The 144179-nt window shown below is 43.9% G+C and overlaps 1 protein-coding gene across 1 annotated transcript; it reads left to right on the top strand.

Moving 5' to 3' along the window:
- The first annotated feature begins 28936 nt into the window (after positions 1–28936).
- On the top strand, positions 28937–120352 carry TRPV4 (transient receptor potential cation channel subfamily V member 4). The gene is made up of 16 exons (XM_066603872.1): positions 28937–29219; positions 42641–43039; positions 62245–62420; positions 63671–63823; positions 66036–66176; positions 93267–93565; positions 95389–95568; positions 96924–97082; positions 99267–99359; positions 99838–99911; positions 105361–105526; positions 107197–107263; positions 111140–111456; positions 113089–113216; positions 116775–116896; positions 119181–120352. The coding sequence occupies exons 2-16, from the start codon at positions 42657–42659 to the stop codon at positions 119339–119341; spliced, it is 2619 nt and encodes an 872-aa protein (XP_066459969.1). The 5' UTR covers positions 28937–29219; positions 42641–42656; the 3' UTR covers positions 119342–120352.
- Positions 120353–144179: the final 23827 nt, after the last annotated feature.

Genomic DNA, 144179 nt, shown 5'->3' with positions numbered 1-144179 from the left:
GGGCAGGCGAGGGGCTACATGTTGGGCTGCATCTCAAGTTCACAGGTCCCACTATTAAGCCACAATACCGGCAAGAGTGGGCCCCCCCCCCTCCCAACAACTTTTACTTCTGAAAAGCCCTCATTAGCATGGCATACCTTTGCTAAGCACCACACTAGCTACAACAAAGCACAATCACTGCCTGGATGACACTCCACTGCCACTTCTCCTGGGTTACATGCTGCCCAACCGCCCCCCCCCCTCCCCCCCACAGCGCACACCAAAGTGTCCCTGCGCAGCCTTCAGCTGCCCTCATGCCACGCCACACTCATGTCTATTTAGAAGTGCGTCTGCCATGAGGAGGAACCGCAGGCACACACTGCAGAGGGTTGGCACGGCTAGGCAGCGACCCTCTTTAATAGGTGCGGGGCGATAGCCCACAATGCTGTACAGAAGCAATGAGAAATAGAATCCTGTGCCACCGCCATCAGGAGCTGCACACGTGGGCATAGCAATGGGGAAGCTATGTGCCACACACTATTCATTCTGTCAAGGTGTCTGCATGCCCCAGTCAGACTGGTAATATGCACCTTAACAGTAACCGCGTTGGTGGTAATGTGGTGGTGACTGCGGACCTAGTAGCGCGGTTGTATTTTGTTGGTTTTCGGAATGTGGCCAGGATTAAGTGGGCCGTGGCGGGGGGATGGTGTGGGGGCTCTCTTGTTGTGTCGGTAAAGGTGAAATTCTTGGACTGCCACCAGACGAACCAATGCAAAGGCATTTGCCAAGAATGTTTTCCCTGTTGGAGGAGGAGGGGGATGTTTTTGAGGCACTACGTGTCCTCTCCACGTGTCCGTGGTTATATGCACCTTAACAGTAACCGCGTTGGTGGTAATGTGGTGGTGACTGCGGACCTAGTAGCACGGTTGTATTTTGTTGGTTTTCGGAATGTGGCCAGGATTAAGTGGGCCGTGGCGGGGGGATGGTGTGGGGGCTCTCTTGTTGTGTCGGTAAAGGTGAAATTCCTGGACTGCCACCAGACGAACCAATGCAAAGGCATTTGCCAAGAATGTTTTCCCTGTTGGAGAAGGAGGGGGATGTTTTTGAGGCACTACGTGTCCTCTCCACGTGTCCGTTCCATGTCAGCAATAGTAGCACTCAAGACAGGCCCCAGTAACAATTCTGAAGCAGCAGTATAGCGGGAGCGCAGTCTTCGTTCCATGTAAGCAATAGTAGCACTCAGGACAGGCCCCATTAACAATTCTGAAGCAGCAGTATAGCGGGAGCGCAGTCTTCGTTCCATGTAAGCAATAGTAGCACTCAGGACAGGCCCCATTAACAATTCTGAAGCAGCAGTATAGCGGGAGCGCAGTCTTCGTTCCATGTAAGCAATAGTAGCACTCAGGACAGGCCCCATTAACAATTCTGAAGCAGCAGTATAGCGGGAGCGCAGTCTTCGTTCCATTTCAGTAGCCTTAGTATAGCCAAGGCACAAGTTACATTTATGTAGCTAAACTGTAGGCCAACCCCACACACCTTTCTGTACCATGAGTGCAGGCGAAGAACATAGAAATTACTATGATTACACTGTAGGTGAGGGCCCCAAAAAATTGGTGTACCAACAGTACTAATGTACCTCAGTAAAAATTGGCCATGCCCAACCAAGATGGCAGGTGAATCGCTTTGGTTAATGTGGCTTAAGTGGTAACTAGGCCTGGAGGCAGCCCAGTGTAACGAAAAATTGGTTCAAGTTAAAGTTCCAACGCTTTTAAGCGCATTGAAACTTATAAAAATTGTTCTGAAAAATTATTTGAGTGAGCCTTGTGGCCCTAAGAAAAATTGCCCGTTCAGCGTGATTACGTGAGGTTTCAGGAGGAGGAGCAGGAGGAGGAGGAGGAGGAATATTAGACACAGATTGATGAAGCAGAAATGTCCCCGTTTTGGATGGTGAGAGAGAACGTAGCTTCCATCCGCGGGTGCAGCCTACGTATTGCTTACGTATCGCTGCTGTCCGCTGGTGGAGAACAGAAGTCTGGGGAAATCCAGCCTTTGTTCATCTTGATGAGTGTTAGCCTGTCGGCACTGTCGGTTGACAAGCGGCTACGCTTATCTGTGATGATTCCCCCAGCCGCACTAAACACCCTCTCCGACAAGACGCTAGCCGCAGGACAAGCAAGCACCTCCAGGGCATACAGCGCTAGTTCAGGCCACGTGTCCAGCTTCGACACCCAGTAGTTGTAGGGGGCAGAGGCGTCACCGAGGATGGTCGTGCGATCCGCTACGTACTCCCTCACCATCCTTTTACAGTGCTCCCGCCGACTCAGCCGTGACTGGGGAGCGGTGACACAGTCTTGGTGGGGAGCCATAAAGCTGGCCAGGCCCTTAAAGACTGTTGCACTGCCTGGGATGTACATGCTGCTCGATCTACGCACATCCCCTGCTACCTTGCCCTCGGTACTGCGCCTTCTGCCACTAGCGCTGTCGGCTGGGAATTTTACCATCAGCTTGTCCGCAAGGGTCCTGTGGTATAGCAACACTCTCGAACCCCTTTCCTCTTCGGGAATCAGAGTGGGCAGGTTCTCCTTATACCGTGGATCGAGCAGTGTGTACACCCAGTAATCCGTCGTGGCCAGAATGCGTGCAACGCGAGGGTCACGAGAAAGGCATCCTAACATGAAGTCAGCCATGTGTGCCAGGGTACCTGTACGCAACACATGGCTGTCTTCACTAGGAAGATCACTTTCAGGATCCTCCTCCTCCTCCTCCTCAGGCCATACACGCTGAAAGGATGACAGGCAATCAGCCGGTGTACCGTCAGCAGCGGCCCAAGCTGTCTCTTCCCCCTCCTCCTCATCCTCCTCATGCTCCTCCTCCTCCTCCTGTACGCGCTGAGAAATAGACAGGAGGGTGCCCTGACTATCCAGCGGCATACTGTCTTCCCCCGCCCCCGTTTCCGAGCGCAAAGCAGCTGCCTTTATGGTTTGCAGGGAATTTCTCAAGATGCATAGCAGAGGAATGGTGACGCTAATGATTGTAGCATCGCCGCTCACCACCTGGGTAGACTCCTCAAAATTACCAAGGACATGGCAGATGTCTGCCAACCAGGCCCACTCTTCTGAAAGGAATTGAGGAGGCTGACTCCCACTGCGCCGCCCCATGTTGGAGTTGGTATTCGACTATAGCTCTACGTTGTTCATAGAGCCTGGCCAACATGTGGAGCGTAGAGTTCCACCGTGTGGGCACGTCGCACAGCAGTCGGTGCACTGGCAGCTTAAAGTGATGTTGCAGGGTGCGCAGGGTGGCAGCGTCCGTGTGGGACTTGCGGAAATGTGCGCAGAGCCGGCGCGCCTTTACGAGCAGGTCTGACAAGCGTGGGTAGCTTTTCAGAAACCGCTGAACCACCAAATTAAAGACGTGAGCCAGGCATGGCACGTGCGTGAGGCTGCCGAGCTGCAGAGCCGCCACCAGGTTACGGCCGTTGTCACACACGACCATGCCCGGTTGGAGGCTCAGCGGCGCAAGCCAGCGGTCGGTCTGCTGTGTCAGACCCTGCAGCAGTTCGTGGGCCGTGTGCCTCTTATCGCCTAAGCTGAGTAGTTTCAGCACGGCCTGCTGACGCTTGCCCACCGCTGTGCTGCCACACCGCGCGACACCGACTGCTGGCGACATGCTGCTGCTAACACATCTTGATTGCGAGACAGAGGAGGAGGAGGAGGAGGAGGGTGCTTTAGTGGAGGAAGCATACACCTCCGCAGATACCACCACCGAGCTGGGGCCCGCAATTCTGGGGGTGGGTAGGACGTGAGCGGTCCCAGGCTCTGACTCTGTCCCAGCCTCCACTAAATTCACCCAATGTGCCGTCAGGGAGATGTAGTGGCCCTGCCCGCCTGTGCTTGTCCACGTGTCCGTAGTTAAGTGGACCGTGGCAGTAACCGCGTTGGTGAGGGCGCGTACAATGTTGCGGGAGACGTGGTCGTGCAGGGCTGGGACGGCACATCGGGAAAAGTAGTGGCGACTGGGAACTGAGTAGCGCGGGGCCGCTGCCTCCATGATACTTTTGAAGGACTCCGTTTCCACAACCCTATACGGCAGCATCTCAAGGCTGATGAATTTTGCTATGCGGACGGTTAACGTTTGAGCGTGCGGGTGCGTGGCGGCGTACTTGCGCTTGTGCTCCAACAGTTGCGCAAGCGACGGCTGGACGGTGCGCTGAACTACACTGCTGGATGGGGCCGAGGACAGCGGAGGTGAGGGTGTGGGTGCAGGCCAGGAGACGGTAGTGCCTGTGTCCTGAGAGGGGGGTTGCATCTCAGTGGCAGGTTGGGGCACAGGGGGAGAGGCAGGGGTGCAAACCGGAGGCGCTGAACGGCCTTCGTCCCACCTTGCGGGGTGCTTGGCCATCATATGTCTGCGCATGGTGGTGGTGGTGAGGCTGTTGGTGTTGGCTCCCCGGCTGAGCTTTGCGCGACAAAGGTTGCACACCACTGTTCGTCGGTCGTCAGGCGTCTCTGTGAAAAACTGCCAGACCTTAGAGCACCTCGGCCTCTGCAGGGTGGCATGGCGCGAGGGGGCGCTTTGGGAAACACTTGGTGGATTATTCGGTCTGACCCTGCCTCTACCCCTGGCCACCGCACTGCCTCTTGCAACCTGCCCTGCTGATGCCCTTGACTCCCCCTCTGAAGACCTGTCCTCCTGAGTAAGCGTTGCACACCAGGTGGGGTCAGTCACCTCATCGTCCTGCTGCTCTTCCTCCGAATCCTCTGTGCGCTGCTCCCTCGGACTTACTGCCCTTACTACTACCTCACTGCAAGACAACTGTGTCTGATCGTCATCGTCCTCCTCACCCACAGAAAGTTGTTGAGACAGTTGGCGGAAGTCCCCAGCCTCTTCCCCCGGACCCCGGGAACTTTCGAATGGTTGGGCATCAGTGACGATAAACTCCTCTGGTGGGAGAGGAACCGCTGCTGCCCAATCTAAGCAGGGGCCCGAGAACAGTTCCTGGGAGTGTTCCTGCTCCTGAGCAGGTGTTATTGTAGTGGAGTGAGGAGGCTGGGAGGAAGGAGGAGCAGCAGACAGAGGATTCGGATTGGCAGCAGTGGACGGCGCAGAACTGCGGGTAGACGATAGGTTGCTCGAAGCACTTTCTGCCATCCAGGACAGGACCTGCTCACACTGCTCATTTTCTAATAACCGTCTCCCGCGTGGACCCATTAATTGGGCGATGAATGTGGGGACGCCAGAAACGTGCCTCTCTCCTAATCGCGCAGCAGTCGGCTGCGACACACCGGGATCAGGAGCTCGGGCTGTGCCCACACCCTGACTTGGCCCTCCGCGTCCTCGGCCGCGTCCACGTCCTCTAGGCCTACCCCTACCCCTCAGCATGCTGTATTACCAGTGATTTGATTTCACAGGCAGGAAATAAATTGGCGCAAGACTGCAGGCCAAATATAATTTTTGCCCTTTTTGGAAAACGAAAGGCCCCACTGCCTCTAGTGAATGAATTATCTAAGTTTAATAACTGTGCTGTGTCCCTGCTTATGTGTCACAGAACGTGAGGGTAGCAGAGTTATTATAACTCTGGCAGAGCAGGTATTTTTTTCCCAATTAAGGAAAGCAAATGGCGAAGCCAGCAGTAAAGCGTAGCTGGGTGCGTCTGATTTAGCAATGTTGTTCACGCAGCTCACACGTGTCCACAGCCCTTAGGACGGACAGAGGCTGGACAAATAGATTTGTTTTCAGTTTTTTTCCACCAAAAGGCAGCACTGCGTATATTCAATGAACATGAGAAGTTTAATAACTGTGCTGTGTCCCTGCTTATGTGTCACAGAACGTGAGGGTAGCAGAGTTATTATAACTCTGGCAGAGCAGGTATTTTTTTCCCAATTAAGGAAAGCAAATGGCGAAGCCAGCAGTAAAGCGTAGCTGGGTGCGTCTGATTTAGCAATGTTGTTCACGCAGCTCACACGTGTCCACAGCCCTTAGGACGGACAGAGGCTGGACAAATAGATTTGTTTTCAGTTTTTTTCCACCAAAAGGCAGCACTGCGTATATTCAATGAACATGAGAAGTTTAATAACTGTGCTGTGTCCCTGCTTATGTGTCACAGAACGTGAGGGTAGCAGAGTTATTATAACTCTGGCAGAGCAGGTATTTTTTTCCCAATTAAGGAAAGCAAATGGCGAAGCCAGCAGTAAAGCGTAGCTGGGTGCGTCTGATTTTTACAGGTTGCAGACGCAGCTCACACGTGTCCACCGGCGTTAGGCCGGACAGAGGCAGGACAAATTTAATTATTTTCCGTTTTTTGGCACCAAAAGGCAGCACTGCGTATATTCAATGAATAACAACTGTGTTGTCGCCCTGCCTATACAATTCTTTCCCTGCAGTATCAATGGAGGGTGCAATGGTCTGCAGAGGCGATTTTGAGAAGCAAAAAAAAATGCAGCACAGCTAACAGCAGCCTGGACAGTACTGCACACGGATAAATATGGCCCTAGAAAGGACCGTTGAGGTTCTTGAAGGCTACACTCACTCCTAACACTCTCCCTGCCTATGCAGCACTTCTGTCCCTAATGCCAGGTGCAACGGTCTGCAGAGGCGATTTTGAGAAAAAAAAAATTGCCACTGCTAACAGCAGCCAACACACAGCTATCAGTGGCCCTAATAAGGACCTTTGGGGGGTCTTGAAGCCTACACTAACTACCAATTCTTTCCCTACAGCAGCTCCGGTACAAACAGCACTGTCCCTCATCTAACTCACACCGCATCTGAGGCGAACCGCGGGAGGGGCCGACTTTTATGTTCGGGTGACACCTGATCTTCCCAGCCACTCACAGCAGGGGGGTGGTATAGGGCTTGAACGTCACAGGGGGAAGTTGTAATGCCTTCCCTGTCTTTCAATTGGCCAGAAAAGCGCGCTAACGTCTCAGGGAAGGAAGTGAAAATAACCAGAACACCGCATGGTGTTCGTTACGAATAACGAACATCCCGAACACCCTAATATTCGCACGAATATCAAGCTCGGAAGAACACGTTCGCTCATCTCTAATAGGGAACCCAGTGTAGGTTGCAATAAAATTTCACCTTGTGGTGAAAGAATATATATACACATTATTTTTTTTCATCCCGTGAAGCGCTATTTTGGATATTTTTTTCTCTTTGGATCCTTGTCTGTGCGTGTGAATGGTGTCCTGTTCAGCGTATATGTTGTATTCCATGTATGGCAAGCTAGGCCCCTAGGTTTCCAAGTGGGGCCGTCTCTATTGGGACGATCACCCAGTTTGTAGGCAAGACTCCTGGGTTTAGGTTGTCTTGCTGGAATTGGGAAAATGAGGACCCTTGTCGTGGGCTCATGAGCTTCTGTACTTTGGCCAAATTACTAACTAATACCTTGTACTTATTAGCTGTTCCGTCTGCTTATTTCTTTTGGTATTGTTGGTAAGGTTGCACGCATGTCCAGTTTATTGTTGTAGCATTACAGTACAGGTTGTTGTAATCTGGGGTTTGTGGTATTGTGTATGCACGTTCTGTCTCCCTGTGTGAACACAACCTTAGGTTCTTTGTGGGTACGGTGTGTCTTGTGCTCAGGGTGAACATGTCAGAATGACTCAGCCATAATAGAGTTGCGTCTGTGTAGGTAGTTACCTCACAGCTTGCATGGATGTAACAACCAGACTCTGGTTTAAAAATGGGTACAAACCAGTTTTATTCACTTCACGACAAATCACATCACATCAATGCATTTTTGCTTATCTGAGCTCTGACTAGAAACAAAGCATCTCTCTTTAACAGGTGTAGGCCTGCTACCTGGACACATAGCACATGGTACATCTTTACCACTTTAGTGCCACACAACTCCCACAGGCCTTGGCAATATCAGTCTGTTATTTCATTCACACTAACGAATTAGCGACACTCTGGTGGAACTCGGAAACAGCAGACATAACTAAGAAACAGACATAAATCATTACTAACAAATGCTCAAAACACTCACCTGCATACCTACGCACATAGCCAGATGGAATAACTATAGAATGTCTGAGGTATTAGTTCATATTTTGGCCAAGATACTTAAGCCCGTGAGCCGACAGGTCCCTACTCTAACTAGATAACTTCCACATGACACTTGCCTGCATGTAGGGTAATCGTCCCGACAGGGACGGTCCCACGCTGGAACCTAGGGACCTACATAAACCTAGATGACAAACAAAACACAGCAGGACTGAATGCAGCTCACACTAATGCACCAGGAATTTGGATACAACAAAGAACACCATGCACCCTGAACAGGACTGTCTGCACCTCATGTCTGACACATGCACCGGCATGTAGGATCATGACACTGTTCCACTGAACACTCTGAACAAAGAGAGGAAAGCATAGCAACCTCTAGCAGAGGAGCTGGTGTATACAAGCAACAGACCTGGGGGATTGGCTGGCTGGAGAAATCCACACTCAGCCAGCTCAATCAACCCCCACCTGTGGGGCTACGCTGCTGGAAACCCATGTAGAACAACAGATCCCAGCAGCACACCCTAATAGTACCTCCCCCTTAAAGAGGGGCCTCCCGGAAACACAGGCACCTATCACACAGGGTTCTAACACCTGGGGGACTGGCTGGCTGGAGAAATCCACACTCAGCCAGCTCAATCAACCCCCACCTGTGGGGCTACGCTGCTGGAAACCCATGTAGAATAACAGATCCCAGCAGCACACCCTAATAGTACCTACCCCTTAAAGAGGGGCCTCCCGGAAACACAGGCACCTATCACACAGGGTTCTAACACCTCAGGGACTGGCTGGCTGGAGAAATCCACACCCAGCCAGCTCACTTAACCCCCCTATTGGGGGCTTGCACTGCGCTGAAACCTAACACAGCCTGTTCTCTAGAGTGAGAGGCTATCACCTTCTTTTAATGAGCCTTTTCACCTTGCTGCTAATTCATTTCACAAGCCACAACACCCTTTTCCTGCTGACCACATTTTTACACTTTGGCCTCCTAGTGCCACATTCTTATCACTACTGCTCGATAATATTTGCATTCTATATTGCCCTATTGTTTCCATCTTATTCTATTATTTGTGCTTGTGACTTATTGAGTGGATAAGGCTCTGTTCACATTTTTGAAGCATTTCTCCATCCCACAAAATTTGTAATAGTTAAACACAAATATATGTACCCCAAAGTGGTGCAATTAAATAATATAACAATGTGACTGCATTATTAGTGCTTTGAGCGTCTTTACATTTTTTGTGTTCTCTTAAAATGGTTGTTCCAAGATTACAAGTTATTCCTTATTCATTCGGCGTTGCTCTAGGTGTGCTGAACGGCTGTGGAGAAAGTCTCAAAAGCCCGCAGACTTTCTCCACTTTAAATTCATGCTCAGAACATATAACCTTGCCCCCCACCATGCCAAAGAAGTCTACTTCACCTCTCTCGTCTCCTCACTATCCCATAACCCTAAAAGACTCTTTGACACTTTCCACTGCCTTCTCAGCCCAAAACTGCAGCCTGCGTACTTCAAAAAGAATCGATGACATCCGGCAGGAAATAACCTCCCAATCCCAGACTAGCCCCAACCCTAGTCTTGTCAGTACTACATCTAGCTCCTGTTCACTGTCTGTACCTAGACCAACGACAGAGGAAGAAGTCTCCAGACTGCTCTCCACTCGCCCCACCACCTGCGCAAGCAACCCTTTTCCCTCACACCTCCTGCGCTCCCTCTCCCCGGTGGTCACCTCCCATCTCACCACTATATGCAATCTTTCTCTGACCTCTGGCATTTTCCCCTCCTCATTGAAACACGCTATTATTTCCCTGCTGCTAAAGAAACCGACTCTTGACTCGACCGATGCTGCCAACTATTGACCCATCTCAAACCTCCCTTTCATCTTCAAACTACTAGAACGCCTGGTTTACTCTCCCCTTATAAGCTATCTCTCAGAAAACTCTCTTCTTGACCCTCTACAGTCTGGCTTCCGCCCTCTACACTCAACAGAAACCGCCCTGACTAAAGTGTCAAATGACCTCCTGACTGCCAAATCGAGGGGCGACTATTCCCTACTGATCCTCCTTGAGCTCTCTGCAGCATTCGATACTGTTGACCACAAACTTCTCCTCACTATGCTTCGTTCCATTGGACTAAAGGACACTGCCCTCTTCTGGTTCTCCTCCTACCTATCCGACCGCTCCTTCAGTGTCTGCTTTGCTGGCTCTACCTCCCCTCCTCTTCCCCTTGCTGTTGGGGTCCCCCGGGGCTCAGTCCTCGGCCCCCTCCTCTTCTCCATCTACACAGCCGCCATTGGACAGACTATCAGGAGAATTGGTTTCCAGTACCATCTCTATGCTGATGATACCCAGCTATACACCTCCTCCCAGGATGTCACAGCAACTTTCCTCCAGAATGCCACCGACTGTCTGTCTGCTGTGTCCAACACTATGTCCTCTCTCAACCTAAAACTGAACCTCTCTAAAACTCACCTACTGGTGTTCCCGCCCTCTACTAACTGACCTCATCCTGATATCTCCATCTCAGTGTGTGGCACCACCATAACTCCCAGACAGCATGCCACTGTCTTGGGGTCATATTCGACTCACATCTCTCCTTCACCCCCTACATCCAATCTCTGGCCTGAATATGTCATCTGCACCTCAAGAACATCGCTAGAATACGCCCTTTTCTCACTGTGGACACGCTAAAACCGCTCACTGTTGCCCTCATCCACTCACGGCTTGATTATTGCAACTCTCTGCTAATAGGCCTCCCCTGCACCAGACTCTACCCTCTCCAATCCATCCAGAATGCGGAGCCAGGCTCATCTTTCTTTCCAGCTGCTACTCGGACGCCTCTGCCCTGTGCCAGTCACTGCACTGGCTGCCCGTCAAATACAGAATACAATTTAAACTCGCTACCTTTATCCACAAAGCGCTCCACAGCACCGCCCCACCCTACATTACTTCCCTCCCCTCATCTCAATCCACCAGCCAGCCCGGGCTCTCCACTCTGCAAATGAAATCAGACTGAGTGCCCCTTTAATTCAAACCTCTCATTCCTGCCTCCAAGACTTCTCAAGAGCAGCACCAGTCCTCTGGAACGCACTTCCAAAAAATATCTGGGCAATCACTGACATACTAAACTTCAGGCGTGTTTTAAAAACGTACCTCTTCAGGGAGGCATACCATATCCCCTAAACCAAACCCCTCAGTACTCCGCCTGATAACATGCTCCCTGTCCCACAGACTGCAATCCCTGCTGGCTGTAATCAACTGGCACCTGCAGTCATCCCGATTTCGCCATTATATGGCCTGACCATTGTCTGTGTGTATAGCATCCCTCACTCTCCACCTCACCATACCGTGCACATCTCTAGCCCCTCTACCTTCTGTATCACCCCATTATCTGTAGTATGTAAGCTCGTTGGAGCAGAACCCTCACCCCTACTGTTTCCATTAATTGATTACTTCATGTAACCGTTGTCTTGTGTTATTTCCCCTGTATTGTAAGCACTGCGGAATATGTTGGCGCTATATAAATAAAGATTATTATTCACAGTATAAGGGATAACTTGCTGATAGGTGAGGGTCTCACAGCTAGGGCCCCTGCTGATCTCGATATCAGGGCTCCCGTTTCCACTCTTCATCACTGTGGAGTTACTGCACCCTTTGCAGTGAGGAAAAAACTGAATGGAGCAGTGGTCGCACAGGCACGCTGGCGCGCCTTTCACTTTCATTTCGACTGCAGAGATAACATGTAATCTTTGTACAACCCATTTAATGTAAAACAACATGAGAATGCAGCCATCACACCAAAAAGGTTGTGCACCGCTGCTTTAGGCCTCATGTCCATGGGCGGATCGGATTCCGCATGCAGGAACCCACAGCGGAATATGACCCTGCCCGCGACCGAGGACACTGTCAGTCATCTACTTACCCGTCTGGGTCTTCATTTTCTTCACTGCGGATGTGTGTGGAAGCGCCGGCCTCCGCACATATCAGGCCGAGATAACGAGCTCGCCCGTGTGTAGGCAGCTTTAAAGAGATATTCTCATCTTAGACATATATGGCATATCCACAAGATATGCCAGAAATGTCTGATAGATGCGGGTACCACCTTTTGGTCCCTGACTCTCATACCACCTGGTAAGTCAGTCTGTGTCTGCTGCTTCCAGGCAGGCAATGTATGGACTGTACATGGCTGTTCTCATGACACCCATAGAAGTGCTTGGAGAAAGAACATGCACAGCCATCTCTCCATTCATCCTCTGCCTCAGAGACTCCTTTCTTGAGGTAGATGTAGATCTTACCATTGAGACCACTGCCTTTCGCATATTTATGGCATGTCTAGTGGATATGCCATAAATGTCTTAAGGACGTCTTCACAGGGTCGATAGCGAGTTGGCCCTGAGATTCTTGGGTGCAACCCACATTGGACAGCACATGGACACCCATCCATCAGTTGTCGGATGTGCGGGACACCACACATGACATGTACTATTCCCGTCTAAGATTTGCACAAGAATAGGACATGCAGAGATTTTTCCAATTGGTCTGACAGAAAAATTGCTCATGTGAATGACCCCATTCAAATTGTATTCTTTTCCCATGCAAGTTCTGTATGTCTTGGAATTGGAGATAACTCACACGGGAAAATTACCTGTATGAATATAACCTAAAGGTAGCTATACACATTCGACAAATGCCGACCAAACACAACAAAGGTACTGGGCGACAATCTGTGTATGGGGGTGTCCCGACTTTCCCCAGACAGCAGTTATCTGGGATAAAACTATTGGGCATGTTGGATTTCAACATGCACACCCATATTGGATTCTTTGTTGTCAAGGAAGATAAGTTGCCACCAGAGGTATCTGGCAGCGACTTATTCCTCACATCCACATTTGGCCAGGCCAAGGGTGCATGTGTATGGAGAAGAGAGGTCTGGAGTAATAGTTGTCAGCTTGTTTGGTCAACTGCTATCCAAGGTGGATGGCCTCTTTAATACAAGGAAACATGAAATTTGAAACTTTTGGATGTTGTAATATAGTCATGCTATAATGCCATCTAGTGGTGAATTAGGTGCCTATACCAATTTAATTGCAATGGGTACAATTTATTTAAAGGGATTATCCAGCCTTTCAAAATTGATTCTTAGGATAGACCATGAATATCCGATCTGTGGGAGTCTACCGCTTGGGACCCTGTTGATCATCTGATTGAATGGGCTGCCACAGCCTCTTCAACATTAACATCTGAGCACAATTTTGTAAGTGTTCAGACTGCCATATTATTTGTAGCAGCCATATTGAGTACTGCAGGCTTGATCTAAGTCTGTAGTGCTCAGAATGGTCGCTACAAATAATACAAAGTTCTGATCACTTACAAGAAGTGATGTTAACACTGAAAAGGTTCCAAAACTTGCACAAGCACTTTGGCCCTTTCAATCAGTTGATTAGCGGGGATCCCAAGTGGCGGACCGCTACTCATCAGATATTGATGGTCTATCCTGAGGATAGGCCATCAATTTTTAAAGGCTGGATAACGCCTTTAATCATTTTGATCAATACAACCACTTTGTTCCTTAGAAGTATGAGTAGAAGGGAAAGAATAATACTGCTCTCTATACTATCCACTCCTAGAAGAAACATCAATAACTGCACCAAAAGCTTCATTTGTGAATTCAGTGGATGGAACGTGCAAGCTCCAAATTGCACCGAGGTAAGGAATCATGGTCATCAGAGATTCTGAAGGATCTAGGAACAGTTGATAGGGGTAAGTCTAGGAAGTATCTCTGCCATGTCTCCTGTGAATCTGCATAGATTCGCCCCTTATCTGTGATTTCAGTGCCTCCTTTTTGGCCACTTCAGATGAATATATTATGGGTGCTTTTTGCACCCATGTTAAGGGAGAGTGTCTCGGCCCAACAGTGCTTCTGTGTGTACAAGTCAGTAGCCTCGGGATACTAGTCCATAAAATGGGTGCAAAAATATGTCTTTAACCCCTTAAAGACAAGGCCTACTTTGGCCATGAGGTCGCAATGATTTTTTGGGCATTTTCTTCTCCACTTTTCAAAATCCATAACTTTATTTATTCCGTCGATATGGCCATATGAAGCCTCCTTTTTTACGTGGCAAACTGTAGTTTTTATTGGTACCATTTTTGGGTGCATGTAATGTATTGTAAAACTTAATTTTTTGAGAGCAGGGAGAGAAAACATCAATTCTGTCATTGTTTTTTATTTTACAGCATAAATTATGCAGCATAAATTAAACTATATATTTTTTTCTGTCGGTTAGTATGATTACAACGATACCAAAAATCTTATAATTTTTTTAGGTTTTTCCACTTTTGCACAATTTAAATTTTTTTTTTTTTTTAAATAAGCATTTTGCCTGTTTTTTAGGGTTTAATTTTACAGTTTTTGTCATGCTAGATAAATAGTGTGCCCAATTTATTGTACAGCAGGTGTGTTTTTTTTAATATATGGAAATAGGGGAAAATGTGTAAAAAAGGTTTTCTGTTTTGTTTTTACACTATTTATTTTTTTACACATTTTATAATCAAGGACATGAACCATGACAGCTGTGATAATTCATTGCAGGACCTCTGTACTGCAATGCCTTATCGCTTACAATAGCAATTATAGGCAATGGCAAGGAGGGACACCAGTATGTGGTGTCTTGTTGCTATGGCAACCCATTGGCCCTCCGTGATTACATCACGGGGGTTCGATGACATCACAGAGGGAGAGCTCTCCTTCTATGAATCCTTTACATGCCGCAATCTACATAGATCGTGGCATGTAGGGGGTTAACAGCGGGGATTGCTGTTCTTATGTATCCTTGCTGTTGTAGCGGGAGGCCAGCTATCAAGCTGGCTCCCGCTGCGGGCTCAGCTTCTGTTCCCACGCCATCCTCATGACGTAAGTTTATGTCCTCTTGCATTACTTACCCCACAGCCAGGACGTAAACCTACAACTTGAGGGGTTAATATACTTGTTTGAAACGTGTCTTTCAGATGTATCTTTGTGATGCAGAATACACTCTTGTTAGAAAAGCGCAGATTTTTGTAAGAAGCCTGAAGGTCTGACATCTAAATAGTAATATGAAATGTTCACTTCAGTCTTTGGGCTCATTCACACGGGGTAATTCATGCAGCTAACTTACATGTGCACAAAACACGTGCCTTAAAGCCAATGGTTTCCTATGGAAACGTTCAGACGAAGGAATTTTAGCTACGCAAAAAGATACACCTAAAAACATAGGACATAAGCGACTGAAAATCCCTGTTGTGTGCAAAAATAGGACCTGACCTATCTTTGATGCACGATGCACAGGAGACTCCTAAGGCCTCCAGTCCACGGGCGATATGTCACTGCGTTATCCGCGGTGATAATCCGGCCGCGGATAACGCAGTAAACGCTTTCCCTAGACTTAACTATGGAAAACGCAGCCCAACGTCCACGAGCGGAGAATCATAGTGATTCTCAGCTCGCAGGATTTAAAACACGGCGTGCAGTGATTGCTGTGATTCTCTGCGGAGAGCCTATCTATCAGATACGCTCACCGCAGAGACCTGTCATTTCCCCCCTCTGCTCCCTTGTAATGGAATATCGATAGCGATATTCCGCCTCGCCCCATGGACAGGCAGCCAAGGGAGCTGGATAACAAGGAAGGGGGGAGGGAGATTACCTAAGCATTCTGATTGTTTAGTTTAAACTTCTAAACAATTACAATGGGAGAGAAAAGGAGATAAGGAGGAGAGGGTGCTGCCGCACTGCTAAACCCAGAAGCACATTTCAAATTTCCAGCTGTAAGCTTCTGTTAGACCTTGTGCAAATGAGGGGACTCCCCGGGGGTTCCCTTCATTGCCCTGGGGCTTCCCTTTTTCCCAGTGGGGACTAACAAGAGTCTACAGCAGGACATTTTAAATTAGCTGTGCAGCTGTCCATGAACTCCGAACAGCAGCGCATTCTCCTGCCATTTATCAGTGGAGAAGGAATTCACCTGCAGGGGAGAATAAGAAATTCCCCATAGCAGGAAGAGAGAGGGGGCGTGCCTACAGGGATTACCCTAGAGTGGGGAGAGAGAGAATGGGGCTAGACGGAACTGCCCTCTAGCCCTGCCCTCTCTCTCATTGCTATGTGGGAATCCCTGAGAGAACCCCTCTAGCTCTCCCCCCCCTACAGGGGAATTCTCCCATAGCAGGAAGAGAGAGAGGGCAGGGCTAGAGGGGAGAGAAAGGGCGGGGTTAGAGGGAACACCCCGAGGGATTCCCCCAGCAGTGGTGAGAGCAGGATTCCCCAGCAGGGGAGAATAACAAAATAACCAGCATCTGGGGAATTCTTCCTCCTTCCCTGCAGGGGATCCCGTCTCTCCCCGTAGCGGGGATATCCCTCCTGCCCTGCTGAGAAGGGCATTACCCCGGGCTTTACTTCATATCTCTCTCTTCTTGAAGCAGCAAATCTTTTTTGAAGCCACGCTGCTCCAGATTGTGTGAATGCGCGATTTTTGCGTGAATAACGCTCAGGGCTTCTGCGCGGAAAAAGCATCTGTTCACAAATTTTAGTTAGCGTGGTTAATTTATGCACAATTTTCGTGCTCGTGTGACGAACCCCGTCTGTGTTCTTTTTCAGTTTCACACATGGTTCACTCAGAATTTCAAGACGTTTATGCCAGTTACATCACATTGTGAATATGTATGGTGCGTAGTCCCTTTAGTTAGCGTAGCGAACACAAGATAATTTATGGATTTATTTCAATCACAATGTTACAGGCCGGTGTTTAGGTCAGATGTTGGGATCTTCTTATTATGGATTCCTGCACAAAAATTAAAACTAGAACATTTATATTACATCTTATCTAACTTTCACTTTCTGTGAGGTCTTTCATGTTGGTCTTTGTTTTCAGCTCGCACTGTGCACATAGATTATGACTTGTTTCAATGACTTATTTTCACAATAGGCAACTTCATTTTATGTCAAACATTTTGGAAAACTTTACAACTGGCTCCTGACAATTGTCTATTGTGAAGATCTGGGCCAAGAAGCACACAGACACAGCTGCTTTTAAAGAGATAAGATTGTGGGCCAGACTAATATTGAGTACAGTTACAAAGTGTATTGTCTTACAGTATGCTTACGTCTGACCTCCATGGGATTGCAGGGTCAGTTCATATATACATTATACTGTACAACAAGAAGTACACAGACCAGGCACTGAGCGTCTGTGTGAGATTAGAAAAAGGGTCTACTCCCTTCTCCCTAACCACTCGGATGGCATTGTTGCTATTAAACGCTGCTGGTAGATGACAACTCTATAGCATATATATGGAGTGGGCTCGGCTCTATACACTTCCTGCACATATATAACATAAATATACATCATATCTCCCTAAAATAAAATGACAAACAATAATTTTAATAAAAAAGGAAGTCCATTTGGCAGACCTCCCAGTGAAAAGCTGGGCCCATTCCAAGTTTTGCCATGGGACGTTTATGATTTACGTCCTCTCCCTTGTTTTAAGGGTTAACTTAAATAAAAATGGAACAGAATAAAATGATCTGATTGGCTATCTCAGTAATGGCTTACGTCCTCACATTTGCATGGAGCATTCTTCACTTTTGTATGACTTCATGCAATTAATATGGTCTACACCCCTGTTGGCTTTGTCTTTTGCACATATTCACTTTCAGGATGAAAGACACATAAGTTCAAAGAGCAAGAAATAAAACATGTTGAATCCACTTAATCCCTTATCGCGGGATCAGAAGTGAGCCCATGCCATCCTGCATCAGGAGCCAGGTGTTACCGATAGCTAGCCTCCCGATTAATCCTGCGCAGCAAAAAATGTAAATAAATGGAGGCAAAATGCTTATTTTTTTGTTTTACCTCCCAAAAAGTGCAATAAAAGTGATCAAAAAAGCCAAAAGGGTACAAATAAAAACTACAGCTTTTGACGCAAAAAACAAGCCCTCACAGAGCTCCGCCCGGGGTAAAATGAAAAAATTATGGGACTTTGAATGTTGCGATGCAAAAATAATAATCATTTCCAAAAAAAGGGTTTTATTGTGCAAAAGTGGAAAAACCTAAAAAAATTATAATAGTTTTGGTATCGTTGTAATCGTACTGATCCGCATAAAAAATGTATCATGTCATTTATGCTGTATGATTCACGCTGTAAAAAAAAAAACAATAGCAGAATTGATGTGTTCCCTGCTTAAAAAAAAAAAGTTATAAAATACATTATATGCACCCAAAAGTGGTACCAATAAAAACTATAGTTCACCACGCAAAAAACAAGCGTTGTGTCCTCAACGCCAAAACAGGCCATGTCCTTAGGCCGCCTGCACATGGCAAAGACAGATTCCGCACGGGAAAAAACAAAAACAAAAACGCACTTCTTTGTTCAAAGAAGCCTTGCCTTCCCCCACCTCCTTGCCTTCTCTCCAAGCAACCTGAGAAGTAACCGCCTACAAATCCGCAATGTAATTGCGGATCGAACGCTTCCATAGTGATCAATGGATTCCGTCCGCATGGAATCCGTGCTAAAGTGGAGCACGCTGTGATTTATTTTCCACAATTCAAATCTGCATGTATGCACGGAGCTATGCTTTCCCATGGGTGACTTTAATAGTGGATCGTTCACGAGGGTGCCGATTGCGTATTCCACAATTAAAAATCCAACCATGTGCCAGGGGGCCTTATGGGGTTAACCCCTTGAGTGGCGGGTTTCCTACCACCCTGTCATGCCCACCAGGGCAGGTTTTTTAAAATGGTCTAATCATTGAATTTCAACTAATTTTGCAGTTGCGTCTCAAGAGCCATAACTTTTTCATTTTTCCATTGACACAGCCCTATAAGGGCTTGTTTCTTGCGGGACAAGTTGTGATTTTTTAAACAGGGGGGAGGAAAAAAAGAAATGGGGAAAAAAGAAAAAAAGGGGCCATGTCATTAAGGGGTTAAATAATGTATTAACTTCCTTCTCTGGGTCATTACGACGCATGGATACCACATGTGTGATTTTATTTTTGATTTTTTACAAAGTAAAGGGAGACAAGTGTTTTTATTTTTATAATTTTTTTTCCTTTTTTTAATTTTTTTTTTGTCCCTTTAGGGGACTTCCACAGGGACCCATCAGGACCCCTGATCACATTCCGGGGGTCCGATGGTGACAGCCCTTTACATGCTGCAGTGACAGCCCTTTATATGCTGCAGTCACATAGACTGCAGCATGTAAAGGGTTAACACAGCAGAGATCAGAGGTTTTCTCTGATCTCTGCTGTAAGAGCTGGTACCTAGCTGTCCTCTGACAGCTAACAACCAGCTCTCCTTGCCACAGAGACCATCGGCTTGCTTCTGACAAGCCGATGGTCTCTATGGCAACCTGTAAACAAAGCAGGAGGTTGCCGACATGTCGGCAATATCTTCTGCTGGTTTTTCAAAGCCCTTGCTTTGTTCTCTGTGGGTCTGTGCAGGCTGAGCACACTGTCACAGCTTGTGGCATTGTGCTCTGCAGCTCCCATAGTGATACATAGCCCGGAAATCTTCCGGGCTATGTCACTATGAGCAGTGGAGCTCGTCCCGGAAAATTTCCAGGCGTGCCACTCAAGGGATTAAAGGGCCACATCTATGTGTGTCAACCCTAAAACTGTGGTGCCACAATTCTGTCAGTGGCATCTCTGAGTGTAATATCTGAGTTTGGCCATTGGTGTGCTCCCTCCATTGTGACACTGGTAGGATACGGTTTGTACCTCTACACATCTGTTATGTACCAAGTATTGACCATATGGGAAGAATTACTCGGTATTAGTGTTTCTTGACGCCACTCTTTGCGTACCCCTGCAGCCAAAGCAGGGGGCAGCGCTGTGACTGGGTCGCACTGCTCCGGCAGCATGGGTCTGCATTCGTCTCCCCCGCAAATCTCCTAGGTTCTCCGGCTCGTAGCTACTTGCAGGACCTTAGCTTCTTGAGCCTATCGGGAGCTAGTGGTGCGAGAGGGGCGTTACTCCTGTCAAACCCTTAGCTTCCGGTGGCGTCAAGAAACACTAATACCGAACTACTCTAGATTGGGGAGAGTATACAAATCAGCCCATCCTTGTAGAACATTTCTCTATTCTTACGGCCTATGTAGAGTCCTCCAGCAAACCTATTCTTAGAAAGTCTACCTAGAGGGGGTAAATTCGGGAACAACACCATGTGGACCTCAGATTCAGAATGGGGTGATACTGAACATATTACTTGGTAGGAGGACCTCAGGCCCATATATCATGGCTTACATATATAGAGATCCCTTAAAGAGGAGGTGGAGCTGAAATGTGCATCATTTATAGAATAATAAGGGGAGATATATTAATGAGTATATATTATTATTTATATCACCTTCTCCCAGACTGTGCTATGGCAGCATCCTGCAGTGGAATTAACTGATATTGCAGTGTAATCTCTCAGCATTGAACTACATACCAATAATAACAATAAGGAAACACAGTGTGAGAGTACACGTAATCAAACAGGTACATTGGTAAGAAGTGGTAAGGCTTACCCCATGCCCATACAAGACAATATACAGTTATTAAGTTACCCATTGTATACCATGAGGACACTTTCGTAATACAACTGGAGAGAGAAAGTTGTAAGTACATGACAGGATACATTTTTTCTAACCAAACATATACTTCAGATATAGTAGGTAAGTAATGTGATAAGAAATGAACACACCTCTGATATACTAATGGTATGTTATCATTTGTACTAATTAAATGCTGCAATATTGCTCATGGCCAAAAGGTGGCAGTAAAAACTATTTTGTAAAATCCATGGAGGAAATTTTTTTAGAAAAGTTGTAGAAACAAATGATTAACTTCAGAGGTTGGATAAAGGAAAGTATGAATTTTAATAGAGCCAAATGTTTATGGTAATGGAGTTTGGGCTGATAGCTATTAGGGCGGGCTCACACGAGTGTAATTGCATTGTGTATTATGTGCGAGATGTACGCACACGTAATACGCGGTGAATGGAGTTAATTCAAGTACATTGATTTTCATTGACCCCCTCACGCTAGCGTTTTTTATTGCATATATTACATGTGTAAAAAAAGAATGCAGCATGTTCTATTTTACCGCGTATTACGTGTGATAGAGCACTATGGTTCTCTACGGGTGCGTAATAAACACTGTACAAGTACATGTGTATGTGCTACAATCACACACAACATTGCTAAGCGACAGCAGAAAAATAAAAAAAAGGAACAAGTCAGACTGCGTATGATAGCGTACGTGAGATACGCCGTCATGCACAAAGCAAAATCACTGCCCTACGCTCGCTGCCAGCTCGCAGAGCGGTACAAAGTGTTTTACGCATATCCTTTTGTGAGGCGGCACTTAATCAAATGATCATTTTGGTCCTGATTATAAGATAAAAGCCTGATCACATCTGTGTTGGTATAGATCCTGCACAAAATCCTGCATGATATAGAACTGCATACTGTGCCATTTCATCTGGGATATGCCAGAAAGCATGCCGGAAGCCCGAAGGGCACCATTGTAGTCAATAGGGTCTGGCGAGTGCTGTTTAGTCTTATGATAGGATTGATCGTTCCCCATTGGGCTTCACGAAAATGGAATGCAGATATGAACATAGGCTAAGGGCTCCTTCACACGGCGAGCTGGGCCCACTTGGGTATTAAAATGGCCCTAACCAACGATCAAGCAGTTGTTCTTGTCTGATAATCAGGCCATATAAAAAGCCATTAAGCCAGGACAATGAGAGGTCAGTAGATACATTTCTTTTTACCTAGTCACCTACTGACCATCCAGTGGCTCAAAAGACATTATAATAGACCTGCAGAGGGCAAAAGCAGCAGTAAGGGTCCATTCACACAGGGCGGTATGGTGGGGGTAGAAACTTCACCCAAAACTGTATCAACATAAATGCACAGAGTTTGGGCTTTTAACTCCCTATCCAATGCTATAGATGTAGGATATGTGATTATGTAAGACAGGCCAGTCGAGGGTTACAGCAGCTGTTCACGTTTTTAATATAAAATTAAAGCTTAAAGTGAATTAGCAACATTGTTTTTTAATTATTAAGATGCGTCTATCTTACTAGCGATTGGAGCTCTTTTTTCCTTATCAGATCAGTTGGTTTCCTTATATGCCCTTATCACATTTCTGTTGGCATGTAAAAGTATTTACAGGGCGTAACTATAGGGATTACAGCTGCAACTGGGCCCCATAGTTGGGGGGTATATTCCAGGGGATGGAGTTAAGGGGGGCCCATTTTATAACCATTTTGTACTGGTCAAAATGGTATCTCATGTAATTAGCGGAAGCTGCTTATGCTGACAGAACTGTACCCCTACTGTTGTTTATCCCAATCAGTGCTGGGATATGGGGATTGGATGCAATATGCAGAATAGCCAAATTGCATGCCTTCCTCCACTTTAAAAAGAAAAATAATTTATATGGCTGGACAACCCTTTAATTACAGATGCCTGGATCAGTCTGCCACCAGAGTTAATACAGACCCTTTTGTCAGCCCACATAGTTTGCTGTGGGGGCCCGTCCAGGGGATCTGCATTAATTGTGCGGGCTGATTCAGGGAATCTGTATTAACACAGCTCGCACAATGGAAACGGAGCTCTTCAGTCAAAGAGGTGAGCTGCGTCGGGCTCTCGTCACCTACAGCATGTTGCCAGGTCTCTCCCTATACACAAGCAGCCCAGCCCGCCTCTTTGACTCAAGAGCTCCAGTCAAGAAGAGTATGGTTTCTCCTTAGGGAGAGCACCTAGAAGGTGTGTGGAGAATTATAAAGCCATCCATGATCCTCTGGGAAATGTATGCAAATGGAAAGATGGAACAATTCTTCTACAGCGCCACCTATTGGAAGGCAGCATTCCTGCAAGTCAATGTCAGACCTTTTAACAAGCCTTGTAACAATGACTGGAATATAAGCCAAAGTCAGAGTCTTCTCCAGATGGAAAAGATAAACCATACACAGGTAGACAGTTTCATCTACAGGTATGTTCTGTTGCATATTGTTGGGTAGAGCCATGCAGGTACAGGTGAAGTAGAGTTGAGTTTTCCACTTGTTTTTTTAGTACTGTTTCAGGGTATTTGCTCCTTATCAGTGTGCAAAAATCCCTGAAACAGTTTGTCTGTACATGGTTATCTTTTCCTTTTGGATAAGACTGATTTTAGATTATATTTTCAGTCGCTGTTTATTAGGCTTGTTAAAAGGTCTGACAATGACTTGCAGGAATGTTGGCTTCTAATAGGTGGCACTGTAGAAGCATTGTTCCATCTTCCCATCAGAATAACACTTATATGGGGGAATGGGCATGCCTCTCCTGGGTTCATACTGCCCTGGTTCAGACAGCATAAACCCTGTGACAGGTTCCCTTTAAACCAAGCGCTGATAGTTTATGGGACATCTTCCCTCCGTCAGACCCCTAGGGACACATAGAAAGGTCCAATGTGCCTGTGTACAGACAGATCAGAGATGGAAGAATTGATCAGTTGAATAAAAAAAGTTTGTCTTGCTGGAAAATCTCTCTGCAGTATTGATCTCTTCCCATCATCAGAAGCGCTCAGCATCTTAACATAAACCAACAGCTGAAGTATCACATCGAGCATCTGGAATCTTGTAAAAGAACTAAAGTTGCAAAAGTGCAAGTTTCTAAGGACATAAAGCTGAATCAGTATTCTTGGTTACTTGTGTGTATGATTATTTCAGATAATTTGCATTAAAATGGCATAGGTAGTAGATGCGACTAAATTTGCAGGCAAATGGGAAGACAGAACAACACCTCTGCAGCGCCACCTATTGGAAAGTAGCATTTCTCCAATTCAATGTCAGACCTTTTAACAAGCCTTGTAACAATGACTAGGAATTTGAGTCCAAGCCAGAGTCTTCTCCAGAAGGAAAAGATGTACTGATAGCTTGTTTCAGGGTTTTTGCCCCTTCTCACTAGGCAGTAGGTTTCTGACTTGGCTAAATGCTGCCTTCCAGTAGGTGGCGCCGTAGAGGCATTGTTCTTATAAGTCTCTTCACACCTTATACAAGCTCTCCCTAAGGAGAAATGATACCCTTTTCCGACCCACATCCATAGGCCTCTTGCTAGCCAAGCCAGAAACCAACTGTACACTGATGAGGGGGTAAAAACCCTGAAACAGTCTGTCTGTGGAAGGTTATCTTTTTCGTCTGGAGAATAGTCTGGCTTTGGCTCAAATTCCCAGTTGTTACAAGGCTTGTTAAAAGGTATGATGGTGACATGCAGGAAGACTGCCTTCCAATAGGTGGTGCTGTAGAGGCATTGTTCCATCTTCCCATGTGCTTATTTTCTAGAGATGCATGCATGGTCTTATAAGTTTCTTCACACCTTCTAGGTTCTCTCTAATGAGAAACAATACTATTCCTGACTCAGGGTAAAGGAATATGATGTAGACCACAGAGTATTAAAACTATGTATAAAGTTTATTTTTGAATGCATAATTGAAAGAAGTCCTAGAATGAGAATCAACCAGCAATTTGACTTTTCCTTATAGTAGCCTAATGCCGCCTGCCCCAACTTAGTTCCATTACTAAAATTCACACAGCAATAAGAAAATGGCGATGATAGGAAAACAATATCCATTCCCGACTTGATTACTGCAACTCGCTGCTCATTGGCCTTCCCCGCTCCAGACTCTCACCTCTCCAACCCATATTAAATGTGTCAGCTAGACTCATTTTCCTATCCAGCCGCTTCTGAGGCGCTCTGCACTATGCCAGGTGCTGCACTGGCTGCCCATCCTCTACAGAACTCAATTCAAACTGCTCACCCTAACCCACAATGCTCTCCATGTTGCCGAGCCACTGTACATTGCTTCCCTCATGTCCATACATCACCTAGACTGCACACTCCGCTCTGCTAAAACACTCAGACTAAACACCCCTCTAATACGATCCTCACACGCTTACCTCCAGGAGTTCTCTAGATAATCACCGATCTTCTGGAACGCTCTACCCCAAAATATTCGGACAATGCCCGACGCACGGAACTTCAGACGCGTCTTAAAGACGCACCTCTTCATAGAAGCATACCAAACCTCCTGATCTAGTCCCCCACCCCCACAATACGCCCACTGCCCTTCCCCATGGCCTTCCACTTTTGCCTATCATGTACGCTGCTTGCCCCATACCTCCTGTACTACCCGCACCCTGTTTGTGTCCAAAAACACTGCATATCACATGTTATTGTCGCATTGCTGTGTTCCCCCTTGCTCCGCCACCTGCCCTTGTATCTTCTGTATCACCCCTACCCCCTTAATTTCCAAATAATTGAATACCACATGTAAGTTTTATAATTTCTGTAATTTCCATATTGTTTGTGTTCCCCATGTGCCTCGAAAGCGCTGCGAAATAAGTTGGTGCTATACAAATAAAGATTATTATTAATATTACCGTTCTTTGCAAAGATATGTTCTATAACATGGAAATGTTTAGGCTGGGTCCACACGGGGTGGATTCCCGATGGAAATCTTGCGGTTTGGCCGCAGCGAAAAACCGCGAGATTTCCGCCGGGAGAAGCGCTGCTTCAAAACCCACGGCGGTTTTGAAGCGGTCCGGCCGCTCGCTCTTCTCACATGGCTGGCTTATCCCGGGATCAGCGACCGCATGCGGATTTGCCGTGGCGAAATTCCGCACGGAATTTCCGCGGCAAATCTGCCCCGTGTGAACCAAGCCTTGAGGAATTGTTTTTAGTTTACTGCACTCCTGAGAAAACGTTCCATTCACTGCTAAGAGTAATAAACTACACTCAGCCTCTTTCTTACTATAGCTCGCTTTGATATGCCCCATTAGGTCACTGTTTGTGACATGCAAATGATGTCCCTTTTAGAAATAATAGCGTTCCTATATAGATTTATTTAACAGGCCGGTTACACTGACTCAGTCCCTATGAGTGTGCACACCTACTATCTCTATGGAGGTCGACCTCACTCACGGAGCTGACTCTGTGCTGGTAAAATCATAGAGGCTCTGTTAACCCCTTGTGGGTAGCCCCTTACAAGAGCATAAGTATGTGTTATTAACTTGTGCATGGGCCCTTACACTTGTATGACTTTACAAAGTGAAGCTGAGTGCAGTTTGTATAGAGAAATATGGAGCCCTACAATTTCATATTACAGAGGTGTAGGCAGGGGCGGAAGTATAGAGGGTGCAGGGGATGCGGTTGCACCTGGGCCCAGGAGCCTTAGGGGCCCATAAGGCCTCTCTTCTCCATATAGGGAGCCCAGTACTATGAATAAAGCATTATAGTTGGGGGCCCTGTTACAGGTTTTGCATTGGGGCCCAGAAGCTTCAAGTTATGCCTCTGTGCAGCATGGTTTAAGTATGGGTACGGGTACAGATACAGATAGAGGGGGGGCACCTGCTCACCTTTTGCATCAGGGCCCCTGAGCCTTTACTTACGCCCCTGGGTGTAGGCACTCCATGAGGCACCATCTTCTCCATTAAGAGCAATGCGTCTAGGAAAGAATGGCTCAGAGTGTAGAATGTGTTGGAATATGCCACAATGTTTTTCATCCAAAATCCATTAGGAAAATAAACATAAAATCAGAAACACGTGGACAGTTTTTGTTTTTGCACATCTTATTATAAATCTGGACAACATGTATCTGTAATACGTCCAGCTACAAAGACCCTAAGGCTGTGATTCTAAAAAAAGTGCATTCTTTAAAACCTCAAAAGTATCCAGATGTCTCCTTATCAAGTGTACTTTTGCTGTACGTTTGACCCTTTAGTCCGGATGCACATGAATGTTGGTGTATTTGCGCCTGTTTTTACGGCATGTTTTTGTGGAATGAGCCTTGCGTATTTGCCTGCACATCAACGTATTTTCTCTAGCTTTTGCGCTGGATTTTGGCGGCTCCAAAAGAGGAAGAAGAGGATCTGGCCAGCTGGAGGTGAGGGGACCTGGGGGACTGGAGGAGCCAGGAGAAGATCGAGGAGGAGAAGATGTGGTAAGAAGGAATAGGTAAGTATAGAATTTTTTTATTATGACAGAACCCCTTTAATCTAATTAGTTCAATATGTGCTCTTTCCCAGGAAAATAGGGCATGCTGTGTATTTTTTTTGTGCAAACTAAATGCGTTCTATTCACTGCGTACTACGCGCAAATATGCTTGATTGAGTAATGGGTCATTTACACGGGATGAATATCGCTCAAAATTCAAAAATGCACAAACTTTTTGTTCACAGGTATTTAAAGCTGACTTTCAATCAGCATAAAAACCATCGCTGGATCGCGGGCTTGTCGTTCTGTGTAAATGCTCAGCACTTCACTTAGTAGGTGAAGCGCCGAGCGAGAAGCCAGCGATCCAGCGGTGAAGTCAGTCAGTGTCAACACTCTGCACAAACGCTAATGACCTTAGCGGTGACGTCAGTGCTCGTGCACTCGTTTAGCCGCCTGTCGTCCCATGTAAAAGGTCCATAAACCCTAAGGGTGGACACCCACTGGTGTTTTTTTCTCCACTGCGCTGCGAGAGTAAAGTTAAAGTCTCGCAGCGCAGTGCGAGGAAAAAAACGGCATCACGCCGGCATATCGCCAGTCTTTTCAATGGGGCCAGCGGCAGCAGCGCTAGCCCCATTGAAAAGAGATGGAGAATGCCGGGGACTTCTGTCACAGCTGTGGTAGGAGTTTCCTTCATCGCCGCCGGGATCATGGGGTTGAAGGAATCCTCTGCCACAGCTGTCACAGCTGTGGCAGAAGTCTGCGACATTCTATCCCATTGCTTTCAATGGGATTGGCACTGCTGCCGATCCCATTGAAAGCAATGGTTTCTGCCAAGCCCCGCAGTAAGATTATCGGGGAAGGGCTTGAAATATAAGCCCTTCCCCGATAATCAGCAATAAGTATAAAAAAACCAAAAAACTCACCTCTCCGGCGCTCAGACGCGTCCTCCTGCTGGCTCCCCTGCACTACTATTAAGCTCTTTCAGCAGGTGGGGATTTAAAAATCCCCGCCTCCTGAAAGGGCTGTGCAGATTGGCTGAGGGCTCAGCCAATAGCAGCTACTGCTTAGCTATTGGCTGAGCTCTCAGTCAATGACGCATAGCCCTTAGCTATTCATTCATGAACAGCTAAGATATAGCTAGTCATGAATGAATAGCTAAGGGCTATGTGTCATTGGCTGAGCACTCAGCCAATAGCGCCGGAGAGGTGAGTAATTTAAAAAAAAATTTTTTTTTAAACTTTTTGCTGATTATCGGGGAAGGGCTTATATTTCAAGCCCTTCCCCGATAATCATACTGCGGGGCTTGACAAAGCAGTGCTTTCAATGGGATCCCATTGAAAGCAATGGGATAGAATGCCACGGACTTCTGCCACAGCTGTGGCATCCTCCCTATGTTTTCAATAGGGCTAGCGCTGCTACCGCTGGCCCCATTGAAACCACTAGCGATATGCCGGTTCTATACCGGCGTCTTTCTTGCCCTGATGGCGAGAGTTTTCTCGTGCTCTCGCAGCGCAAGAAAGAAAAAAATCGCCAGTGAGCATCCACCCACATCCCACTACACAAATATACTTTTCAAGTGTGTCCTTCAGATGTAGCCAAAGGTTGTGAAATACTTTTGCAATGACTTGACCCTTTCCTCTTCTTGAGGGCAGGTAGATGACCGTCTGTGAGACGTTTGTGTATTGCCGGCTATTAATACATATATATGCTGACGCTCAAAATCTTTCTTATTGAAGACTTAAGAATAAAAATGTCAAGTTTTAGGCTGTTTGGGTGAAACTACAAATCTCTGCATGCCATCAGTGGTAATTGCAGCTGACTACACGTCATGCCTGGGCTCACACAGGCGGCTGGAGGTAGAGAGGGATGCGAGAGTACATATAGGCGTTATTTTGAGGTTTGGGAGGGGAGTTAGGAGGAAATGTTGCTGAGGAGGAGGGGTGGGGAATGTGCTCTGTGGAGTGTGGAACTAGTAGGAGGTGTAGTCTCTGTCCACACAAGGACAGGTGGGGCTGCTGGAGTATGAATGAGGGGATCCTAAGACATTTGGCACTTTCCTGTTACTCTGCCGGACTGGATACAAAGGCTCAGTCAGTGCTGGGTGACATTACTGTTTGTGGAGCGCACCCACTGCAACTGCTGTCCAGGAGCTGCTGCTGGTAATCTCAGCCAGTGTACAGTTTTTTTTACTTCTAGGATTATATTCATCCTGTTGGTTTTCAAGGAGAGGCTGTAAACTACTTCATTTACAGGTATGTTCTGTTACTCCTTGCTAGGTACAGCCACACAGGTATAACCAAGATGAGTTTGTCAGTTGTTTAGTACTGTAGCTAAACCTTCTGTGTTAATCAGTTATCAAAGTGTTGACCACACAGCTTCATATCTGACAGTTCCATAGGAATGTAGAAGTGTTGGCCTATAGATACAGTCAATAGTACTGGGTATGTATGGGCATTGGCTACAAATGGAAGGGTACGTGTAAGAACTACAGTACAAAGTTTCTGTTTAAGTGGATGAACTGTTGTAGAAATCTCAAGAAAGGTGACAAGATGTCTATCTACGTCATGTGATGCCTTACTGTTTCGAGAGGAGGGGTCAATATTGTGAGGTGGATAGGTAAGGCTGTGACAACATGGTGAATTGGGTAGTGCAATCTTAAGATCACAATGTTGCATTAAAACTTTGCATTTTAATGACTGTCAAGAAGATCATGTTGCAATTTAACCCCACTGTTGCAAATAATCCAAATTTGCTGGATTCTTTCCCCCCATGTGGCGAGTGTTAAGGCAGCAGAAATGCAGTCCTAAGCTCTTGCTCATGACCTGAAGGTTGCAGGTTCAATCCCCGCTTGGTTCAGGTAGCCGTCTCAAGGTTGACTCAACCTTCCATCCTTCTGAGGTCGGTAAAATGAGTACCCAGCTTGCTTGGGGGTAAACGATGACAAGGAAAGGCAATGGTAAACCACCCTGCAAAAAAACGGTCTGCCAAGAGAATGTCACGATGTGACGTCACCCTAGGAGTCAGTCATGACTGGGTGCTTGCACCAGGGGACTTTACCTTTACCTTTTTGCAAGTTTGCTACAAGCCTATTAGTACTAGCATTAAAATGATCAGAAGTAGTCACATCTCATCATTCATGCGGGATCCTGCTATGGACCTCTGCGGACCAGTCCGGATCTATCATGTGGATGTACATGCGCGGTATAGATGACGCCTCACCGTCACTAGGCGATGACGTGGCTTCACTGAGGATGGACCGCGGATCGGATCGCTTCCATTGACTTCAGTGGAAGAGGTTCGCACAGAATCTGCGCCGAAATAGAACATGCTGCGATTTTTTTTTTTTTTTCCTCCTCCTCCGTGAGCGGAAAATCACAATTGATTTCCACTCATGGACAGGGAAAAGTGATTTTCTATAGCATGTCTATGGGCAGTATTCTGCAGTGCAAATACGCCGTGTGCGTTGGGACCTACTGTGGATTTTGATGCAGAATCACCGGTAGGGATTTGTTATTTTCAATTCCACACCAAAATCCGCAAATTAGCAGTGAATATTCTGAGGGAGGGCGTATTCTGCAACACTGTTGAGTAATATTCTGTTCTGTGTGAAAGGTCCCTAAGCATGGACGCTTGGCAAGTTTTAATAGCTTAGTATGAAAAGACATATTCATAGTGAACCTTGAAGCTCTGCTACAACATGCCTTGGTTTATGTGGGTTTGTCACAAACGCAGACATTCTTCTAACACCTTAGGCCAGGGGTGTCAAACTCATTTTCACCGAGGGCCACATCGGGCTTATGGTGACCTTCAAAGGGCCGATTGTAAGACAGTACAGTAAGGGCTTGCTCACACAAGCGTATTTGCGTAAATAATATGCAGTGAATAGAAGCCATTGATTTCAGTGAGTTCAGTACATTTTCACACAGCATGACCTATTTTGTTGCGTACTACGCACCCCAATAGGCCATTGAAGTGAATGGGCCGTGCAAATATGTGGTGAATGCGCAGGAAACCTATGTATTCACTGTATATTTGGGCACCATCTCAGTGCGCCCATCTGCGTTCTTTTTTCCGTGCCCAAATATGCAGGCATTAGCAATTTTTGATTGCGCAAATACACAGCGTATTTGTGCTACCGAAATACCCATGTGAACAAGCCCTAATAGTGACCCCCCCAGCAGCCACTATTAACCCCCCCTCAGCAGCCACCATTAACCCCCCCCCCTCTCAGCAGCCACCATTAACCCCCCCCCTCTCAGCAGCCACCATTAACCCCCCCCCTCTCAGCCACCATTTACCCCCCTCCTCCAGCAGCCACCATTAACCCCTCTCCTCCAGCAGCCACCATTAACCCCTCTCCTCCAGCAGCCACCATTAACCCCTCTCCTCCAGCAGCCACCATTAACCCCTCTCCTCCAGCAGCCACCATTAACCCCTCTCCTCCAGCAGCCACCATTAACCCCCCTCCTCCAGCAGCCACCATTAACCCCCCTCCTCCAGCAGCCACCATTAACCCCCCTCCTCCAGCAACCACCATTAACCCCCCCCATAGCCACCATTAACCCCCCCGTAGCTACCATTAACCCCCACTCTCAGCAGCCACCATTAACCCCCCTCTCAGCAGCCACCATTAACCCCCCCCTACAGCAGCCACTATTAACCCCCCCTCTCAGCAGCCACCATTAACCCCCCCCTCTCAGCAGCCACCATTAACCCCCCCCCTCTCAGCAGCCACCATTAACCCCCCCCCTCTCAGCAGCCACCATTAACCGCCCTCTCAGCAGCCACCATTAACCCCCCCCCCCAGCAGCAACCATTAACACCCCCAGCAGCAACCATTAACCCCCCCTCCAGCAGCCACCATTAGCCCCCCTAAACCACATGCTTACCTCCTCCTTGCTGTCTGCGCTGCTTCCCCTCCGCTCACATATTAACATTTTCCACATCACTTCTGCCCTATTCAGCAGTTCCAGCAGCCTGATTGGTTGTTTGGGTTGGCTGATTCACCAAACAACCAATCAGGTTGCTGGAATTGCTGAATAGGGCAGAAGTGCTGTGAAAAATGTTAATATGCCAGCGGGGAGCTGCAGCACCCCAGCTGGTAATAGCTTAGTGGTGAGCAGCGTCGGCACGCCGCGGGCCACATGAAACGAGGCAGCGGGCCTTGTGTTTGACACATGTGCCTTAGGCCATGTTCACACGGCAGATTTCACTGTAGATTTGACATTGATTTCATGATGAACTCCACATCCAGACGTCTACCATTCATTTGAATGGAAATCTATGCCCTAGTGCAGGGGTCCCTAGCTCCAGTCCTCAGGGACCACCAACAGGTCCTGTTTTCAGGATATCCTATGGTAACAACAGCTGTGGCAATGTCTGAGGCACGGACAATAATTACATCACCTGTGCAATCCTATGGAAATCCTGAAAACATGACCTGTTGGCGGTCCATGAGGACTGGAGTTGGGGAACCCTGCCCTAGTGGATATTGTGCATATTTTTTCTGCATGTGAGGGTACATGCACACAGGCATTAAAAATGTTTTGCCCAAGATTCTCAGGCACAACTTGGATCGTACAGTACATGGACATGCTATCCGTGTGCTTTTTGATGTGCTGAACACTGCTATTCTCATCCAAAAATTGGATAAGAATTGGACATGCTGCGCTTTTGAAAAAATTTATTTATTTATTTACTCTGTAAAAACAGTCCCATGTGTATGCAGACATTCAAAGGAATGGGTGCTGTTTCCTTTCCATTTTCAGAACATTTTTTTTCTTCAGTCTGAAAATCAGAAGGGGAAAAAAAGCCCATGTATATGTACCGTGAATGGGAAATCCACACCTAGAAGAAGGGGACATGTTGCCTTTTGATATAGAATCTGTGTTGGAAAATCCGCATGTGGATTAGCCCTAATGAAAGGCGCTAATCTGCAGCAACAGCCTGTGCAAATCCATAGAAGGAAAACTGCAGCTCAGCCACTTTTCTGCCAGGGGTTATGGGGCAGATTCGACCACCCGAGCATTGCCTAACCATTTTTGGAGGTTGAACTCTCATGCCATTGCGACTCTCAAGGCTTTGTTATTAGAAACTTTGTATCACAACGGGAAACATTTTGTATATTGAATTTGTGTTTCTGCAATTGGTTTTCAAAATATTCTTCACCCTATATTTAGCCTGGGTTTACACAGGGCGGATTTGCTGTGGATTGCTGTTGCATATCCGCACTGCGGCAAAACCGCTGCGTTTGCAGTGCAATGCAGCACAAATGAGTTTTGCAAAAAAGCTGTTCTCACAGGGCGGATTTTTTCCGCACAGCCGCAGTGCGGAAATGCAACTGCGGCGCGGTTTTCAAAGATACAGCATGTCCATTCTTCTGTCTTTTCCGCAGCGCTTTTTTGTCCATAGACCTCTATGGACGTAGCAAAATCCGCACCAAAATACGCTGAAAAATGTAAAAAAAACGCCTGCGGATTTCTCCGCAAGAAAATCCGCTAGCCAAAATTAACCTTTGAAGCGGTTTTGCAGCAGAAACAGTTCTTCTGCGGCAAAACCGCAACGGAAAAACCGCAGCAAATCCGCCCTGTGTGAACCCAGCCTTAGAGTGGATACATCGTGTTACTCGTGTAACAGCAGAAATGAATGTCGTTGTTATGGGTCAGCAAGAACATGATGACTTCTTTGCTTTAGATGAGCTATTGTGTCATTTTATGTTTCAGTGTCTATGTTGCATAGTTTAATTACACTTCTATTCAATGTAATGGGTGGAAATATATTTTATTGCCTTAATACTTGGTTTTGTTTGCAACTACACTACAGATTTCCTAGAAGTATTACGTTGAGATATTTTGCAAGCCCCAACAGGTATTCGATACTCACGCCATCATAATCCACTTCTTCTACAGAGAATCTAATTAATATGTCTTAACTCTGTCATTGCTGGTGGAGACTATGTACATATGATGCACTAAATTGGAAATTAGAAATGTAAACCTTGTACACTGCAAATTATTTCCATTCTATATCTATTAGGCCAGCTTCACAAGAGGGTATTATGAGCGCATTTTCATGTCTGCAAGGCCTTATTCATACAAGCATTTTATCGCAGCTATTTTGCCACGATAAAACGTTGGTTAAAAATCGCGACCATTTGAAGCATTGGATATCAATGCATTCCTTCAGATGGACGATTTTCCGGCGTGTAAAATTGTCTGGCCGGAAAAGATTTCACATTCGCTGCCGATTCAAGCGGCCATTTTTATACGTGGCCGGAAAAGATAGGTGCTATTTTTTGGCCGCGATCAGCCGGCAGCTCCCATAGAGGCATATGGGAGCTGCTGGCAAAGGGAGGGGGAGGGAGTTTAGTACGATAATGGACAGCGCTTTAGAGAGATTTCCGGCACAAGCACATCAATATGGGTAAAGTATATTGCAGTTTTGTTTGTTATCACATTAGCTATCCTATAAGCACAAGTTGTTTGAAAAGTTAGTGTCCATTTCAGGGGCGCAGCTACAGGCTCATGGGCCAACGTGCAAAAGTTCAGCTTTTTGTAGCGAATCACAACTGATGTATAAGACTGGGTTCTCACACGCCAGAATCCCGGCAGGAAATCTCGTGGTTTGGCCGCAGCAAAAAAACGCGAGATTTCCGCTGGTAAAGCGTTGCTTCAAAACCCGTGGCACTTAGCCGCGGGTTTTGAAGGCGCTTGGCCGCATGCTTTTCTGTTGTGGCTGGCGCTCCCACAGAGAACAATGCGGCTGCAACGGGAAAAAAAAAATTAACATGCTGTGGCCGGCGACTCTGCTCCGCAACGCCGGCTTCTGATGGCTTTGCCATGGCGGATTCTCCGTCCCGTGTGGACAAGATTTTTGTGAAATCTCATCCACATGGCTGGCTAATCTTGGGATTAGCAGTCACAGGCAGATTTGCTACGGCAAAATCTTGGACGGAATTTCTGCGGCAAATCCACCCTGTGTGAACCCAGCCTTAGTGGTGGTCGGGGCTTGCTTGTAATGTTGGTATTCCGGAGGGGCTGCATGCAGAAAGGGGTGGAGGTCAAAGACTGATGCGGTCCTCCTCCCCTGCTAAATAAAAAGTCCCTCCATTTCGAGCCCTAGGCCAGACACTAAATTAGTGGCGGATGGTGCCATCAAATCGAAACAGCAGTAGGTGACATCTGTATGTGAGGAGGTGAGTCCATGGGTCCTCTTAGCTAAGGGGCCCAGTCACAATTGCGACCCCTGCGTCCCCTTTAGCCATCCACTAATCCATTGAAGTAGTAGCCATGGGCTTGTTTATAAAAAATATTTTGGAGGGGTGTTAGTGCAATCACCAGTTTGGATTAGGGCACCTGTTGTACACCTTAATAAAGTCAAAGCGGTCAGACTTCCTTTAAAATGTGAATGATAATGGTCACATTGCATTCTTATACAGAGAAGTTAGGATGAGTTTTGTGTTCGCTATAATTATACGTTTCTATAAGCAACTGGTGTAGAATATAATCACAAATATCCAAAACTACAAGGTGAAACAATGCCACACCAACCCAAGCAGGAGTTTTAATTACAGTTAACGCTTCCAGAACACTATGACATCACTGGAAAGCATTAACTCGTTAGGTGATGGGAAGAATTTACTTCTCTTTTAGAAGTAGTAGCTGCAACTAGTTTGCAAATGCTTAAGGCCATCACCCGAAAGTTCCAGTTTCATTTACAAGAAAGTCGCAGTCTTTTCACTTAGGTGGGGTTCCCTCGGGTCAGATTTGCTGTGGAATTTCCATGTAGACCCTCTACATAGAAATTCTGTGGCATTTCCAGTAGCACCAAAGTGGACGAGATTTTGAAAATCTTGTCCACAAGCTGCGGAAATAACCTGCACAAAACCCATGCAGAAATTGACATGTGGTGCGGAATTCACCTCTCCTAAATGAGGGGGTGCATTCTGCCCAGGAACATGCAATGAAACCTGCAGAAAGTGGTGTGAGTTTGGAGATAGGCTTTCCGTGGCTGATCTGCGTCGGAAATCCCACTGCAAATCAGCCCCCGTGTGAACCCAGCTTAAGTGTTCGAGCCTAGAATGTACTACTGTCCAACCGGACAGTGGTAGGAACTGCACAGGCCTGCTAGTCCTATACCCGTTACTATACATGTGCACATGATGTACTTTTATCAAGGCCACACTAACAGTTACAACCCAATATTGCTGAATCCTCGCTTTGCTACTGAATAACTTGATCTGTTTATTATGTGGCAGGATTACACCCTCTTTGGCAGAGTGTTGGACTCTATCAGCAGCTCTTTCGCAAGCGTGGACGCTCTTCGTTGCATGAGCAGAAACGGGCAGTCTTCTGTAGCGCCCTACAGGGTCTCTGTCTCTCCACAGCTCCAGTCCAACTCCAGCAGCCCTTCCGTCTTGTGCTGGAATGGGCTACGCTGCCTATTACAGCGCTTCCTTGGCTCTTCCTCAGGCCCCCCAATGTCTCATCCAGCAGCACCTTATACACACAGTTTCAGGACTTTTTGGGGGGGGGGGGGGGGGGGGGGTAGGTGTAGAACATTCCTCTGCAATGCCTAATAAGTTCCAGGGCCACCTTAGGGGAAGCTGCTATACCCTTGTACTTAATGTGCTGTTTCTCCACGGCTTGTGTAGCACAGTCTACTACATCTTGCTACATGTCCTCAGACATATCGGCATTCTTTATCACAGCTTTTCTGTCAGACATGATGCACCTTTCACAGTGTAACAGTCTCTGTGTAACGCTGCATGCACACGGGTGGGTTAGATTCCACATGCGGTAGCCCCGGGCACCTGTAGTTTCTTCTTCTTTTCCGTACTGCAGAGGGTCCGCATGGCTCGCCGTTGGACATGCACAGTACAGATTTTTATTTTAAACTGCTTTTCCCGCACAATCTGTTTCCCTTCTGCAATGTTAATTGCGGACGAGCTGTAGGTCGGTCGGGTTCCATTCACTTTAATGGAAGCCGTTTGTGCAGAATCCACAGGAAAATGGAGCATGCTGTGATGTTTCATCCGTGAGCAGAAACCTCAATTGGTTTCCGCTTGTGTGCATCAAGAATCATTTTTGCATTGCATGCTATGGGCGGTATTTGCTGCGGAATCCGGAGGCGGTCGTCTGCTGCGGATTTTGCAATTCAACTCCACCCGTGTGCATGCACCCTTAGGGGGAGTAAATGATAGTTCGGAGGTGCTAAAATATGTGTTGTCAAGTCTGTCAACTGGCTCACTTTTCTTGTCGGCATAATCTTTCCAATTAATCCCTTTCATACTATGAGTTCTAAAATACTATAAATTGTTGTTTTAACGTTATTAGCATAAATAATGGGAATACCTTTAACACTGTGGAGGAAAGGGATATTGGGTGGTGTACAGTGGTAAACAAAACATAGTGCCTCAAACAGTAATGCCACTCATGATGCCCCACAGAGTAATAGTGCCCCCTTAGTGTCTCCCACAGTAATACTGTCCACTTTGTGCTCTATACACCCTAATGCCTTCCTTTGTGCCCCTACACTGTAGTAAACCTTTTTTGTGGCCCGAATAATATTGTCTTTTGTGCAATCTGTTTGCTTGATGAAAGAAGATTCAAAAAAATTGTGAAATTTGCCTAACTGTTTCCATGATAAACTACTGGGCCCTATCCTTACTGCTGGCTCTTTGTGATACAGTTATGTCATTGCATCACCTGTGCCAGGATGCTGCCATCCTCTGCATACTCCCAATCTTTGGTAGGCCTAAAGTAGCCTGTGGCATACAATAGTAAGTGATGGGGCAGGAAATCAATGGCCTTCTGCTCAGCTAATTTTTCAACATGATCTGTGTCCTGAGGATACGGATACAGTAAAAAGTATCACTTGTCTAGTGATCTGGGGCATGTGTCCTGGATACCCACTGCCTGCAATATCACTGGCAGGTCCCAATTCCTTCCAGGCCTTCATGGTCGTGGGGGGATTGTTATGCCACAGTTTTTTGTGGCATGCTCCATAGGGTCATATATGTGGGATTCATACTCCATAGGGTGCGCACGTATCGAGGTATTCTCTGCTAGAAGCATTGGTTGTCTTTTCCTTTTACGTACGGTGCAGCAGTAGATGGAAGCTGTGCGGCTCTGTACACTTTGATGCAGGCTATGTGCATATTAGTTCTTAACCGCTTCTGCTATTTTATGTTGTCTTCTGCATTCACTTATGTAGCTGCTTTCAATTCTTGATCAAAATTCTGTGGGTTTTCTATAGAGCAACAGTAACACCCCCCCCCCATACTTCTATCCAGCACATGACCTGTCATTATAGTTCTGTTACTGTCGTCTGAGCACCCACATTGCGTATCTCTCTGGTAACAGGAATCCACCATAATTATGGATCTTTCGGTCTCATCAGCCAGTAGCACAATATGTAAGGCTGCTTTCACATCTGCGTTGGGGTTCTGTTTTCCTGCTCTGTTCAGGGAGCGGTAAAGGGGAATCCCTTGGCCCAACAGATCCGCCTTATGACTGAACCGAGCAGCGCTGAACGCACCCCATTGACTATAATAGGTTCCATTGGGTTTCTGCTCAGCTGTCTGGCAGTTTACTGGATGAAAAATGCTGCATGCAATACTTTTTCTTCCACTGCTATGTGCCAGATCTGCCACTGCCGATGTCAAAGCTGCCTAATAAGTGATACAAGATAAGTAGATCCAACAGTTTACAAAGTTGCCATTCTTTCATGTAGACCAGAATGGATAGACTATAGACTGGAATATTGTAGATTTAATTAAGGAATGAAGTTCTTTAAGTTTGTTTGGAGTAATACTGTTTATTACAGTCTGCTATATACTGTATACTATCTCTTAACATTCTGCCCACTTCAATATATACTTTGAAAGATCTAACAGTGGCTAACGACTTCCATTTAGTTGTCTAAACCATCTGTTTTCGGCAGAGACAGACAACTCACTAATGTGTATGAGGGCTGCTCAACTTTCCATCAAAATGTGATGTCAGGGAAAAGAAGGATTGTAATGTTGAATTTCAACGCTGTATCCAGGGATGTAACTAAAAGGGATGCAGGGGATGCGGTTGCACCCGGGCCCAGGAGCCTTAGGGGGCCCATAAGGCCTCTCTCCTCCATATAGGGATCTCGGTACAATGAAAAAAGCATTATAGTTGGGGCCCTGTTATAGGTTTTGCATTGGGGCCCAGAAGCCTTAAGTTACGCCTCTGGTTGGATCCATTTGTTCCCTGGGAGGTAAGCTGCTGCTCAAGTTGTCAGGGTGCCACTCAACTGAGCATTCATATCTGTGGGAGAGCTGGGAGAAATAGATGTCGGCAGAGCAATCAAAAGTGTATGGGCACCTCGCTTTCATTCAGGCTGACTGTAATTGAACCGATCAGGAATGTGCCTAAGCAAATGCTTCTTGACAAATTTGAACATTATTACATACTTTGAAAAGTGCGGGTTGTTGTACTTGTATGCTTACAGTAAGGCTAGGACACCACAGCAACACAGAGTTGCCTATGAATCAAGGTAAATTTACAGCATTAATTGTGTTTAACTTGAATGTTTTCCTGTGGGAAAGCTGCAAGTAAACTTTTGATAAAATTGCAAAACAACTTTTACAACTTTGTTTTCCATAAGAAAATGTTGAAGTTGCTTGTGAACCGCGGTATTGCCGTGTGCAGCCGGCCTAAGTTCCTGCACTTTCCTTTTGCACAGAAAAAATGGTCTCTTAAATCTAGAGATAAGCCAATCCGCAAACGCTCATGGAGCATGCTTACTTCTGCTACACCAAAACCTGGTGTACACGGTAATTTTGGCACATTTTTTGGTGAGTTTTACAGTCCATCTCCTTGGCAACCTTCTACGAATCTCTTAAAGGGGTTGTCCCACGAAAGCAAGTGGGTCTATACACTTCTGTATGGCCATATTAATGCACTTTGTAATATACATCGTGCATTAAATATTAGCCATACAGAAGTTATACACTTACCCCCTCCGGTGTTGGCGTCCCCGTCTCCATGGCGCCGACCGAAGCCTTCTCCCTCGATTAGACGCGCTTGCGCAGTCTGCTCTTCTGTTCTGTTGAATGGGGCCGCTCCGGCGTGCTCGCGCCGGACAGGTCTTCTGCGCAATATTTAATGCACGATGTATATTACAAAGTGCATTAATATGGCCATACAGAAGTGCTTAACCCCACTTGCTTTCGTGGGACAACCCCTTTAAGATCTACTTACTAGTTCTTTATCATGAACATACTTCAGTTTAGGTGCCCTGTCCACGGCAATTTACCGCCATCCGACACTTCCCATAGCATTGCTATGGAAAGCGCTGGCACTAGAGATGAGCGAATGTACTCGTTTAGGGTGATTTCGCAATCGAGCACCGCTTTTTTCGAGTAACTGACTACTCGGACGAAAAGATTCGGGGGGCGCCGGGGGTGAGCGGGGGGTTGCAGAGGGGGGTGGGGGGGGGGTGGGGGAGAGAGAGAAAGAGCTCCCCCCTGTTCCCCACTGCTACCCCCCGCTTCACCACGCTGCCCTCCGGCGCCCCTCGAATCTTTTCACCCGAGTAGTCAGTTACTCGAAAAAAGCGCTGCTCGATTGCGAAATCGCCCTAAACGAGTATGTTCGCTCATCTCTAGCTGGCACCTGTCCACAAGCGGAGAATCGTTGCGATTCTCCGCTCGCTGCGGGCAATTCACAGCATGCTGCGAATTACCCTGATTCTCTAATGTCAGCCTATCAATTAGATAGGGCTGACCGATGGAGACTCGCCGGTGGCTCCTGCTCCCGGGCGGCGGCTCCCACGGCGGAGCTTCGCCGCGGGATACCGCATCGCCCATGGACAGCCGGCCTTAAACTGTAATCTTTCTTGATGGTGTTGATCACACGAGGATGCATAAAGCAGAAGTGAAAGATCTTTTACTAAAAGAAAGGATTATCTTCTTTCAGCAATGCTGAGCACATAAGTTGGTCTTCAGGCACAGACCTTGGTGGTCACGCAGTGCAGTACAGACCCTGTTCATAATCAGTAGTTGCCTGTTGCACAAGATGTTTTGAAAGTCCTTCTTTCTAAAAGATGACTGTGTTCACGTACTGCTATGTCTATATAACTTCTACTAGAAAGTCGTTTGCTGTCTTAAATCTTTTGGGTAATGATTTGGTTAATTGACCAAGTAGCAAGCAAACCTTCATTTGGAATACAATGTAATTTGTGTTCATTCACATATTTAACAATGATATAGCTCTATATAGAAATCTGTGCCTATCATTTAGTTAAGTGTCTTCTTTCTGGTTTAAAGGCAGTTGTGTGCGCCTACAAAATGACATACTTGTGTATATTTAGAGTGAATATGAAAGGGGGGACTGTTTGGAGCTGTATTTAGGCTCTGCTCCTAACCACATCTGGGAAACATTTGCACAGTGGCTTATGCTATAGTCTCTAATGAGAAGACCTTTCAAAGTCAGCATCACTGAGTCTTTGCCTGTGGCCCAAGCCATAACATTTTTGGCATTTGTTTATGGGATTCATCTCCACAAAGTTCATACTGATATACATGCAGTACGCTAAAGAGAACCTGTCATCTCTTGTCATTTCTATTTTAGTAAAAATTCACATTCCTCATGAAATAACAATTCTGAAGCATCTTTTCTTAGAACTCAGTGTTGTCGTCTCTCTGTTATTCCTCCTAGAAACTTGTGAATAAATTGACAACTAGGTGCTACCCTTCCCCTACCCAGTACAGCTTGTGTCCTACATGCTGAAGTGATTTGTGTATGTGTTACAGACAGCTGGAAAGTAGATTTTGCTGTCTTCTCTGTGTATAGAACACAGCACAGCACACAGGCTCCTCTCACCAGTGCAGAGAGAACTGAAACTTAGTGATAAACTGTTCCAACCATCCAGAAATTCCTGGATAGTCTGTAAAAATAGGGCACATTTTTCCAATGTCTGTGGAAAAAAATAAAAAATGGGTCCATGATTGTCTTTTTAGGTACTTGAGCAGGTTATGCCTATAATCATTGTCCATTTACATTTCATAGTAAATGCCGGCGATGAGTTCATATCAGTATCTGACCTATAGATATGTCTCACAGATAATCTTTATAATTCATTATGGTCGTCCAATGTGTCCATGAAAAATGTTGTCTGTGTGTGTTTTTTTTTTTTTTTTTTTTTGATAAGTTGGCCATCAAAAAGATAAATTCAGTGTGGCAACCCTGACGAGGGAAAAATGGTGATATATGCAGAATAAAAGTCATATAATGGCCAGATAGTGCTGTTCTGCATGTATACACAGTAGAGATGAGCGAACGTACTCGAGCACCGCTTTTTTTTCGAGTAACTGACTACTCAAGCGAAAAGATTCGGGGGGCGCCGGAGGGCGGGGAGGGGGGGGGGGGGGCGGCGTGGTGGAGAAGCAGTGGGGAACAGGGGGGAGCTCTTCCCCCATGCCCCCCCCCCCCGGCGCCCCCCGCAACTTTTCGCCCCAGTAGTCAGTTACTCGTAAAAAGCGCTCATCTCTAATACACAGCTTATTCTGTAAAGTCATTTGGAATGTCAGGTATGCTTTGAATCCAAACTTAGTGTACATAGAAGATACTTTCATTTTACCTGAAAGTAAGCAGGTTCTTATTGTTTATCTTGAATAACTGTTCTTTTTATATTCCAGGGATTCGAAGTGAAGTATGACCGATCCCTCACACCTCCAAAAACAAGGTGCTTTAGATATTGATGACAGTCAAGGAGATGATGTCTCGGCACATAACGACACCTTTCCTCTGTCTTCCTTGGCCAACTTGTTTGAAAATGAAGAGGGGGCAGTACCTGTTGAGGTGAATCGGACTCCACAGCCTTCTTCTGGAGATGGCAGGCATAATCTCAGGATTAGATTTCAAGGTGCTTTCAAAAAAGGTATTTCAAATCCAATGGATCTTTTGGAATCAACCATTTATGAATCCTCAGTGGTGCCAGCACCAAAGAAAGCACCTATGGACTCATTATTTGACTATGGCACTTATCATCATCATCCTACAGAAAACAGGCGCAGACGAAAGAAGATGCTGGCAGAGTAAGTAGTAACATGTTTGTGGAATTACTTGAGGTTTTTTTAACTCTCGTCTTGTATACCTGCTTGCTAAAGTAGACAATTAAACATGAGCTTTAGCTGATCTTCCAAAGGTAGCATTATTTTAGTAAATGCCATAGTCTGATATTGGCATACAATGTTCTGTGTTCTTATATTCACATAGCTTTATGTTTAAGATTTGTATTTACCATATATACTCGAGTATAAGCCTAGTTTTTCAGCACATGTTTTGTGCTCAAAAAGCCCCCCTCGGCTTATACTTGAGTCAGGGAAGGGTTAAAAAAAAAAAAAAAAAAAAAAAGCCTTCATTATCACCTCCCAGACGGTGTCTGTGTCCCCAGTGGTTGTGCGGCAAGCTGCTTGAATTCCTGTGTTCCCAGTAACGATGCGGCAAACTGCTGGAAATCTCCCCCCTGTCATCCCCCGCCGTCCTCTCGGCTCTGTCATCCCCTGGTGTCACCGCTGTGATTGGATCGAGCGCCAGCCAATCACAGCTGGAACTCGATCATTCACAGCTAATCGCAAGCTGCTTAAGAATTTTCCCCGCTGTCATCTCCATGCTCAGCTTTCAAATCCCCCGCCGTCAGGCGGTGTAAGTAAGCGCTGTGATTGGATCAAGTGCCGGCTGTGATTGGCTGGCACTCAATCCAATCACAGCGCTTGCTTACACAGCACTGACATGGATGACCGAGCCAAGCAGAGAGGATGGTGGGGATGACAGCGGGGAGAATTCACGCAGGTTGCCGCACAGACACAGACGCTGGCTTGGAGGTGAGTATGGAGGTTTTTTTTACCCAGTATGTTCTTGAGTATAGCTCGGCTTATACTTGAGTCAATAGGTTTTCCCAGTTTTTTGTGGTAAAGCTTATTGATTTGGCTTACACTCGGGTCGGCTAATACTCGAGTATATACGGTACTTTGTTATTAACATTTCTTTTAATTTTTTTTTTCTTAACAAGTTTGTGAAAAACCGTAACATGCTGGTAATGCCTTCTATATACTCTGAGAAGGAACATGGAACCATATGCATATACAGTTGTATGTATTTACCATCAGCATACAGCTACTGTATATTAAAAAATATAGTTGTTTATGCTACTATGTTGGCCACGACCACGTTATATACATAGAGAGAATTTGCTGATGGATATGCTGAATATCCTCCCCAAATTCGTTGTGAATCTTACCTTAGCTGAATACTCTCTAAGGGCTCATGTCCACGGGCAGGGCGGATTCCGTATGTAGGGGCCCACAGCAGGATCTGACCCTGCCCATGCCCGATGACCCTTACCTGTCCAGGTCTCATCTCTTCTCTAATACGACAGTGCCGGTCAGCGCGATGGCGCACATGCGAGGTAGAGTTTTTTTTCAAACTCCTGCCTTCCCGCGGAATCTGCGGCCCGTCCGCAATCGGCCACAGATCGGATGGCTTCCATTGACTTCAATGGAAGCCGATTGTGTGGGAACCACACTGAAATGGAGCATACCGCGATTTGATTTCTGCACTCAAAGGTCCGGAAATCAAATTTGCATGCTTTAATTCAGTTGCGAAAAGCCCATGTTTCCCTACGTGGGTTCCACAATTCAAATCAGCCCGTGAATAGTTCAGTCGTTCACATTCAGTCTACTAGTGAATGACTAAACGTTCGCTGTTTACACACTACGATGTGTACATGAGTGAACCATCATTTTTATGCCTGTATGAAATGAATGAATTCTCATTCGTCGTTCAGTTGTTGGCCATGTTTACACTGAACGATTATCGTTTAAATTTGCTAATTTTAACCAAAGAGTTTTTTTTTTAACGATAATCATTCTGTGTTAAAGGGCCCTAATATCTATTTTCCACTGAAAGACTGTGCTGTATTAACAGCTTCTCTAGGCACTGACACTAAATGTGTCCCAAATTAGTTGATGCAGGTAATTTATCAATGCAGTTGCACTAGCTGTTGTAAAAAATTACATTTGCTCCTGACGCATTGTTTTCCTAATGTAACTGAATAATATAATGGTGACTGCACAGTGGTCAGATACCAGCCTTACACAGGTGGAGAGCATTCAAGTCAACACAGTATTGCTCAGACACAGTCAAAGGTAGAATACAAATAACATTCAGTGACTCACAAGTGATGTCTTCTCTAATTATTATAGTCCCTCACTTGTCTTTACTTCTTTACCCACCCAGACTACCATGATAATTTCTCCTGACTGCAGTTGGCTGCCAAGGCATTTTTTGGCCACTCATGTCTGCAACCCATTCCCAGTCCATATAGCAAAAATTCCTCTCCTTTAACACTGCTATCCTTTTCTACCACAAACCCCATGTTTGCTGCTGCCCTAGATTCCCCCATTTCTTTACCTATTTTGCTGCCCAATGCCCTCAAATGCTAAGCTATTGAAATAACGTTGCCTTGAACCACATAGCAAACTTTTATACTGCTAAATTAATTTGGACCCTAGAGAAGACCCTCTAAATTCATAAGACCCCAGAACTCACTCCCTGAATTTTTTGAGAAACCAGACCCCCATAATTAATCAAACGCTAGAGCAGATAAAAAACAACACCTTATACTCACAGCTCCTTATTTCTATAGTGCCACCAGGTATCCTGATGCCAACCATCAGTCAGGACGTTATGTTACATCTGCTCCCTCGTGGGTCAGCTTCCTTGTGTAGAAGATCCCCTTCCACTAGCAACAAAAGACCTGTGTATGGGGAGAGAGAGCGGGCAAAAAAAAGTGGCATCTTTTTTCCTCTTTACACTATTTTAGTGCCCGTGCTGCCCCCAATATAGTGCTACTCTAGGCAAGGGATTTACTATGCCTAGGACAATATGCAACCTTGCTGAAGGAAACATGACTTGTTATTACATCGGATTGCGGGAGATGAGTGCCTGGCTGGCGGCTTTGGCACCACTTATTTCCTGAGTGAACAAATGAATTAGAAAGGAAAATTCAACTTTGCAGACTTGTGTATTTCTTCATAGTAGACTTGAGCTTAAGCCCCTTAGGTTACTAGTGGATAATGATGAATCTGGAGGATTCTTAAGTCAAAGGCAGCTTCAAGAGAATCTGTCATCTTTCCTCATATGTCTGTTTGAGTAAATGCTTGTATTGAAGTAACAATTCTGGAACATTTTTTTCTTATAACTCTGTGTTGTACTGTTCCTTTGCAATTTCTTATTTATGAATAAACTGACAAGTGGGTGTTACTGTGCTCCTTGTCAAAGGGGTATGTTCTTATAGAGTACTCATTGGACAGTGTTGCAGTGCATATGGACATCTCCCACCCCACTGACAACAGCTATCAATTTTATTCATAAATTTCTAGGAGGAATAACTGAGGAAAAATGCAAAAGGATCATTTATTATGGAAAACTGAACCCTTGAAGGGAGGCTCTAGTACCCTGGTGGGCCGCCTCTAGCTTAGATACAAGATGTGATATAGTCGGGCGTGGAAGCTCTAGTACCCTTTTGGGCCGTCTCTGGCTTGGATACAAGATGTGATACAGGCAAAACCTATAACAGGGCCCCCAAATGCAATGCTTTATTCATAGTATTGAGCTCTCTACATGGAGAAAAGTGGCCTTATGGGCCCCTTAAGGCTTCTAGGCCTGGGTGCAACCGCATCCCCTATAGTTATGTCCCTGCATATATGGTCTGTATGGTATCCTGCGGCATATCGGTCCACATTTGCTGTCATTGAGTCTCTAGATTGTGCAAACTCATAGACTGTCGAAGTTGGTGTCCCAAATGGTCTCATACCTGTCCTACTGGAAATAAATCTGGCGACCATGGAGACTTTTGTGTGACACCCTTGTGTGCGGCCGAGCATGATCCTGCTGGAAAATGCCTATTGGAAGACGCCATGAGAGGAACATATGTGGCTGCAGGATGTCCTGAACATATCTCTGAGCTGTCATTGTCCTTCGTACCCCTACTAGGAGTGACCGACTGTCGTATGCAGTGGTTCCCTAAATCGTCACACCAGCAGTGGGGGCAAGGTATCCCACTGTAAATCCCCATAGGAAAAAAAAATCACACATAGGTTGTAACACTACATGTCACTCGCTCTCTATTCCTATGACATTTGCCATGGCCTATGACCTTTATTTTTTGTATGGCCATTTTTTTGGCAATTGACATGATAAACACACATGAAAGTGAGAGGGATACTTTTCAAATGGACTTTACAAAGGCAACATGGATTGGGAAACATTTCAGGAATTTCCCAGTTCCTTCCTACACATACCTGTTGTGTCCTCCCTTTGGAAAAAGGAGCAGGAGTGCGAGTTGTTCTATGCAGCCTGTAGGAAAGGTTTTAACTGCTCACACTTTCATTGGACATTAATCAATGTGCACGTATCCAGTGTAATCCCTGTGCTTCTGCACTGAGCGCTTCTGTTACAGAAAACGTTAGTGTTCCCAGTTAAATGGGTTGTGACTAGAGATGAGCGAACGCGTTCGTCCGAGCTTGCTATTCGTGCGAATATTAGGGTGTTCGGGATGTTCGTTATTCGTAACGAACACCATGCGGTGTTCTGGTAAATTAAACTTTCTTCCCTGAGACGTTAGCGCTTTTTTTTGGCCAATATAAAGACAGGGAAGGCATTACAACTTCCCCCTGCAACGTTTAAGCCCTATACCACCCCCCTGCTGTGAGTGGCTGGGGAGATAAGGTGTCACCCGAGTATTGAAATCTGCCCCTCCCGCTGCTCGCTATGGATGCATTCTATATGCGCTCAATGGGGCCAGCGGCAGCAGCGCTGACCCCATTGAGAACATATAGAAGACAAATCCTTCTTCTCTGGCACAGCTGTAACAGCTGTAGCAGAGAAGAACGATGTTTGCCCATTGAATTCAATGGAACCGGCAATACAGCCGACTCCACTGAATGCAATGGGCTGCCGGCGATCGCAGGATGAATGGTCGGAAAGGGGTTAAATATATAACCCCTTTCCTGCAATTCATCCAGAAATGTGTTACACTAAAAATATATACCGGCGTATAAGGCGACCGGGCGTATAAGACGACCCCCCAACTGTCACCTTATACGCCGGTAATACAGTGGAGCAAAGAATAAAAAGCATTACTTACGTTTTTAGATGATCTGCGGCGCTCCTGCAGGCTGTCACTCCCTCCTGGTCCACGGCAGACAAGCTTTCTCCACGAAAGACTTTAAATCCCTGCCTCCAGAAGCACATGTGCCTTCAGCCAATCACAGCCAATGACAATGATGTCATTGAATGGCTGTGATTGGCTGTGTTTCTGGAGGCGGGGATTTCAAGGCTTGAAATCCCCGCCTCCAGAAACACAGCCAATCACAGCCATTCAATGACATCATTGTCATTGGCTGTGATTGGCTGAAGGCACATGTGCTTCTGGAGGCAGGGATTTAAAGTCTTTCGTGGAGAAAGCTTGTCTGCCGTGGACCAGGAGGGAGTGACAGCCTGCAGGAGTGCCGCAGATCATCTAAAAACGTAAGTAATGCTTTTTATTCTTTGCTCCACTGTATTACCGGCGTATAAGGTGACAGTTGGGGGGTCGTCTTATACGCCCTGTCGCCTTATACGCCGGTATATATTTTTAGTGTAACACATTTCTGGATGAATTGCAGGAAAGGGGTTATATATTTAACCCCTTTCCGACCATTCATCCTGCGATCGCCGGCAGCCCATTGCATTCAGTGGAACATGCTGTATTGCCGCTCCATTGAATTCAATGGGCAAACATCGTTCTTCTCTGCTACAGCTGTTACAGCTGTGCCAGAGGAGGACGATCTTTATGCTGACAGTGGGGGGGGGGGGGGGGGGCACTCTTGCCGCTATTGTGGCTTAATAGTGGGACCTGTGAACTTGAGATGCAGCCCACCATGTAGCCCCTCGCCTGCCCTATCCGTCACTGTGTCATTCCCATCACTTTCCTGAATTGCCCAGATTTTCACACATGAAAACCTTAGCGAGCATCGGCGAAATACAAAAATGTTCCGGTCGCCCATTGACTTCAATGGGGTTCGTTGTTCGAAACGAACCCTCGAGCATCACGGGAAGTTCGTTACGAATAACGAACACCCGAACATTTTGGTGTTCGCTCATCTCTAGTTGTGACCCTTCCTGTCATAAGCTCATTCCACTGACTCATATAAAACATTGCGTTCTGTCCCAGACCTTACTGTTCACTATGCTGGCAGTCTTTCCTGAAACTGTTTCCTACTCTTCTGTAGCATTGACTTGGTCCTGGACCAATTGTGTTTTGTGGAAGACTAGAACATGGCATACACTCATACATTATATGGGCGCGGATCATTTTCCAAGTAGTTATTCATGCTGTTCACTTTGCAACAGTAAAATAAGTTCTCAGGTGAAGGGTATCAAATAAGTCTTTGGTGTCTCCATTGCTGTGGGCTATTGAGCCCTGCGTCAATTATAATTAAATTGATTATATATAATTATTATCAGAAAACGAGGAGTGTCAGGCAAGCAAAGACCTAGAGATACAATTAGATGTGAATATTAGTCATTCTATTGCTCCCTTTGAGCAATCCATGTTGAACATCCAGACAGTGAATTCCTTTAACCCTTTAAGGACCAGGCTGTTTTCTACCTTAAGGACCAGACACTTTTTTTGGATTTTAGCCAAATTATTTTTGCTCCATATTTTTTCCGTGACATATAGGGCGATTTATTTATTTATTTATTTATTTATTTATTTTTTGTCTTTTTCACAGACTTTCCCCCCCCGTTTTTTTAGTTTTATTGGGGGTAAAAAGCTAAAAAAATGATTAAAAAAAAAAAACATCTATAGTTATTTTTTTGTATTAGTATATTTATGCTAAAATTAAGTATGGAAACATGTTCCTCTATTTGTTTTGGATGTTTTGATATATAATATGTATGGTTTGATTTACAGGCTGCTTATAGCGACGTTTTTCGTTGGCGTCAGTTTTGGGTTATTTCCATCCTTATGTGTATATATTTTTCTGTAATTTTGTTTTACTTATGTATGGAATTATGTTTTTTATTACTTATGTATGGAATTATGTTTTTTATTATCTATGTTCCCCATGACCTCATGTAAGACCCCTGGGGGGCATTCACATTTTTTTTTTTTATTTAACACTTTCCCACTGTAGCTGGGGCATCCATAGGAGCCCCAGTTACAGGGCAAAACAACTCCTGTAGTGACATTAGTCACTTGTAGAGCTGGCCAGGGTCTAGTATGACCCTGCAGCTCTGCTGTAGCAGGGAACCCCGGTGGTCACATGACACCCCCCCTTCCCCCCGGCTCCCATAGTGTTACACTGCCACTTTCACTTTTGGAGGAAGGAAAAGGCAGAAGGGGTTAAAAACACCTCCTTTTCCTCCGAATTATCAGCTGTTACTAACAGCTGATAACCTGTCCTGCCCTCTGATTGATTACAGAATCAGGAGGCTTAAAGCGCCGCCATAATTTTACTATCGACGGGGCTTTAAGCCCAGGACCAAGCGTCATATATTTACCGTGCTTGGTCCTTAATGGGTTAAATCAGAAGGATCCAATGACAAAGTGCTAATAAGCATGGTTACTGGAGGAGAGAGTTGAGTCTTTTTTTCTCTAGTGGTAAGCTGCATTTGGTAACCACTTATTCTCATCCCTTGTTGAGGCTATGTAGTGGCCCAGAGTGGAATATCTTTAGACGATGTGTGCCCATCTCATGTGGACTGACTTTTGTATGTCTGTTTGTGCATTTATGTTTGCTTGTGTTCTGTGTTGGTGTTACCAATCTCTGTGGTGAGTTTGTCTCATCTAACCTGTTGTGTGTGGCATGATTGGAGGGCTAGATAACTTAGGAAGGCAGAGTCTCGAGAAGACGAGGGAGAAAGTGGAGATGTAGTCGGTGGATAAGGATGTGTGAGTAGGAGGCTGAAGCTCTGGTGCTTCTGCCTGAGCAGAGCCCCAGGCCCGTCCCATTTGCCATGGGATGCATCCCCTCTGGGGACTGGAGTTCCGAGTTCAGATCCTGCCTGAGGAGTTAGCGGTTGTGATCGCACGTTCTCCTGCTTACCTACTGAGTCAAGGGACAAGTTGAGCATAAGCCAGGAGTTTATGGAGTATTGCTAGAACAATCGGAGGAAAAACAGAGCAAGGCATGGAAGAGAGAGTTGTATGTGTTCTTCATGTCAGGCGTGTAGCCCCGGAGAATGTCCATCAGATAACTGAGACTGGTGATGTTTAAATGTCGGGAGGAAGAAGAGTGACTCCTAGAAACCAGTGTGTCGGAGATTAAGTAGGAAGGAAAATGTGTCAGAAGTGTTATGCCTAAGACTGTCAAAGTGTTTGGTTCTTGGAAAATCAAAATTGGAAATGTGAGTAAAAGAAAACTGTGTGCCTCCCAGTTTAAAACTATCCTTTGACTTTTTTTTTCTTTTTTAAATTCTGTACGAGTGATTAATCGCTCGAGAAGAGGCACTGGTGTCACATGGACAGATAGTAAAGAACTTGCTTTGCACGAGTACTGATACCAGGCCCTGTTGGGCCGGCCGCAGTTTTGGATGCACCGGGTAGAGACAGTAGAGCCACTCGTGACATACCATCAGGTTTTTCCCCGCTGTCTCCCTCGGCTAAAGGGCCAACCCGGCACGCTACAGTAACATTCATACCTGGCATCTAAGTGAACTTATATGGGCAGGCAGGTAACAGAGGAAGATCATTCTGCTGATTGATAGATTAGTTATGTGTACGATTCTCAATAGTAAAAACGAAAAAGGTTTGGTACGGTGTTAGCCAGTAGAGCAAAATGTGATTGTTCCCAGCAAGTGGAACCACGTAATCTTGTAGATATGATGCCTTTTAATGGCTATCAAAAACACATCATGTTATAGCGAGCTTTCCAACCTACTCAGAGTTCTTCCTCTGGCATAGTGGAACGTAAGGGAAAGATTAAGTCCCCTTGAAAATCCATGAGCTATTGAAAAGAATTTGGCAATTCCACCTAAAAAAAATAACACAACTACTGTTGGAATTTTTAAGTAGCTTTGTTAGTTATCAATTAGTTTTCCCAAAAGATGTAAGCCTATTCACAAATTTTATGTAATTGTTTCTGCGCTCCCCCTTACACATCATAGTGGCACTGCCACTGTGCCTGCACTGTCGACAGGTGTGATGTGAAGTCCCGCTTCCAGGTGCAGAGACTTCTTCTGGAGTAAAGTCCTCCTTCAGGCTGGGCTCGCACGAGCGATCCGGATTTTGCATGCGGGTTCCCGCAGCGGAATCCAGCTGTGACCCTGGCTGGCGACCCTGCGTACTTTCTCTTTCTGTACTGTAGTTGACTGCAGACACTTGACGTCGGTCATGCGCAGTACAGATTTTTTTTCTATATATGTTTCTCCTGTTCCGTCGCTAGGCAATGATGCAGTTGCGGATGGACTGCAGGTCGGACAGCTTCCATTGACTTCAATAGAGGCCATCCGCATGGCGTCTATGGCAAAACAGAGCATGCTGCGATTTTTTTTTTTCCTCTGCTCGCGGAACTCGCAGTTAGTTTCCCTGAGTGTGAAGGAAAAAGTAATTTTTTCATACCTTTCAATGCATGCCATTTGCTGCGGATGCCGACTGCGGATTCTGCAAATCAAAGCCGCCTGTGTGAGACGACCTCAGCCAGCGGTGAGATCGCGAGAGATTGCAGCAAGAGCATAGGGGGGCCAGAAACAGCGGCAGCCTTGAAATAAAATGGCCATTGAAAGGGGGCTACACAGCAAAGTGCATAGGGAGCAGCAAAACCCACCAAGGGCCCCTGACGACAATGGAGAGCCAGCCTGGGGTGAAGCGGCCTACAGCACACGGGAGGAGACTCTCTCCTCACATGGGCGGTCACCACAGCGGCAGTGCAGAATAATTGCCATGGACGCTGCAGCTATGAATTGAAGCGAAAGAGATCATCATCAGCAACCGTGAGCGGTCTGCTACCCCCCGTTACAGTATTGGATGAAATTCCTGGCCATGGTGGGGGGTAAACTGACTGACAGGACTGTATGTAAAATGTAAAGGGTTAATTTGGCGCCATAGTTAATAGTCAAGCAGGGCATTGCAAGGGTTACTTATGTGGCGTTATGTGTTATAAAACTGTAATGGCATATAGGATGTTTTTAATGTTATGCATAAAGGGTTAATGACAACAGTGTAATGTACCAGATGTGATGTCACACAGTGTCGTAACGATGTGAAATGGCGCAGTTGGGCTGTTTTCACATGGCCACTATACTCGCACGTGATTTATGTGTTGCGAGATGCATGAATATGAACCCCATATGCGATGCAGGAAACAAATCGTGGCATGTCCTATCACGGGTTATATTGGAGGGTGTCCTCGCATCGCCCACTGTTCTCAGTGGGGCCTAGCGGCAGCATCGCGCCGTGTGCTAGGTACACGAGTGCGATGCGAGGTCTCCCCATTGAAAATGATGAGAGACGGTCTGTGATTCTCGGCTGCAGCTCAGGCTCAGTCCACCTCCCTCCCACTGCTCTCCACAACTCCGACACGTTTACCACAGTCTTTAGCCGCTCGTACAACATTACATCCTGGTTCATAAATCCCATCTCTAGGAAGCGATGTCTGTGATTGGTTCTTCAACTGCTGCTCAGGCAATCAATGCAGTGCTGGATGAACCAATGTGATGGCTGTGATTGGCTGTGTCTCAGCCAATTCATAAACTCAGCCTCTACAACGCGATGGCTGTTGATTGGTTTATCCAGCGCTGCATTGTTTGCCTGAGCAGCAGTGGAAGAACCAATCACAGCCATCACATTGGTTCATCCAGCACTGCATTGATTGGCTGAGCAGTGCTCATAGAACCAATCCCAGCCATCGCTTCCTGGATCTTGTATGAGCGGCCGAGGACTGTGGGAAGCTCGTTGGGGCACTGGGAGGGATGTGGATTGAACCTCCTAGGAAAGTATAATAAAACCTTCCCTGCAAATAAGACCTAGTGCCTCTTTTGGGGCAAAAGTTTACATAAGGCATGGTCTTATTTTTGGGCAGACATGGTACCACATTTAGTATATATGTTAGGAACCTTTCCGGTATATAGGCTAATTGTACATCACACCTATGATGTGAATAGAGCTATATGTTAGTCAAATAGCAGTTTTCTTGTTTTTCCTTAAGAGCAGAGTTATCTTATAGATGTAGAAATAATTAATCAGCCAAATTGCGCCCCCTGAGTAATGAGTCATTTTTTGCCCAGATTAATTGAGTCCTACTGTCCCCCAGAATAGTTAATGACCCATAGTAAAGCGCCGCATGGGAAACCTTGCATGGCTTCCTGCAGTGTCCCCACCCTAGTTTTACTGTATCTGCATCTTAAGGATGAAGATAAAATTGACTTAAGAAACAGAGGACTGGAACACCAATCCTGGCTCTTCCCGATTCTGCTAACCGGACGTTATTTTAAGAACTGATTGAGAGAACCGTCAGAACGCCATCCTGAGTCCTTGGTTTAAAAAACTCCTTGAGCCCTGCGATATGCGGCTGGCGTGAAAATGACTCGACGATCCTGGCCCATTGACAGAGTATTGTTCTAGGTGCTGGACACTCCAATCTATGTTTTTTTTAGCAGTGTGTATGCTAAAGTAAAGCCTCTCATGACATATCCTTAGGGGCCCTTTACACAGGACGACTGTTGGGCGCAGAAGCGCCCTACAGTCATGCCAGCAATTATCGTTCCTGTTCTTTACAGAGGAACCAATTGTCGCTCCGTGAATAGAGGTAGAGCGGGCGAGGGATCATTCTGGTTCCGCCCGCATCCATTCACCGTAAGCAGGCTGTCGTTAATGGATACACAACGGCCTATTTATAGAGGCTAGTTGTAGTTTATTTGTATGCCTGCACGATCCGAACGCCGAATATCATTCAGCTAATGCCGGCATTTACACTGAATGATTCTAGTTCAGATTCCCGGGATCCAGCGAGAATCTGAATGAGAACGTTCAATATGAAGGGCCCTAAGTTTGGTAATGTATGAATGAATGAGTCAGGTTTCCATGGAATGAATGGGGTTACAGTTCTACAGAGAGGCAATTAATGTGGTTTTTCTGGAAGTTCATAAAAAGAAAAAAACCCTCTTGAAAGAGTTTTCTTGAGGCTGCTGTTTGTAGTTGAGATGTTCAAAGCTGGTCTGATAACTTTTTCTATGCCATGGGAATACGTCTGAATCATTTGCATATCACAATACAGTCATGTTGACCTTTGTGTGTGAATGCGCTGCAAGAAAACAATTATGTGGATGTATTTCTCTGGGTCATTCCATGCCAAGTGGACCAGTGGTCCCCACTCGGCCATCTCCGATTTTGCTGAAAATTTATAAGGATGTACATGTATGTTTGAAACGAGGTTCTGTAAAGTTCTAGGGCCAGATATCAAATACCTGGGACACTGTTGCCCTTTCACTGGAGGTCCCAATGAGCGCGCGGCTTCAGCTACGAGGATTTTGCAAACTTAAGCCATACTTTGGTTAAATATATCTCAAAACCAAAAACCATTGGTAATTTGTGCTTTGACCAGTACACCAAACAGCTATATGGCTTTGCACTGCTGCAATATCACGGTCAAAGCATATGTATTTGTGAAGATATTCACACCCACATATGATGAAAAATGTTAAATGATCAAATCTGACCTATTTTTAAGGTCAAATATCTAAAAAAGGGTACCCCTCAAATCTATTTATTTTGATATCAGTCGAAAGAGCAAATTTTTCTCTACAAGGATCATCATTTTATTTTTTGGAGTCTTTCAGTTTAAGAAAAGAAAAATGCCACTGAACATGGCGTTTTTAAACATACGCAATGAATGATAAATGCACTATTCAAACCCTTGCGTTGGTCCATGGTGGTTATACCACTACCAATTCCCTAAGAATTGGTATTATAATCCTATTAAGAATTGTAATAATGCCAAATCTTTTGAGAATTGGCAGCCCCATCGCCTAGGGGCCACGCCCGATAGCCGTGCAAGGCCAGCCACGGGCGGTCTCTTTATCACAGGTTCCGAAGCCTGAGGGTGGGTGTCTTAGCCTAGGATCCCAAGCCTAATATTGGGTCTCTTTTGTTGGTTCCCAAGCCATAATGTTCAGTCTAAGTGGTCTGGAACTGTTGCTGAATTTGCAACATAATTGGCTCCAAGAAGCTGTATTGTCGTCCCATTGCTGTTGCAGCTGGTGCTGGCAGTATTGCAATGATTGACTGCTCAGGAATCCAGCAGGTATCATTTCTCACAGGCCAGTGAAAGAAGCTAGCTGGTCCATGAGGATGCATGAAATTTATTAATGCATCATGGTCGTCGACTGAAATTTCAGATTTGGCATTATTACAATTCTTAATAGGATTATAATACCAATTCTTAGGGAATTGGTAGTGGTATAACCACCATGGACCAACGCAAGGGTTTGAATAGTGCATTTATCATTCATTGCGTATGTTTAAAAACGCCATGTTCAGTGGCATTTTTCTTTTCTTAAACTGAAAGACTCCAAAAAATAAAATGATGATCCTTGTAGAGAAAAATTTGCTCTTTCGACTGATATCAAAATAAATAGATTTGAGGGGTACCCTTTTTTAGATATTTGACCTTAAAAATAGGTCAGATTTGATCATTTAACATTTTTCATCATATGTGGGTGTGAATATCTTCACAAATACATATGCTTTGACCGTGATATTGCAGCAGTGCAAAGCCATGTAGCTGTTTGGTGTACAGAGCAAAGCACCGGTTACAAGTCGTTTTTGGTCTTGAGCTATACTTGGCCAAAGTTTGGTGTAAATGTCATGCGGCGTGATTTTCAAGCTACTTTGACACAAAATTGTGGCCGATATATTCTTTTGTGATAGCCGGTACTAATTTTTTTGTGTTCACCAGCAAAAGTTGAGCTAGTATGTCCAATTTCAGCATCATAGCCAGTATATTTCTATAATGCCTATGTGCCAAAGTTTGCAAAATCCTTGTAGCTGAAGCCGCGAGCTCAGTGGGACCTCCAGTGTAAAGGCGACAGTGCCACAGGTATTTAAGATCTGGAGCTAAAACTTCACAGAACCTCGTTTCAAACATATACATATATCTGAGTAAATTTTCAGCAAAATCGGAGACGGTCGAGTGGGGACGATTTTGAAAATTGGTCCAATTGATGTGGAATGACCCCTTTGGCAATGCTTCATCCATGTCAATTATGTATTGTTCTATTAAAACGTTCCAATAGAAATGAGAATTCCTGTAGTGAACAAAAACACAACAAAAAGTATTTGCTCTACTGAAATGTCACTCATCACTACCTTTTTCAAATGGGGTCATTACTAAATGTCCTTCACTTTTTAGTAATTTAATAAGAGTAAGCCAGTATTAATAATAAGGGGGTCGTGTGATTAGAAGTGTCTTAAAGGGGTTGTCCGGCCACACAGGGTAAAAATTTTTATAATGCTGCTGCTTCCCTTTCAGTAAGGATAGTAACACACAGCATACAGGGGCTCAAACCGGCAGGCAGATCAGCTGCAATGTCAGTTTCTTACCTTAGAATCTGATGTTCACTGCAGCTTTCAAAGATGGCGCCTCTGTGCTGCCTTCCCACAATGCTCTGCACTCTTCCTCTTCTGTGTGCGCGCTCCCGATGGCAGTAAGAGGCATGAAAAAGCACGATTTCATGGCCTCCCTCAGCTCACGTCCTAGCCCCGCCCACGACACGTCCACCTCTATTGAACTGCTCTACAGTCTCTCCCCGCCCAGGCCCCGCCCCTGCTGCATACTATACTCAGAGGGGTTGTAGCCAGGGGACACTTATACACTCATGGTTCACGATAAAATCCTGGCATGAGTGTAAACAGCAGCACAGTGTATAGTGAATGGAGAGGGGCTGGGGAGAGCCGAGAGAGAACCCTCCTGCAGCCCCCCCACTGCAAGGCTACCTACTGCCCCCCACCCTGCTAGAGTAAAGTAAAACAAAACATTTCCCCACACACACATGCCCTCATAGTGCCCCTCCCACAGCGACCCCCCCCCCCCCCCCCGACTTCTGTCAGCCGGGTCCCTGCACACACACACACATCACTGCACCCCCCCCCCCTTGCACACATCCATCCATCCATCCATCTCTCCCTCTTCACCCCCCCCCCTTCCCCCGGGACTTCTGACAGCCGGGTCTCCAGACACCACGAACACACACACACATCACTGCACCCCCACCCCCCCCTTGCACACATCCATCCATCCATCCATCTCTCCCTCTCCACCCCCCCACCCCCCCGCGAGAGCCCGCCCCTCCACTCATTCTTACCTTGGAGTTGAAGAGCCAGCAGACACGCCTCCCCTGCAGGCAGCTTCCCAGCGGCTGAAGTTCTTCTGCACATGCGCAGAGCTGTGGTGGAGAAGCGTGTCCCCGTCGTCCCGACAAGAAGAGGACAAGAGACTTGTCGGAACCCATGGCAACCGAGGAGCAACACAGGGGGGGGCATGCTAAAGGTAAGTGAATAACTTCTGTTTGCCTAATTTACAATGCACAATGTATATTACAAAGTGCATTGTATTGGGCAAACAGAAGTAATGAGACCTGATGTTTATGGCCGGACAACCCCTTTAACTTTTGCACACTCATTTCTTGTGAAATCTTTGTTGATCCACAAACTTATTAGCACCTGAATCTCCAAATTGGAATATCTCTTGAAGTATTCTTGGTCCATCCATAGTGCATCACCAAGCAACCAGGCCCACAAATACAATAATCTACACAGCAATATTGCACTTCTATTAGTACATCTCACTGCTTCATGACGTTGAGTCACATAGCAAGTTGTAGAATACTAGTACCATTTAGTTAACTTAGTCATGCCATGTAAACAGTTGAATCATGTGTCTATAAAGTAGTGTTGATGTCACATAATACTCACACACGGCTGTGATGTATTATTACTACCAACTATCATATGCACTTTCTGGTTACTATACAGTAATGGCAGCCATGTGTTATGGAAGTGCCTACTGCCACATAGTAGTTCACAGTTTTGGTTGTATTCAAGTGCTTTTCATAACTATTTGAAGAAATATGCTGTATGTACACAATACTGGAGTTCAATGTGTATAAAGAAAAACGCCTCTTCTCACTGCATAAATTACAGCTCTATAAGTAGGACTAATGCATTTCAAATACATAAAAGCTGTATTCTATACATTTAATGCTTGAATCCACATCCATCAACTAGTATTTAATGATTACACCATATAAATAATTCATAATCTTTCTTTTCACTAACTTTCTTTCCGCATTTGCTCAAAGATTTGATGGTTCTTTGCAGTACATTAGGGAAGGCTGCATCCTGAAAGGTTAGGTTATACTTCTTCTAAGAGAAGGAATATTTGCTGACAAATATGTTAAACTCTGTAATATATCAACTAAAAGTAACCAGTTTTCATGATCTTAACAGGAATTTGATAATTGTTATCCAAACGTTCTGTAGAATTGTCTAAAGAGGAGTAAAATGTATCATTGGGTTTGTTGTCACTCCCTTCCATCTGTTCCATCTATCTAATCTTCTGCAGTCCCTAGGATACGAAGATAATGGGGAGATAGAACAAAGCAAGGCTGTTTTCATACACCATTTTATCTACACTGTGGGTTTCTGTCTCTGGCTTCCATCTCAATGACCAAGAATGGTATTTAGACAGAACATTAGGCATTAATGTATCAAGCAGAGACCACTTTGGTTTCCATTCCTCTCCATCATTTTAGGAGGACAGAAAAATGTAGTTGACCAAAATGGTCTCTTTGTCGACATATTAAGGTCTATGGGTCTGACCAGGATTGTATCTTTAAACCACTTTTAGCAATTCAGATGGAATTTCACAGCATAGAGCAAAAACCTGTGTGAAAAGAGCCTACCACATGACTGCAATGTCGGACTATACATAGGGGTTAACTGTAACCATGGGGATATATATATATTTAAAAAAAAATGCTCCAGCTCACTATAAACCCAAATGGAATGCATGGTAGTGCCGTGTGGCACCTTACAGTCCATAAATCAAGAGCAAGCAGTCCTGCATGCATATAAAGGAATTGATTCCATGGTTTTATTGATGCATACAAGAATCCAAACTAACAGAACACAGCTTAGACCCAGAGAGCTGACCTGTTGCTTTCTGGATAGGACTGAGCAGTCTAAGCCGCAGAGGTGGATAGTTTGTGGAACATGTTACGGGCTGTTGCCAAGGCAGGACTTATTATGAAGTCAATGTGAAGTCAACATTTCTTGGGGTCTGGCAGGTTTACATGGGTTTTCCAATCACTTTTCCTTAATTCAAAAATCATTTCCATCGCTCGAGTTTGATCAAATAAGGCTTCCAAAGTACTTTGGTGCACTTTCCCGATGACCTGGCATGAGCTATCTTAAAGGATCCACCCTGACCTACTATATTTTGGAATAAAGAATCTCTACACCAACTACAATGGTATTCCCCATAGTAACCTATGGATGTGAGAGCTGGACCATAAGGAAGGCCGAGCGAAGGAAAATAGACGCCTTTAAACTGTGGTTTGGAGGAAAATTCTGAGAGTGCCTTGGACAGCAAGAAGATCAAACCAGTCCATACTCCAGGAAATAAAGCCAGACTACTCACTGGAGGGGATGATATTAAAGGCAAAACTGAAGCACTTTGGCCACATGATGAGAAGACAGGATACCTTGGTGAAGATGCTGATGTTGGGGAAAGTGGAAGGCAAAAAGAAGAGGAGCCGACCAAGGGCAAGATGGATGGATGATATCCTTCAGATGATGGACTGGACCTTGGTGGAGTTGGGGTTGGCGACAGCCGACAGGAAGCTCTGGCATGGGCTGGTCCATAAGGTCACAAAGAGTCAGAAGTAAATGAACGAATAAACAACAACAAACCAACTACCTGCGTTATAGGTGCCTAATTAAGAGTTATCACAAGCAAACTTTGACATGGAGGAGTTCTGCCTTAAACAAGCAGTCTCCTCAGAGAAATAAGTACTCCAGATTTCTTCCTGTACCACTACATTAATCACGTTTTTAGAATTGGGGTTGTAATTAAATCAAAGGGAAGTGGGATCATGCTGTGCCCCGTTCTGTTAAGATACCTTTTACATATGCCGATAGTCGCCCAAATAATTGCTCAAATGAGTGCTTTTCAGGCAAATATTGACTGTGCACATATGGCCAGAGACAGGGCACTGAGTGAGAACTCACTCAATTGTCACTAGTCGTTGTATTTCAGACTGCTGAGCAGCTTTTAATAATAATAAACTTTATTTGTATAGCGCCAACATATTCAGGGGGGATACATAGACAGGGGGCATACAGAAAGACAATACAAACATTACAGAACCACGGTTACATAGTAATCAATTGATGGAAACCATAGGGGTTGAGGGTCCTGCTCCAACGAGCTTACATACTACAAATAGTGGGGTGATACAGAAGGTAAAGGGCTAGAGATGTGCACGGTATGGTGAAGTGGAGAGTGAGGGATGCTATGCTTTTTGCTCTGTATAAGCAGGAGTTGCTCAAAATGTGAGCAATTACCTGGTTACAATGAATGGAGGCAGGTGGGCCAGAACGATGCCAGAACTCCATTCACTTGACTGTCACTCCTCTGTAAAGTACAGGAGCAATAGTCGCCTGTGCAGCTGTTAAGCGTCATGTTGCGCACAGTGTTAAGGCAGCAGAAATACAGTCCTAAGCTCTTGCTCATGACCTGAAGGTTGTGAGTTCTATCCCCACGTGTTTCAGGTAGCCGGCTCAAGGTTGACTCAGCCTTTCATCCTTCCAAGGTTGGTAAAATGAGTACCCATCTTGGTGGGGGGTAATAAATAAATTACCTGAAAGTGCTGCAGAAGAAGGCGCTTTACAAATAACAGGATTTATTTATTTTTTTATATTTTATTCAGGCGCTCATGTACCCAACAGTCGTACTGTGTAAAGGTACCTTAGGTTGCTGTTTTGAGATTTTAGGGCAGCAAGACACTAACCTTGTTCTGTGGGTGTGACCTTTGGGACTCTGTGTAGTAACCTTACACTTGCAGTGCTGTTGATAAACACTAATTATGGTTTGAGACCGTTCCATAGCAATCAAGCTATATTACCACCTAGTGTGTTGAAACTGTCAAGCTTACTTTACCAGTTTTAAAGTCACCTTTTTTTTTTTTTTTCCAGGAAGGATAATCAAACTTCCCAGAACTCAAGCCCTGACCCCCCTCCTCGAGTGATCAAGATGTTTAATAGACATATCCTCTTTGACATTGTGTCAAGGGGTGCCACATCAGAGCTGGAGGGATTATTGCCTTTCTTGTTGACTCAGAAGAAACGAATGACAGATGAGGAATTTCGAGGTTAGGTGCAGACATTAAGAATTGTCCTGTGTATCTTTAACTGGGTTTTAAGCACCCAGTAATGTTTAATCTGCAGGAATCTTAAGCTTCTAATGTAAGCAAATTCCAGTGTGGAGTAATTGTAACCCATTAATCTTCATTGATACCGATTATGAAGTCTCCACAGTAAAAAGTGAATTAAAAGTATTAAAAGTTGTTAAAGTGAACCTGTCACTGGGTTTATGCTGCTTGAACCACGGGCAGCATGATCCCGGGACATATATGCACAGTGCCCCCATGTAAGTATTATTCTGAAACGTTGCTACGTTTCAGCATAAACACACTTTAAAGTTTACCTGTTTGACTTAGGAACAGATTTCCTGAGTCAGTGCCGGGTTCTATCCTGCCTGCAGAATATTTACTGACAGTTCCTCTCTCGGATTCTGTATGTGGCAAGACCTATCAGCCAACATCCTGCAGGGGCGAGAATGCGACAGGACCCACCTTTTTGACTCAAGCTCTGTTCCCAAACCAAATAAATAAAATTAAAGTGTGTTTATACTGAAATGCCATAGTCTGCGCATCCATGCAATCCATAGGGCAGGCCCGGGTTGTCTCTGCTGCTCAATAAGTTGGCCCTTCTCTGACTAAATGACATGGATGATGTCTTCTATGTTATCCACAGGGCTATCCAAATCTTGCTCATGCATCGCAAGGAGACAAGCACATGTGCACGAATCTGAGTCGAATCTGCCCACCATAGTGGCAAGCAGTCTGCACATGTACTAGTTCATGATTTCGTGGCACGTGTGCGAATTTTGAATTGTCCTCTGGATGACGTTGGAGACATCATCCGTGGTCCTCAGTCAGATACGGGTCAGTTTATCAAGTGAAGTGTGGGCAACAGAGATGGACCGACCGCTTGGATGCTATTTGCATGCAGCACAGGAAGTTTAAAAAGTCTATTTTTCAGAGTATGGTGGCTACAGACAACATTACAACATATGATTTGGAAGAGCTCTACTGGATTGTTCTACAGCTGTATGTGGTTTAACCTGCTCAGAACAGCTGGCAAGTAGCAGCCATGGAAATTAGAATGAATACTTCCCCTTTTTCTGCTACATGAAGAGAACTGTAAAAATGAGCAAAATGGAAATATTAAGTTTTTGTAAATAATAAGTCATTAAAAATAAGTACTTTGTAAATCTTTCTAACGTAGTAAAAGAATACAAACCCATAGTTTTATCTCTAAAGTGTGTTTTTCCCCACAGAGCCATCAACTGGGAAGACCTGCTTACCTAAAGCGCTGCTAAATTTAATAGGAGGAAGGAATGACACAATCCCAATTCTGGCTGATATTGCTGAAAAAACAGGAAATCTTCGTGAATTTATGAATTCGCCTTTCCGGGATGTTTATTATAGAGGTATACATCTGCATGCTCTGTGATGGTTCTTTTGTAGTTGGTTTGTGTGGAGTTAATAGATGTGCATTTTGATTGTCCTATTAAAATTGGACTTTATTTCTGTAAAGTGTTTTTAAGGGGATCATCTGGTTTAGAAACCACAATTTGCAAATAAGCTATTAGAGAATTGTAAGTTCATTTGAACTCTCAGTTCACTAAGCGCTTTAACTTTTAGCTGAGCTTTCTGTCAGGGGGTTAGGTTTGAATACACAAAAACGACACTAGATTGTGTAGACTACGCTGTCGTGTTCACTAAAAAAGGCGAACAAATGGCGAGTTGGTCAAATGGAGCAAACATTGGTTTGTTAATTGAAGAACAGGAAAATGGTAACTTTTGATCCAGTAATCTGTCAAGGAAAGTTCAAAAGTCTGTATGACTGGTTATTAATCAAAGTCCTAGACTGGTTGCCTGGGATCAGCAATAAATAATTGTATCACTAAATAATAATAATCTTTATTTGTATAGCGCCAACATATTCCGCAGCGCTTACATAGACAGGGGGAATACAGAAAGACAAAAGTACAAAAAATTACAGAAGCACGGTTACAATCGTAATCAATTGCTGGAAACAATAGGGGTGAGGGTCCTGCTCCAACGAGCTTACATACTACTGATAATGGGGTGGGTGATACAGAAGGTAAAGGGGCTGGAGATGTGCACGGTGTGGCGAGGTGGAGAGTGAGGGATGCTATATACAGAAAATGGTCAGACATTTAGCTATGCGACGGCAGGATCAGTATGACTACAGGAGCGGTTTATGATGGCTAGCAGGGATTGCAGTCAGTAGGTCAGGGAGCATGTTATCAGGCAGCGTATAGAGGAGTTTGTTTAGAGAATGCGGTATGCCTCCCTGAAGAGGTGTGTTTTTAGAGCACGCCTGAAGTTTTTTGAGTCCTAGATTGCCCGGGTATCCTTTGGTAGAGCGTTCCAGAGGACTGGTGCTGCTCTGGAGAAGTCTTGGAGGCGGGAGTGAGAAGTTTGAATTAGAGGGGTGTGCAGTCTAGTTTCGTTTGCCGAGCGGAGAGCACGGGCTGGGTGATGGATTCAGATGAGGGAGGCAATATAGGGGGCGCTGCGCTGTGGAGGACTAAATAGAGTTTAGGTCTGTTAGCGCACAATATCTGTAACAAGTCTCTGCCCTGGTGACCAGAGATGATTCTCCTCTAAACCCGTTGGCGCAGGTTCAATGTTGCTGGAGGGGAGGGAATGAAGGAACCCCCTGGAATTGACTTCACTATTTAGCCCTTCTTTCTCTGTTCACCAGAGGAAAACTACCCATCTGACAATTGCTACAGCCCTGTAGCACAAGCCAGGAGAGACTCCTTTCGTCCTCTGTCCACAGCTTAGCTGCTCTCTACACACTCTGCGGAGGGAGATTTCCTTAAGACTGTATTCGTGACACTGCAATACACCAGGAGAGACTCCTGCTTCAACCTCTGTCCTGCACCAAGCTCCTTTTTGTACAAACAGTGCATTTCCTGTTCCTTTAGCTCAGCTCTGTTGTTCATTTTCCATCCACTCATAAAGAGACAAGACCACAAAAAATATAGCATTTAACATGGAATAATAACAACTTGAACACCACCATAGGAGTTTGGTAAAACTGGCCGACCATTATCTCACCTGACAACCCCATAGATGAACACTCAGCTGAGCTTGTACATGTGCCCTGAATGTGTGGAAGGAAGAAAATTACTGCCAGGCACTATTCTCAGTGGCTTATCTTGTGAGAACCAAAGGATCAGGCAGTTGAAATCCAATGGCCTAATTTTGATCTCCCCCAACGTCTTATGTCAGTGTGCGTTAGGAGGCCCCCCATTAACCCCTTCCAATCCAATTGGTTTCCTGGTTTTCCTAGGGGGCTTACTCTTTTTCTGCCAATATACAACAGCGCTATATGCTGGCTAAAGCCAGTACTGCATGAGATGACACGTTGGATAGGCTCCGACAGCAGAGAGGCTGGCAATATACAGTAAGAGAACCCCTGTGGACATCTTCCAACATCGGAGCTGTACAGCCTTTAATCATAATGTCTTCAGATGTCAGACAGTGGATTGGAAAGGGTTAATATCCTGTCCTACAGAAATTGTTGGGTCCAGCTGATCTACATCTAATGTGCATGGCCATACTAAGTAGGATTGTCTTGTATTGTTTTTGTTTTTTTTCATTCAGGGCAGACTGCTCTTCACATAGCTATTGAACGACGCTGCAAGCATTATGTGGAGCTGCTGGTAGAGAAAGGAGCTGATGTCCATGCTCAGGCCAGAGGACGCTTCTTTCAACCAAAGGACGAGGGTGGATATTTCTACTTTGGTAAGTCATCCGTTGCTTTTTATTACTAATTTGCCATATTTATTGAAAACCAAAGCTGCATAACAGAATGAAACAACCATTGTTTTCAATGGTTTAGTTTTCACTATTGGGATTCTTGCGCGGTAATATTACATGTGAGAAAAGATGGGACGTAGCCTAACTTTATCGCACTTAGATTTTTCTACGTATCTATTCATCTGCTCTCGCTTTTTTTTTCAAACTCACTTACAACAGCGCAGAGTTTGAATAGTCCATGCACTAATACGCTCTGTAGTGGTGAGTGTATTAGCGCATGCGCCCATGTGTTTTTGCCCTAAAAGTAATTCTAAGGCAAACTGGGGATAGTCTACTTTTTAACCCCCATTAATAGTACAACCACAGAACATTTTTGTATGAAGTCTAACACGTATGGACGTACCACTCAAGGATATCTGCCCTATAGCTTTTCACTGTAGATCTTTGGCTAAATAGCCCTAATTAAGGTTTCATTTAATACTACCATATCTGGCTTTCTTGCCCTGTAAGTATCAATAATAACCATTTTGGTCTTCTACTGAGATACAGAACAGGAAATGTATTTCTGGTATTGCATGCAGAGTCCCATTGAAATAAATGAAACTAAGCATGCAATACCAGCCAGGGCCTCTGCACAATATATGGAGCTATCTGCCTACGGCAGAAAGATGGCTCCGATCGCTGGGATCTCAAGCGGTGGACCTCTGCTGATCTAATGATGACCCGTCCTCAAGTGGGAGAACCCTCTTTAACATTATCATATCACGTAGTACATTTAATGCACCCAGTAATGAAATCATACTGGTAGATCGTCCTTCATTCTTGCCTGTCATTCTGCCACCTTCCTGGTTTGGGGAAAGTTGAGTGGATCTAGGCAGATGGTTAAGTGTATTTCCTGCCAATCAGAGCTCATCAATATTCATTCCACTACCTTTTGGGATCAGTAAGGACCTTTATTGTAATGATAACGAAGTTACAAGAGGTGTCAATTGTTTATATCCCTCCACTATTGTCTCCCATCCTGCCTGCAATATGCATCAGCTAGACATGCTAACTGCGATTTCCCTCCACTGAGATGGAACCAAAAAAAACCGTATAATCGGGATTATGAGTCATCTGAAGGTCCCAGCTCGACAGCAATTATATTTTTAAAACCATGAGTTTACCACGGATGCAGTGCATTGACTTCCATCACTGTGCGACCCCTGAAACCCACAGAATCACTTACCTGTGAATCTAATCATACGTTGCAAATCAGGTTTGGTATCCACATGTAGGTAAATTCATGATATGAAACATGGCAGGGAAATATGGCTGATTAGTTAATTCGAGTTCCATTCAGAAGATTGGCACATATACTCATCCAGCCCATCGATGATTCTATTATTTTATCCCTTTTTACTTTCATACTATCTTGTGTGTATTTATATGCCCTTTCGTAAACTTAAAAAAAATATATATTTTTTTTTTACCCAAGCACTGCTAATATTTTTTAGAATAAAGCTTTAAACTTCATCTAGTCAGCTTCCTTGACACTTTAAGTGATCCTTAACCCTAAAGTGTGTTAATTATGTGTTGGCTGGTGGAAACCAAGTTGGCTGACCTACCTGTCAGAAACGGTCACTGGTGGCCTGCGGGTGTATGGGGGTGTGCTAGGCATGGTTTAGGTTCCATCTTGCACGAGTGCAGGACCAGGGTAGCAAAATAAGTCAACTCTGGGTCTGCCTCTGGGTGCTGCATGTCACAGGTTGGTGACTGTCAGACCCGTAAAACCCCATACCCATGATACACTCAATACTAGCCAGAGGTTCAGAAGTATCCAGGTGTATTTCTGTTATGGTATATTCACACGTAGCAGGTTTACTGACTGACCCAGGCTGGTTTCAGACGAGCGTATTACAGGCGCATTTCTCTGTCCGCAATACAGACATGCATCCCTGCATAACCACTTGTTTTACTGAATCGAACTCGAAGCATCATAGAGACCTATGATGCTCAGAGTTCGGGTCAGTAAACCCCGCGGTCAGGCTAGGACACGTCTGTATTACAGATGTAAAAAATGCACCCATAATCCGCTCTTCTGAAACCTGCCTTAAAATCCGTTCCATACATCTGAATGTTTTTGCAGCACGCGCCTGGATTGCTGCAAGCCTCATTCAGATGAATGGAGCCGTTGCAGAGATTTCTGCAACAAATCTTCTTTGATCAAAGTAGGACATTTGTTAATAGTGCTGAGAATTGTTTGTCACAATCACACAATGATTTACAATGAATTACCGCAGTTCTACTATGTAGTTTTCAGTTGTGAAACCCATTAAGACAGTGGGGCTTATGTACTAATGCTGTCTAAAAGTTAGACAGTGCAAATTTAGAATAGACAATCTTAAAATGCGACAAATTTATAATTCACTGATAGATGTTTGCATTTTAAGACTGTCAGGTCTAAGTTTAGACTAGCTATTTGATGGCCTGGTTTATGCCACAAAAAGTTGACGCAATTTTAGGCATAATTTAGGCAGCGCCCCTTTTTAGACCAGTCTGAAAAACTATCCAAAAGTGTCTAAGAACACATGATAAATATGGTGCAACCTGCAAGACCGTTTTCTGGTATCATTTGCACTAGATTGTTGTATTTTGAATAGTAAATAAGCCCCAAGTTTCTTCACCTGTCCATGCTGTGCTGCACTCACTCCCTATGTATATGGACATTTTTATGACCAATTGCAGCTACTGTGATATGGTGACTACATGAATGGCGCACCCTTGTTTATTAGATTCAAATGTTGATCTCATTGGGATATAAACACAAATGTTAACACACTTCCTAAATGTGGATGACGACAAATTATGTTGTGCCAACAACTGAATCCTGATTACACCTTCAATGTACTAAATACATAAAGATGGGACTTCCTTATCCATCACATCACGCTGGCATCAGAAGGCTTTTTCCACAATCGACAGCTACGGTACTACTTATCCATAGGATGGGTTATAAATGTATGACAGCTGGTGGTGACCTCACAGTTGGGACCCTCGGGATCACTAGAACAGGGGTCCCGAGTATTTTGTTATTTCCCTGAGCCTGTTGCGGCATAAAATGTGGCATTGTCAAAGTTTGAGGAAATACTCATAAAAAACAGAGTTTCCAGTTGTAATTGCTCATTAACGAATCCTTGAGACTTTGAGCAGTGAATGAAGTAAGGTAACCGAATAGCTCTTAAACCATAAATTACACCATAAAATACTAGAACATATCCAGTGGCTATGAGGACATGGCTGTTACCTAGAAACCCTGAGAGTGCAAAGAAATGTGTGAAACTCCGAATAGTACTGAAACTGATAATTCTGATTATATGGCAAATTATAAAAATGAGTCCCTACTGGAATGTAACTGTAGAAGGAGAAGAAGTTTTCAACATTTTTAATTTTAGCAAATTTACAGGGGGGTTCTGCCCAAGTGTAACTCCTGGTACAAGTTAGAAGGTAATGTTAAGACGTTCAGTAAGGGGTTGATGAAAACAAAATCTGATGTTCCTTTGGACACCTGAACCCTTTTAGTGATGCTTGGCCAGTTCTGTTGCTGAGAATCTGTGATGAGAGAGTTTGCATTAAAGGGCCTTTTCATTTTGTAAAGACCTATAAGGGCCATACTTCAATACAGTCCAATAAGATCTAATGGTATATTCACCTGTATCTTCAATATGCTGTAGTGGTTGGTGGTGTCTGTAGTACTTCAGAACGACCAGAGTTCACATTGGAGCACAGGACACAGCTGCATGAGGTTTATATGCCTATATAACACGTAGTCTGTTGCTAATGGGGCCATATATTCTACTGAGAATATATTGCTGCTGATGTAAAAGCTTGTATACTGGCGTTCTATTGGAAGGACCAGAGAAAGAAACCGCATCACATTTAAATGCCTATATAACACATGGTCTCTTGTTAAAAGGAACATATATTCCACAGCGGATATAATGCTGCTGGGTATGAAAGCCTATATATACACACCTTTCGTTTCAGCAGCCTTGATAGTCGTTCATATTCGCCATTTCAGCCGCTATGAATTATTTGCAGGAGTACGGAGCTAGCAGTGGTTTTCTGCACCCTACAAAGTTTGCTAACAAGCTACATAAAGCTACACTAAAAAGTACACCAAAAAAAAAACCTAAAAAAAAAACCTGAAGAAAGCAAGGGGTAAGGGGCGTGTTGATGGTGAAGGTGGTGGTACTGCTCTCCTTTTCCTGCTTCCGCCATGTTTCCTCCTCCTCCTTATTCTCCCCAAATTTTCTGAAGCACAAGAAACAGCTGAAGCTCTACAGCTTTTCTTTTGGAGAAGGTCCGTGCTTGGCTGTTCTTTCGAATTGATAGAATTTGTCCTTGGCAAACTTTGGTATTGCTTTTACAACAAGCAGCACACTTGCTCTCTTGCGCAGCAAAATTCTTGGTAGCTCTACGTCTGTTTCTTGGAGCAGGCCCGTGCTTGAGTGTTCTCCACCTGGTAGAATTTTTCTCTTTGTTAAACTTATTACATTGCGTTTAAAACCAGCACACACCTATGCTGTCTCCCCTGGGGAAATGGTTCATCTAGGAGACCCTATGTGGGCCTTCCTTTGTTTTCAGTGACATCCATGTGCTACGATTGACCTCTACAACATTGCACACTATTTTGACCAATTTTTAGGAGGAGCAGTGTTCCTTAGATGTGTGTATTCCCATGCAATTTAGGGGGCTTTGGCTGCATTCGGGACATTCTGGAGAGTAAATTAGTGAACCGAATTTTTACTTCTATTGACTTTAATAGGAGTCCGAATCAACCGTCCCGATTCATGCAGATTTTTGTAAAATCAGACCCATATCAACACAAACCACTTATTCCAGTAATTGCTCATCATTAATTAAGGCCCACCCGCCTCCATTCAGAACAGAGGCGTAACTTGATGCTTCTGGGCTCCATTGCAAAACCTGTAACAAAGCCCCACCTGTAATACTTTATTGCCTACTGGACTCCCTATATGGAGAAGAGAGGCCTTATGGGCCCCTAAGGCTCCTGGGCCCTGATGCAATTGCATCCCCCCCATCCCCTATAATTACGCCCCTGATTCACCGTAAATGAGCAGTTCCTCTTAAATGAACGACTACCAATTTAAATTGAACAATGTAGCGGCAGACCAATGATGATTTTATGGTTTGCATGAAAGAACCAATCAGCAATTTATTGCTGATCAATCTTTTCCTGCATACATGCACACTGCACAACTATCATGCAAACCACTTGATCGAACGAGCAATTTGCATGGTAATCATCCTGTGTAATAGTGGCTTTACACTCTCACTACATCTTCCTTGTTTACATATTATACTACCCTGTTTCCCTGAAAATAAGACATACCCTGAAAATAAGCTCTAGCATGATTTGCCAGAATTTTTGAGGCTGCAAAATGATTTTTCAGGCTTTTTGAGGATGCTTGAAATATAAGCCCTACTCCAAAATTAAGCCCTGCTAACAGTAAATTTAAAAAAGTCAATTTAAATAGTGTCCAGGCAGCTATACATGTAAAAAAGTTAAACCTTTTTGAACAAAAATTAATATGACACTGTCTTATTTTCGGGGAAACGCGGTATATCAGTTTGACTGTGCAGCTATTCTTGGTGCTCATTTCATGAAAATTGCTATATTGCAGTAGACTAATAATCTTATATGTTGGTCAGCTTTTCCGCTCGCCCTCACTGTCTGCACAGTGCTGTTTTCATAGTCTTTCCTGGTCAGGAAGTGAGTGCACAGAATATAAATACGGAGCGAGCCAGCATGTCCTGCAGTCAAGGGAGTTCCCTCCGAGTGAACAGGCTGACTATATATTCACTGATGACAGCATTGCTAGAGGACAGAGGCTTGTTGTGAGAGTACCAATGGGGCCTTTCATTCATCTTCACCAGGTAAATAACGGTTTAATTGGCATAATCTCACCCTAAGTCTGAATGACGATGTAGCTGGAAAACACACAACTATGATCTGAAATGATGAAGTGCTGCAAGTTGTAATCCCAAACCTCTTATTCATTGTCACATGTCTGCTTAGAGAAATGCTTACCCTATTAAAAAAGAGTTATGATTTTGGAAGTTTTCATGACCCTACCAAAACTCCTGTAGTGAATGCAAAGTTCAAATTGTGTCTTTTCAAATAGCAAACCAAATTTACTGCCTACTGAACGGGCGAACATTTATTGTATGCTAATGCCCCTGGCTGTCTGCCGAACCAATCAAGATTATTGTTGTATTCTACTTTTTTTTCCCAACTGCCTGTTAAAATCCCTTTTGTATGCTAGACTGCAGGAAAAACAAAACAAAACATTGGTATGGCATAAAAACGGAAAAATAAGCCATGCTTATTAATATTAGTTTATATCTATCCATTTCATTAATTTCTTAGTAATTATTGGTTTCTTGAGTTACAATATTAATTGGTTCTGAAGTCTCCTCCAATGAGAAAACATTGAAAAGTAGCAGAAAACTAATAAGGTTAAATAAGTCTTTACATTTAAAAAGGGCTGCCTGAAGTTATAAATCACTCTTTATGTAGAGGACTGGAGCTTCTTCAGGGTCTGTGCAGAACACGGTGTACCAGAGAAATAACATGGAGCCGTCCTGACCTGGTCTCCAACGCAGCCACTCATCCTGGCACAGGTAAAAGTGCAGTACAGAACATGTAGTACTGTAGAAAGGAGCTAGTAGACCACCATGTAACTTAAATATAAAATTAGAGACCATGAACTCTAGGCACAACCTTTTTGACCAGAAAGATCATTTTATACTGGCTGTTTTATTAACTAATAAAGAAGAATCTGGTTAACTCCCCTGCCTCAATGACCTTTCTGGTAAAAAAAAAATTGTGCCTAGGGTCCATGGACTTTAATTTTCTGCAAATTACATGGTGGCGGAACTTGGACTGCCAGCACCTTATATTTCTTTTTTTTTTAAATTCTGTTTTCTTCATCGTTTAAAATATATTCCTAGCATGCAGCCAATCACTGCATGCACTTCAGTAATACAGGGATTTTAGCAGTGAAATACCCATGCTGATTGGCTAGATCTTCCAACCAATCACATACTTTGTAAGAGTCAACCCTTATGTTACCATGCGGCGGTTGCGGCTCCTCCTGAGCGTACATTTAATGCGCATCCAAAAGGGAGATGAGTGAAAGACTGCGTTCAACACCCCATTAGGACATTTTGAATGTCTGGTCATGCCCTTCGGACTTTGTAATGCCCCCGCTGTGTTTCAGGGATTTATAAATGCAGTCTTCCATGACTTCCTGGGGGTATTCTTGTTCATATATCTAGATGACATTCTGGTGTATTCCCCAGACTGGTATTCTCATGTGCAGCACCTGAGGCTGGTTCTGACCCATTTGTGTGAGTACCAACTTTTTGTCAAGTTGGAGAAATGCAATTTTGGTACTAAACAAGTGTGCTTCCTTGGTTATGTGATTTCACCCACGGAGATTCAAATGGAGTCTGATAAAGTGGCAGCAATCTCCCAATGGGTCAGACCGGATAACCTGAAAGCTCTCCAGTGGTTTCTAGGGTTCGCAAATTTTTACCGTAAATTCATTAAGAGTTATTCGGTTATTGCTCAACCCCTGACCGATCTTACCAAGAAGGGGCGGACTTGGTAAGATGGTCGCCAGAAGCCCTAGAGGCTTTCATTTATCTCAAAAGGGCATTTACTGATGCCCTGGTACTAGTACAGCCTGACGCACCGTTCTTCATTGACGTAGATGCATCTGAGGTGGGGGCGGGGGCTATATTGTCTCAGGAAATCAGTGGGAGAGCTGGGTATAGATCATGCGCTTTCTTCTCGCGGAAGTTCAGTTCGGCGGAATGGAACTACAACGTAGGTAATCATGAGTTATTGGGGATTAAGTGGGCTCTAGAAGAGTGGCGTATATACTGATCATAAAAACTTGGTATATCTCGCCAATGCTAAGGGAGTCACAGCTCTCCAAGCCAGGTGGTTGTTGTTTTTCACCTGGTTTAACTTCATCGTTACTTATATTCCAGGGGAAAAGAACGTGAAGGTGGACGCCCTCTCACGGAGTTTCGGTTCGCCGGAAAGTGAGACTGTGGCTCCCGAGAATATCTTGGCATCTGGGGTGGTGGTGGCAGCTGTAGAATCTGATCTCATCCCTCGTCTACAAAATTATCAGCAGGACGCTCCCTCGGGGGTGCCAGAGGGCAAATGGTTTGTGCCAGAGACTCTGGTCTCATGGTCATTGAAGAGTGTCACTCATCTGTGCTCGCAGGTCACCCGGGAGTTCAGAGGACTCTGGATCTTTGTTCTAGACATTACTGGTGGCCAGGCATGTCTCGGGAGATCCGCGACCTTGTTAAAGGATGCTCTGTCTGTGCAGTAAAAGTCGTCAGCGTTGTCTGGAGGGGCCTTTAAGACCGTTACCGGTGCCTTCTCGCCCGTGGATGCATTTATCGGTAGATTTTATTACTGATCTACCTGAGTCTCAGAAGTTCACCACGATCCTGGTTGTTGTGTGCCGCTTCTCAAAAATGGCTCATTTCAGGCGCTAAAGAAGTTACCTACCATGATAGAAGTTTCCAAGATTTTTGTAAAAGAAATCATTCGTCTACATGGGGTTCCCAAGAACATTGTATCTGATCGCGGGTTTCAGTTTGTTGCGCAATTCTGGCGAGCCTTCTGTAGAAACCTGGGAACGTCGCTTTCCTTCTCGTCAGCATTCCAACCGCAAACTAATGGTCAGACTGAGCGGAAGAACCAGGATTTGGTGCAACATTTGCGGTTGTTTGCTAGCGAAAAGGCTCATCAGTGGGCAGAATTCCTGCCGCTGGCAGAGTTTGCATTAAACAACTGTACTTGTTCTTCCACATGGGTGACTCCTTTCTATTACGTATATGGTCAGCATCCCCGCTTCTATACAGCTATCTCTACTCCGTCTGCCTGTCCTGCAGCTGATGTCGCCACAGATGCGCTGCAGGGAGTATGGAGAGAGGTACAGAAGAATCTGGATGCAACAGGGGCTCGTATGCAGTTGCGTAGTAGGAAGACTGTCGGTGTCTGAACCTTACTGGGTGGGACAGAAGGTGTATTTGTCATCTAGAAATCTCAAATTGAAGGTTCCGTCCTTGAAACTGGCGCCACGGTACGTGGGTCCCTTTGTCATTACACAGGTAGTAAATCCGCTGGCTTATAAACTTGAATTGCCAGCTACTTGAAGGGTACATAGAGTTTTTCACAAGTCGTTATTGAAACCTTTTGTCCCTTCGGTAAGTGCTGGTGGCTCGCGGCGTGGTGCGTGCGCTCGGTAGTTCTGGAGGCGCCATGCGCGCAGCTGCCGTGCACGAGCTCCCTTTTGATGTGCTATAGGGAGTTGGTTGTCTCCCTCTCTCCGCCTCCGGGAGAGAGGGAGCATCGCTCTTCTCGAGTAACTGCATACTTGTCCAAGCAAATGCGGGGGGGGGGGGGGGGGGGCAGAGAGATCTCTCTCTCTGCCCCCCGCTGCCCCCCCCCCTCATTTGCTCGGACAAGTATGCAGTTACTTGAGAAGAGCGATGCTCGCTCATGTATCTGCCTTTACCGAGCGTGTATAGCTAGTGATGGCCTGCAGCAGTCACATGTCCGGGTCAGCAGTAACCAGGAATGACCGAGTGCTTGTGAGGCAATTTTAAGTCTTGGGAAAACCCATTTAAGCTCTGGGCTGATTGGCTGAGAAACTGAGCTTATAAAGGAAAGTCTCAGAACTTTTCAGACTGTGATGCAGCATAAAAAGAGAAGAGCTGAGTCTTAGCCAGCCAACCGGCCTATTGAAGTGGAAGAGGCTGCTGCAACCTTGAAGTATTGCGCTAATGGAGTAGCTTCATCTATCCTGCAGGAGAGGGTGACACCTCAGAGAACTCTGAAATGGCAGAGACCGTCTGACAACAGAAGATCACAGCTGCAGTTTTTCCATGCTATGCAGCAGCCAGGGAGTGACCAGAGGCCGGCATTAAAGGTCTGCGCAGCAGTGAATGATCGGCCATCCAGCATGGAAGTGTGACTATTGACCATAGCACATGGGAAGAGAGGAAATCTGCCTCATCTCAGTTTCTGGACACTGAGGTGCTCGTGTCAAAGACGTCTGCACAGTGGATAGGCATTGGTCATGAATGTACAAATTGAAAAGGCCACAGCTGATCGGTATAGGTCCCAATAGTCGGACCCCCACCAAGCCAGTATTTGTTGCCTATTCTGAATAGGCCATCCATTTTAAAAACCTGAATAACCCATCTAAATATAATTTATCTGTTTTGAACTTTCTCTTTTCACTTTTGTTTTTGTAGTAACCAATTGTTAGGTCTGGTATATGTGGGCATCGTTCTCTGAATCTGTGATTGCCTTTTTTCCAGCACTGACATGGTTAAATTGGTTCCTCCACCCAGCTGCAAATTGTTGGTCATCTCTTCACCACTATATAGAGGCCTCTGACCTGATAGCCCCTGCTGCAGTGTTGATGTATGAGTCTTCATATATGCACGGGTCACTGCTGCTCCTGTTTTTGTTCCTGTGTTTGCAGTTTATGCTTGGTCTACAGTTTGCTCAAGTACTTCCAGCTTGGTCCTGAACTTGCTCACTCCTTGGTTCTGCAGATGGCGTGGTATTATTCTACTTCCTGGCTTCCTAGTGATCAGACCTGACAGAGTTAATCAGCGCCTAGGTTCCTGCGCAGGGCCGCCATTGTCAGGGCGAATTTTCTGCTATTGATAGGCAGGGACTTTCCATCTCCTGCTTCCAGCATAGGGCTAGATCCCTTCGTCACCTTGCATTCCAAGTCACGCCTTCAAGTGGTGAGCATCTGGGTTTCCAGATTCGGCTGTCTGCCCTGCCGGTCTGTTCCATCTACTGGTTGGGCGACACAGCGGATCCACATCAAATCCCTAACACAAATGCACTGTATGGTTATCCACTGCAGCCAGTCCTAAAGCTGTAATTGCCCATTACTCTGTATTTTCCGCAGTCACTTTATAGACTATTTATTTATAGTATCCAGGTAGAAGGCTCCGGCGTTCTCTCAATAATTAATCCTTGTTATAAAATATTTGGTTGTTGAGAATACTTGATCGAAGGAACATTTTTAGATGTGGTTGGACATTGTGACACTTGAACACATTTTGATACTCTATTAGCTAGACCATAATGTTCTTTTCTGGAATTTGCTTTTTCTTGAAGGATGGTTTTTATTGCAATATTTTCAAATAATGAGAGTACGAAAATAATCAGCTTTATAGCCATTTTTTTACTATAATATTTTGTGATGTGAAAGCAAACCTATTGTTTCTTGAATAACCATGAAATGGTTCTCTGTAGTTTCCACTAGTCATATAGAAATAAGTACTTAAACATTTTTTGAGTTGAATGGGCAGAAGTATGAGCAACTTTTATCTGATCAACAAAAATGTTGTCTGACAGAAAATCTTGATTCCTTTCTGATTGGCAATAGATTGTGTCATCGCAATGTTAAAACAATTGCTGATGCCATTTTGGGGGCCAACACTTTTTCCATTGCAGCAAAACAAGATGCATCACAGAAGGGGAAATAAAAAATTAAAAACAATCACAGAAAAAGGCCGTTACTTACTGACTGAGGAGTGCATATAGATGCTTCCTCTCACCATGGAAGTAGCCGACTACCAAATGGAGGAGCCAATAACACCTGTGCAGGACACCGATAAGACAACCACTCACACTGCCTCTTGATAATGAGGCGGGTGGCTGCTTGGTGTACACTCCCACACATAGTGGATACAGGGTGCCAGACCATTCTGATATATGTAGTTCACCATGCAGACCAGCAACCTATTAATGACGCCATGATAATTCGGCGGGTTGCCCTGCATCTCCATCAGTGAATCACATTGGTACTGCCACCCTGGGCTCCCCCTGGAGTCTTAAAGCCACACTGCATGTGAATGATAGATAATAAATGCAAGGCATTGGTTGGATGTTGGCCAAGATACATGAGCCCACTAACCACTTCACGGTTCCTTGCGTTGTAGTGGGTCCCTACACTAATATAAATGCGTCACAGAAGGGGAAACAAAAAATTAAAAGGTGTTATTCGCTCCTCCATTTGGTAGTCAGCTACCTGCATGGTGAGAGGCAGCAAAACAAGATGTTTCAGGATGTTGCTGGAATCTGAGATAACTGCAGCCGGTATAAATGGGCTCCTATCATGAATTCAGTTGTATGAGACTGGTATTCCCTTCATAATTGATGCATAAGGTCCGCTTAAGGTGTCTTCACACTTACAATCACGATATCGCTGCGTTTTTTTTAACGTGAATGTCAATAGGACTTTCTAATGTTAAAAAACGCATTGCACAAAAATTACGAAGCACAAACTTGCGATTTTTGTGCATTGCATTTTTAACATTAGAAAGTCCTACTGACATTCGCGTTAAAAAGCGATCGTTTGAGCGATAATCCTTGCGTCTAAATGCGCGGCCATCGTGCACTGCTGGCTGATCATTAAATTCAGGCCAACCTAAAAATCGTTGTGCAGTCTTTTCAGGACCGCATGTTGAGTTCTCTGCAGGGAGTGCTGATAGCATTGTTACCCGTCGGAGAACAAAGAATGCAGATAAGAGCCCTCCAGCTATTAACTGCATTCAGCTAAAGGCTTCATTTGCATGCGAATAAGCTATTAAGTAGCTGAGTAACTGTCCTTTGAGTGATCTTTAAGCGATCAGCGCTCCATGTAAATGGGCCTTTATTTAGAGCTCTCTATTAACTGAAGGGCAAATCTGCTACACAGAACACCTTTCATTATGGGGCACCTGGTTCATCCATGGAAAGACGCTGATTATATGAATGGTGTAAAGAGTAATTCTTATTTTCTGCTGAAGTTTGAGATTTAATGGGATCTCTGTGTTAGTCATAACAGAAGATAGTGTTTGGTGATTACATCCATATATGTTCCTGAAAGTATATTATGTATATAGATCAGCTTACAAAACAATCCTAAAAATTGGAACATTTCTTTTTGTTTTTTAATTAATTCTAACCAAAAAATGGAATTTATAAGCTGTTAATCAATTTCACTACTGATTAATAATATTTTTTCTTTTGTTTGCTAGTTACTTTGTTCATTTGCAGAGGGTACCACTTACCATTAAAAAGAACTTGCAAGCACTCAGATCTGCATAGAATAGTGGATAAAAAACAATAGTAATAAAAGATCCAATAGCGGATAAAACCGCGCTGATACTTTATGAAAACTTCGCTCATAAATCATTGGGGTGTTAAAAAACACCCTATTCCTAACCAATTTAGAACAAGCCAGCCATGGAAGCAATAAGCATCAATTTATTAGGTGTATTTTGCTCAGATGGGCTATACTATATATCCCTGGCACAGTTACTGTAACATTTATTGAATATTGTAGGCTAAAATGTTATATACAGTCTCCTATGACTTTGTGCCATTTTAGGGAATCGTCTGAATACCTCTGCATCACTTTTGGTGGCAGAAAAGTGACTGTCAAAACTGTACTTTCTAAAAAATGTGCTCAGCAATCAAGGAATATCAGCATTTGGGTTTAAGGCATATTCCCATATGAGACTCGCATGGCATTTTGCAACTCTCGAGATACAAAATTGCATCTACCAGACTTTCATATCCTGTGGCATGAAAATCTCAGATGGGTGTTCCCCTTTAGGGACTTTAGTTTATGTATCTTCATCCTCGGTTATTGTCTCTTTCCCACTTATTTCAAATATTGTAAACTCTTATGGGCAGAGTGCTTTCCCTTCTCTACCGGTCTGTCACTCTGTAAATTCATGTTTAGTGTAGTTTTTTGTTTTTATTGTCTCATTTTGTGTATTAAGGGGGTAGTCTGATTCCTGGACAACATCCCTTTAATATAACTGGCTGTAGTTTGTGATGACAGCAGCTGGCAGCGGAAGTCAGGTGACTACTGCAGCCAATCAGAGACTGCAGGGTCATGTTCCCAGGATGTGAGCGATGACACTACAACCTCTGATTTTCTGCATTGGTCACCTGACTTCTGCAGCCGGCCACTATTACAAGCGGTGGGACCACAGCGGTGCTGGAGAGGTAAGTATAGCTCAGTTTATTTTGCTATAACCTGTTCTATTAAAGGGATATTGTCCGGTAAGCAAACTATTCGTTTTATACCTTTTTTGTATAGAAGATGTATTGTGCCTTAAAGTTAATGGTGCTTCAAAATAAACAATTTATTGGGAGTTGGTGCTGTTATCTCTATCGAATGCTTTAAACATATGTTGTGTATTTAGTGTAGTAAGTACCAACGGAAGAATATTTAGGTCTACAACACTCTGCCATGTACTGTCACACTTTGACTTTGATCCTAGTTCAATAGTATACAATTATTTCAGGTAAATGTGTGATTTTGGCACTGCTTTTTAATGTAAGAGGCCTAAGGATATGGTCCTACAAAATGTTCGACATGGCTGAAATGTGACCAATAGGCTCTTTAGATCCAACATTGCCTTATATAGTTAAGGCCCTTTATTCTCAAAATTCGTTCAAACGGCCGAAATTAAGTGATGATCGTTACATGTAAGTGCAGGCATCATGCACTTTTCACTTGAACAATAGATTTTAGCCCACATAAAATCCACCATTGAAGCTGCTGAAAGACTGAGCAAATTTGTTCCATCGAAATGAATTTTGTTCATCTTTAAAAAGACTGCAAGATAACAGTGTACTGATTGTGTTTTGCTTTGCATACATAATGAGTACACTGTGTACTCTGTCAGGAGGCGAACAATGGAATCTGCTGACAGATGTTTGCTCAGCTGGGCGTGTGTTTAACACGCCCAGCTGAGCAAATAACCCCTGGAGGAAAATGAAAGGTCCTTTAACACACATATGAAGATGATTAAAGCCATTAACACTTTATACAAATACATTGCTAAATCTTTCAATCTTTTGCCCGTTTGAAAGATTATCTTGGCGTATAAAAGGTACCTTTATACTTTTAGGGTTGTGTTTATTTACATAAATTGTTTTTGTGTAGGTTCTTGTGTAAATATATGGCTTTAATGTCCTTCAGTGTGTTTCATCGCATGGCATACCACTGCATGTGTATAGGGCCCCTTCTAAAAAAAAAAATGAGTGCTGCTCCTGTGGCATGTCTTTAATAGACAACCTGTAATACCATAGTATTGCATCGTATAGTATGTAATCAAACTATCGCAAAATCAAGTCTGTAAGGACCAAAATAGTAAAAATAACGAAAATGTAAACTTTTAAATTTATTTTAAAAAGTGGGAAAAAAATCATTTTCCCAGTTTTCAAAAGGAAAAAGGTAGAAGATTGGTAACACTGCGACCATAAAGTTCCAATTTATTAAAGTATCACATTAATTCTGCACAGTGAATGCTAGCAGGAAAAAAAGGAATTGCCAGAATTGCAATTTTTGGTCACCCTGTGTCCAAGAAAAAGATTTGAATAAAAAGTGAGAAAGTTGTACTAACCCCAAAATGGTACCAATAAAAACTACAGGTCACTCTGCAAAAACACAAGCCCAGAGTCAGCGCTATCTAGGGAGAAGTAAACAGAAAGGTATTTTTTGAAAGTGGCAATGCGAGAAATGCAGAACGGGACTTGGACACAGGAGCGTCAATGACCCTTGGTCATGAAAAGGTTAAATTAGTGGTCATTTAAGTGGTAACACGTCTGTTTCTGAATCTTACCATGATACTCTTGTTTATATGAATCTTTTAACTTTACTGATATATTTTGCTAGACATGTAGCCGAGAGTAGGTGACATTTAGGCGTCAATATGTGTGTTAAAAGTGCATTAAATAAAGATACACTCGTATAATGTGACCAGGAGTCCTGGTAGATGGGAGGTATATTTCTCCCAGAGTACTGTCATTCTGTGAAGAAGCACGGGCTCACCTGCTAGGTAATTTATGAGAAGCTGCAATCCCTCTTTCTGCCCTGGAAATAGACAACCAAAACTGTGGGAGCTTCTAATCTGTGAATATCCCTGTGTGAGTTCAGATCTGGATGCAGTTAGGCTGGGAGTTGTATAGCGCCAACTAACCCATGTAGGGATAGAACTCGCAACCTTCAGGTCATGAGCGAGAGCCTTAACACTCTTCGCCACATGACCTACCTTGGGTAGCCCACCAGTCAGTAGTGAGGGCCATGTTTTAATTTGTACTATTATCTAAAGTGGCTAATGTCTGGACTGCTGCACCTTACATAGATTACACTTCTTTTCAGTTGGAAGATCCCTGTCCAGGCTGATAGAGTTGAAGGTGTGCCCTGTGTTACCTAGCCCAGGCAATCTCTATCAATTTCCATCATATGTATGGTGTTTTGAATGCAGGCATATACACTATAAGCCGTACCATGGAGGACGTCGCTAAGGCGTTGGTGCAGTCTGCAACAACACAAGAGTCAAATCGCCTGGTGGCAAGTCAACTGGTAAACGAGGGATCAACAGTTCCTGCAGAAGTTTGTGCAGCATGTGGCTGAACTAGGCGTGGCGCAGCCAATCCTGGAACTACAAGCTATACAGTAAGCCAATATATCCAGAAGATGAGGGCCTATGATGATGTTGAAGCCTTTCTTGCAACATTTGAGACAATAGTGAAATGCAAAGCATGGCCAAAAGCATGTTGGGACAGCCTAATAGATCCCTTCATGACTGGAGAAGCATAAAAAGGGTATTTTGATCTATAGGTGGAATAGGCTTAGAACTTTGGTACTCTGAAAGCCAAGGTTATGGCTCATTTAGGGGTGATAATAGTAATTACAGCCCAATGAGTTCACCAATAGCTCTACCAGCCGGATAGACCACTAAGATCACAAATGTATGACCTGATCCATATGACGAAAAGAATGGTAACAACGGTTTATAATAATGAGGCACAAAATAGTACAAAGAATTGTTCTTGATCGCTACCTCAAGCGCTGAAAATCTGGATCAGCCATGGAGACCATAAAATGGCCGATGGGATTAGTGGATCTTGTGAAACAGTATTCAGTAGCTGAAGGTCTGCTGGGACCTGCTCAGTAGTTGCCCCCTGACCCACGCAAGAAGAAGACCACAGGAATCGGCAGAAAGACTCTGCCGGGGTACATGGCTGCCAGGAAGGTTGATAACTATTTAAATGATGAGGATAAGGCTCAGTAAGGCCTCAGGGATATACGATTATGCCAAATAAGAGTCCAGTAAGGTATTACCAATGTCAGGACTGCAGCCATATGGTGGCCAACTGTCCTATCACGTCATAACCTATGCAATGTGACTTTATTGGTATGGCGAAAGGAACAACTGTTTATGCAGGCGGTTTGTAATGTGGCTTATGCCAATGTTTCTGTGAGACATTTAATGTAAACTGGCGGTCAACAACAAAATGGTTGTTGTGTTGATGGATTCTGGCAGCGTGGTTACTCTGGCGAACAACAGTCTGGTTAGCAATACGAAAAGAACATCACACCTGTATCCGGTGACCTGTGTGCATGTGAATGCTTGCCAATATTCTACTGCTATTGTGTAGTCAATCTCCCCACAGCAATATGCATCATAAAGTAGGAGCGGTTCCAGTTCTGATGTATGATGTATTGCGACAAGACTTTCAACATTTTTTGGGACTCGTGGAAGAGCAATGGGGGAACTAAGGATGGAATATCTGAGGCTACAGCGGCATCCCGGGTAAACTTGCAACCATTTGAAATATCTTTTGTAACAAAGAAGGGCAGTGTGTCAGAAGAAGAAATCGTTCCTTTTCCTCTACCCAATGCAGACTGTGCATAGTGCTGATTCTGGGGAGGTCGAACCTCTGTCTTAACCGGACCTTGAGGTCAGAAATTATAATTTACAACTGGAACAACTGAGCGACTCTAAGCTTTCCAGGGCAAGGGAAAATATAACATTAATTAATGGCATACCTGTAGAGCATACTGTTAATCCGACTTACCCGTATATAATGTTGGAAAATGACTTAAGCCTCATTTACACACAACAATTATTGCTCAAAATTCGCTCAAACGATGTCTTCTGAGCGATAATCGCTTGCTTTTTGTCAGAACGATGATTTTTAGTGGAGTTTAAAATCCATTGTTTGGCCGGAGAGCTGATAGCAGGGACCACATGCTGTAATTCTCCACGGGAGCCCTGATTACATTGCATTCAGCTGCAGTCCCCTGGCAGAACAAAGCGGTTGTATGCAGATAACAGACCACCTGATGATCTCTAAATACAGCTCAGGGAGGTGCATTTACATGCAAATGAAGCTGCAGTCCCCTGGCAGAACAAAGCGGTTTTATGCAGATAACAGACCACCTGATGATCTCTAAATACAGCTCAGGGAGGTGCATTTACATGCAAATGAAGCTAATAAGCTGCTAATGGGCATTAGTGCCCTTTAGCAACTTATGCAAAATGATCACTCAAACTGTCAATCCTCTTTTTTTAAACCAATTTTGAGTGATCGTGTTTGCATGTAAATGGGGCTTTACAGTGCAACTGTTAATCGTCCTTAGGTCCTGGTGGAGAACTGCTTTGGACCTGGCTCATAGTCCATATTTTTAGTGGCCATTTAGGGTTGCAGAAAACCTCTGAAAGGATATCAGACATTTTTTTGTGGTTCAAAATGTGTTTTATTTTTAAAAAGTTATGCAATTAACATCTTATGTCATCAAACGTTGTCAGGTAATATCACTTTGCAATATTGTGCAATTTTATACGTTATAACACTAAACTGAATGTATCTGCCGAACTTGACTTATGAAATTATTTTAACATGAGCTAACAATGATACTAACGGTGCTTATTATTAAAAGATAGCAAGAAAGACAAGGGGAAAAAGAAAAAGGGAGGAGAGCGAAAGACAGATTTAAAGATGCAGCTGGAGAGGAAGGGGGGTATTGTAGGAGAAAAAGGGAGGGTAGTGGAGGTGGGAAGGGTGGGCCAACCCGCTAGTTGCTTAGGCATCGATCAATTGTCTCAGCAACTTAATCATAGTAAGGTGGTTTGGAATTGTTGTGGGGGGGTGATGCCGCTTATGACCCATGTTGACACCTCTGATGATTTCCGATGTATGACCCAGGCGGACCAGGTTGCCAGATAGCCACTATGCCTCATCTCGTCTCTAGCACATAGTTCTTCCAGGTATTGTATATTGTCTAGTGCTTCGATCCACATTAGTCTTGTGGGTGGTGATGTGGATTTCCATTTTCTGGGAATTATTTGGCGTGCAGCCAATATGAAAAACCTCAATAGTGATTTCTTGGCCTGTGCTACAGAGCCTGGGAGCATTGATAACAACGCTATTTCCGGGGTCAGTTTCAGATTCTGTCTGCTCACCCAGGAATAGAGCGCACCAACCTCTTGCCAGAGGGGGCAGATCATCGAGCACGACCACCATATGTGGATAAAGGTGCCTTTTTCTCTTAGGCATCTCCAACATACGTCCGGATATTGTGGGAAGACTCTAGCAAGCCCTGCCGGTGTTCTATACCATCTTGTCAAAATCTTGTAATTTAATTCTTGTAACTTGCTAGAGGTGATGGTTTTATGTGTTAGAATATATGATCTCCTCCATGACTCCTCGGGGGGGGGAACCGCCCAGCTCCCTTTCCCATTCCCTTTCCAGCACTACACCACTTCTTTGGCTATTCTCCGCTATCATAAAGTGATATAACTCAGATATTTTACCTCTTGCTAGCTTATTGAGAATAAATTGATTTTCAAAGGGTGTCGTGGAGGCTTCTAAGGATTGTGGGCCCCCCAAAGACCTAATATAGTGGCATAATTGGTGGTATTGGAACCATGCTCCAGCTGGTGCGTCCCTGCCCTCTAAGATCTCTCCTAGTGGTTTTATACCAGTTCCTCCTAGCATGTCTTTTATTCTGGGGATGTCCTCTGTCTGATCATTCACCAGTAGATTTACAATAGAGGAGCCGTTATAAAATGTTGGGATATCCCGATTTCCTACTAGTGGGGTCAGGGGTCCTGGTCTCTTTATCAGGCCTGCCTTAGTTGCGGGGCCTACCCAAGCTGTCAGTACCCCTTCAATAAATGGAGAGAGTCCCAGGTTTTTGAATTTTCCATTGCCCGGGATCCAGACCAGGCCCCTTCCCCTGTAAGGAGCTGAGTCTTGCTCCGCGGCCGCCCAGCGTTTCCGGGATCTGTTCCGTATGAGTTCCAGAACTCTTCTCGTTAGTGAGGCTTTATAATAAAGTGAAATGTTGGGTATCCCCATTCCCCCGTTCTCTTTGGGGCCAGTTAATGTCTTCCAATTGCGTCTCGGCCTTTTGTCTCCCCAGATAAACCTCATCATGACTTTCCTGATCCTATTTAGATAAGCTCCTGGAAGTCTGATGGGTATGGTTTGAAGGATATACAATAGTCTGGGTAGGACGTTCATTTTTATAGAACTGATTCTACCGAACCAGGAGAGGGATACTGCCCGCCAGCCATCCAGATCCTTTTCGAGCTTCGCTAAGAGTGGTTTATAGTTTAATTGGAAGAGATCTTTTATGTCGGGTGTGATTGTTATCCCTAGGTATTTGATCCCTTTTTTTTCCCATCTGAATGGGAATGCGTTCTCTATGTCTCTTTCCTCATTGTCGGGTATGTTTATGTTCAGGATTTCAGATTTATTTAAGTTAACCTTAAAATTGGAGAAGCGGCCGAATCTCTTGAACTCTTCCAGGATACTGGGAAGAGCTATCCTTGGGTTTGATATGTAGATTAAAAGATCGTCGGCATAGAGGGCGACTTTCTGTTCATCATTGGCCACCTGTAGCCCCCTGATGTCTGTATTAGCTCTGAGGGCATTGGCCAGGGTCTCCATCACTATGATGTACAAAAAGGGAGACAGGGGACAGCCCTGCCTTGTTCCGTTCCTGATCTGGATCTGCCTGGACAGGTTCCCATTTACTCGTATTTTTGCAGAGGGGTTGGTGTAGAGTGCCATAACCCACTCCAAAAATCTTGTGCCCAGCCCAATTTGTTTTAGCGTCGTTTCCAGGAATCCCCAATCCACTCTATCAAAAGCCTTTTCGGCATCAACCGATAGCAGGCAGAGGGGTGTACCTGACTCAACGGCCCTCGATATGAGTGCTAGAGTGCGGACTGTGCTGTCCCCTGCCTCCCTCCCAGGGACGAAGCCCACCTGGTCCCCGTGTATCAGGGTCGGTATGTGGGGCTGCAGGCGGCTCGCCAGCATCTTAGCAAATAATTTGGTATCGATGTTTAGAAGTGATATTGGCCTATAGCTTCCACAGTTGGTCGGGTCCTTTCCAGGTTTTGGGAGGACTGTTATGACCGCCTGCAGTGCTTGTGCCGGGAAGGGGGATGTTCTAGATACTGTATTGAATGCTTCCAGCATCAAAGGGGCCAGGCGTTCCCAACATTTCTTATAAAAGCGGGGTGTGAACCCGTCCGGGCCCGGGCTTTTGCCAATTTTCAGGGATCTGACCGCCTCTCCCAAGTCCTGTAGTGTGAAGTCAGTCTCCATTGCCATCATGTCCTCGTGGGATATGCTTTTAGAGGCATGGGCTGTTATGTATGTATCTCTTTCTGTGCTGTGTTCCCCTTTCGTGGTGTTTTGTTCCTTTTTCAAGTTATATAATTTTTGATAATATGTGTGAAAGCTATCGAGGATTCTGGTGTTGTCGTGGACTAACCCCTCCCCTGATTTGTCTATGGCGAATACGTAAGTCTGGGGTGGCCTGGGGTTTAATGCTCTCGCTAATCCCTTGCCACACTTGTCCCCGCACTCGTAGAACTTTCCTCTGGCTCTGTCGCGTTGACATAGAGAGGTCTGGTCTAGTATGCTGAGAATGCTAGTTCGGGTCGCTGAGATCTCCGCTGCGGTGTCCGCAGCAGGGAACGTTTTATTTGTCGTCTCTAGTTTGTTTAGGTGGGTTAATAGTGTCTCTAGTTTAGCAGACCTCAGTTTTTTAATTCTAGACCCATGCGATATAAAGATTCCACGTAGTACACACTTAAGAGCTTCCCATTTCAGGGGAGCTGCAGTGGTATCTGAGGCGTGGTTGGTTATGAAGGTGCCTATTGACTGCTGTATTTCCTGTAGGCATACCGCATCGTCTAGGAGATTGTCATTTAGACGCCAGTCAAAGCTCGTTTTGTTCCCCTGTCCTATTACTAGTGATCCCCAGACTGGAGCATGGTCCGACCACACAAAGGAGCCAATTGATGATGAGGGCCTCCTATCCAACAGTCCATGTGATACATATAAGTAATCCAGTCTATGATAGCTGTTGTGAGCTAGTGAATGGAAGCTAAAATCTCGTTCTCTGGGATGAAGTGTCCTCCACATGTCTATCAGTCTAAGACTGGCTAGTTCTGTTCTGAGTGTATGTGTTGCTGAGGGGGAAGCCCCCGACTTACCCCCCGAGGAGTCACGGACCGGATCCATGCTGAGGTTGAAGTCTCCTCCCAGGATGATATTGGACCCACCCGCGAAGGCCGCCAGAGCCCCCAGTAACCGGATTCCGAAGCTCTGCTGACCTTGATTTGGGAAGTAAGCATTAGCCAGTGTTATTATTTCATCGTTTACTTGAATTTTTAGGAATAGGTATCTCCCATTTTTATCTGATTCGGAGGCCAAGAGCTTGTGTGGTAATCGTTTGTGTATTGTTATAGAAGTGCCTCCTGCTTTTTTCGTCGGATGTGGGCTATGATACCAGGAGGTATAGTGGCGATATCTGCATTTGGGCACCTTGGACTCCTGGAAGTGTGTTTCTTGTAAGAAGACTATCATTGTCCTCTTGCGGTGGAAGTGGTCCATGATCTGCCCCCTCTTGGCCGGCTTGTTTAACCCCCTTGCGTTAAAGGTGCTGAAGGTGAGATCAGCCATCTGTTCGAATTATGAGTTGTCTCAGCTGAGGTCGGCGGTGGTTAGGTGAGTGGTGTTTGGGTGGGGGAGGGGGGAGGGGTATGCAGGTAAGAGCTGTCATAGTGAGAGTAGGTAGGAGTAGAGAGAGCAAAGAAAAAAGGTAGAGAAAGAAAGGCTTTACCGTTGAAGCCTTGTGCAGCGCAGGGTAGTTGCGCATGCTTTCTGGGCGAGCTACTGGCTTGGGTTTTGCCAGTGGTCGCAAAAATGCGATTGGTCGCCCTGTGTGGGGAGCAAGGAGGTGCCGGAAGGGAATGCGCCGGACCCCCGCATCCCCCACCAACGAGGCCAGTGTGTGGTTATTGCTACCGGCCCCTTTTTTGGGGGGCCTTAGAGGATGACCCTTGAGGCACCAGGGGATGTATAGTTATGTTTTACATTAAGAGTGTAGAGTGGGGGAAGAGGTTGATAAAGCATGAAATATAGACGTTGAGCAGGAAAGTAGGTAGAGGTCCTTCAATAACTAAAGTTTTCAACTATTAACTCTGAAAAACGACTCGTCTCAGTCTCTTAGCGGTGAGTCAGTCCCGTGGCCCAGAGTCCTCTCTGCCTCAGTAGGTGGTCTCATTTGGCACTTCTCCCATCCTAGGATTTGGAAACTTATGGGAGATATGGTCTATTTGTCTCGACATCTTCTCGTGGGATGGCCGAGGCAGGGGCGGTGGAGTCAAAGTCAATTTGATGTTCTGGGCCGCCGTTAAGAGAGTTCAGGTCAAAGGTGATCCTTTTAAATATATCCTCACGGGTTCATGTGTTTCTGTCTGGGCGGGCTCGTCTGTCTCGTTGGGCCTTGGGTTGTGTGTTCTGCCATTGTTCTTGTGTTGTGGGGGCCAGGGCTGTTGGGACCATGGGCCAGTCCGGCAGGGCTATCATTGGTAGTTGTAGCGTTCCTAAGAAGTTGGGGAGATCACCTAAGTTGCGGAAGACAGCTGTTTTCCCGTCTTTTGTGGCAGACAGTGAGAAGGGGAACCCCCATCTGTATGGTGTCCCCTGAGTTTTCAGTGCTGTCAGGAGAGGTTTGAGCGCTCCTCTCATACGTAGAGTGTGTCGCGCTAGGTCTTGAAGAAGTATAACGGGTTTGCCATTATGGTGTAAGTCTCCTCTCTCTCTGGCCTTTCGAAGGATCGCATCTTTGTCCTTATAAAAATGAACTCTGCAAATTATATCTCTGGGCCTGTTGGGATCTGTGGCCCTAGGTCCCAGGGCTCTATGGATCCGGTCTATCTCTATCGGACTCTCCGCTGGCCGTTTTAGTAGTTGTTGGAAGAAAGTCTGTGCCCATTCTTCTAAGTGTTGTCCCTCAACCTCCTCTGGCAGGCCTCGTATTCGGATGTTGTTTCGACGGTTCCGGTTTTCCAGATCGTCAATATGCATAATAAGGCCTGTGATCTGATCTGCCTGTGCTTGTATTGCCTGTCTGTGGTTTTCTAATATGGCCGCCGTGCCCTCCTGGGTGTCTTCTATTTGCACTATTCTGTGGCCTAGATGCTGTATGTCTGAGCGTATACTGTCTATAGCTTGCTTGTTGGATGCTTCAAATTTATGGAACAGGTCGGTTAGCTCGCTCTTTGTGGGTATCGTCATAATGTGGCGTTTCCAGGCATCATCGCCTGGTTCGTGTGAGGGACCCCTGGTGTCCTTGGGGGGTGAGCTATTTGTGGTGTTGGGCATAGGAGACAGTGTCCATGATGGGCTATTGCCCCTATCAGACATGCGGGTCTGTGCTGTGGGGGAGGGTGAGCTGTGTTGTGTGCAGGGGCTGTTGCCCGGTGTACTCACTGCACCCACGCTCATGGTGTCTCTTCTCTGCTCCGGCTGTTCTGCCAGGGGAAGGTCTGTGCAGCTTTCCTCTCTTCCTGGTCTGCCTTCTACTATCGCTGTCTGCGGGGCTTCAGCTCTGGGGCGCTGGGCTGCAGGTGTTTGTGTGGACTGCTGCGGTTCCCGCGATTCTGCTGGTGCCGGCGCCATCTTGCTTCCCGCGGCTGTCTCTCCCGCTCCGCCGAAATACCGCTCCATAGCGCCGCCTCCGCTGACCGGAGTACAGGGTTGTGACCGGAGGGGTCTTCTCTTCCCCATGGATTACTCGGAGTTCCTTTTCTGCCGCTCGCCGGTGCCTCAGGGCTGCAGGGAAGGTAGGAGACGCGGGAGCCCGTCTAAAGTGCGGCTTACTCCGCCATCCGCTTGGCCACGCCCCTCAGACATTTTTTTGACCGGGTGTACATGGGAATGTTAAAAAAACTGTGAATCATGCCCAGAGTATCAAATTTCAGGCCTCACTATCGTAGTCTCCGGATACTCATACCTATTATTGAGATTCGTTTTGAGTGCATTGGGCAGATTTAGCCAGCACGTTGGTTACATCCGCTTGTAGGCACCAACATATTTTGGCGATAGTAGATTACGCTACCCTGAGGATATTCCTTTGCGTAATACATCCTCCAAAGGAATTAGTCCAGGTATTTATCTCCAAAGAGATCCTTACTGACCAGGGGACCCCATTCATGTCTAGGTGATGAAGGAAATCTGCCGTTTATTAAAAGTAAAGGGACCAATAGAGGTCTCCTGCCTAAGCACGAAGCTTTCTAGAAACACCTGTGCGCCTTCAGGTGTTAATCTCGGAAGTGATCTTCAGTTGTGTGTTTTATAGTAACTTTGTATCATGGGTCACATATAAGCATATACATTTTTTCCACAGTCCTTTATTGTTTTTAGTAGATCATTGTCCTTTTGGTTTCGTCCTTAGTCAAACCTTTTAGGCCACAATGTGTCAAGCATGAATTTTTTTGTTACATTTGGTTTATTGTCATCCTTTCTGTGCAAAGCTAAATTGCTATATTGGGAAGTTCCATTGTTTTATATATCATTGTTTTTGATGGACAGTCATGTGCTCTGCATTTTTTGAGTTTGAACTCTGGATTTGGCACTGTATATCTCAAGGAGCATGGGGCCTTTCGTGGATTGTGTGAAATCATGCCCAGCATGCCTATTATACCACACTGAGCATGCTCTGCACATGTGTGGGGATGCTTGATTGTTGTTAATGGTATGGTGATTACCAAGCAGTACAACAACGCCCAGCATGCTGATAAAATCATAATGAGTATGTGCTGAGATCCTGATAGCAGTCATTGATTTAGCAGAGCTTGGTTTTGGATCATTATTAAGATAGAAGAACTCCTTTTCTGGTCTGGAGTGGTGAAGGTGACTAGGTCTGTCCGGCAGGTATGACCTCTGCCAGGTTGGGGCCTCGCCTAACTGCAGGGGAGGCCTTGGGGTTCACGGGTCTTTCCACCTGTTAGGGACTGGTCACAAGAAAGTGGCGTGCAAAGTCCCGGTCACAGGATTTGCTGGGAATCGGATGGTGCAGCGGCACTTCCCAGCGTACGGAACACATCTCTAGGCTTTTTTTTTTTTTTTTTGCGTCAACTGGAACAGGCTCTCTGGAAGTACTTTCCATATTTCTCTGGCACTCAGGGTGGTGATCAGGGAAGGCAACTCCCTTTCTTGTAAAAGTCATCTTTCGACCCTAAGACACCTTTCAGTGTGGTAGGCTGCAGTTTGCAACTGATTCAGACAGCAGAAACAATACTTGGTGACTTGTTGCAGGGAGAACCTGCACATTCCTGCAGCACTTGTCTCCCCTCTACTGCGTCACACACTGCGACTCTGTGAACTACCTGCTCAACAACTGAGAACTTCACCACACTGCCTTTTCGTGCCACTGCATTCTGCACCAGCAGATCAAACATACATTAACTTCATAACTTAATAAATATTATATTACCAACAGTGTTTTACCAAGTTTTCTCATACATAGTATAAAGTATGCAATGATACAAAACCAGTACAGCATTACCCTTCTACAAAGGTAATAATGGTCACATTACTGATAGTCTATGTGCTTTCACCAATTTCTAGCAGCTGATTTCCATATGGACCCGGGAATTCATTAAAAAAACTGAGTCAGGCTCTTGTGGATTCCAACTAATTGCATGAGTGAGTCGAAAATGAAGAATTTCAAACCCCTACTACTACTACTGCAGATGCTGCTTCTGATTTTTGATGGATTGTAAATATACTCTTATCTTGGTTCCATTGACAGTATAATATTGACACTTTTTCTGTTTCTATCTTAGGTGAACTCCCTCTGTCTCTGGCAGCTTGCACCAACCAGCCTGACATTGTGCACTATCTGACAGAGAATGCTCACAAGAAAGCAGATATACGTCGACAAGACTCAAGGGGCAATACTGTCCTGCATGCTTTGGTTGCGATCGCCGACAATACAAGGGAGAATACCAAATTTGTTACAAAAATGTACGATCTCCTGGTCATAAAGTGTGCCAAGCTTCATCCTGACTGCAGCCTGGAAGCTATATTAAATAATGATGGCATGTCTCCACTTATGATGGCAGCAAAATTGGGTAAAATCGGGGTGAGTGTTTCACCTACATTTTGTGTGTGTGGTTTTTTTTTTTTTTCCCCATGGGTCTCCTAAAATCTCTCTCTAATCATTGTGCAATATTACATCTACATAACTGCGTATTGCTCTGTAGTTACCACTATACATATGTGGGACAACGGAATTATCATAAAGAGGGATCTTTATGTAATGCTTAAATATTTTTTTTTTCCATGAACCATTGTTCAAAAGTCAGTACTAACCCAGAAATGTGTTAGTACAGTATGCCCCCTACAAGCTCAAGATCATTTATTTTTCCTAACTGATCAAATATTCTTTTTGAAACAATGTTCATACTTAAAACTTTTTCGTCTTTACATGAAACTAAGATTTATCTTCATGGATATTCATTCGGAATTAGATGGTCCTAATACAAATCTGGTCTAATTTCTTGGGATTACAGTAAATGCCGTGTCTAGTTTTTAGTTTGGTGTTATGCTGCTCTCTAGTGTTGATAATGATAAATACACCACTTTCTGTTTTTTTTTTCTTTTTTCACATTTTTTAGTGTATGTTACTTTAAGGATCATCAACCTGATGCTTAAAGGGGTTGTCCCGCGCCGAAACGGGTTTTTTTTTTTTTTTTTCAATAGGCCCCCCGTTCGGCGCGAGACAAACCCGATGCAGGGGTAAAAAAACAAAACCGGATAGTACTTACCCGAATCCCCGCGCTGCGGCGACTTCTTACCTTGCTAAGATGGCCGCCGGGATCTTCACCCACGGTGGACCGCAGGTCTTCTCCCATGGTGCACCGTGGGCTCTGTGCGTTCCATTGCCGATTCCAGCCTCCTGATTGGCTGGAATCGGCACACGTGACGGGGCGGAGCTACGAGGAGCAGCTCTCCGGCATGAGCGGCCCCATTCAGAAGGGAGAAGACCGGACTGCGCAAGCGCGTCTAATCGGGAGATTAGACGCTGAAATTAGACGGCACCATGGAGACGAGGATGCTAGCAACGGAGCAGGTAAGTGAATAACTTCTGTATGGCTCATAATTAATGCACAATGTACATTACAAAGTGCATTAAAGGGGTTGTCCCGCGCCGAAACGGTTTTTTTTTTTTTTCGGCGCGAGACAACCCCGATGCAGGGGTTAAAAAAGAACACCGCACAGCGCTTACCTGAATCCCCGTGCTCCGGTGACTTCTTACTTACCTGCTGAAGATGGCCGCCGGGATCTTCTCCCTCGGTGGACCGCAGGGCTTCTGTGCGGTCCATTGCCGATTCCAGCCTCCTGATTGGCTGGAATCGGCACGTGACGGGGCGGAGCTACATGGAGCTACACGGAGCCCCATTGAGAAAAGGAGAAGACCCGGACTGCGCAAGCACGTCTAATTTGGCCATTAGACGCTGAAAATTAGACGGGCACCATGGAGACGAGGACGCCAGCAACGGAACAGGTAAGTGAATAACTTTTGATAACTTCTGTATGGCTCATAATTAATGCACAATGTACATTACAAAGTGCATTAATATGGCCATACAGAAGTGTATACCCCCACTTGCTTTCGCGGGACAACCCCTTTAATATGGCCATACAGAAGTGTATACCCCAACTTTGTTTCGCGGGACAACCCCTTTAAGTCCAAGGTTCACAATGTGTGTTTTTTTTTTTTTTTTTCAAACCAAAGCAGTCTTGTGTCTAGTTGATGTTTTGTAATCATGCTCCAGGTGATCATGCATGTAATAGATGATGAATATGTATCTTTCGCATTTGTATCCTTGCAACAATGTTGCTTATAATATCCTATTAAAATAGTGATCATGTTAACAATTTTTTTAAACTGTTCTGTTTCAGATATTTCAGCATATTATCCGGCTAGAGATAAAAGAGGAAGAGGCCAGACACTTGTCTCGTAAATTTCGGGATTGGGCCTATGGCCCGGTTTACTCCTCCCTGTATGACTTATCTTCCTTAGATACATGTGGCGAAGAAGTCTCTGTACTTGAAATCCTAGTTTATAATAGCAAAGTTGAGGTAAGAGCAGAGGAACCCAAATGCAATGTACTATTTAACTTAAATTGTGTATTGTTTTCTGTAAACTAGTATCTCCGTGCAAACAGTAGGCCTAAAGGCATAGACCAGCTCAGTTACAATGAGGCTTTCCTGTAGTCTCTGTCTACAACCACAGATAACGCTGGCTGATAGCAGACTACATGGAAAGGTGAGCCTTTTGATCTGTTTGCCTGATTGTGGTATTGTGGCTGTAGGGGTGTAACCTGGGGCCATTGAAGCTCAGCTTTGCAAACATTTGTTAACCCTTCAGGTGTTTTGTTGCAATAGTTTTGGTTGCCACATGATCCTCTGCCTAATAATAGTATGGACCAGTTTACATGAGTCTGCTATGATGTAGCAAGGAACGTAGTACAAATACTGTGTTACTCAAACGGCATAACATCCTCATTAATTTGTAACAGGAATAGATTACTGTCAAAATCAGATGCAGACATTTGCTTTTTTTTGCTTTGAAATATCAAAATTAGTTTTGCAAATGACAAACTCTGCTTTGATGCATGGTCAAGTCCTAAAGTACAAACTTGGGGCTTATTCAGACGACCTTATATCGGCCAGGTATTCACGCCCGGCCAATATACGGTGTCCCTCTCTGCAGGTGGAGGAGGCTGGAAGAGCCGGGAGCAGTGCACTGAGCTCCCGCCCCCTCTCCACCCCTCGGCACTATTTACAATGGGAGGGGGCGGGACGGGGCAGAGCTAAGTATCGAGACTTAGCTCTGCCCCGTCCTGCCCCTCTCATTGCAAATAGTGCCGAGGGACGGAGAGGGGGCGGGAGCTCAGCGCACTGCACCCGGCTCTTCCCGCCTCCTCCTCCTGCAGAGAGGGACACCGTATATTAGCCGGGCGTGAATACCTGGCCGATATACGGTCGTCTGAATAGGTCTTTATAGGGGTAAATCGGGGTAGCTCAATATTGGAAATATTAATATTAATATTGTATAGTAAAGTAAGTAGAGAATCTGCTGACCCAGGAAATTGCTTGCATGATGGATCTCTGGGCCCACATATCTTTGCTTAACGTGTAATTGTGCTTTCCAAAAATGTTTCACACGGCACAGGGACACGTCAAAAGTTTTGATCGCTGTCACTAGCTGAATAGTGAAAATCTATGGGCCCGTCTTCTTTCCTGCAATCTGTTGGGATCTCCGCACCTGGATCTCCAGTGATCAAAACTTTTGACATGTCTCTGTCATATTGGATTTTTTTTATTCTGCTGCCACCTCTCCCCAGAATCTGTTACTGCTAATGATTGATCCACTTTAGGAATGTACTTTTTTAAAATATTTTAACTATAAAGATACATTGTTTTTAATGCAGAATCGCCATGAAATGCTGGCAGTAGAACCCATCAATGAACTGTTGAGGGACAAATGGCGGAAATTTGGAGCAGTCTCCTTTTACATCAGTGTTATCTCCTACCTCATTGCCATGATCATATTTACGTTAATTGCATATTACAGACCCATGGAAGGCAAAGTAAGTGTAAAATACTAAAAACCAATAATTAAGTAAAAAAAAAAACCTACTTTATTTGTATAGTCATAAATATGAATTAGGGCTCATTCACACTGCTGTTAGCTCCAGTTAATCAGTGCCATTTCTCTGTTCTTTTTGTGGAGTTGAGAAATGGGGACAAAAATAGAATAAAATTTTTCCTTTTTTTTCCCCCACTAATTTCAATGGGTTTTCATAAAAAAGAAAATATTTTCCTTTGGTTCAATTCTGCATCATTTCCGTTTTTCTAATGGAACAAATAGCACAACACTCTCCCTATCCTTCTCACAGCAGCTCACAGTAAAAGTGTCCCCACAAAGTGACATAGCTGGCTTTGTGCCTCCACAAGGTGAAAGTGACCTGACAGACCCCCACAGTACATACAGGGCTGCAGTATTCTAGGCCCCTGAGACTCCTTACAGCGATGTTGAACTTCCTTACTTTAACCGTAGAGCAAACAATGAAAATGTTTTAGGCACCCTGACAGTGGCACCACTTTCAATTGTATCCATGCCCATTCTTTAAAGAGGGCACTATTCTCTGCTGTGGGCACACAGGTGCAATATTTTTCTGCTGTGGGCACAGATGGGGCTCTATTACATAATGGGGGCATAGTGGGCACACAGAGGGAGCTCTATTACCTAGCAAGGGCACTATTACTTTAGTGACACAGAAGGGGTATTATTACTTTTCTTGGGCATACAGTGGGCATTATTATTTTGACGGGGTGGCACAAAAGGGGAATTTTTACTTAGGGTAGCACAAAGGAGGGCATTATTTCTTATAGTGAGCATTATTAGGAAATGATTACTGTGTGTCTTCTCTATTACTTTATGGAGCACAAACTGGTCACTAGTACTTCATGGGACAAACGATCATTTAGAGGAATGTCCATGCCCAGTAATTGGGTTAAAGGACCGCAAAGCGGATCTCCTGACTTGCCTGTAAAATAAACCTATTTCATGATAAGATAACAATTCTCGAGCATCTTTCCTTAGAATTCCTTGTTGTGCCATCCCTCTGTTAATCGTTGTGTCTAAATGGACTATTCCTCCTCCTAGAAACTTATGAATAAACTGACAGCTGGCTGTTGGGGTGTGTCCTTACACCGTCTGTCATTGTCCAATCACTGCTCACAGTGTAGAAATGCAGCCTTCCTACAAAGGGAATGTTAACGACCAGTTGTCAATTTATTCATACATTTCCAGGAGGAAAAGAAGCTCCAGAATTATTGTTTATTGGGAAATCTAAATCTACCAAAATTGACAGGTCAGAAGAGCTGACAGTCCTTTTTATGGTTAAAGCAACACTGACACTTAGCGTTCATACCATTGTCAAATTTAATTTTAGATAATGGACGTATTTAGACCTAATGATGATCACTCAAAACTCGCTCACATGTCACTTTGTGTGGCAGTTTTGAGCAATCATTCTGCATAAACTCTTAAGTAGATACTCAGCTATTAGCGCGCAAATGAAGCCTTTCGCTGAATGCAGATAACAGCTGGAGGTCTGTTGTCTGCATTCAGTTCCATTGTTCTCGAGCAGGATAGCAATGTGACTTTATTTGTATTAGAAATAGGGCTTTCTTAGATACATGGGATAGCTCTGGACAATAAAACTTTGAGTACTGAATGATTATTATTCCATGAACATCCAAATATTCTGGTGACTTTCTAAAATGCCTGAAGTCAGTCAGGGGTCAGAAACGCTATCTTTTCTCCTTAGGGAGAGCATCTAGACGGTGAGTGAGGAAACTCAAATGGCCATGCACGCTCCTCTGGGTAAAATGCAAATAAGAGAGATGGAATAAAACCTCTACAGTGCCACCTATTGGAAGGTTTTATTCCATCTCCCTTATTTGAAGTCGGTCATACACAGACTAATGCTCTCTGCTAATCTAATATGTGTAAATTGGCCATTTTCTGCCACTTTAGGAAACAAAGATCAGGCATGTTGGATTTCATTATGCCTGATCCTTTGTTCTACAATGATCGGTGCCAGAAGTGAACAAAAATATGCTTACTAAAGTTTACCAAATGTGTATCTTTAAGTTACCAAATACATTGATGGCCTTGCATGTACCAACATAATTGTCGCTACTGGTATGAAATCTTTACTTCTTTGTAAAATAAAACCACAGGCTAAAATATTTCTTATTGGCAGCCGCCGTACCCATATAAGACAACAGTGGACTACTTGCGACTGGGTGGAGAGATCATAACTTTGGTAACTGGGATATTCTTCTTCCTTTCCAATGTAAGTAATGGTAATTCAATGAAACTTCTCTGCCAACATCAATAACATCTAAACCATGTTTTTACTTCCCTGCCATGATCACTTCTCACTGTTTGTACACATCATTATGTGTTTTAACTATAGTTTGTCTTAAATCACAAGCCTATATATACACAGTAATCATATTTGAACATATCATTCTTGATAAAAGAGGAGGCATTCAATAGGATATTTTTATATAATTTTATCTATCTCATATCTATCTCTCTTTCTCTTTCTCTTATCTTGTGCTATGTTAAATATGACATCTGCATAATTCAAAAGTTCAACATGTCTGCCAAAATGTGTATTAGACAAATTCACTCTAATCCTTGGAAATCAAAAGGGAGGCAGCTTAATCTTGTCTCAATGAAGCTTTCTTTATTTTCTATTTGTGAATATAGTTGGGTTTTCTACTATTTGTTCATATATATATTTTTTTATTATGTTGTTTTTGAAGATTAAAGACCTGTTTATGAAGAAGTGTCCGGGGGTCAATTCCTTGTTTATAGATGGATCATTCCAGTTGTTATAGTAAGTTTTCTTATTCTGAATGAAAACAAAACAAAGATCTGGTACCGTGTTAGCCAGTAGAGCAAAATGTGATTGTTCCCAGCAAGAGAAACGACGTAATCTTGTAGATATGATACCTTTTAATGGCTAACAAAAAGATATGATGTAATAATAGCGAGCTTGCGAACCAACGCAGGGTTCTTCTTCAGGCTTATGGATTGGATCTGAAGAGGCATGCATATTTATACACACTTATAACATACATACTTATGACAAGGCACAGATATGGATGTGATTGGTTCGCACTTAAAAGGAATTCTACAACAGCAAACAAACTTTTTTTGTCTAGGCACTGATAGCGGAGTGAAAATTTTATTGTCCCTAAATTACTGTTGGGGGGGGGGGGGTCTTATCTGTGCAATCAAGTCTCACACTTCCCATTCACGCATAAATCCTGGAAAATAATTTAACCCACTATTCAGAGTGGGTTTAATTATTCCCCAGGATTTATGCGTGAATGGGAAGTGTGAGACTTGATTGCACAGATAAGACCCCCATCAACAGTAATTCAGGGACCATAAACTTTCACTCCCTTTATCAGTGTTTAGCTAAAAATGTTAGTGTACCTCTTGTAGCATTTCTAGCCTTCTTGACCTCCCCCCCCCCCCCCTATAATTGGGATTATACAAATAAAGATTATTATTATTTTGGTTCATCTGGTAATCGGGATTGTTTGATAATTCAATATTATCTTTGGGACCATGATCTCAAATTACTGGGCACCAATGAACAAATTAGAGGTCAATAGTGGACACTCAAAAACGATTTCAGGGACCTAGGATGCAAGCTTAGGGCGAGGACCTCCCAAGGTAGTTTTCTCGGAAATTCTACCTGCACCACAAGCCACACTAAGGCCTTAGTCAGACGGGCGTTTTTAGCCGCGATTTGCGCATGCGCATGCGTCCGGCGATTTTACAAAACCATTGCTTTGCAATGGTATCGGACACATGAGCGCTTTTTATGCGCTCGTCCGATAAATTATAGAACAAAAAATCGCAGATCGCACCTATCTGCGATCTGCGATTCCTGTTCTCTTCTGTATATGCGCTCAATGGGGCCGGTGGCAGCAGCGCCGACCCCATTGAGAACAAAAAGAAGACAAATCATTCTTCTCTGCCACAGCTGTAACAGCTGTGGCAGAGAAGAACGATGTTTGCCCATTGAATTCAATGGAGCAGCAATACAGCCGCTCCATTGAAAGCAATGGGCTGCCGGCGTGCGCGGGGTGAATTGTCGGGAAGGGGTTAAATATATAAGCCCTTCCCTGCAATTCATCCTAAAATGTGTTAAAATAAAAAAAAATTGTATACTCACCTTTCCGCTGCAGCCGGAGTCCAGCCGCGGCCGCTGTCAGTTCTCCTGAACTGCTTCTCAGCACTATTCAGCCGGCGGGGCTTTAAAATCCCCGCCTGCTGAATGATCTGCCTCTGATTGGTCACAGCCCTGACCAATCAGAGGCCGGTTTCACTCACACACCCATTCATGAATGGGTGAGTGACTGCTGCCTCTCAGCGTTGAGCCAATCAGGGGCAGGTCTGACTCACATCCATTCATGAATTCATGAATGGGTGTGAGTGAGGCATGCCTCTGATTGGCTCAACGCTGAGCCAATCAGGGGGCAGGTCTGACTCACACCCCCTTCACACCCACTGCAGGACGGCCGCGTGGAGCTCCGGCTGCCGGGAGAAGGTGAGTGTACAATTTTTTTTTATTTTAACACATTTTAGGATGAATTGCAGGGAAGGGCTTATATATTTAAGCCCTTACCGACAATTCATCCCGGGCTCGCCCGCAACGCATTGCTTTCAATGGAGGCGGCTCTATTGCCGTCTCCATTGAATGCAATGCGCTGGACAGCTCCGGCCCGTTTCTAATGAAACGCGGCTAGGAGCAGATTTTCGGGCGATTTGCGGGCGACTTGCGCGCACCGGTCACGCGATTCGCGGATGCGCATCCGTCATGCGATCCGCAAATCGCACGAAAAAACGCCCGTCTGACTAAGGCCTAAGGCAGTAGGATCTTAGGGAGGTAAGCAAGTGGCTCCAGAGTTGGTGTAAGAAGGAGGGGTTTGGGTTCCTAGAGAACTGGGCTGACTTTGCTGTCAGCTACAGGCTCTACCATAGGGATGGGCTGCATCTCAATGGGGAGGGTGCAGCTCTGCTGGGTGAGAAGATGGCTAGAAGGCTGGAGGGGTGTTTAAACTAGGGACCAGAAATTGAAGGGTAGATAGTATAGACAGTGACCTGAGACCAAATAATGGGAACGAGGGGTCGAGCAGGAGGTGGGGTTAGTACAGTTAGAACTGGCAGTATAGCTAATAGGACCAAAGGTAGAACAATGAACATAAAGAATAACAACCAGTGTATAAATTGTATGGCAACGAATGCAAGAAGTCTGATCAGTAAAGTGGGTAACCTTGAAGCGAGAATGTCTGAAGAAAATTACGATATAGTGGGAATAACGGAAACATGGCTTGATGATAAGTGTGATTGGGCGGTGAACATACAGGGTAACAATTTCTTCTATCTGTATGTTAAATCGTACTTAATGCCGAAGCTACGAGAAAATATAGGTGTAGGAGATTAACACGTGGAATCTCTGTGGGTAGAAATACAGGGAGCAAAGAATAATAAAATCCTGATAGGGGTTTTCTATAGGTCACCAAAAGCAACAGAAGAAACAGAAAACATATTAGTAAGACAAATAGAAGAGGTGTCAAACCACAATGAAGTTATTATTATGGGGGACTTTAATTATCCGGATATAATATGGGAAGATGAAACCTGCAATTCTCATAGGGGCGATAAGTTTTTGAGAATAATTAAAGAGAACTACCTTTCCCAACTTGTGCGGGAGCCAACTAGAGGGAGGGCCACTCTGGACTTAGTATTAACTAACAAACTGGACCGAATCATGGGGGTGCTGGTTGAGGGACACGTGGGAAATGGTGACCACAATATAATTAAATTGTAGGTGTTATTCAAGAGGAAGCCTTATCATGGAGCGACAAAAAAACTAAACTTCAGTAAAGTAAAATTTAACCAGTTCAGAATTAATCTAGGGAACATTAATTGGGACAATGTCCTCAAAAGTAACAGCACAAATGACAAATGGGAGAAGTTTAAAAACATCCTAATTACCTCATGTGAGCAGTTCGTAACCTTCAAAAATAAAAGAAATACAAGTAAAAGAAAACCAATGTGGCTCGACAAGACTGTATGAGGGCAATAAGTGAAAAAAAGAAAGCATTTAAATTACTTAAACAAGAAGGCAGCAAAGAAACGCTAAAAACATACAGGGAAAAAACAAATTATGTAAGGAAAAAGATCAAAACTGCCAAGCAGGAGGCAGACAGACTGATGGCCAAAGAGAGCAAAAATAACCCTAAACTATTCTTCAATTATAGAAACAGTAAAAGGATATGCACTGAAAGCTTTGACCTCTTAACAAATAATGCAGGAGGAACCATAAAAGACGATGAGGGGAAGGCAAATCTATTAAATAGCTTTTTCTCAAGTGTATTCACGAATGAAAAAGAAATGTCACACGAGATGCAGGGGAAAAAACGAACCCCCATCTAAGTATTACATGCCTAACACAGGAGGAAGTGCAGAGCAGGCTAAGAAGGATTAAAATTGATAAATCGCCGGGGGCAGATGGAATACACCCAAGGGTTCTAAGGGAACTAAGTGACGTGATGGCTAGACCGCTATTTCTTATATTTAGGGACACCATTGAGACCGGGGTTGTACCACTAGATTGGTGCATTGCCAGTGTGGTCCCAATATACAAAAAGGTCTAAAAGAGAACCTAGTAACTACAGTCTGGTAAGTCTCACTTCAATAATTGGAAAAATATTCGAGGGGTTTCTGAGAGACGCCATCCTAGATTACCTCAAGGAAAACAACGGAAGAACTCCTCATCAGCACAGGTTCATGAGGGGTTGATCATGTCAGACCAATTTGATCAGCTTTTACAATGAAGTAAGTTCTAGGCTGGACCTGGGAGAGTCTATTGATCTCGTATATCTGGATTTTTCTAAAGCTTTTGACACCGTGCCGCATAATAGGCTGATATATAAAATGAGACTGCTCAGATTGAGTGAAAACATGTGTATCTGGGTAAAGAACTGGCTCAGAGATAGAAAGCAGAGGCTGGTTATAAATAGTTAGTACTCTCATTGGGTCACCGTTGCAAGTGGGGTGCCACAGTTGTCAGTATTAGGCCCCATTCTGTTCAATATATTTATTAATGACCTGTCAGAAGGACTACACAGTAAAATATCAATATTTGCAGATAATATAAAATTATACAAGATAATTAATACAAAGAAGGACGATATGCAGCTACAATCACACCAAGATAAGTTGGGGGCTTGGGTTGAAAAATGGCAAATGAAGTTCAACATTGATAAATGTAAGGTTATGCACATGGGCAGGAGAAATGGATGCCACCAATATACACTAAATGGGGTACTGCTAGGGAAAAGTGAGATGCAAAAAGACCTAGGGAAGAACTAGTTGACTGTAGACTTAATTGGAGCAGTCAATGCCAGTCAGCTGCTGCAAAAGCAAATAAAGTTTTGGGGTGCAATAAAAGAGGTATTGGGGCGAAGGACGAGAACATTATCCTCCCACTATATAAGGCACTTGTCAGGCTTCACATAGAATACTGTGTACAGTTCTGGTCACCGGTGCTCAGGAAAGATGTTGCAGTGCTTGAAAGACGGGCAACTAAATTAATAAACGGAATGAGAGGGCTCGAATACCCAGAGAGGTAATTGAGATTATTCACCCTAGAAAAAAGACGGTTAAGAGGTGACTAAATAACTGTATAAATACATTAGGGAACAATACAAGGATCTCCATGATCTGTTTATACCCAGGATTGTGACAAGAGGGCATCCATTACGTCTAGAAGAAAGCAGGTTTCATCGCCAACATAGAAAGGGGTTATTTACCGTAAGAGCAGTGAGACTGTGGAACTCTCTGCCTAAGGATGTGGTGATGACAAAATCGGTAGAGGAGTTTAAGAGGGAACTAGCTGTCTTTCTAGAGCGCTATGATATTACACGATATAGACATTAGTTGACCCGCGAGGTTGTTGATCCGGGGCTTGGAGTTAGGTAGGAACTCAAACATTGATCCAAGGATTATTCTGCCTGCCATTATGGAGTTGAGAAGGAATTTTTTTCCTCCAAATGAGCTAAATTGGCATCTGCCTCATTGGTTTTTTTTTTTGCCTTTCTCTGGATCAACAAGGGGAGGGGTAGAAACAGGCTGAACTAGATGAACATTGTCTTCATTCAGCCTAACATACTATATTAGTATGTTACTGAATGTGGTTGTCTTTGTATCTATATTAATTTTACCTTTTTTTTCCCCCCTACTTTTTTGTTTTATTAATCCAGTTTCATCTATTCAGTATTGATTATTGTCACTGCTGCCCTCTACTTGGCTGGTATTGAGGCTTATCTTGCCGTTATGGTGTTTGCCCTGGTTTTAGGATGGATGAATGCACTGTACTTTACCAGAGGACTGAAACTCACAGGAACATACAGTATTATGCTTCAGAAGGTGGGATTAATTTATGTATTTATGTATACAGAAAGATTATCTCAACCTTAAAAACACTAGCTAATTTAATGGCATATAGTAAGTATAATGGAAGACATAATGGTGTGCCTATGTTCCCATAGGCCTCTCTTCTGCTGGTTCCCTGGCAGTTTGACTAAAAAAGGAATGCCTAGTCCACAAATACTAAAATGCGTTATTCCGTACAGTATTCTAGTCGTATGTCTCCTCTTATAGGAATGTGGTTTATGGTAAATGAATCCTTTTTGTACTGTAGGTCTGTCTTAATCATCATTATGCTCACAAATGAATGCTATTTACTTATGAGTTGTGTCCTATATAAGAGCGTGTTAAATGCATTTTCTATTGGATAAAAGTTTGGACCAGATGGCCACATCTTGAAAAAACAAATCTAAGTTGTATTTCTTTTTTTTTTTTAACTACATTAACATGTTCCAATGTAGCGGATTTGCTGCGGATGTTCCACAGCAAAAAATCCACAGTTAGTCCTCACCAAACTCTGCACCATCTGGTGGGGAGTTTGAGGCAGCTTTCGATGTGGATCTACAGCAGATTTCATCTCTAGAATTAAATTAAAAGAGTGAAACCTACTGCGGATCCTTGCAAAAGTCCACACCAAACAGTGCAGACTTGCTGCAGATTTTTCCACTGCGAAACATCCACAGAAAATCCACCCAGTGGGTGCATGCCCTTACATCAACTTGGTGTGTCGGAATTTTATGTTTACATTGAAATTTATATTGTGTTAGGGCTGTTAAGCAATCTTCTTCACAGTAATATATCAGAATGTCAATAAATTATTTTTTCACTCCGGCAGTAGTTCTGCCCTACACATTACTATATACTACACAGGTTGGTAGATGGAGAGAGCAACCAGGAACTTGGAAACCCTACAGTTCCTCACTATTTTTATATGGCCAAGGCGGTTCACTATAGGAACTTTTTTGATTTCTTACTTTGCCTAACTACATCGCAATCACAAGTTTCATGAACATGACAAGGGCAGTAAAGGTATGTTCACATGTAGCTGATTTGCACTGATTTTGGTGCAGATTTCACCTTCCAGGGTGAAATCTGCTGGAGATCCGGACCAAAATCCACAGCAACATGTGAACAACCTCTAAGAGAAGATGTAAGTAGAAAGAAAGTATCTCAGTGCTGTCCTGCACACATTAGTATGGCCTCCTGCAGACGGCTGGGTCGTAACCTGCTGTGAGAATTCTCGCAGCGGGATGTGGACCCGTGCCCTGCAGAGACCTGCAGCTAACTCGCTCCCGGCGTCTCCTCTTCTCTGTGATGTGCCGGCTGCCGCCCAGGCGGCGCATGCACAGAGAAGAGCCGGCGGGTCTCTACTGACATTTCTTTGCCGGCCTCTGCGAGACCCGCACAGAAATAGAACATGCCGCGATTTGTTTTCCACGTGTGTTTTCACGTGGACAAGTCGTGGCTGTGTGTATAGGATTGCGTGCATGCATGCAATCCTATGGCAGTGGGCACGGGCGGAAATTCTGCGGGAAATCCTGTCGCGGAATTTCCACCCGTGTGCAGGGGGCCCAAAGCTTGGGTAAACTGCCCTTTATAGAGGTGCTACTGTTTCAACAAATCTTGTTTCACTTTCTTGTAGCCTAAATACTTTGTTTTCTATCTTCTAGATCCTGTTTAAGGATTTGTTTCGCTTCCTCCTTGTGTACCTCCTCTTTATGATTGGCTATGCCTCAGGTATGTATAGTAAGAGACCCTATCACCGAGGGAACAATAAACTTAAAATATAACCTTTATTCTTCAATAAACTAAAATGCGTGAAGGCCTTGTTATTTCATTTATGATAAAACCTCTATTAAATTGTTTATCAGTCACAATTGGTTCTTGTTATCACTGCTATAATTTCTGAGTGTATCTGTCACTGTTTAAATCTATCCCAGCTTTGGCCAATGATAGTGCTCTATGGCATTTGTAATTTCTGATACCCTCAAAATATAGTTTCAGCGCTAGGTAGTGTGCACCGTAGCTTAGAAATAAACATGTATTCTGTGACCCCTATGATTTATAAAGGGGTCACCTATACCATCCACTGTAGGTTATTCGGGTGGTATTAATAACACATGCATATCGCCAGGTCTACAGAGAGGATAAACGATCTTTCTCGTATTCAAGCAACACTCTACCTATAGAGCCCAGCATATATACACATGGCTGATTAACAGCCAGTATACTATCTGGTTCTGTAATGTGAACCAATTTGAATAATTATAAAACCGAAGGGAACAGTCAGTATAGTTTTAATGTACTGACTATCCTCAACTTTAATGGCAAAAAAACTGGCGCCTTAACTGCTCTTTTTTAGCAGTGAGCACAGGCACCGTAACCACTCACTCTGTTGTGCTTATTAAAGTGAAATGGGTGACAGAACTAATGTATATTTTGTATTGCTAGTTCAAGTCAACCACACTACTTATTAACTTCTAAGCATGAAGGGGAGACTAATTCTCGCACATACAGAAACTCCTTTTGATTAGTAACAGGGTCTCATGTGTGCTTTCCCCCCCCCTTTTCTTTTCACAGGGAAAAGGGGGATATTAGTCACCCACAATAACAGGGATGTATTAGAGTCAGATGGCCCAGTTTTAAAGTACCATCTATGGCAAGTTGACTCTAACTACTGACCCTGATACTACTCTATTAGCCCCATCAACGCGTTTCAACAGTTATATATGCATAACTGTATCATCAGGATGATTTGTATGGGTATACGTGCAGACAGCCTGACGGCTGTGTTCAAATGAGCAGCATTTGAACACAGCCGTCAGGCTGTCTGCACGTATACCCATACAAATCATCCTGATGATACAGTTATGCATATATAACTGTTGAAACGCGTTGATGGGGCTAATAGAGTAGTATCAGGGTCAGTAGTTAGAGTCAACTTGCCATAGATGGTACTTTAAAACTGGGCCATCTGACTCTAATACATCCCTGTTATTGTGGGTGACTAATATCCCCCTTTTCCCTGTGAAAAGAAAAGGGGGGGGGAAAGCACACATGAGACCCTGTTACTAATCAAAAGGAGTTTCTGTATGTGCGAGAATTAGTCTCCCCTTCATGCTTAGAAGTTAATAAGTAGTGTGGTTGACTTGAACTAGCAATACAAAATATACATTAGTTCTGTCACCCATTTCACTTTAATAAGCACAACAGAGTGAGTGGTTACGGTGCCTGTGCTCACTGCTAAAAAAGAGCAGTTAAGGCGCCAGTTTTTTTGCCATTAAAGTTGAGGATAGTCAGTACATTAAAACTATACTGACTGTTCCCTTCGGTTTTATAATTATTCAAATTGGTTCACATTACAGAACCAGATAGTATACTGGCTGTTAATCAGCCATGTGTATATATGCTGGGCTCTATAGGTAGAGTGTTGCTTGAATACGAGAAAGATCGTTTATCCTCTCTGTAGACCTGGCGATATGCATGTGTTATTAATACCACCCGAATAACCTACAGTGGATGGTATAGGTGACCCCTTTATAAATCATAGGGGTCACAGAATACATGTTTATTTCTAAGCTACGGTGCACACTACCTAGCGCTGAAACTATATTTTGAGGGTATCAGAAATTACAAATGCCATAGAGCACTATCATTGGCCAAAGCTGGGATAGATTTAAACAGTGACAGATACACTCAGAAATTATAGCAGTGATAACAAGAACCAATTGTGACTGATAAACAATTTAATAGAGGTTTTATCATAAATGAAATAACAAGGCCTTCACGCATTTTAGTTTATTGAAGAATAAAGGTTATATTTTAAGTTTATTGTTCCCTCGGTGATAGGGTCACATTTTTCTCAGGGAATTTATTCTGTCTCGGTGATCAAATGTATAGTAAGAGAAGCTGTGTAAAAAGCTGGAATGAAAGTGGCCTTTCTATTCCTTTCCTTTGAACATAAAACTATAGGAATATGTGAAACTTTGTTAAAAGGGTAAGCAGCATACAATGGCAAACTTTATTAAGCCGCATATGCCAAAAGCTGTGACCCTAAAAACCATCTGTCCCAGGTGGTTCGGTGATAGTATATATCTTTCCCATTCATGTGGAGGCTTTTCAGCCCAAAGACAGGTGCCTATAGAGCTAGGTACTCATCCATTAAAGTTTGCCTTGATGTGGTAGATGGGCAGACACGAAGGCAATCAAACTGTGCGCCAAGAACCTTAAATTTTTATGCGGGTATTATAAACAAAAGTTATGCATTTTTATGCAGATATTAACTGTGTATGAGTGCTGAAACATGTTTGTTACTGTATTATGTTGCAGCCATAGCTTATTCTGCACCTTCCGACTTAATTTATTTGTAGGAGGTGCAGACTTTTGTTTGAAATCCACACCAAAATTTGCATCAATCGGTGCAGATTTTCAGCTGTGGATTAGCTGCTGATTCTTCTACTGCTGAAAATCTGCAGCAAAACTGCTACATGTGAACACAAATGTTACCAAAATCAGAAATAAATTCCCAGGTTTTCATAGGATTCAATGTTGAAATGTTTACAGATGCAATATAAAGACACTGCAACTATTTATTGAGGTTGTAAACTTTTGCCTTGTTTAGACACAACGAATGAATCTCGCTGAAAAGTCGCTCAGAAGACATGTTTTGAGCAAGAATTGTTGTGTGCATTTACAGGGCAAGGTGATGGCTCAAATGGCAGTTTGATTGACAAGTTTGAGTGATCACTTTGTGCTCCGAGCGAGGTATACAGAAGACAAGCGGGGCTGCTTGTTTTCTGCATCCAGCTGTTCTCTGCTCGCAGTGCACAGCTGGTATACAGCTGAGCGCTCCGAGCAGGGTATGCAGAACACAGCTGGAGCGCTGTGTTCTTCATACCCCGGCTGTGTTCAGGGAGCGGGATACAGCTGAAACAATAGCATCAGCGGTATCCCGCTGTGAACTCTTCATAAGGCTGATCATTGTCTTTCAGCATGCTAAAAGAGAACGATCAGCGACTTGTTAATGAAAACTGTCATTGCGGTTAGACACAATGATTCTCACTCAAAACACGGCTTTCAGCAATTTTTGAGCGAGAATCGTTGCGTCTAAATCAGCCTTAATTTGACCTACCTGAACAATCCTAAGTCTATGTACACTTGCATGTATTCTACTGATCCTTAATATGGTGCTCACTTTGTACCATCCTGGCCTCCAGCTTTATGTAGAGGTACAGAGAAGTTTTTTAACTTATGAATTCATATAAAAACCATGTGAAAAATCTTGGCATGTTGCAAAATGGTTTACCGTAAAAGACGGAAAAAACCCCAAAACAAAGCAGGCATTATTTTAGTTTTTGAAAATAAGAGACCTTTACATTATGTAATTACACGGTAGTGAGTTCTCCCAGCTCCAATTCCAGTGGTGTTAGACTTCGCAAAACCAACCCATTTATTTACTTAGAAGTTTCAAGTAAAAAACAAGTTGTACTTTTGGCAAAGTCAAAAACCAGATGCACAAAATTAAAAAGTCTTGGTATGGTGCTACAATGAAATGGTGTATGTGGTGTGGGGATATATTTAGTAAAGGTTGTCATTCCTGACTTCTTCCCATAGCTCTGGTATCGTTGCTGAATCCCTGCTCTACCAAGGAAATTTGCAATGATAATGGAACAGAATGCTTTGTGCCCGAGTATCCATCTTGCAGAGATAGTAGCACCTTCAGTAAGTTCTTGCTGGATCTCTTCAAGCTAACTATTGGAATGGGAGACCTAGAGATGATCAACAGTGCCAAGTACCCGGCTGTCTTCATCATTCTGCTGGTTACTTATATCATCCTCACCTTTGTCCTTCTACTTAACATGTTAATCGCTTTAATGGGGGAAACAGTTGGCCAAGTGTCAAAGGAGAGCAAACAACTCTGGAAGTTACAGGTAAAAAGATATACAGACATAACTAAAATTCTATCTGAAAGGAGTGAATGATGTGAGCATGAGAACTAGCATTGAATGACATTAGTATAGAACTATTCCAGTGGGCAGCAAAATTAAAGAACATGATTTCAATGGTTAACCACAATTGTGATACAAATGTGTACCAAGTTTACGAAAACCCTTTTTTGGTACCTACATTAGTAAAACCACTTTCAATTTTTAAGTACTGCTCCTTACTGCTGTAGTCTGCTTTCATTGCAGTGGTCTGTATTTACAGTGCTGGTGTGTGATGTGTTGGATATTGGGTCAGAAATGCTATCTTTTCTCCTTAGGGAGAGCACCTAGACAGTGAGTGAGGAGACTTAAAAGGCTCCCTTATGTGCATATCACCCAGAGAATCATGAATGGCCTTTCAAGTCTCCTCACTCACCATCTAGGTGCTCTTCTTAAGAAGAAAAGATAGTGTTTCTGACCCATGTCACAGGCCTCTCGCCAGCCAAGCCACAATCCTATTGCACACTGATGAGTGGCAAGCACCCCAAAACAGCTGTCTGTGTATAGATTCTGGCTTGGCTTTCAATTTCTGGTCACTGTTACAAGGCTTGTATAAAGAGTCTAACATTGACTTGAAGGAATGCTGCCTTCCAATAGGTGGCACTGTGGAGGTATTATTCCATCTCCCTTATTTACATGTTGGACATTGTGATGCTACTTCAGGTGACTGCAGTGATGTTATGTTCACAGTGCCCTGCCCTGATTGGCCATTGTAGTAATGTTATGATTACATGAGAATTAGCAGACAGGGTGGGATCAGCAGACAGTGGGGGGTTAAGACCAGCAGTTTCAACAGCAAGTACACTCATTGTCAAAAAAAAAAATGAACCACCTAGAAGGAGTTGTTAGAATTAAATGAATCTTTGTATGTGTGATTGTAACATTGATGTTAGTAAGTGATTACAATATCAGTGCAAACGTATCATTTATTTTAGAAAATTGAACCCTTGAAGTGAGGCTCTAATATCCTGTTGGGCCGCCTCTAGCTTGGATACAAGATGTGATACAAGTCGGGCATTGAGGCATACAGGTTCCGTATGGTATCCTGCGGTCCACACTTGCTGTAACTGAGCCTCTAGATTGTGCAAAGTCAAAGTTAACGTTCCAGATTAGAGATGAGCGAGTATACTCGCTAAGGCACATTACTCGAGCGAGTAGTACCTTAGCCGAGTATCTCCCCACTTGTCTCTAAAGATTCAGGGGCGGGGAGCTGCGGGGGAGAGCGGGGAGGTACGGAGGGGAGATCTCTCTCTTTTCCTCTCTCCCCCCCACTCCCCGCCGCAACTCACCTGTAACCCGCGTTGGCCCCCGAATCTTTAGAGACGAGCGGGGAGATACTCGGCTAAGGCACTACTCGCTCGAGTAATGTGCCTTAGCAAGTAGACTCGCTCATCTCTATTCCAGATGTTATTCGCAGAAATTGTTTTTTAAGTGCGATGTTGGTCTAAATTTCTTTGACCGATATCACACTCGCTCCTGTGAATGCACCTTTACAAGTGTCATTGCATCTGTTGTTTATTAGCGACTCTTTGGGTAATCTAGAAATCTGCATTTCCTTTTTTTTTTTTTTTACATCAGTGGGCCACCACCATCCTGGACATTGAGCGGTCATTTCCAGTCTTCATAAGGAAAGCTTTTCGTTCTGGAGAGATGGTAACAGTTGGGAAAAATTTAGATGGGACTCCTGATCGACGATGGTGTTTTAGGTAATCTTTTCATCTTTATGAATCTTTCATTATGGAATATGTAACTGTTGGTCCAATTACTTTTTATTGGTAATTTTCCTCTATTTAGCACGTGATCTGTAAGAGATCAGTAGTTGCCTTTTAAAAAATACAACTTATACAAGATGTATTGATTTGGTCATTGCTTTTTTTTATAAGTCATTGAATATTCCAATTCATAACAGTAAAGACTGTCGTAAATTACCACAATTAGAATACCATCCACTATGTATTCTTAGAAGCTGAAATGTCTGAAGTTCCATCAATAAGTTGGCATTTTAGAGGTGATTGCTATATTGGGCATTTAACTCCACCCCTGACTACAATTCCTGCACCAATCCACCCCAGTATTAGCAACATTTTTTAAACGTTTTAGGTTCTCTAGGTAGGACGATTTCACTGAAATGTGTGTTTGTAAAATAATGTATTTGCATCCTCAGGTGAACCTTTTATCAAGAATACTAAAAAAAAAACTTTTCCGAGCTTTGAATTACCTTGACACTAGTTGGTTAGGAAACTCTGACACTGGTCTCAACACATGACAAGACTAAGATTGATATATTCACATTATTCATAGAAAACCAAAAATTAACACTGACAAAGCTAATTCATGGTTCCTCAATAAGTTACATAATTCATAGTTACATAGTTAGTGTGCAGAAAAAAAATATGTCTATCAAGTTCACCTGGGAGAAGGTGGGTGTCATTCAATGAATGCAGCAGAATAAGAATGAAAGAAAAATGATGTCTATTAAAGAGCTGTCTTGAAGACGATGCCTGTCAGAATGCTGATACCATGGCAATCAGGTGATCATTGTGGGTCTGGACAGCAATCCTGATAACAAGCTCTGATAATTGGACACTTCGTACAGGGAAAAGTAACATTACATTGGGCATTCATCTTAATAGCCCTTCTTGTAATGCATGGATGGCTCAAGTCAACTAGTGCATGTCTATGTTCTGGCTCATAGGAGTTCCCGAATGTCCATATTGGAAGGGGTTATCTAAAATAGGAGCAGAATAATTGAAGTCTTTTCGCCCTCATTTAGACCACTTTGACACGGCAGTATTTTTTATCCATATTTTATCAACACTTGTAAGCTAAAAACCCGGAGTGGAACCTCCAGAAAGAAAAAGTATTGAAAGATTTGCATCTCTTCCTTGTTTTCGACCCACTTCTGGTTTTCTTTTACAAATCCTGATCAAAATACTGACCCCAATACTGCCAAGTGAAAGTGGCTTTAGAAGAGAAATCCAGGAATTAAAAAAAAAAATCCTGATAACGAGGTAACTTTAGATGAAACATTTCATGGTATGTATGCAGTTGCTTTACATAGAACTTCTTTTTATAATTAGCCCAATCAGAAAACAGAACATCCATTAGACTTTCTAGTATAGTTTACTTACTGCTAGATTATGCAGCCATCAATCCACAAACACAGCATCGTCTCCCTGATTATACAGCAATTTACAAGCAATTTTAGCACAAAAAGGACTACCGGTAAATAATTTGTTTCTCATTTGCGATCACCTTGCTGTATGTGATTGAACTCCGTATAGCACGCCAGGAAGGCAGAGGGTATTCAGTTTCCGAAGAATGAGAACTGAAAAAGAAGGGATATTCACTTATTGTCAACAGAGTTTTAGTTTATCCTTTTTATAAACTGTTTCTAAATAGGAATGTTTTTTTTTTTAAATTAAATGGCCAGGTATTAACACTCTTACTAGACTACGGTAAATCTATAATGGTCTTTTGCATTTGTTCTGCCTCTTAAAGTGGCTCTTAGCATTTACATTGCACTTGTATAAAAAGTGGTTAGGCCAAATAGGTTCCCAAGGGCATTACTCATGATCATTAGAGTGGGGGTTGTGGTGGTCCTTATTTGCATATTAATAAAGTCTTCAGCTATACCACAAGGCACAGCATGAATTAACAGATGGTATTTAAATCTTCTGGTAAATATGAGAGACAGGCAGTGACTGGCAATTATGACAGTATTTAATGGAATATCTGTTATTGATTCATAATTAGACCTCATTAGACCCTTGTCTATTTTGTGCTAATTTCTGCTTGGAATGAAAAGGTTGTCTTGGTTCATCAGTCCGTTAAAGCAAAACTCAGATTTGGATGCGAGATTCTGGGTAAATATTTAGTGCTATGTGGATAACATTCATTTTGAGAATATGCCAGTTTTAATCTCAGTCTAAACAAATATACATAGATCCACACACCGATGAAATGTATCAGCCCCATAAAGCTATATGATACTTAGTGAATAAAGATTTTTTTTTTGGTCAAAATATATAACCTCCATTTGTGAAAACAAACACACTGGACACTAGTGATGAGCGAGCATTGCCCTTAGCGAGTACCTGCCCGCTCGGGAGCAAAGATTTGGCTGCTGACGGCGGGCAGGGAGCTGCGGGGGAGAGGGGGGAGGAACGAAGGGAAGATCTCTCTCTCCCTCTCCACCCCCCCCCCTCTGATTCCCCCTGCTCACCCGGTCACGCGATTTTTTTTTCAACATGCGAGGGGCGATCTTTTGGCACGCCTACTAGTGCGCAGAAAGCGTTTGTCTGAGCAAGGCCTTAGAATGCATTCACACGTGTCACATGTTGTGCAAATGCACACAAAATCTGCTGCATATTTTGCACTGCGGATTTTGGTGTAGATCCACCCCAAAATCCACATCATTTGGGACATATTTTGCTGTGCATCCACAACACATTTAACCCTTTCAATTGAAGGGGTGAAGTCTGCTGTGGATCTGCGTCAAAATCCAATCATGCAGATTGTGACGCAGAATTTGATGTGGGTTTTCTGCAGCGGAAAGGCGACCTCAAGTTCACTATACAGTGCTTTGCAAAGCCATGGATAACACACTGTGATATGCCAAATCGGAAACTTGGCAACGCCACATTAAACAATCTGTGCCCTGCTACATCTAAATATAATTATTTGTTTGTGTATAATCATCAAGCATCATTTGCTATAAAATTAACTAGAATACCAAAATAGATTCACATTACACATTTTAGGGAAGGAAACCTTTTTAGAGAAAATAGAATAAAATATCAAAACACAAGAATTTAGTATTTTATACAGACATGTATTAGTAAACTTCACTCACAATCCCCTATTGTGATCAAAGGATTAATTAATTAATTAACCCTTTCCAATCCACTGTCTGATGTCTAAAGACATTATGATTTAAGGCTGTACAGCTCCGATGTTGGAAGACATCCGCCAGGGTTCTCTTACTCTATATTGCCAGCCTCTCTGCTGTCTGAGCCTATCCAACATGTCACCTCATGCAGTACTGGCTTTAGCCAGCATATAGCGCTGTTGCATAACAGCAGAAAAAGAGTAAGCCCCCTAGGAAAACCAGAATACAAATTGGATTGGAAAGGGTTAATTTTGTGCAGGGTATGTGTGCAGGCCCATATATGTCATATGTTACAGGACAGTAAAATAGTTATGGTGCATTACTAAAAATAATTGTCACCCCATTTTCTGATATGGAGTTACATTTCTTTTAGGGTGGATGAAGTGAATTGGTCTCATTGGAATCAGAATCTTGGCATCATTAATGAGGACCCTGGGAAAAACGACACTTATCAATATTACGGCTTTTCACAAACCATGGGGCGTCTACGGAGAGGTAGGCCTGACTTTTTTCTATTATATTTTCAATAGATACATTGTTTTATTCTGTACTAGAAAGACACAGATTTTGAGAAGCTGCCCCCTCCTTTCATGCTGTGAGGTCATGGCTTTATTAGCATACTGTGACTTCAGTATGCTTAATGGATTACTTCTATTGCTAATAGCATGTTTTGATCTGAGGAGTAAACGATCCATCAAACATTCCACTGACAACAGTACAACTTGGCTCAAAAATGAGCAGATTATTAATGCATAGACAGTGTTTAATGGATGAGCCTTTCGGCATCCTAATAGAGTTCAAGGCAATGGCCATATTCGGGGTTAACATTTAAATATCACAGTTTTAGAAATTGTTTGCAAAAAAATTATGTGTACAGTTCACCTCTTATCCAGTGTTGTAGTTTAATTTATAAAACATTTGACATTACCAATTTTCTATATGTAAATAAGGAAGATGGAACAATACCTCTGCAGCGCCACCTATTGGATGGTAATATACAATAGACTAAAAAAAACCCAGTGCTCCAGTAACCGGATAGGTGAAGTGAAAAAGCAGAAGGATTTACTTAGCAGGGGTGCCAGTGGAAATGACACCCCTGAATATCCTGGTCAGCTCGTAGAAATAATGCTTTATCCAGATGGTGACGAGGAAGGAATATTTATTCAAAGTTTTTTATTGGATGGTAGCATTCCTGGAGACGATACCCCTCATTGGAGACGACACCCCTCTCGACCTACATCACAGGTCTCTTACTAGCTAAGCCAGAAACCTACTGCACACTGATGAAGGGCAAACATCCCGAAACAGCTGTCTGTGTATGGTTTTCTGGCTTGGTTTCCTATTCCCAATTATTGGTTTAAAGAGTCGCACATTGGTTTGAAGGTAGTTGCCATCCAATGGGTGGCTCTGCAGAGGTATTGTTTCATCTTCCTCATTTGCATATATTACCCAGAGGAGCATGCAAGGCCTTATAATTCCTCTCACTCACCTCCTAGGTGTCTCCACACCCTTTCTGACAACCCCCCCCCCAAACTAATATTCCATAAAAATGGAAAATGTGTATACAGAGGAGGGTGTTAGAAGGAGCAGGGTATAGTCGAAGGATCCCCATGGCTGGGCTTCAAGGGTGCTAGTTCTATGCAGTAATAAGAAAATTGAGTCAAAATGACCTTCTGATACATGTCATAAAAACATAAAAATTGGTATCGTCTATGACCTTTAAAGGGAATCTGATCAAACATGCTGTCCAAACTGCAGGCACCATGTTATAGATCTGGAGGAGGTGAGCAGGTTGTATGGGGAAAAATTAAGTATAAGTTTATTCATTTATATCTCTGCTCTTCCTGAGCTGAACAGTCCAATGGGTGGAGCTATCGGTGATTGACAGCTATGTACACTCATACCACAAAGTATCTCCTGAATATAAATGCTCCGTAGAGTGATAAAAACCCTTTGATGCTGCTTAGGGATTTCTGTTACTGAAAATCAGATTCCAAGCAAACTACATTAGTTCACATTGCCCACTGCCAAAAATGTTCTCTAACTGAAATCTCTGAAGTGCTCAAGAGGTTTGTTTGCTCTGTAGAGCCTGTTGATTCAGGAAATCCATAGTCATCCAGGATCACAGACATTACCAATATTATATTATTTTTGTCTGACATTTTGGCTATAGGGATTTATTCATGAGTTGTACAAGAGGGTTCAACAGGATTCTGGAAAAATAGTGGAAATAGGTGTGTAAAAAAGGGGTGGTGATAGAAGAGAGTGAATTTGCATGCCACTGGATTCCCGGGCATTGCAGTAGATTGCCTTACAATTCCTGGTGATCATTTTAGGAAGGGTAGGGGTCTTTGAGGGCACTCATCAGAAAAATGGTGTCCATAGTGCTGGTGGGGAATTACCAAATTGGTGCCGTTTTAAAAATCCTCATGTGCAAAATCTGTAGACTATGTTCTCACAGGAGAATCTGTGTCTGCCCTCAAATGAGTGGAGAGGCGGTTGAGCATGTGCACTGCTGCTACATTCATTTCAATTGGACCACCAAAGTAAGTTGAGCGCTTGAATTATTTCAGCTATCTCCGGTATTGAAATGAATGAATGCCTGGCTACCATTCCATTAATTTTGAGACCATTAGGACCCCCGTTCTCATAATGGGTGGGGTCCCAGTGGTCAGTTCTCTTCAATCAGCTAGTTATAGGGATATGTGATAACTTTTTTCCTTAGGTAGGACAACCCCTAATTCTTTCTATAACCAAATATATCTGTCTTGCTTTGTAGATCGTTGGTCCGTCGTGGTACCTCGAGTGGTAGAACTAAACAAAGCACCTCATCAGCCTGATGATGTTGTCGTTCCACTGGAACATATGCAACATATGAATCAAAATTACCAACGACATGGATATCCAAACAATTTGAAAAAAGATGAAACCCATATTTAATAAGGTTCCTATGCCTCAGCCTTCCATCTCCCTTTGTGCCTATAGATACTTAGACCATATTGGAAACAGAGGTCCATTTCCATCTGTGCTGCTAATCGGTGTCTGGAACTTTGCACTTTTGCACAAATGTTTATTTTTAATATGGCTGGACCAGCTGCCGGAGGCCAGATCAGAACTGTAATCCTATATTTTATTTAATTTTTAATATTTTTATGTACTTTTTAAAGATTTTTTTTTTTGATGTTACGATTTTTCACAATGTACTTTTGTGAGATGTTCAGACAGTAACATGATAGAGATACTTTATATATCTACATATTGTAATTGTTTTAGCTACTTTGTTGGTGTACATTTCATGTTTCGAACACGTATTATATTACAATGAGTATTATACATAACTTCAAATCATTCTCTAGTACTCTTGGAGTCTTAAGAAGTGTATTACAAGTACTCAAGAATACAAGTGAATGAATGATGAATGAATGATTGCAGCCTTCTGCGTGGTATTAAAGTTATATGCAACACATTCTCTCTTTCTAATAATGTCCAGTGATTTAGAGAATATTGCTCCAAAATGCTTTGTTTTCTCCATGCTTTGTCATACAAGTTTACTGGAAGGGAGCCTGCAAGGACCAGATTCATATTGCAGGCAGTGTAAATGTTCTACCCTGCCATATTGGAGTGTAGGGGTGAACACAGACAACTGAGGGCCCCAGTGTAAAAAACAGGAAGTAAACTCCCTTCCGGTAGTATACCTGCTAATTCAGGGTAACTTAGGAGGAAGTGGTATGGGCTTTAGAAAAATCAAACTATGCGGGTGAAACATAGAGCTCTGTATACAATACATAGTTCATTGAGGATTACTTTAAAGAGAATCTATCACCTCCTATGAACACCAAAAACTAAAGTTGTAGTGTTTAATAGGATAGGTTCCACTGAGCTCGAGGGTGTAATTTTTATACTTACTAGACTCGCTGTTCCCGGGATGTTGGCGCTCCATCTATCAATGTGACTTTCATTCAGTCCATGAGTTCGCACTCCATAGTTCTCTGAGCGTGCACATGGACTGAAGTGGGTCACACTGATAGATGGAGCACTGACTTGACAGCATGGAAATGGGGAGCCTGGTAAGTTTAAAGATTACGCTTTCAAGCTTAGCGAGACCTATCCTATAAGGACCATAACTTAGTTAGAATCGCTGTAACGCACTGAACTTTTGTGAAAGTCATTGGGGCAGATTTACTAATGCGATCTAATAGTTAGACCGTGCAAACTTAAATTTGGAACATTTTTAGACTTCCTGATCTATAATGCTGGATGATGCATCTTTAGACATTTTTGGGTAATACCCACTAGTGTGTTGGCTTTGATATTTTAGCACATATTATCCCATTAAAGCCATACACTTTTTCAGCTAAGCCATGCCGAATGACATGCCCATCACAGTAGATTATTTTTTATGGTGCATTTTTTTCACAAATTGGTCTAAAATTTGATGCTACATTATGTACCAGAAATGTATGAAATTTTGTCGCATTTTCTGACAATATCTAGGTGCAATCACATTAGTATATTTTTTTTACATAGAAACTGCTTGCATAATTTCAAAAGAAATTCATTCAGAAAAATCCTCTTGTGGCATCAGTCCTAAAGGGACTTGTCAGTATAAGTGAAGATACGACAGCATCCAAGGTAGAATAAATTTTTGTTCAAACCTTTATTCGTTCCATATTAGAACACGGAGGACCAGCAATGTTTTGACCTATGCGGTTTTTGTCAAGCCTAAGCCCAAGGTTAACACTAGAGATGAGCGAGCATACTTGCTAAGGGCGATTGCTTGAGCGAGCATTGCCCTTAGCGAGTACCTGCCCGCTCGAGAGAAAAGATTCGGGTGCCGGTGTGGGTGAGCGGTGAGTTGTGGCAGTCAGCAGAGGGGAGGGGTGGGAGAGAGGGAGAGAGAGATCTCCCCTATGTTCCTCCCCGCCGCCGGCAGCCAAACCTTTTCTCTCGAGCGGGCAGGTACTCACTAAGGGCAATGCTCGCTCAAGTAATTGCCCTTAGCGAGTATGCTCGCTCATCACTAGTTAACACACATCACCTCATTATATACAAAAATACAACAGGTGTGATGAACAAATACATACACACAGATCACTGCTCTTACAGCTCAATGTAGTATCAGCTCTCCGGTAATCTTCTTCCCCCTTCCGGCATCAGGTTGTACAATGTGCGCAACCCCGAGATTCATACATATTCTCGTGGGCCCCCGGTGGAGCACACCACCGTCCATTAGTGAGCATGCGCAGTACTAGCATCAGTGTGGACTTTTCAGGTAGCGCTGGCCGTGGGTGCCGGAATACACCAGGATATTGCATCTGACCAGGGGCTCTGCCTGTAATTACAAGCATCGATCTGCATCAGCAATTATAAGCCCTGACTATTACACAGGGGTTCGGAGCAGCGACTTCCGCTCCGATGTATCCCAGCACTAACAGCCAGCGCTGCCTGAAAAACCTCTTTAACCCTTTCCAATCCACTGTCTGACGTCTTCCTGCATTCTGATTGAAGCTTGTACAGCTCCAGTGTCAGAAAACGTCCGACAGGGTATTCTTACCGTCTATTGCCAGCCACTCCGCTGTCGGAGCTTCTCTGGCTCACACACACTGGCTTTAGCCAGCAGATGGCACCATTGTATAACAGCTAAAAGAGAAAGCCATTTAGGAGACCCTGAATCCAAAATTGGATTGGAAAGGGTTAAGGAATGATCTACTTGGGTCTGTTCACGGAAATATTTCTCAGTTTCTATTTCATTGGAGGGCAAAAAGGGAATATGATCACAGCAAGAAACATAGCACTGGTGCACCTGAGAAGTCAGTATCAACAATGATTAACAGATTGATGAAATGTATTTCCCTGAATGTTTTTATTTTATTAATTCTTGAATTAAAATTGTAACTTATTGTAAGATCATAAGTCTTCAACTGCACCAATCATCTAGAAGCAGCTATTGCCTACTAGCTAGAGATGAGCGAGCATACTCGCTAAGGGCAATTACTCAAGCGAGCATTGCCCTTAGCGAGTACCTGCCCGCTCGGAAGAAAAGATTCGGCTGCCGTCGCGGGGGAGTGGTGAGTTGTGGGAGTGAGCAGGAGGAAGCGGGGGAGAGAGAGGAAGAGAGAGATCTCCCCTCCGTCCCCCCCCCCCACCCCCACCCCGCGCGCTCTCACCCGCAACTCACAGCTCCCCCACGCCGGCAGATGAATCTTTTCTTCCGAGCGGGCAGGTACTCGCTAAGGGCAATGCTCGCTCGAGTAATTGTCCTTAGCGAGTATTCTCGGTCATCTCTACTACTAACTAAGATTTTCTCACTGCATTGGCTACTTCAACAATCTGGGAAGTTAACTTCAAACTACGTTTTCTTAGGGATGTATAATGGTCAGACTTAGGGTCCTTTTACACATAATGAGCGTCAGGCCTGACACTGGTCCCTGTGATGCTCGCTCTGAACAGAAGCGAGTATCACTGGATCACTCACAGCGCGGCCAGCAGGGAGGCGGGGCGGCTGGAGGAGAGTTCTCGTCCAGTCGTTAAGTTTCTGCATGCTTTTACATGGGACGATTATAGTTTAAAACCCTGCCGGAGCGCAGGAGCCTGAACAACCAGAACAATAATAGTCTTGTGCAAAAGGGCCTTTAGAGCCCACTATTTTAATCCCTTATGGACCACTTAAACTGTTAATAGAGTCTTATGTTAAATGCACTCTAAATTTCTACCAGTAGGTGAATGCAAACTAGTTTCAGTTGAAAGGATAAAGTATATTATAGTTAAATGTGGAGCATTTTTTATCATGTGAAGTCAACACTTACTGCTGAATACAGCTTAAAATCAACTTATCACCGCCTTGTGCTTTGTCCAGTATTCAAAAGGTACCAGTTGATTAGAAATTGTGGAACTGTTTAATTGCTGCCAATGCCTTTGTTTGTCATTTGCCATAGAAATGTCCCTTGAATATTGTATGGAGTCTTTGAAATCTTTACTACATTGTTTATAATTCCAAAAACATTGGGGCGCTGTGTAAAATGTAAATAAATGTTAAGGGGGTTTTAGCATTACTATAAAAACTTTTCCGGCATCTGAGCACACTATAAAATTAAATAAAAAAACCCCGATTTATATGCCCCTCTCCTCGAAACAGGGCCAGCTGCTGATAAAGTTTGAAAAGTTTTATAGTAATAACACTTTTTAGGAAAAAAATGCAATGATTTGGAAATCTCCTATAACCATACTTTACTTATAGTAAAACATAGAACAAATCAGAAGTTAAAAGACATTTTCCCAAAATGTAACTAATTTAGAAATTGATGGCAGCATCACATCTCAAAAAAAGTTGGAACAGGGTTAATAAAAGGCTGTAAAAACGCTAAACCACATACGGCATCCATCACAACAGCATGGCCTTACAAAAGAAGAGTCTGAGTGCTGAACTGGCCGCCTGCCATCCAGACAAAATTGGTGCAGTATGAAACTAAAAATCTGACAAAGATGACCCAGAACTGTTGAGCAGCTGGAATCCTATATCCGACAAGAATGGGACAATATTCCTCTCCAAAAACTACAAGAATTAGTTTCCTCGCTTCCCAGATGTCTACAGACTGTAGTAAGAAGAAGAGGGGATACTACACGATGGTAGACATGGTCCTGGCCCAACTTTTTTGAGATGTGTTGCTGCCATCCATTTCAAAATGAGTTAATTGTTAATTTTTTTTCCTTTTAATGAAATGGAAAAATGTCTCACTTAACTTTGGATGAAGATTCTATTGTCAATAAAATATGGTTATATGAAATGCCTAAATCCTTGCATTGTCTTTTTCTTTGGATTTATTTACATTTTACACAGCGTCGCAATGTTTTTGCAAATGCGGCTGCACATGAATCAAGTTTTTCAGCAAGCTCCCTTTAACAGAAGGAAGTTGCTTATATCTTGTGACAAGATTGTGACAACAGTGTGGCCCTTGAGGTACCCTCTACAATTTCTTTGGGATTCTACTTCAACAATTATGGCTACACAGCAGTCATTAAAGTAGTTGTAAAATAAGGATATTAAAGAGAAGTTTGTAGCTTGATGAACCATAATCTATAACAGGGCCTCCACCACCACATGCCATTAATAATATTGGTGTCTTGTATGTTACAGGGGCTTTGGGGCCACATCTTCAGATTAAATTGTACATTACGAGCACAGTATCACTGTAAGCTTAGTACAGAGCATTAGTCTCAAATCCACCACCGTACAGCCTGCTGTCCAGATCCAAAATAGAATCTGTCCGTATACCGGGTAATCTCTGAATCTAAAGTCGTGAGTCACCTCTGGCACTAATGGAAATGGATACATGAACCAAAGTGATACATTTAATTTATCACTTTGACTGCTACACTTTGCAGCACCAATCCACTGCCTTTGTCAGGTCAAAGGAGACAAGCTTTGTCATCAACTTCCTTTTTGACCTTCAGTTCATCAATTTTTTTGTTTTCCCATTCAATCATGGATTTAAACCCCCTGCTTTTCCTTGCTGGTTTTTACCCGATGAAGGTACCAGTTTGGTGCTACCATGGGTAGTAATCAATAAAGAATTTAACTTTATTCACTTTGGTTCATGTATCTATATCCGTTAGTGCCCAAGGTGACCTGCAAATTTTGATTTTCCTCTAAAGAATTGAGGAATTTTACCCAAAACGTAGTCATCTGTTAGTAAATCTGAAGTTAGAGCAACAGCCAAAGTTTGGTTATTCTGCTATTTTTCTAATCTGCTGTGACAGCAATTTTTTGCAATAGTGTCAAAAAAGTGCAGCCATAGTTGTCACTTTTGAATTTGCATTTGAGAAACTGATAGTTTTACTATCACTTTATTATTAGGCGTGAGAAAATTGTCAAATTTAAAGGGGTTGTCCTGCTGCAAAATCTGATTTTTATTTTTCTTCCACTGTTGTCCTGCAAGGCAAAGGGGTTATAATAAACAGCATGACATTTTTTAAAAGTTTGTTTCACTTACCTGCATCATACTTTTCTTCACCTTGTAAATTCTTCAGGGAGATTCATTCCAAGATTGTGCCGCGGTGCTCTACTCATGATGCACCACGGTATCTTCACTCGTCGGCATGTGCACTCTCCAGGGCCTGCTTCTTATCCTCGCCATGGCAGTCCAGCAAGTGATTTCCCCTGCGCGGTCACGGCAAGAACAGTGTCGTCTGCGCATGCGCGGAAACGCTGAAGCGCGATTACGCCCTTAATGCGGCTACTGCGCACTTTTAAGGGCTCCTTCATGGACCTAGGACATCTTCTGCGCATGCTCGACGAGTGGAGAAGCCGGCAGCAAGCAATTGTCGGAACCAAGGACAACGGAATCCCCAACATGGGATTACCCTGTGGGTAAGTATGTAACTTCTGTATGGCTAATTTTCAATGCACAAAGTATATCACAAAGTGCATTGTAATAACCATACAGAAGTGATAACATTAATTTGTCACAACGGGCTAACTCCTTTATTAAAGGGGTTGTCCCGAGCCAAACCCGCAAAATTTTAAATCTGCACATTCCCCCAGTCACCCCCCGGCATAAAGCAGCCCTTTAAACCGTTTAAAAACCGCTTCCTACTTACTGTTGAGATGAAATAATAACTTATAAAGTTCAGCAGCTAAGATGGCGCCTGTGTTGTCCCGTCCCACGGTGCATCGCGCTTCCAGGAGGCCTTCATGCGGTCCAGGAGGCCTTCATGCGGTCCAGCAGCAGCGGCGTTCTGGCTCCGCCCCCTTGTACGCGTCATCGCGTAGCTCCGCCCCCGTCACACGTGCCGATTCCAGCAATCGGCACATGTGACGGGGGCGGAGCTACGCGATGACGCGTACAAGGGGGCGGAGCCAGAATGCCGGCTCGTGCCAGAGCGAAGAGATGGCAGAAGACCCTTCTGCGCAAGCGCGTCTAATCGGGAGATTAGACGCTGAAATTAGACGGCACCATGGCGACGGGGACGCTAGCAACGAAGCAGGTAAGTGAATACCTTCTGTATGGCTCATATTTAATGCACGATGTATATTACAAAGTGCATTAATATGCATTAATATGGCCATACAGAAGTGTATAACCCCACTTGCTTTCACGGGACAACCCCTTTAATCAATGCCTTCCTGTTGTCTTTTGCAAATTTCTCTACCGAAACAGAAGAGACAATGCCTATATGTCCAAGTAAAAGAAATCTAATTACTAAAAGTTAGCCACTACTATAATCTCTGACTTACTAATGCTGATGTTTGTCATATCAGACAGAGTCCCTTTAAGAATGTGTCAGCCAGCACAAACCTCACCCGGTGCCCCTGGCAAACAGTTGATCTTGAATGATTTGGAATGAGGGAACTGTGACCAGGCAGATACTTCCCCTGAAATGTATTGGAATATATATACGGTAGTTTTTCTAGCTTACAGCCAGCTGCTTAAAAAAAACGAACAATGGATTTTAAAAGGCCCTTTTAGACACAACAATTATCGCTCAAAATGCGTCCAAACGATGGCTTTGGAGCGATAATCCTTGTGTCTAAATCCTACCATCGTTTACTTTTCTGCTGAATGATGGATTTCATGTGAGCATGTGAGTTCTTCATGGGCAGCGCTGATAACATTGTTATTAGCCAGCAGCCCACAGCAGAACAAAGGACATGTATTTAAAGAACAGTTCCCCATTTCATATGCAAATGATGTTAATTAGCTGCTAATGGATATTACTGCCCATTAGTAGCTATGCAAAATGATTGCTCAAAACTGTCACTCAAACTGTCTTTTCAGCGAATTTTGAGTGATCATCTTTGCTTGTAAATGGGGCTAAACTCAACATAAAGTCATCGTTCAGCCGAAAAGCAAACGATGGTAGCATTTACATGCAACGATTATCGCTCAAAAGACATCGTTTGAGTGAATTTTGAGTTATAATCTTCCTGTGTAAATGGGGTTTAAGGCTGGGTTCACACAGGGCGTATTCCCGTCGGAAATCTCGCAGTTTGGCCGCAGCCGGGAGAACCGCTGCGGAAAAAGCCGCGGCGGCTTTGAAGCGGCCCGGCCGCTCGCTTTTCCGTTGCGGCCGGCGCTCCCATAGAGGAGAGCGCGGCCGCGACAAAAGTAAATAATAGACATGCTGCATCTTTTGAAACCGCGGCTGAGGCAGCCGCAGCCGCGGTTTCAGCCGGGCTTTACCGCAGCGGATTAGCCGTCCCGTGTGGACAAGATTTCTGAGAAATCACGTCCACATGGCTGGCTAATCCCGAGATTAGCGGCCGCGGGCGGATTTGCCACGGCAAATCCGCCCTGTGTGAACCCAGCCTAAGGGTTATTCCATGTAAGCATTCAATGGCCATTGATTTCTGTAGCAGGTATAGCACATATAGCGGGGAGGGCACTTTATACACTGAGCTCACTGATGGATTTTCAACAAATAACCACTCTGGTTTTCTGCGGTGACAGGAAGAAGGCAGCAGGTTGTTTGTCATTGGTAAATTCATGTTAGTGGTGAGGGAGGGGGGGCTACAGTTTTGCCCTCTATTGCTACACACCTGCTTAGAAAGGGGGCCACAACTTGTCTATACACTTGCACATTGGCAAGTCTAGTCAGTGCTTTCGATCGCCCAGGGGCCCCCATGGCTGAGGCTTATCTCTAGGAAGATCAAACAATTGGCCTGTTAAACACCCAACATGCTTGATATTCTTTTCCCATAACCCCTACTGTGAGTAGACTGTTTGGATGCCCCCAGTGGTGTCTGTTGTGTTCGATCAACTTTGATTTAACCCCTTGAGTGGCTCGGGCGGAAATTTTCCGGGACGAGCTCTACTGCCGATAGTGATATAGCCCGAAAGATTTCCGGGTTATGTTTCACTATGGGAGATGCAGAGCACAATGCCACAGAGAACAAAGTAAGACTTTGTAAAGCAGAAGAAGATATTGCCGATCTGCCGGCAATCTCCTGCTTCTAAAGTCCTGCTTTGTTTGCAGGTTCCCATAGAGACCATCGGCTTGTCAGAAGCAAGCCGATGGTCTCTGTGGCAGGGAGAGCTGGTGCTTGGCTGTCAGAGGACAGCCAGGCACCAGCTCTTACAGCAGAGATCAGAGAAAAACTCTGATCTCTGCTGTGTTAACCCTTTAAATGCTGCAGTCAATGTGACTGCAGCATGTAACGGCTGTCACCATTGGACCCCCGGAATGTGATCACGGGATCCTGATGGGTCTCTGTGAAAGTCCCCTAAAGGGACAAAAATATTTTAGAAAAGTCTTAAAAAAGTTTAAAAATTATTAAAAAAATAAAAACACTTGTCTCCCTTTTCTTAGTAAAAAAAATAAAAATAAAATTACACATGTCGTATCCCTGCATCGTAATGACCCAGAGGAGGAATTTAGTACATTATTTAACCCCTTAATGACACGGCCCCTTTTTTTCTTTTTTCCCCATTTCTTCCCCCCCTTAAAAATATAATAACTGCTTTATTTATCCATCGTTGTCGCTGTATGAGGGCTTGTTTTTTGGAGGACGAGTTGTATTTTTCAATGGTGCTATTTAAAGTACCGTATGATGTACCGGAAGACTTTTACAAAATTCTAAGTGGAGTAAAATGAAAAAAAAAAATGACATTCTGCCATCTTTCAGTGCATTTTGTTTCTACTGCGCACAAACTGCAACAAAAACAACATGATAACTTTATTTTATGGGTCAGTGCGATTACTACGATACCAAATGTGTATAGTTTTTTTTTTGCTGTAGTACTTGTATTTTGTTTTCAAAGACATTTAATTTTTTAAAATTATTTTCTGCTGCATCTTCTGCGCGCAATAACTTTTTATTTTTCCGTCGACATAGTTGAGCAAGGGCTCATTTTTTGTGGGATGTACTGTAGTTTACGTCCATGCTAATTCGGAATACATACGACTTTTTGTTCGCTTTTTATTGCATTTTTTCTGGGAAACAGGGTGACTGAAAAAGTGCATTAATGGAGTTCTTTATTTTTTTTTCGGACTACATTCACCGTGCGGGGTAAATAATGCATTACTTTGATAGATCAGATTTTTACAGATGCGGTGATACCAAATATGTATTTTTCTTTTATGATTTAGATTTTTTATTATAGAATCAGCAAAAGGAGGGTGATTTAAACTTTTATTACTTTTTTTTTTTTTATTATTGTGAAAAAGTCATGAAAAAGAAAAAAAAACTATTATAATTTGGTATGGGCATAATCGTACTGGCCTGTAGAATATATTATTTATACTGTTCAGAGAATGCAGTGAAAAATAAAAATAAAAATCATGTCAGAATTACAGATTTTGTTACTCTTGCCACTAGAAAAAATGGAATAAAAAGTAGAGATGAGCGAGCGTACTCGGAAAAGCACTACTCGCTCGAGTAATTTGCTTTATCCGAGTATCGCTGTGCTCGTCCCTGAAGATTCGGGTGCCGCTGCGGCTGACAGGTGAGTCGCAGCGGGGAGCAGGGGAGAGCGGGCGGGAGAGAGGGAGAGAAAGATCTTATCTCCGTTCCTCCCCGCTCTCCCCTGCAGCTCCCCTCTCCGTGCCGGCACCCGAATCTTCAGGGACGAGCACAGCGATACTCGGATAAAGCAAATTACTCGAGCGAGTAGTGCTTTTCCGAGTACGCTCGCTCATCTCTAATAAAAAGTGATCAAAATTTTACATGTTCCAAAAAATTAGATAAATGAAGACTAGAGTTCCTCCCGCAAAAAACACAGCCTTCTAGAGCTCTGGCAATGGAAAAATAAAATTAATACGGCTCTTGGAATGTGGCGACACAAAAGCAAACCTTTAAGAAAAAAAATGTTTTAAATTTACAAAAATAGCAAAACATAAAACAGCTGTATAAACTTGGTATCGCCGGAATCGTGTGACTCAGAGAATAACGTTATCACACTATTTATTCTGCATGCTGAACGCCGTAAAAATGAAATCCAAAAAACAAATGGCAGAATTTCTTTTTTTCCCCCAATCTCCCCACAAATTCTTTTACAAAAGTTATGCAATACATTATATATACCCAAAAATGATGCCATCAAAAAGTACAATTGGTCCCGCAAAAAACAAGCCCTTGTATGGCCGTGTCAATGGAAAAATGAAAAAGTTATGGCTCTTGGAACGCGACTGCAAAATTAGTTGAAATTAAATGATTGGCCCATTTAAAATAACCTGCCCTGATGGACACGACAGGGGGGTAGGAAACCCGCCACTCAAGGGGTTAATGTGTATGGCCAATTCGACCCAGGTTTTATGTATATGTAATTTTAGTACCGATCACTTTTATAGAAGCTGTAGATTTTACCTAAAACTTATGCCAGAGTTATTGGTACAGATGCAGTAAAGTTGATCTTGACTGTGATAATGTTCTGCAACAAGAAAGCTTCTGTACAACAATTAAGTGTAAACAAAGAGCTATCCAAGATTGTAGATGAACCAAGAAGAAGCAGCTTTTTATAAGATAACCAGTTTAGACTGGGCCCATATGGCTGCTGATTTGCAGTATAATGTCCGCAGCAGCTCAGCAGTGGAAAACCTGCCTCAAAAGTTGCACTATTTTGAAGTGGGTTTTCTCTTATTCCTGCGTGGGATTCACCCCCTCATTGTGAAGAGGTGAATTCCGAAGCAGAAATGGTAATAAAATTGACATATTGCAGAACTGAATTCTGCACCGCAAGCCAATTTCTGCAGTTTGTGGACAAGATTTTCAATATCTCATCCGCTATGCAGCCACTGTAAATGCGGAACTTCCACGGTAAATCCATCTTGCCTGGATCCCCAGTATTTTGCAGTGATGCTCGGGATTTCAGTAGGATGTGATAAAAACAAAAATGTTGGAGTGTTTCTAAAATATTTACAAATGTTCTCTATTTGGAAAACCTACACTGTTGCCACCCTGTGCACGTGTGATATAATTGACAGCAAGCTCGCTTGATACCCATAAGCATGGTCTTGTTCTCTCGTGTTGCTCTTCTGCTAAGAAAGAGCTTGAAGAAAGTGAAGCTTTTATATTTTTTATATCTGTTTTTTCAGCATGTGTTTCCTGACCTATGAGCCTTGTGTGGCACAGAAATACAGTTCTAGGCTCTCGCTTATGACCTGAAGGTTGCAAGTTCAATCCCCACATGGTTCAGGTACCCGGCTCAAGGTTGACTCAGCCTTCCATCCTCCCTAAGTCGGTAAAATGAGTACCCAGCTTGCTGGGGGTAAAATATGACTGGGGAAGGCAATGGCAAACCACCCCGCAAAAACAGTCTGCCAAGAAAACATCACGATGTGACATCACCCAAAGAGTCAGTCATAACTCGGTGCTTGCACCAGGGGACTTTACCTTCGTGACCTACTGCCAGTGCAGGGATGATCCATGCTTTGTGGAAGAATCCTGGAATACTGTATACTAGTTCTGGATTTGGTGAGCCGGTTGTAATTTCATTCCTATCATTACCACAGTCTATTATTCACACCTAATTGTTATTCCAGCAGTTCCTGAGAGTAATTTTTCCTGTCTTTCCTCTTTAATCATGTTGTGGCTGAACTTAAACTGTTCTTTCTCCAATAAATCACAAAATTCTAACACTTAAAGATTCAAGGCTCCTTTTAATGAGGAGTATTGGTATATACAGTCTTTTTGTGTGTAGATTAATGATTTGCAGTATCACAGTTTCAAAGTTGTTTTGTTTTTCTTCATATTAATTCTATGACATGTTAAATGGATGTTGACTCAACAAAGAACTGTCTGCAAGTGAAGAATTTTCAATGGGAAATGGTATGTGTGTTACAGAAGATATGAATTGGTGGTAGTCCTAGTAGCTAGACCCCTACTGAGTATCATAATTCTAATTGCTATTTTATAAGTAATGTAATGCTTTGCTAGGGAGAAGAAATGCCTGAACCGCATAGGATAATGGAGGATGGGCCTATAGTATTTCTTTTTGATCATTTGCAGCACTGAAATCTATTAAAGACTCCAAGTACAAGTTTTCAGTAAAACATTGCATTGCCAGCCTTCCATGGATACATTCTGAGTTCGACTGATGCACCCAAGGAAGCTCCAAAGGGCCCTGGTTCAGACACAATAATAGGCCCCAAAGGTCCAGCTGACGACAACCTAATTTGGAGCCGACTATAGAGCCAATCACTTGAGACTAGGGTCTAGTTCATATGATTTGATTTACACATTGCCCATTAGATCCTATTGATGGTATGCTTTTTATGTGCAATAGTAAAGTTGATGTCATTAAAAGCGATAGTACATGGTCTCTATAGATAGAGAGTGGGCACAAGTAGCCCTAGACGGACACTGGATGATTCATTTACTCCGATATAGTTACCAGGAATGAGGGTATATTTTAAGTTTTCTATTTTACTTGGAGTTTAATTCTGCTGTAAACCCTTACTTCTAGATCAATCGGCTTTTCATTCTCTTCTGCTAGCAGCATGTACTGTACAACTGCAATCTGTGTATTTGTACCTGTAAAGCGGGTATTATCACTCTTCTGTATCCATTCGCTATAATAATGTACTTCTTCTGTAATGATTTCCTTTTGCCAACACATCTACTCAGCCAAGTAATTCATCTCAGTGAAAAGGTTTTTGTTAAAAGAATTGTTATAATTTTAGCTGCTTTATACAATTAACTTACTATATTAGATTAATATATATTTATAACGTTATGTAAGCATTCAATAACATTGATAATAGGGTCTTATCAGAAATCCCCCTAATCCAGGTCCTCCTTGTATAGTAGTCCAACTGCACTATTGTGAAATGCAGGTGTCCATGAAATGCATTACTTTTAAAGGTTGAAATAGTTCTAACTGCAGAGGACCTTTAGGGGTTGTAAAGGATTGAGAAAAATATCTTCTTTCTTCAACAAACACCACCACACCTGTCCATGCGTTGTGTATGATATTGCAGCTCAGCGCCATTAAAGTAAATGGCTGAGTGGCAATACCACATGCAACCTGTAAATAGGTTAAAGCGGATTTCTAGCCAAAAGGGCAATGTCAAAATATAAAAAAGACACTGTTATGGGTGTGCACAATATCAATATTATACTCGTACGTGTTATGAAAATGTTCAAATTCTGCCTGTCTTAGATCTCAGCCATGTAGTGTGATGTACCCAACATGACCCTTGTTCAAATGACGTTCAGGCAAAGCTGCAGCCGGACCCATTGGGTTCCTATCTTAGACCTGACCAGTTTCAATCCAGGCCTTGAACCTATCCGATGACCATAAAGAGATCCAAACCTACCAAGTTCTGCGAAACTCTTCATGAGTGTCATTCTCGCCTGCCCCTATTATATAGTCGGGAAGGAATTTTTTCCCCAAATGGGCTAATTAGCTTCTGCCTCATTGGGCTTTTTGTAGAGATGAGCGAGCACGCTCGGTTAACCCCTTAGTGACCAAGCCTGTTTGCGCCCTAATGACCAGGCCAAATTTTGCAAATCTGACATGTGTCACTTTACCATGGAAAAACACCAGAAAGGTTTTGCATATCCAAGCGATTCTAACATTGTTTTTTCGCCACATGCTGTACTTCATTTAGGCGGAAAAAAATAGACCGATAGAATTTGTGTTTATTTATTAAAAGCGCCAAAATTGGGAAAATTTTGAAAAAATCGTCATTTTTTCACATTTCCAACTGCAATATCTTAAATATGTGCAAACATAATATAGAAATTTTTGCTAAGATTTATATTTCCACCCGTTTACTTTATTTTGGGCGCACATTGGAAAAACTTTCGTTTTTTTTAACCATTTAGGAGACGTACAAATTTAACATTACTTTTTAGCATTTTGAGGAACACTTTGTTTTCCTACACCAAACCAAGATTGGAAAGGCTCATGAGTGTCAGAATAATAGATACCCCCACAAATGACCCCATTTTAAAAACTACACCCCTTAGTGTATTCACTGAGGCGGTGTCATGAGTATTTTGACCCCACAGTTTTTTTTCAGGAATTAATTCAATTTAGAGGAGAAAAAGTAAAATTTCATATTTTTGCAAATCTGTCATTTTAAAGACATATTTTGTTTCCTATAGTTTACATGAAAATGAGGATTTACACCCCAAAATGGATACCCCTGTTTCTCCCATGTTCAGAAATATACCCATTGTGGCCCTAATGTTATATCTGAGTCCACAACGGGGCCCAAAATGAAAGGAGTAGTCAGTGTCTTTCAAAACAGAAATTTTGCTTGAAGTCCTTTTAGGCCCCATAGCACACATGTAGAGTTCTTGAGTGCCCAAAACCATAGAAAAACCCCACAAATGACCCCATTTTGAAAATTAGACCCCTTAAGGAATTTATCTAGCGTTGTACTGCATATTTTGACCCCACAGTTTTTGAGTGAATTCAAGCCAAGCAAAAGGAAAAAATTGTGATTTTCGTTTTTTTGTCAATTCTGTCATTTTAAAAACAGCTTTTTTTGTACAGCACGCATATGAATGAAGACTTGCACCCAAAAATGGATACCCCTGTTTGTCCCGTGTTCAGAGACATACCCATTGTGGCCCTAATCTTATGTCTGGATGCACAACAGGGCCCAAAATGAAAGGAGTAGTCAGTGGCTTTCAGAACATAGATTTTGCTTGAAGTCCTTTTAGGCCCCATTAGCCCACTTGTAGAGTTCTTGAGCGCCCAAAACCATAGAGAACCCCCACAAATGACCCCATTTTGAAAACTAGACTCCTTAAAAAATGTATCTAGGGGTGTACTGCGTATTTTGACTCCACAGTTTTTGAATAAATTCAAGCAAAGCAAAAGGAAAAAATTAGGATTTTCGTTTTTTTGGCAATTCTGTCATTTTAAAAACAGCTTTTTTTGCACAGCACACATATGAAGGAAGACTTGCACCCCAAAATGGATACCCCTGTTTGTACTCTTTTCAGAAACATACCCATTGTGGCCCTAATATTATGTACGCATGCACAACGGGGCCCAAAATGAAAGGAGATACTCGGTGGCTTTCAGAACATAGATTTTGCTTGAAGTCCTTTTAGGCCCCATTGCCCACTTGTAGAGTTCTTGAGCGGCCAAAACCATAGAGAACCCCCACAAATTACCCCATTTTGAAAACTAGACCCCTTAACGAATTTATCTAGGGGTGTACTGTGTATTTTAACCCTACAATTTTTAAATAGATCTAAGCAAAGCAGTAAGAAAAAATTACGATTTTCATTTTTTGGGCTATTGCATCAATTTAAAAACAGGTTTTTTTGTACAGCACACATATAAATGAAGACTTTCACCCCAAAATGGATACCCCTGTTTGTCCCGTGTTCAGAAACATACCCATTGTGGCCCTAATAGACTTACAGGACACATGGCTAGGCCTACAATGAAAGGAATACCCGTTGGATTTCAGGGTACAACTGAATAAATTCCAGGCCCCATTGCCCACTTATAGAGCCATTGAGCGGCCAAAACTATAAAGAACCCCCTCAAATGACCCCATTTTGAAAACTAGACCCCTTAACAAATTCATCTAGGGGTGTACTGCATATTTTGACCCCACAGTATTTGAATGAATCTAAGCAAAGTAGAAGGAAAAAGTTACGATTTTCAATTTTTTTGGCAATTTTTTAAATTTAAAAACAGTTTTTTTGTACAGTGTACATAGGAATGAAGACGTTCACCCCCAAATCGATACCCCCGTTTGTCCCGTGTTCAGAAACATACCCATTGTGACCCTAATTTACTTACATGACCCATCGCAAGGCCTATAAAGGAGGGAACACCGTTGGATTTCAGGGCACAACTGAATAAATTCCAGGCCCCATTGCTTATTTGTACGAAATAAAAATTGACTCCCTAAAAATTTGCCCCCCCTCCCACCCACCCACACACACACTCCGCGCCCTTTTCGGCGTTCGCAAATCTTAGATAAAAGTAATAATGTGAACTGTGTGGTATTTCCGAAGACAGGGGTAATTACGGAGGCTGGTTGGAATGGGCCCAAGGGGCAAGAAAACCGTGTATCCCCCCCTCCTCTCATGCTTTTTGGGGGTCATTTCTTGACCTCAGTGGTGGGTATGGGGTGTAAAAAGTGGTGTTCCGTGAGTCTCTGTAAGCTTGATGAGGTGCAGCGGTCTCACACAGAAGGCGATCAACAAGCTGCTCCTGGAACTGCATGAAGGCAAGCATTCCCGGGGCTTCTTGTAAAATACGTATTACAGGTAGCGGTCTGAATAACGCCGGCTCTTGCAGCCGCAGGCGGAATCCGCTTGCGGAGGCCCGTAGCGGATCCCATCTGTGAGCCCGGCTCTGACCCTGCGTAGGGCCGCGTAATGTACTGCGCATAACTGCGTACTCACACAGGCGGTCATGTGCAGTACACCTTTTTTTTGTTTGCATTTTCCGCACCGTCGCTTAGCGAGGATACAGGTACCCGCAGCTCGTATACAACGTAGTTGCATATGGGCAGCGGGTATATCCGCGACCATGGAGCACAATGGGATCTATGTTGCGGATATCCGCGGTAAAATAGAACCTGTTGCGTTCTCTTTTCTGCGAGTGGATTACACAATTCCAACCTGCTAATGTGAGCGGAATTGTGTAATCCAATGCGATTGATCTGCGTATTAGCGCGGATCAGACGCATGCGGAATCCGTAATTCCTATCCGGTCATGTGAGATCGACCTATCTTAGAGCGCTACTTTTTTATTACGTGACCAGCGACCGCTCAACGAGGCCACCCGTCACTGCTCTAGGCTCTCGGCTCTCCGACTCCTGCGCATATGTCCAGTATTTTGCTGGCAATCGCATGTGCAGAATTCGGGAAGGTTCACGAAGGAGGATTGCGTCGGGGTTCAAATACGCAGGCCTCTCGTAAAAAGTTTCATCTCCTCTCACCGATTGCATCGGTGAGGGGAGATGAAACTTCAAATTTTTTTTTTTACTTTTACGTGATCGCCATTATTGGATAACGACGAACACGTGACCAGGAACCGCTCACTGCGGCCCCCCGTGAAATCTTCAGGCTCTTGGCTACGTTTTGTAGCCAGGAGCAGGGAGAATTTAAATTTTCCTGGCAATCCACAGCTTTTGCGCATGCGTCTGCCATTTTGGCAACGGGGGTGTGCGCAGAAGCTGGGGTAAGGTCCGCGGATTAATCCGGGGCCTTATGTACGTACTTTCATCCTCCCTCACGGATATGATCCGTGAGGGGAGATGAAACGTAAGCTTTTTTAACTTTTTTTAAAACTTTTTTTTCCTTTTTTTTTTTTTTCCTTTTTACACTTTTTTTTTTTAACTTGAAATGATCACTGTTATCCATTGGATAACAGTGATCACATGCTGGGTGACATCCCTCTGCTCCTGGCTACACATGGCAGCCAGGAGCAGAGGGATTTTGAATTTCCCGGGGCTCGAGCCCCTCTGTGCATGTGCCCGACAGGAATCATCGGGCGCGCATGCGCAGAAAGAGACTTCGGGTCTTGGGACAGCGGGACATCGGGGAGGACCGAGGTGAGTATTTTCACCTCCCCTCATGGATCCGATCCATGAGGGGAGGTGAAACTTAGCTTTTTTTAAACCTTTTTTCACTTTTCCGCGATCGCCGTTATTCATTGGATAACGGCGATCGCGGTACTGGGGATCGCTCACCGCGGTCCCCGCTGACATCTCCTGCCTCCCGGCTACGGCTACGGGCCTTCTGTACATGCGGCTGACGTAATGCCGCCTGCCGCGCATGCGCAGAAGACCGGCTTCGGGGCCTGGAGGACGAGAAGAGCGGGGAGCAGTGCGGCGGACCGGGGTGAGTAATTTCAGCTGCCCTGATGGATCTGATCCATCAGGGCAGCTGAATCTTTAACTTTTTTTAACTTTTATGCGATCGGCGCTATCGATTGGATAGCGCCGATCGCATTGCCGGGGGGAGGGGTGGGGGTCAGTGCAGCCCGGGACGATGACAGCTGTCACGTCCAGAGCCCGAGGGGCTTTATTCCCTGCAGGATACATGTTTTTACGTCCTCAGAGAATAAAGCCCACTTCGGGAGGACGTAAAAAGGCTATGGCCCGGTGGTTAAGGGGTTAAGGTAGTTACTCGAGCGAGCATTGCTCTTCTTGAGTAACTGCATACTGGTCCGAGCAGATTCTGGGGGTTGGGCGGGGGTGAGCGGGGGGCGGAATCTGCTCGGATCAGTATGCAGTTACTCGAGAAGAGTGATGCTCGCTCGAGTAACTGCCTTAACCAAGCATGCTTGCTCATTTCTAGTTTTTTGCCTTCCTTTGGATCAACAAGGAGGGTTGAAATAAGCTGAACTAGATGGACATTGTCTTCTTTCAGCCTAACATACTATGTTACTATGTTCTAATAGAACATGGGAAAATTGAAAGCAGGGCCACCTCGAGTCATTTCCACTCACGAAACACAGATGAGATTATAACCCTCTATCACTTCGTTGCATAGGGCAGCCACCAGAGGACAACCCCACTATATATGAGACATATTGCCCCTGTCATTGTTGCATCTCCAGCATGTGGGCGGTGTTTGAAGATAGATTTTATGTAAATGATCTGGGGTCCTATACCATTGGGAAAGGATTTTAAAGTTTATATCTTGTAGTGTGCACACAGATAAAAGTTTATGATACAGAATCCAGGCCCTTTCCCAATCATCCGATGGAATATTCCTACCCAACTCCCTCTCCCAAGCCTCCCCATAACCTGGGGTTTTGTCCTCTGCCTCCCAAGACAGCAAGAGTTTATATAATCTGGATATCATGTGTCGCTGAGGAACCGGAGACACACAAATTTGCTCAAACAGTGTGAGGGATCCAGATAGATTCTCTCAGACCCTACAAAGCTCCTCAATTGGAAATATTGCAGCCACGAGCCGGGGTGGGGGTGGGGACACTCCCTCCCCTGTGATCTCCACTAGTGGCTTTAGGCCTAAATGCGACATTACCAGGGGGGGTAAGAGGCCCGAGACATTAAAGGGCGTAAATCTCATCCAGGTCTCAACTAATTGGCCGATGAAAGACAAAATGTTAGGCACTAAACTCGCAAACCTATTAGGGATTCAGAAGGTGCCCCGCACTAACCCTTGGACTAAAGCATGTTCAGCTTCCACCCATAGATTGTAGCTTTCGTGCTTAAGCAAATCCAGTATACAATTGGCAATGCTAACTTTTTATAGTAGAAGCCCTGGTCTCCTCCCTTCTTTTTGCCCTTGTGAGGACGGAAAAGTGCATTCGGGGTCTCCCCCCTCTCATCACAAACGCAGTGACCAGGGTGCGCAGCCGCTTTAAATAGGTATTTGGGAGCCTCACCGGGACTGTTTGGCAAAGGTAGAGAAACCTGGGTAGGGAATTCATTTTGAGAACATTGAATCTTCCACTCCACAAGAGGAACAGCGATTTCCAATTATTAAGATCCCTCTCTAGGTCAGAGACAAATGGCGAAAAATTTAATTTAAACGCTTGAGAGACATCTGCTGGTAGTTGTATTTCTAGATATTTTATGGCAGAATGTCTCCAACAAAAGGGAAACTGGCTCTTTGGATGTGACACCTCGGTCTGTGGCAACGACACATTTAAGATCTCCGACTTTTGAGCATTTACTTTATAGTTACTAACTCTACTGAACCATTTAAATTCTTGGAGAATCAACAGGAGACCTATGTGTGAGTTAAATAGATAGAGAAGCAGGTCAACCGCAAAGAGTGTCATTTTGTGCTCCATGTCCCCTATACGGAAGCCCGAGATCAACTCATTCTGTTGAATGGCAAGGGCCTCCATTTTCAGCACATAGAGGAACGTGGACAGAGAGCACACCTATCTAGTCCCGTTCCGTATCTGGAAAGAGTTCGACATGGCACCATTAACCCTGATCTTGGCAGAGGGGTTATGATAAAGAACCAAAATCCATTCCGGCATACGTGGTCCCACACCTATTTTGTCAAAGGAGAGGAGGTTCCAGCTGACCCTGTCAAACGCCTTCTTGGCGTCGACCTCAAACAAGTCTGGGACCCCTCTCGGACAAACTCAAGCCTAGCAGGTAAGCCATGAATGTGATCTTTGGAGGAAGCCATGGAAACTTCCGGGCTCCACGCGATGTGATCTGCGACCCACAGAGAGCAGGCAGTCAGCCAGTCTGGGAGATATCGAGGGGAGCTCGAAGATGCCCAAGAATTTAGGAAGGTCACCCAGACCCTTAAACGTGGCCGACTTGCCCTCTTTACTGGCATGAAGCTGGAATGGCAAGCCCCAGTGGTAGATGATTCCCTTTTCACTCAGAGCTGTTAGCAGAGACTTCAAGGCTTTATGTAGTTGTAGGGTGCAACGGGAGAGATCTGACAGAATCATAATCGTAAATCCATGAAAGGTCAGATCCTTAGCCCCTCTGGCCTGCTGGAGGATCTGATCCTTGTCTTTATAGAAATAGATTCTGCAGACAATGTCCCTAGATCTATTAGGATCTGAGGATTTTGGCCCTGGAGAATGGTGGATTCTGTCAATCTCAAGGATGGAGTCAGCCGGTTTTTGTAGCCGGTTGTTGAAGAAATGGCGAACCCACAACTCCAGCTGGGAGGGACCAATCTCCTCAGAGAGGCCCCTTATCCTTAAGTTGTTTCTGCGGTGACGATTCTCAAGATCATTAATATGTAGTTATAGCTCAGAGATCTGTTGTAATTACTGAAGCAGCTCCTGAGAATGAGAGTCCATGGAATTAATGATCTGTTCCTGGGCATCTTCTATCACCTCCCCCGTCTGGCCTACATGGCGGATGTCGTGTTGTAAGGTGACAAAGTCTTTTTTATGAGAGGATTCCATCCTCAGAAACAGATTATCAATCTTGCCCACTCTCCCTGAGCAGGAGAGGGGTCAGAGGATAAAGAACCAAGCATTGGAGCCTCATGAAGATCTGACCTGCTTTCTTTAGTAGCCAAGATGGGTGCTGTGGATGCTGAATTCCTCTGAGAGTCCCCAGTCACTGCTGTGACTTGTGCCTTGATGAGCTGGATTTAACTGTGGAAGACCCCCCCCCCCATCCATCTCCAGCTAGGTCACCCAGAGTGGAAAGGCACACGTGAGGACCGGTGGACAGACTCCATTGTCGGCACTATGGGGGGCTCCTGATACTACCCCACTGTACTGTGGGGAGCGTCCCCCAGAGACGCCAGCAGATGAGGGAAAGGGGCCAGGTGCAGGCAGATGTAGAGCTGGAGGAATGGCTGTGCCGTGCAGGGCCTCCCCAGGACTTCCAGCCGGCTCCAACCGAGCAGCCGCAGGCACGCGGCCGTCCGGATAGCTCGAGGGATCTCCACCTGACACTGTGCTTCCTACCTTAGAGCCGCAAGCGGATACCCTGGGGGCGCCCGCACCATCCACCATCCTCTCTGCAGTGTCCTTCCCTTGACCGCCCGTCTCCTCAGGCGGTGCCATCTTGGCCGGCGCTCCTTGATCTCCTGCGTCTCGGGATCCACAAAGAAACAGCACAAGGCTCCCTCCATACGGCCCCAGAGGCCTCCTCGGAGGGTCCTGCAACTTCCTCCTTTCTATCTGTGCAGCAGTTGGGGATCCCGGCAGTAGAAGAAGTTAGTGCAGCAGCGTTGGTGTTGGGGCAATGGAGAGACACGTCTCACTCGTCCGTCAGCAGGCCATGCCACACTAAGGTTCTTTGCAATCAGAATTCTAATGTTTTATATAGCACTGGTTTATAAAGGTCTTGACTATAGTGAGGTGACAGTCACAAAGCGTGTAGTAGTATCTTGACTGGAAGGTGTTAAACAGACTGTTTCACGGAGTAAGTAGCTCCCAGACTCTCTGTCTCATACAATTTGCTCAGTCTGATCCTGAGTTGAATTTACAGAAGCAGTTAAACTACTCGTGTGTTGATCTGACAACTTTTTTCTCATGGCTTACATCTTACTGTGTCCCAAGGACCAGCTGCCTGGGGGGAGCAAAGCTCGAATGTTCAAGGGCGAAGAATATCTTGCTTGTCCTTTAGCCGCTTTAATGCAGAGGACCCAATATGACCAGACAAGTGTGAAACACTAATGTTAAGAGGAGCCCATTTGATGAGGCTGGTTTTAGTATTGAGAGAGAGAAACAATAGGACAAATAGAAGTTCACTGAAATGAACTGTGTTTTATATAAGTAATATTTTAACCCCTTGAGGACCAGACTCTTTTTAGGGATTTTATCCGTGTGGTGATTTAACTGCCCTATTTTTTTTCTTTAAGCTACCAAAACTATTTTTGCTGCATTTTTTTCCCGTGACATATAGGGCTATTTTTTTAATATCTTTTACACTGTCTTTTTTTTTTTTAGTTTTTTAGTTTTATTGGGGGTAAAAAGCTAAAAAAAATGATTTTTTAAAGATTTTTCGTTATTTTTGTTTTAAATTAGTATATTTACGCTAAAATAAAGTAAAGGAATGTTTCAGATGTTTTCATATATAATATGTATGGTTTTGGATTAAACGGCGCATACGGCGACGTTTTTAGTTGGTACCAGCTTTGGGTTATTTTTTTTTTATGTATATACATTGTTTTATTCTGTAATTTTGTTTTACTTATTTATGTCATTATTTTTTTTACCATCTATGTCCCCCAAGATGTCATGTAAGACCTCTGGTGGATGTTCACGTGTTTTTTTTCTATTTGACACTATCTTACTGTAGCTGGGGCATACATAGGAGCCCCAGTTATAAGGAAAAACATCCCCTGTAGTGACAATAGTCACTGGCAGAGCTGATAAGGGTCTTTTGGGACCCTATAGCTGGGACCCTACACGTGACTGCCGGCTTGTGTAGTCGAAGTTATACTTCCACTTTCACTTTTTAGCACATAGCGCTCATTGAGCATTGTGTACTAGAGAAAGGAGAAGGTAGAAAGGGTTAAAAACCCCTCCTGCCTTCTCCTCCGGGTTATCAGCGGTCACTAACAGCTGATAACCCGACATGCTTCTGCTTGATTGCTAAAAGAAGAGGCTTTAAACCCCCATCGTATTTTTACTATCAGCTGGGATTAAAGCCCAGGACCAAGCGCCGTAAATTTACTGTGCTTGGTCCTTAATGAGTTAAACTAAACAATCTGGTAGTAGTCTCAAACCTCCTGAATCTTTAACAAATTTTTTTAAAGGGGTCTTTTTTATATCCAAATGTGATTCACTCCAAAGTGTACGGCAGCAGTGGCCACACATGTGAACTTATCTTCGGTAGTTCCATTAAAGTGAATGGAGAGGTGGTGCATATGTGCAGCTACTGCCACCATACACTTTGGGATGAGCCCAGGTAAACAATACAATGAACAGTTTCTAGATATACAGTTTACCTCTAGAGAGGAGTGTCGTTTCAGGAATGTAGCTATAGGAGGTGCAGAGATAGGTGTTATGCCCAGGCAGTGGTACCTTACAGCAGTGCCTCTCAAATTGTGATGTGGCATCGCTGGTTAGGTGACCCCAATTGTTGGCGAGGCACAGCTAGGCAGTTTTGACAGAGAGGCATTTTCCTGGCTGGACCAATTTTTGATTTAGCTACAAAACTGTTTCCTTTTGTGCTTATTTTAATGTTCTGCTGGGTTCAGTAGACAGATTTTTAGCTAAATTGAGGTAATTTTTAAAATCTTTTGACATGGCCTATAACCAGTGATTGAGCCCAGACATCATCATTATCTTCTGTCTACTGTGGCTCAGATAGAAAAGGATTGAGAAGTGCTTTAATCTTAAACCAATATCACTGGGCCGAGCGCCCCACAAGAATAAGTCTGTTATTTGAGCACCTGACAGTCTCTCAACCTGGATTTCATTCTTGGCTCAAATACTGA

Source organism: Eleutherodactylus coqui, chromosome 5, assembly GCF_035609145.1.
Source record: "Eleutherodactylus coqui strain aEleCoq1 chromosome 5, aEleCoq1.hap1, whole genome shotgun sequence".
NCBI classification, from domain to species: Eukaryota; Metazoa; Chordata; class Amphibia; order Anura; family Eleutherodactylidae; genus Eleutherodactylus; species Eleutherodactylus coqui.
This window is presented reverse-complemented; position numbering and strand designations above follow the sequence as displayed.

What these genes read in the sequence shown, in the direction of transcription:
- TRPV4 (XM_066603872.1), top strand. Translation starts at nt 42,657, where the DNA reads ATGACCGATCCCTCACACCTCCAAAAACAAGGTGCTTTAGATATTGAT. An exon ending in GACAGATGAGGAATTTCGAG is followed by an intron (nt 62,421 to 63,670) that starts GTTAGGTGCAGA and finishes TTTTCCCCACAG; the next exon opens with AGCCATCAACTGGGAAGACC. An exon ending in AACAACTCTGGAAGTTACAG is followed by an intron (nt 111,457 to 113,088) that starts GTAAAAAGATAT and finishes TTTTTACATCAG; the next exon opens with TGGGCCACCACCATCCTGGA.